Source organism: Oryctolagus cuniculus, chromosome 21 (genome assembly GCF_964237555.1).
Source record: "Oryctolagus cuniculus chromosome 21, mOryCun1.1, whole genome shotgun sequence".
In the NCBI taxonomy this organism is placed as follows: Eukaryota; Metazoa; Chordata; class Mammalia; order Lagomorpha; family Leporidae; genus Oryctolagus; species Oryctolagus cuniculus.
The window spans coordinates 11,087,592-11,220,424 of NC_091452.1; the positions used below are offsets into that span (position 1 = coordinate 11,087,592).

The 132,833-nt window shown below is 55.4% G+C and overlaps 1 protein-coding gene across 3 annotated transcripts; it reads right to left on the reverse strand.

Annotated features, from left to right (window-relative positions):
• Positions 1 to 34,555: 34,555 nt before the first annotated feature.
• On the reverse strand, positions 34,556 to 121,580 carry TBX5 (T-box transcription factor 5). 3 transcript variants are annotated; one of them, XM_051826595.2, is made up of 9 exons: positions 121,407 to 121,580; positions 81,374 to 81,558; positions 79,597 to 79,691; positions 77,502 to 77,621; positions 76,643 to 76,790; positions 73,384 to 73,536; positions 66,056 to 66,147; positions 45,286 to 45,512; positions 34,556 to 36,635 (listed from the first exon to the last, which is right to left on the reverse strand). In XM_051826595.2, the coding sequence occupies exons 2-9, from the start codon at positions 81,518 to 81,520 to the stop codon at positions 36,061 to 36,063; spliced, it is 1,557 nt and encodes a 518-aa protein (XP_051682555.1). In that variant the 5' UTR covers positions 81,521 to 81,558; positions 121,407 to 121,580; the 3' UTR covers positions 34,556 to 36,060. The 3 variants fall into 3 exon arrangements, with proteins under 3 accessions (XP_051682555.1, XP_051682554.1, XP_008270506.1); XM_051826594.2 differs by lacking the exon at positions 121,407 to 121,580 and adding an exon at positions 85,424 to 85,605; XM_008272284.4 differs by lacking the exon at positions 121,407 to 121,580 and adding an exon at positions 83,215 to 83,799.
• Between the last annotated feature and the right edge of the window lie 11,253 nt (positions 121,581 to 132,833).

Below are 132,833 nucleotides of genomic sequence, written 5' to 3' on the forward strand. Positions count from 1 at the left end.
TTAAATCCCCTTTTGTTTATCTTCCACATCCATCCATTCCCGGACCTTCTAACACGCGCTCATGCTCCGGCTGCCCGTGGATTACAGGCTGGGCAGAAGAAAAACGACCTTGCCTTGCCCCCCACCGCGGGCGACTCTGCACACAACCGTCAGCGAATGATGTAAGACACACGGGGCTCTCTCCCGCTCGGGGCATCCAGTGGCGCCCGCCGCACTCCGAGTAAAAGCCAGGGTCCTTACTGCAGCCCTCAGGCGAGCAACTACTTCCTGTTGGTCTGCTGACTTGGCCCCTACCGTCCTCACACTCCCTCACCCCACCCTGGGCGCGCTGGCCTCTGCATGGACCTGCCCCAGGACCTTTGCACTTGCTATTCACGCTACCTTGCGCGCTCGGTCCAGGTGCACGAGCTATGTGCTGGCGTTGGCTCTCAGGGCGGCTGCGGGAAGCGTGCACCTCTTCCCACTCAGCTGATGGGACTCGGGCTGTTGCTGCAGGGACTTAACGTTGGCCTTCAGGTCGCAACCAGGTGGATCTGGAGAAAGGCCCTCCTAAGGCCACTGCGTACAGAGGCGCCGGAAGAGCAGACGGGACACAGGGGGCAAGGGAGACAACTCAGAGACTCCGAAGGAGCAGGAAGCGACCCTGAGGCTCCAGGAAGCGGGTATTTATGCACTGCCTTTGAGATAACGTCTATACGGTCAGGGGCTTCGCGCTCCAGTAAGCAAAGACTTCAACGAACCCGAAAACCACCTGGGCCGGCGGGAACACAGGCCAAGGCCAGAGACCATAATCAGATGAAAAGATGCTTCGCTCGCACGCAACACCGCTCAAACTACGGTGTCCGCGAGTCCTAGGACCTGTCTGACGGAGACTCTAAGCAGAGTTTGGTGTTGCCAGAGCCCAGGAGCCGGGTACCCCCGGTGAGGGTGGGCGCCATGGCTGGACAGAGAAGAGGAGACCCGCCCCGGAAACGCGGCCGCCCACATCTCCCGACATCCCTCGCTCCACCCTGATGCTCCGCCCTCTCTGGCAGCAAGGGACGCTGGGAATTGTAGTTTACAGGGCTCCAGCCCTCTGCTGGACTGCAGAACGTGGAAGCCGGGCCGGCAATGCCCGTGAGAACCACAGGCACAAAAGGAGTGCGAGGTCCCTCCCTGCGAGGAGGCGCCCTCCTGCCCGTCTCCATCGTGGCGGCCAAAGGGCCCCGACTCCAGCAGAGAGAGAAGACGAGACCCGGGGCCGTGGGCCTGCCTGCACGCTCAGGCAGTGCATCCCAGGCTGCGACCCCCGCCCCGCCCCAGCTCTCCAGGCCCGCCGTGGGCCACAGGACCAGAGGCCACTGAAGTCTCAGCTCCGGGCGGTGCGTGGCAGCCCCACTCCAAGCCCTCTTCCTGGCCGGCGTTTGCTGCCTTTCCCAGCCGTGGCTCCCACGCGCCGGCGCGCTCCCGCGGGGACGGGGACGGAGATGGGGACCGGGACGGTGAGGATGTCCGGCCCGGGCCCTCCCGCCGCGGTGCAGCCCGGGTGCTCGCTAGCCCGCTCTCTGAAAAGGCATTTTTGGACGCGAAGTGAGGAAGTGGGGCCAAAGCTCACTTTGTGGAAAGATTTTATTTCCATCTGAGTCCACTTCAAGGAACAGCCGGGGATTAGTTTTGTTAGCTTTTTTTTTTTTTTTTTTTTTTTAACCTTGGGGGGAAAAATTTTGCTGGGGCTTGCTTTCTGAAGCAGATTTATGGAACCGCTCAGCCATCACGTTTCCAGCGACGGCGACCAGAAGCCCTTACTTGGGGGATGTCTCCCAATGGCTGGCACCACAGCAAATCGAAGCCAAATGAAAACCATTCGCGGAGCTTGGCGCGGGCCGTCTGGGCCACGGCCGGCTTTGCAGAGCGTCAGTTCTGCTCATTTGGGTTTAAGACTATGAGAACTCATCCAAGGGACAAGACAGGCAGGGCTTCCTCCATGACATTCCCTGCCACGATTTAAGGCCACACCATTTTATTCTCTTAATCCTGCATGAAAAACAGTATTAGCCCCATTTTACAGATAAAGAGACTGAGGCACAGCCAGGCAATAACTGGCCCACTGCCCTCCTCTAATGACGAGGAGAAATCAAGCAGGAGTTTGATCCAAACAGAAAACAGGGCTAGAGGGAGATGGCCACGGCTCCCAGCCAGCCACTGCTAAGGGACGGTGCTGAGACCCTGGACCATGGCGTCTGGATTGTGCGTTGTCTTGCTGCCGATGTCGGATGAAGTGGTTCCACCTGCCCTGACATGCCTGGAGCAGCTTCTCCAGGGGCGTCCACACACTCACAAAGCAGCCGTGTGCTGAGACAGGAGACTGCCTCGTCGGTCCCTCTGCGGAAAGCTAGCCAAGGCCGTCTGTGCTCCCGACTCTGGCTGCTCTTGTCTATTTTATTTTAGAAATAAGCTCCCTTTTACCTAAGGAAAAGAGCCTCCATTAGCAGGGAGCTGGACCAGAATCCCACACTGGCCCTGTAATGTGGGATGTCCACGTCAGGAACAGTGGCAGCAGTGGCCCGACGCTGGCCCCTGGGGTCAGCTTCCCCTCTGAAGTTTGCCTTGTCATGAGTAATCCACATGGGAGTCCAATTACTGATCATGAAACTAAAGCTGTGAACGGGTTTGGGGGCATCCGGGACCAGGAGATGCCCGGGCCACCAGCGTCAGCATTGGCGTGGACTCCAGGTGTGTCTGGTCCCACTGTGCAGGTGGGGGAACATGTTCCTGGCCTTTCCCGTTGGGTTCTGTGTCCTTCTCTGGTTCGTATAGGACCGTCGATGACCTCTGCGTCAGTACTCTGACACCCAGCCAGGTTTGAAGAAGGCGAACCCGTCACACCTCAACTCGGCTTACGCGGGACCCAGGCGAGGGGGCGCGCAGGTGCCAGCCAAGACCCCAGAGGCGACGTGCCTCCTCGGGCCTTGTAGCCGACAGAGCAGGTGTCCTGGCTTCCCTGAGTGTTGCGAAAGATTTCTCTGGAACCCGGCAGGGTGTGAAGGTTGGGGAAACAGGAAGCGCCAGGCTGTCTGAAGCTGCTGGGGTTGTTTTCCAAGTCAAGGCCAAAAAGAGCCTTGTGCAAAATGCCCGCCATGTGCCGCAGAATCTGGGCTGCTCCCGGGACCTCTTGGACCCGTGAGTGAGTGTGTGGGATGTGAGCACGTGCCAGTGTGCAGGAGGGAATCGGGTGAACGGGTGAGCTGTTTGTGAGTGTGTGGACGTGAATGCGGGTGTGAGAAATCAGCGAGAGGGTGAGTGTGCATGTGCGTACAAAAAGTGTGCACACACATGAGTGTGCAGACACGGCTCGTGTTATGTGAGAACCGTGTGGGTGTGAACACCATGAGTGTGGCTGGCATCTCCTTGGTCTGAGAATGGCTGTGGACGAAGGGGGCGCCCATGCTGACTTGCATGGTGCTGACAGACCCGAGCGGCTGATGCGGCCAGCGGACCGCGGGATTCCACCTGTGTGGCTAAGCGCTTCTTTCACCCCCAGCCCCCAGCCAAGTGACGGACGTCACCAGTATCTGCTCTGGAACACTTCCCGCCCGGGGGGGGGGGGGGCACCACTGCGCATTGAACTTTTCCAGAATGATCTTCTTAAACATGGACATACGGATGTTTTATAGGACGAGTTCCCAAGTCTGCTCCGTTCAAAGCCACAGGACTTATCAGAGCCTTGACTGTACCGATGAGATTTCCAAATCTTCAACGTGGGCGCCCTGCCTCCAATGGGCTCTAAATATACCGGCCAGTGGGGGGGGGGGGCTCTAGCCTGGCAGTTGAGACGCCGGTTGGGAGGCCCACATCTCAAATCGCAGCACCTGAGCTCCGATCTGGCTTCAGCTCCTGCTAGCGCACAGGCCGGCAGGCAGCAGTGCCGGCTCCCGTGAGGGGGTGCCCGCTACTCACGTGGGAGATCTGGATGGAGTTCCAGGCTCCGGCCCAGCCACAGCCATTGCAGGCACTTCGGGGGCAAACCAGCGAACGAGACTTCTTTGGGTGTCTCTCTCCCTCTGAAATAAATAACTTTTACATGCATAAATGTGTTTGCCTAACTTCCCCCTTTTTCCGGTAGAAATACCAGTCAGAGGTTGTTTGCTGCGTGCCTACAGTGTGTCAGATCCATGCCCAATGGCTAACGTTACGTATTGGTCAGCTATGTTGTGATAACGCTGCTCAACCAGGAACTCCAAACCTCGGCGGCTGACAGCGGCAGTGTTCCTTCCTGCTCACTGCTTGTGGCTGATTGACAGCCCTCAGTCTCGGGCTGTGGCTCAGCCTTGCTCCGCGTGCCCAGTGAAAGCTTCGTTAGCTGCATAGAGCACGCGTTCCTCACGGTGCAGGGCTGCACGCGCATGAGCCAGTGCTCCGTGAGCACCCAGGAGCCCGGTCTGCTTGCATCTGTCAGCCGCGTGCCCAAGATGGGAGATGACAGGACAGAAGGGTGTACCCCTGCCACAAACCACGGGGCGGGCAAGGAAGGAAGAGAGAATGACGAGCCAATAATCCAGTCTGCGACTACTGTCCCATGCATTACATCATGAATTATCAGGACAGCTTTACGTGATCGGCACTCTTATCGTTTGTTTATAAAGCAGGCACAAAGGGAAGCTCCATGTGTTAAGCGGCTTGTTGAAATTCACCAGGATGTCAAAACTGGGACTTGAATCCAGAACCAGGCTCCCCACCTGGAGGCCACGTATAAAAGTCGTTTGACCTTGGAGTTCCTCGGTTTCCTTCACGTCTTCTGCCACGTTTGCAAGCGTTTCTTTTCTGTGCGGTGAGATGTTTGATGCTGCTTGGGCGCAGCCCCCCACCTGTCAGCCAGCTTCCTGCCGGTGCGCACCCCCCCCCCCCCGCTTCCCGGGAGGCAGCAACCCATCCCTGCCACCCACACGGGAGAGCTGGACTAGGTTCCGGAATCTCAACCTTGGCCTGGCCCAGCCCCCAGCTGTTTCAAGCATTTAGGGAGTGAACCAGTGGATGGAAGATGTGTGTGTGTGTGTGTGTGTGTGTGTCCCTTTTGAATAAATAAAAGGAAATAAATGAAAGTCTCTACAAAGTGGATTTGAGGATGCAGCCGAGGTAGGCTCTCAGTGCACACCCCTGCTGTCTGGTCAGTGGTGTCCTGGGCAAGCATCTACAGCCCTCTTGGCAAGAGTTTCTGCTGGCCTGGAGCTCAGAGTAGACCAGAAGTCCTGGGGAACTGACCCTCCAGGGAGCGGCCATGGCCAACTGAAAGACTGGGACTGCAGGATCTGTGCTCCAGCTTTTTTTTTTTTTTTTTCACATTTATTTTATTTATTTGAAAGACAGAGTTACAGAGAGAGGTATGGGGGGGGGGAGAGATCTTGAGATCTTCCATCCGCTGGTTCATTCCCCCAAAATGGCTGCAATAAGTTGGTGCTGTACCAATCCGAAACCAGGAGCAAGGAACCTCCTCCAGGTCTCCCACAGTGTGCAGAGGCTCAAGGACTTGGGCCGTCCTCTGCTGCTTTCCCAGGCGCATCAGCAGGGAGCTGGATCGGAAGTGAAGCAGCCAGGACTCAAACTGGCATCCATATGGGATGCAGGCCAGGGTGTTAACCCACTGTGCCACAGCGCAGGTCCCCACTCCACAGCTTTTTATCCATCAGGTGGGCCAATGGCTGGCACATTCCACATCATCCCTCAGAGCCCCCCAGCAGGACTGCGCCTCAGTGTCCCACAGCAGTCACCTGCCACAGGCAGCGCTCTGTGTGTGACTTCCCTGCTCCCTGATGGCTGCTGCCTGGCACCCCCCACCAAGGGAACCCCAAGTGAGTTGAAAACGGGGAGCCCTAGGATGCTTGCCTCCGGGTCTGCTTCTGGGGAAGTGTCCCTGACCGTCCTTCATAAGAAGTCACGGCCCCCTCTCCCCCGCGACACCTTTGGGCATCCCTCCATTCCTGTGTTCCAGTAAGGCGTCTCTCTTCTAGGAAGCACAGAGCTCGGGTGCAGGCTGTGGCTACTCGCAGGAGCAAAATGCGCATGCGCACAAAACGCACGTGAGCGAGCACACCGCGGGCAAGCCCGCCTTGGAGGCGAGAGACCCCAGGGTCCTACCTCGGGGTGGGGGCTTCTCCTAGACCCCCTGCTGCTGAGCCCTTGCAGTCCTGGCTGAGCTGAGTTTGGGAACAACATCCTTTACAGCTCGGGAAAAACAGACCAAGCAGAAGCCCGGCGGGCAGCCGCCCTCGCCCTCGGAGGTTCCCAGCACTGCGCCCCAGCCCCGTGCGCGCCCCTGTCTGTTTGTGTTGCTTATCTGCCGCCCCCACGTTCACCTCTCCCCCAGCTCTCACTCCAGGGCGGAGTCACCACCCGACTTCAAAGGCTTCTCCACCCTTGGAAGTGACTCCTGGGCTGTGGGGGCCCGGAGAGGGAGGGGTGGGCAGGGCAAAGGGAGGAAGGACAGGTCCAAGGCCAGAACTTCTCCAGTGCACCAGGGCCTGCCCGTCAGCACGGGCCCTACATGTAGCGCAGGGCTCTGCGGGGCCAGGCCTCCCTGTCCTGAGGGTCCCCGGCCCCCTGGTCCACATTCATCTAGTTGATGGTGAGCGGGCAAGTGGGCTGTGAAAGCTTGATCAAGCTTGGACGGGAATCTAGGGCTCCATGGGGAGTGACTCTTTCCCTGTCCTCATCTGGTGAGTAGGAAATGAAGATCCCCCCACCCCAAAACCAGGGCCGGCGCTGTGACATAGCTGGTAAAGCCACCTGCAGTGCCGGCATCCCATGTGGACGCCGGTTCAAGTCCCAGCTGCTCCACTTCCGATCCAGCTCTCTGCTATGGCCTGGGAAAGCAGTAGAAGATGGCCCAAGTCCTTGGGCCCCTGCACCCACGTGGGAGACCCGGAGGAAGCTCCTGGCTCCTGGCTTCAGATTGGCCCAGATCCAGCTGTTGTGTCCATCTGGAGAGTGAACCAGCAGATGGAAGACCTTTCTGTCTCTCTGCCTCTAACTCTGCCTTTTAAATAAATAAATCTTTTTTTTTTTTAATCTCCTCTGCCGGTTTAAGGACCAAATGAGAAATGGAATGCCAGGTGCCAATGAAAGGGTGGCGCACAGTAGGTGACTAAGCCAGGTGTGGAGGGAACCGTAGCTGGCAGCTGTGAGAGCCTGGCGCACACAGTAGGTGCTTCATGATCGCCACCCTTGACTGATGTCCCGCGGCTGTGACGGGGTCTCCAGAAGACCCTTGGCTGGTTTCCCTCGCTAACCGTAATTCCATTTTCCTGCTTTCCTCTCCTCGCCTCACGGAGGAGAGAAATAATTCATCCTGCTCCCTCCCAAATCCTTCCTCGCCCCACACGCTCTCCGGGGGCTTGCCCAGAGCTCTGCGCCGCTGGAACCATCCCAGAGGCCCCTGTGGAGGCAATGAGATCTTTCTTTATGGGAAAGACAGCCCCGGCAGAAGCACAACAAAAACCACATTTGAAGCGGGTTGGATGCGGTCTGACCACTGGGCTCTCAGCCCCTCCGAACAATGCGCCCTCTATGGAGGCTGCGTCGTAAATATCTTGCTTGCTTATCCTAGGCTGGGAAGTGGTTTCCCGGGCCAAGAGATTGCTTTCTTCTCCTTTATTTATGGGGCAGTCTTTGAAAATCCCACTCTTTGGGTCTGCAAAGCCCATTATTGGCAAGGAAGATGATGGCAAAGTTTGGCAAGAGCGAGATCCCTTGTGGCTCGGGGCTGCGGCTTCCTCCTGCCGCCCTTCTTGGTGATGAATAAGCAGGCCATCGCGATCATGCGTGGCAAGAGGAAAGGTGATTGGGTACTGGGCGCTGGCTGTGCCAAGTGCTGAGTTTCATTCACGTCCCCCACGGACCTCACGGACCTCACTATCAACCCCATTTCTCAGGTTAGGAAAGGGAGGTTCAAACTGGTTATGTAAACCTAGCAAGGATCCATGTCTATAAGAGGTGAAGCGGGGCTCTCGACCTAAGCCAGCGGGACCCCAGAGCCCAGCTTCTAAACCACCGGTTACCATAGCAACCGGGAAATCAACAAGAAACACCCTCGGAGCTGGAGGTGGAGCACTGGGCTACAGGGAACACGCCTTCCGGCCAGCTATTTTTGTTATAAGGTCAGAGCACTGGTAACTAGGAGTCCCCCCACCCCAAACAGGCGGTAAGCAGGACTGTTCGCGTGTCTCTGCGGTCAGCCTCACCTAGAACGAGCACCAAGCCTTCCTGACCCTGCAGTGCCCTGGAGCTATGAGCAAGCGCCTTCCCCTATAAACACCGAGACGCCCACTTGGCTTTGCAGCAGCTGCCTTCAGTGTCTGGAGGCAAGGAAAAGCTTACAGGAGCTTCCTTGGGAGCCCTGCCTGCTGGGAGAGGCGCCGAGGTAGGCAGCTGGTGCAGAGTGGGCACTGGCTGTCCTCCAGAGGGGACACTGTCCCCACGCGCCTTGGGACAGCTCCGGGCGGGGTGGCCTCTGGCAGAACCGGCAGAGAGAGCCTCAGAGACCCAGCCAGAGGAACCCCAGCGGCCCTGGTGGCAGCTGGCCGGGGCGGGCCCCAGTCCCTTTGCTCTTGGGCTGGCCAATGGTCTCCACCCTTCATCTGCTCCACGTGAGGCCAGGGGCCGGCTCCTTCATCTCCCTCGTAGCAGCAGCCCCATGGCCAGCAGCCTCTGCCAGGTCTTCCCTTCTCAATCATCAAATCTCAGCTCTGGGGCCACCTTCTCCGAGAAGCCTTCCCTGACCACTTGAACTAGAGGCGCCACCACCCAGGTCCACCCGGTCACCTCTCCCTATTTCCCTTCCACTGTGAGAAATTACCTAGTCTGTTTAGCTATTGGTGGCTCACTGCCGTGTCCCCGCCAGCCACCGGAACGTAAGGCAGGAGAGCGCAGACCCAGTACCTGCCTTGGTCACATCTGTGTTTCCAGAATCTAGAGCAACCCCTGACCTGCACATAAGACGTGGTGAGGGGGTGCGTTCAGCAAAGGAATTGGTGGTCCAGTGCTCCCAAGTGAACAACGCCATAGAGTGGTGGAGGAGCAGGCGGGCCGACAGAGGCAAAGCAACAGGGACTACTCAGCCGCCCCTGCAGCTGCACAGATACCCACCCTGCTTCCTCACCCCCCGGACTCGGCCCTTTCTCTGTCTCTGAGCTTCTGGAGAGTGCAGACAAGGCCATTTCTCATAGTGAAGAGGAATTACAGAGGGAGGTGTACTGGAGCACTCCTGGGCAGAGGCTACTGCAGGTCGGGTGGTCATGGAAGCCTGCCTGGAGGAGGTGAGAACTGTGTTGCGATTTGGTGACTGAGGAAGAAGGCACTGCTTCATGGGGCTTCATGGGGGCTGTATCCCCGAAGCCAGCACTGTTAGGCCTGAGCAGGGCCGGGACGTCCGACCGTCTGGGTTTAGACACCACTTATTTGTGTGTGATTTCTGATGAGTGACTGGTACTCGGACCCAGCAGTAAACGGAGGTCATAACAGAACTTCCCTCCTAGGCTCAGTGGGGAGACCAAATGGGACAGCTGGGTAGAAGCCGGACCCAACGCAGAAATTATAATAGTAATTATAATAATAATATATAATAATTATAATGACAATTATCACAAAGGGTTTTGGTGTCCTGAAACTTAATTGCTGGGATTTAAGATGTCTGAATGTCATGTGTTTTCAATGTATTATTATCAAGTGCTTCATGTTGTAAGCCTATTGTTCTTATTTTTTTTTTTTTGACAGGCAGAGTGGACAGTGAGAGAGAGACAGAGAGAAAGCCTATTGTTCTTATTAAATATTTTCATGTCAAATATTTCACGATGAATTGTCGTACTGCTTAAAGCGTATTGTTGGCGCAATGTCTCTAATGTATTATTTTTTACTATTCCCTGAATACAGGAATTTCTGATGTGAATGCTTTCATCTCTCCCTGTCGGGCGCCCCCTCCCTCTGAAAATGGAGGACGCAGCCTCTGAGACTTGGACCCCAAGAACTCCGTTTCTGGTTTTATTCTTGGGCCCACGTTCCTTGGCTTGCAGAAACATTTACAATGAGCACCCCTTTTTATAGTTAGAGTCTGAAGGGCAGGGAGAGAATGGGAGGGGCAGGCATGTAGTGAAGAAGCCAAGCTGAACCCGCTGCGTGCAGGAAACTGCAAAGAGGCAATCTCGGGGCAGGTGACGGGCCCTCTGGTCGAGACGCTGCTTGGGACGGCCTATGTCCCATCCTAGAGGGCCTAGGTTCAAATCCCGACTCTGCCCGCAGTCCCGGCTTCCTGCTAATGTGCACCTGGGAGGCAGCAGGTGATGGCTCAAATGGTGGGGCCCTTGCCATCCATGAGGGAGACCTGGATGGAGTTCCCAGCTCCTGGCTTTGACCTGGCCCAGCCCTGGCCATTATGGGCATTTAGGGAGTAAGCCAGTGCCTAGGAGACCTCTCTCTCTCTCTCTCTCTATCCTCTCTGCCTTTCAAGTAAGTAAAATAAACCAAATTGAAAAGATGATAGCTATGTTAGGTCGGAAGCCATGACAAGCCGGGTTCCTCTCGCCGTGGACACCTGGCTGCTCCGGGCCCACTGCCCCCGGGATGGCAGCATCTCTCCTCTCGGCTGCTGGGAGCGGGGCCGACAGTGGCTCTAGGCTGAGAGCCTCTCTGTGACTGCCCTTGGTTGACAAAGGCCCCTCCTGCAAGGTCACACCCCCACCCCCATGGGGCAGCCCACATCCAGTGGCTGCTGCATGATGGTGGCTGCCTTCTTCCAACTCAGGACGACTCAGAGGGCTCAGCCCTGTGCCTGCCGTCCCCACGGGGAGGGCCGAGGCCCTGCAGGTGCATCGCGGCCCCTTGTCTCCTGCCCCCTGACCTCTCCCTCTGCAGCAGTTGGTCCCCAAAGCCCTTGGCACGGAACGCCATGTCCACTGATCCCATCGCCGAGGCAGCGTCCTGGGGGGCTCAGCCTGCAGCAAAGGGGTCCCCTGCAGCGGGCACAGTGTCGGGACAATCACCACTCTCGTGACAAATGGCGTCCATGCAACAGAAACCCAACTGAAGCCGGCTTCAGAGCCACAGAGGAAGTGAGACTCAAGGACCCAAAAACCCATGGTCCCGGGATACACAGTTGATGACAGCAATGGGAAAGATTTCCTTTTATAAATAAATAAATAATGAATTAATTAATAAATAATAATAAATAACTATTTTGTAAAGATTTATTTATTTGAGAGGCAGAGTGATAGACAGAGAGAGGGAGAGACAGAGAGAAAGGTCTTCCATCTGCTGGTTCACTCCCCAAATGGCTGGGCCAATGTGAAGCCAGGAGCCAGGAGCTTCTTCTGGGTCTCTCACTTGGGCCATCTTCCACTGCTTTCCCAGGCCATCGCAGAGAGCTGGATCAAAGTGGAGCAGCCGAGACTCGAACTGGCGCCCATATGGGATGCTGGCACTGCAGGCGGTGACTTCACCCGCAATGCCACAGCGCCAGCCCAAGGGAAACACTTTAGCCACCATTCTTGTCACATCATCACCTTGTCAGGCCCCGCAGGAAGCACCTTACCCATGTCACCATGTCCGCTCCTATAGACCTTGAGCGGCAGGTCTGGGGGCAGGTGTCTGGGACCCCCACATCTCACCCTGGGTGCTGCTCTGGGACTGGCTCCTCCATTTCCAACCCAGCCCCATGTTAATGGGCCTGAGAAGGCAGCGGATGGTGGCCCGAGGGCTTCAGTCCCTTCCAGTTGGGTGGAGAACCCAGACTGAGTTCCAAGGTCCGGGTGTTGGACTAGCCCGGCCCCAGCTATTGCAGCCATTTGGGGAGTGAACCACGAATGGAAGACCTCTGTCTCCCTCCTTCCTGTCACTCCAACTTCCAAATACACCTTTCCGACAAAGAGGCAGGTGTGATGCTTTTCATAGATGAGTAGCTGAGCCTCGCTCAGAGAGGTTAAGTGATTTACTGAGGGCTGCACAGCTAGTAGGGAGTGCAGCCAGGGCGCCAATTCCTGTCTGCTTAGCTCTAAGAACCTTGACCTTCAACATCAGGTCTGCGCTGAGCCTTAGGAGACACGCAGGGAGGACAAACTTATCCCCATTTCACGGATGGGGTCCTGAGGTCTGAGCGTTGCGGGGGAATTTACCGGAAGTCACAGGGAGGTCCAGAAAGGGCCCAAGGAGGATGAGCTAAGCTCCTGCGAGAGACCGCTCTCACTGGTTCAGACGAGCGGGGCCCAAGCCCGAGGAGCCGTCCCAGACACGTGTGTGTGGATGAAGCACTTGGCACAGAAGAGAGCTGGACAGACGCGAGCCGGAGCCAACTGGCAACCGCGGAGGGACTCCTCGCAGATGCAAGGTTGCACACGGGCCCATTCATCCGCATGATGAATGGGGAGGCCGCGCGCCTGCGCCCTGGGGCCCCAGAGAAACCAGCACCTTGGCGGGGGCGGGGGATGCACGTCCCACAGCCCCCCGCCCATCTGCATCTGCAGCCAGCCTCCAACGCCCTCTCTCCGGCTGCCCCTCTGCCCTGGACCCTTATCAAGTGGGCCCTGCCCCCCCGCAGCACAGTCCTTCCCCTCTCCTGGACGCACCCTACCTCCCCCCACCCCCCCACCCCCAGCCCGCGCACCCCGGCTTCACGGTCTCCTCTTCATAAATCACCGCGCCGCAGGAACTGTCTCTCAATCAATCTCTTCCAGGTGTTGGCTCAGACAGTCGCTCAAGGAGGCTGTCCGCCCCCTCGGGGCTGAGGCGCTAAGAGCCTCCCGGTCTGGGAACAGTTTAAAGCCAGATCGCTGCTCTCGCTTCTCAGGGTCTCCTGGTGCAAAGGCGCGCCCCGCCTCCCCAGGATGCACTGAAGGCCTGCAAGAGGCTCCAGCAGAGACGGAGGCGCGAGACAACGGGCTGTGTCAACACTCAAAGGCTCCGGGAATGTATCTGCTGCTCCCTGCACACGCGCTCCACGTGGGGGATCTGAGCCCCCAAAGCCCCGGCCCTCCAAGCGCAGCGGCAAACTTGGCTCTGCCTGGTAGCGTTGTCGTCTCGCGCTGACACTCGGCTGGGAGTGGCAGAGATGACAGAGTGTGGCTCCTAGAATCCCATGTCAGTCTTTTATTTCCCAGGATCCCTTGCTAGGAGGAAGACAACCCCTGGGGTCCTGGCCAATAGGAGGCAGACAGAGGCTGGAGCCAGGGTAGATGGCGGGGACAGGGAGAGCGTGAAGCTGCAGGGTGCGGGGTTTGCTGCTGCAACAGTCGGCCCGCGTGCAAGGTGGCGCTGCCACCTGCTACCACCTTCCAGAATCATCCTGGCATGCAAACGCCGCCACAGCCATGAAGAGCATGTAGCAGTGGCCAGGGCCACCTGCTGACGGGCTCCCAGGGACCTCACTGCGGGTCAGGCCACAGCTGGACTGCCAGTGCCCTCGGGATCCATAGAGCCGCAGGGCAGGCGTGGGGACGACTTACCCACACACTACCGCGCAGCCCTGGGCACACAACTCTGAACGCCCTCATCTGTGATGGGGGCTGGGATTTGGAGCAGGTGCCGTTGGCTGCACAGCGGAGCAGTGGCTGCACAGCAGAGCAGGGAGACGGGCTGGAAGTGGAGCAGCTGGGTCTCAAAGCAGTGCCCATGTGGACGGCCGGTGTCACAGGCGGCGGCTTTTCCCAGTACGCCACAGCGCTACCAAGCCCACATTCCCCCCTCCATTCCTCACTCTGCTCATTCCCACTTCCTCGGCTGCCTTCCTACAATGGTCAATCCCAAGAGCATGCCCCCAGGAAGCCCCTCACACGGGGAGCTCCGTCTAAGGGTCTGCTCCAGAGCCTAACCTGTGACCCCGACTCAGCGCCCACATGGTCCCTTTTCTGTTCTGCTGAGGAAACCCCAATTTTGCTTCCTTTCCTCTCCTCAAAGTGACTTTCTGCTTCCAGCAAAACAGGGCCCCATGCACGGAGCAGCAGGTAGATGGATTAGGGGACAGGTCAACTAACGCATGGACGTGATGGGTGAGTGGATGGATGCATGGATGGACAGATAGACCGACGGATGGATGAACAGATAAGGTTGGAGGTATGGATGGACAGATGACTGGACAGATGGTTGGATGTGTGGATGGGTGGATGGGTGAATGGATGGATGGATGAGTGGGTGGATGGATAGGTGGACAGATGGATGGATGATGGATGGATGATGGATGGATGTCCATCCACTGGGATGGATGGACAAATGGACAGATAGTTGGATGGATGGATGCGCAGATGACATGTGCATGCATCCATAGATGGACTGATGGATGATGGATGGATTTATGGATGGATGGATGGATAGGTGGACAGATGGATGGACGACACGTGCATGCATGGATGAATGTGTGAATGGATGGATGGATGATGGGTGGATGGTGGGTCAGTGGATGGATGGACAGATGAACAGATGGATGGGGGATGGATGGATGGATGACATGTGTGAGCATGCATGGATGGCGGAATGCATGGCTGCCTGATTAGCGGTTGGAGAACTGGAGCAACGCTGGTGACGATATCTCCTTCCTTGCTGCTTGAGGTCTCTCCACCTCCGTCACAGGCGAGTCAAACCCTGGGCTGCAGGCCTCGCTAAGGAGCATGGTTGCTCCGCGGACTTTGTATTTCCTCTAAGTCAGTGACAGCACGAGATGCGAGATCTTGGCACACTTCTTCCCTGACGCTCCCGCTGCTCAATGGGAGATGAAGCGAGGCTGTGCCTCTCCTGGACGGTCCTGTCCTCCAGTGCTGCCTCTTACGCGAGCACACACAGGAGTTGCAGGCCGGGTATCCTAGGTCCAGGCAGGCCAGGGAGGCAGGGGGTCAGCTTGCCAGGAACTGTGCGTGCCTGATCCAGCCCCGTCCGCTCTCTGCCACTTCCACATCTATCTATTATGAGCTGGAGTGAGATCCTCTCTCAGGCCACATCCTCCCTGTCACGTTTTGTCATTTAGAATGTGTTCAGCTGCAAGCAACACACACATGGATATCAGCATATCTTGTATATTAAAACGTCACTTAAGAACTCAGAAGGTGGGGCTGGCACTGTGGTGCAGCGGGTTAAAGCCCTGGCCTGAAGTGCCAGCATCCCATATGGGTACCGGTTCTAGTCCCAGCTGCTCCGCTTCTGATCCAGCTCTCTGCTATGGCCTGGGAAAGCAGTAGAAGATGGCCCAAGTCCTTGGGCCCCTGCACCCACGTGGGAGACCTGGAGGAAGAAGCTCCTGGCTCCTGGCTTCAGATTGGCACAGCTCCAGCCATTGCGGCCATCTGGGGAGTGAACTAGCAGATGGAAGACCTCTCTCTCTCTCTCTCTGCCTCTCCTCTCTGTGTACTTACAAATAAATAAATAAATCTTAAAAAAAAAAAAAGAACTCAGAAAGTAAACATTCCCAGGGCTGGAGGAGCTGCCCAACAATTCGGTCAAAAGTAGAGACCCCTCCAGTCCCTTCTCTTCACCTTATTTAACATGATGGCTTCCATTCGCATCCTCTTGCTTCACAGTCACAGAATAGATGCCTGAGCACCAACTATCACACTTCACTCCAGTGTTCAAATCAGAAAGCAAAGGGTCAAAAGAAAACTGCTCCCTCTTAGCAGCGAGAAAAGTGTTTCCAGACTCCCCCCAGTAGGAGTCTCTGTGACTCTTGGGTCTGAACTCGATCACACGGCTACTTCTTGCTGCAATGAAAGCTGAGAAAGTTAGAGCTTGAACAAAAGGAGGAGGAGGAAGGGGGAGGGGGAGGGGAGGACGGGAGGGGGGAGGAGGAGGAGGAGAAAGGGTACGGGGAGGAGGACGGGGAGGAGGAGGGGGGAGGTGGGGGAGGAGGAGTGGGGAGGAAGGGGGGAGGGGAAGGGGGGGAGGAGACTGACGGGGTGGGGGTGAGCACAGCCAGGAGGCAGCTCCTGACCCCCCCGCCACTGGACTAGGGTCTCCTGCTTTGGACCTCACCTTGGCACTTACTGCAGCGAGCCCCCCGTGCCCAGAGTGAACCAGCCGCGTGGGGCTCCATCCTGAAGAATGACGAGCAAGCACCTGAAGCCTCCGGTGCCCTTTGGGACGTGGCTGCTTCCAGCCCCCGACCCGCTGTGCTCCAGCCACACCGACACTTTCCCGTTCCTAGAGCTGCTGGGGCTCAGTCCCACCTCAGGACCTTTGCACATGCTGTTCCCGCTGCCTTATTTTTCCGTCACTTCCTACCCACCTTCTTGCAGCTTAAAGAACCTTCCCTCGGAGCAGCTGCCACTACTTCCGTAGGCCACAGACACAAATCACCTTTACAGGGGGTTCATCTGCATCCGTCCCCACTCCCTGGACACTTGCTGTTCCGCTCCAAAGGGCGGGGGTGGTGCCATGTTCCCTGTCAGAAGCGGGAAGGTAAAGGCTTTAGGACCACGCCCCGTGGGTGTGAGCCTCAGCTCTGCCACCTGCTGGCCGTGTGGCTCCCAGCAGGCTCCCCAGCCTCCGTGTCTCCCTCTCCCCGAGGCCAGGGTGAGGTGAAAGCTACTTCATAAGGTTGTTACAAAGATCACACGGGCACTGGTGCAGCAGCTGCCTGGCTGCCTGGGACCTGCATCCCCTCTCTGGGTACCTGGTTCAAGTCCCAGCTTCCCCAGGTCCAACCCAGCTTCCCGCCAATGCACAGCCGGGGAGGCAGCGGGTGACGGTTCTAGCACTTGGGCCCCTGCACCCATATGGGAGACCTGGATGGAGTTCCAAGCTCCTGACTTCAGTCTGGCCCAGCCCTGGCTCTTGTGGGCATTTTTTTTTTGAGTGAACCAGCAGATGGAAAAAAATCACTCTCCATCTGTGTCTCTGTCCTTTCAAACAACAATATGAAAATAAACCAAAATAAAAATTTTTAGAAGCTTTAAGGAAAGATTAAGTGAATTCATCTATAAGAAGGTTCACACAGTGCCTGGCATACGATATGTTATAGAAGATTTTGACATTAATATCATTTATTAGCAGCTGCACATTCCCAGTACCTAGTGAATGCTGGTGCACAGTAGGTGCTCAAGAAATACTTGTAGGATAAATGGCCATTTTTTTCTCTCACAGATAGTTCTGCCTTTTTGCTTCTATGTCCTCATCCCTCGCAGCAGGACCTGGCACATAGTAGGTGTGCAGTAAGTAGGGTGCACACCAGCAGGCACACAGTAGGTGTGCAGTAAGTAGGGTGCACGCCGGCGGGCACATAGTAGGTGTGCAGTAAGTAGGGTGCACACCAGCGGGCACACAGTAGGTGTGCAGTAAGTAGGGTGCACGCCGGTGGGCACACAGTAGGTGTGCGTAAGTAGGGTGCATGCCGGCGGGCACATAGTAGGTGTGCAGTAAGTAGGGTGCACACCAACGGGCACACAGTAGGTGTGCAGTAAGTAGGGTGCACGCCGGCAGGCACACAGTAGGTGTGCAGTGAGTAGGGTGCACGCCGGCGGGCACACAGTAGGTGTGCAGTAAGTAGGGTGCACGCCGGCGGGCGTCGCCAGCCCCTTGGAGCCTTCTTCCCTTTCTTTCTCCGGTTCAGGTGGGGCCTTCAGCCGCCCGCCCCGGGCAGCCTCCCCAGCCAGAGCCTCGCGCGCCTTCCATCACACACAGGAGTTCTCTTGGAAGACAGCGCGCGAGGGAAGGAGCCATCAGGCACTGTCCGCTCTCTGGAAGCAGCACTTATTGGTTATTATTCGTGATTCATCATTAGGAATGTGCACGCCATCAGCCTCTGCGCCAATCAGCAGTCTGGGGCAGGCCCAGGGAGGGAGCTTCCGCCTGCGGGAGGCGGTGCCGGGAGCCACTGCCTGCGGACATGCATGCCACACCCCCAGGGTCCTGCTGGGATGCCACACCCCCAGGGTCCTGCTGGGTTCCTATTGTCGTTAAGCTTGAATGATGCGGCTGACCCAGGTATCAGAACGCAATACCCCACAAACACGCACAGCTTTTGTGGGCCACTTTAAGAGCTTTTAAAAATCAGAACAATTTGATTATACAACTAAAACATGACTGTGTCCTCCTTCCTTAAAACAAAGCAGGAGTTCTGTCTCGTAAGGTGCTGGTGAAGATGCCGGTGCCCCCTGCTGTACCCCCTGGGTTCCCTCCCCAGCTCCAGCTCCCGACCCCCGCTTCCTGGGGCGATGGCTCAAGGGATTGGATCCCTGCTCCCCAGATGGGAGCCCTGGATCGCAACCCTAGCTCCCAGCTTCAGCCCTGGCCTCGCCCTGGCCATTGTGGGCATTTCAAATAAAAATAAATAAATATTGTTTTTGCAAATTGACTTTACAGATAAAAAACACATGGCGCACTCCATCCTGGCCCCGTCACCGGCTCTCCGACAGTGTGCGGGAGCCTCGGTCCCGCTTATGCTTGAACCAGCCTGCACCCGACTCCGCGGCCGGCTTGTTCTGCTCGTGTGTAGACTGATGTCCTGTGTGTGTGTAGACTGACACGGAGCCTTCTCAGCTGGGGTGTGTTGATTTGCTCTGTTGTTCTGAAATGACTCCACATGGCCAGGCCGGGCGAGTGCACACTGGGGCTCCCTCTGTGATCCGGGTATCACACGCCCTTGCCACACACGCTGTATGGAGTCGCCTTGTTCTCTTTTTTAATCTTTATTACTTTACATCTACTTGAAACGCAGAGCAACAGAGAGAGACAGAGACAAAGAAACAGGGAGATCTTTCATCCGCTGGTTCACTCCCCAGATCCCCCCAACAGCCAGGGCTGGGCCGGGTCAAAGCCAGGAGCCAGGGATGCCATGTGGGTCTCCCAGGTGGGTGGCAGGGGCCCAGATGCACTTCCAGGTGCGTTAGCAGCAACCGGGACCAGAAATGGAGGGGCTGGGACTTGAAGCGTCGCTGATGTGGGTTGCGAGTGTCCCCAGCGGCTGCTTAACCCGCTATGCGGCACCCCCACTCCCCCCCCACCGTAGCGTAGCGCAGCGCTCAGAAGAGCAGGTGGAGTCCCACTCACGCAACCCCCCCCCCCCCCCCGCGCCTCTGAAATCACCAAGGAGTGGTGGGGGGAGTTCCTTTGTGAAATGCAGATGCCTGGGTCCCTTGCAGACAAATTGAATGCAGACTCTGCGGGGGGCCTAGGCACCCTAGCGCCACAATCCCGCAGACCTCGGGGCGTATTGGAGCTGCTTCCCAGAGAGCTTTTAACGGAGCTCTGCGCATGCTCCCCCGTGTGTCTGCATTGGTATTGCCCCAGGGCGGGATTTCTCAACTGGCGCGGCTCACGTAGGGCCGGACCATGCTTAGTGGCCAGGGCTGCCTGTGCACCACCGCCCCCTGCCCACCAGACACTGGGGGACCCGCACGTGCATCGCGACCACATAAGGCGTCTGCAGACTCCAAGGCCCCTGGGGGCCGGACTCTCCCCTGGTTGGCAGCCCCCAGGCTGCAGGACGCACGCGGGTACTTGAGTGGACACTGCCCTGTGCCCTGCCGGACAGCTTTCTGGGTCCCCACTGCTGGAGTCCGCCCTGAGAATGGTGGAGGGGGGCCCGTGTCGTGGGTGGCACAGCAGGGTGGGCACCAGTTCGAATCCTGGCTGCTCCACATCCAATCCAGCTCCCTGCTGGTGGCCTGGGAAAAGCAACAGTACTTGGACCCCTGCCACCCATGTGGGAGACCCGGATGAAGCTGCTGGCTCCTGGCCCAGTCCTGAGCATTGCAGCCATCTACAGCGTGAACCAGTGGATGGAAATTCTCTCTCTCTCTCTCTCTCTCTCTTTCAAATAAACAAATTAAAAAAGAGGGAGAGAGACTTGGGGCTGGAACCTTAGCATCTCTCTCCACTGCCTCCCCCAGCCCCCCACCCGGGAGCACGGTCACACTATGGAGTACAATCCTAGAAGCTAGAAAGTGCGTCCCAAGGCCTGCAGTTAAAGGGCTTTAAGTCAGGATGAGGAGGAACTGAGTGAACCCTCCCTCCTTACCTCATCTCCCTCCACGTGATTCTGCTTTGGGAGGGCTACTTCCTCTTCCTACCCCCACTCACATTTCCAGAATGCAGCGGCCAGGCCAACGCTGGGGCTCAGCAGGTTAAGCCGCCTGCTGATGACACCGGCGTCCCATCTCCGAGTGCTGGCTCCAGTGCCGTGGCTCCGCTTCCAGTCCAGCTTCCTGCTAATGCACCCGGAAGGCAGCAGGTGCTGCTCCAAGGGCCTGGGCCCTACCCCGGTGTGGGAAGCCCGGATGGAGCTCCTGGCTCCTGGCTTTGACCTGGCCCAGTCCCGGCTGTTGCAGCCATTCGGGGAGTGAGCCAGGGGATGGAAGAGCTCCTCCCCTCCTCTGCTTTCTGAATAAATTAATAAATCAATCTTTATAAAAATTTTCCAGACTCCCCTCTCTATTTAAAGTCACAGTCTGTGTCCTGGGTTTCACAGGCAATGAGTGTGTGTGTGTGTGTGTGTGTGTGTGTTTTCTGTCTGCACATGCGCACACACCACGTGTCTGAACCAGGGTTAAATTCAGCCTGGGAAGGAAGAGGAGAGGAAGGCGCAGGTCCCCCCCCCCCCCCAAGTCGCTGTGTCTTGAAGCCAGATAAGCAGCCGAGCCATCCGTCTCCGCCAGCACAGTCGCCTCTGTCTGTGGCACTGACGCACTCACGCACAGACGGCTTCTGCCAGGACAGGGGAGGAGCTTGGCATCTAGGGCGGGGCGCCCCAGAGAGCGGGGCTGGTCTGGTGTGGGCCCCCCAGAGGGCCCCACTCTGCCCCCCCCCCAGCCTCCCCGCCATGGCCCTGACCTGGAGACGCCCCGCCCCCCGCCCCGCTGGAGGGTGCAGCGCGCGAGGACAGCGGATGGCGTGATGGCCGGGTGAGGGAGAGCAGAGGAGGGGAAGGGTCTTTCGCAGCCCTGGGCCCCGGCCCACGACTCCCCCTCCCAGGATCCTTTTCTGGCTCTTCCTAGACTAGGACAAGGAAGCCGAGACCCGGAGAAGCCCGGCCCTTGTGGGGGGCCACGTGGCTGCTAGGGGACTTTTGTGCCGGGAAGCTGCAGCCTCTGTAGCAGGCTGTCTCCTGCAGAGGAAGCCGATCCGAGACATCGATGACCCAGGTGCTTTCCTGTCCAGGCTTTGCTCCGGCTCCCGAGCCTGGGGGACATCCAGTTTCAGCGGCTCGAGTCCGTTTAGCCAGGACCTCCCACCTCGGACGGCTGATCAACCTGGGGGTCTGCCCAAGCTCCTCCACCTTCACCACGCCACGCCCAGGGGAGGTCTCGCCACCCCGGCCTGCCTTAAGCAAGAGTCCTCCTGGCTGGGGTTGGCCAGAATCCCTCTGGCCCCTGGTGCTGCTGTTCCCTGGGAACACCCACTTACCCGCGCTGGGTTCAGAGCTGAGGTCAGCGTCTCTCCCCCCTGCTGCAAGACCCCTCTGCCGGGGTCCCTGCCCCTTAATCGAGTTGGCGTCATGAATAACTTTATTTTCTGAGCTCTGCCGCTGTGCGGGGCCCTGCTCCAGGTCCTGGTGATGGAAGCCGAGCCTCGGCTTGGTCACCCATTTCTAGAAAGCCCCTCCTTTGACTGAACTCAGACCCGCAGAGAGCATGCTCACCAGACTCCATCCTTTTGGCCGCTGGAACACAGATCTTGCCACACTGTGAAGCCGGGTTCTGCAGATGCCGAGGGACCCCAAGAAGAACAGTCCTCTGCCGTTGAGTGAGGCGCTCTCCGTGCTGGGTTCGTGCCCTGGGCCCCTTGTCACAGAAAATCAGCACAGGACACAGCAGGGGCGGCTCAAGCCCCTCTCCCCTCGCTGAGGCTTGGGGCCAGTTTTGTGGGTTAGGTGATGAGAAAAGCTGCTTCCGGAACTGCGGACCGGGCAAATTCTGGTTGGAGGGGCTTGGAGCCAGGCCATGCATGGCAGGGTTTTAGCAAGAAGGGCTCCGGCCCCGGCTGTCTCGGACCAACAGACCCCCCACACACACTCCCCATGGGCCTGCAGCGTGTCGGCCCCACTCGTGTGCTGGTCTCTCGGGTTCACAGGGGGCGAGACTTGGGGTATTATTAGCGCTCTCTTTGTACCTGCACGACCCCGAAGATAGTAGGAGCTTTAAAGATACGAGCCAACCGCCCGTAAAAGCACAGGAGGGGGGATCTCCAGGAGAGGAGGGGGGAGCTACAAGAGACGTCTGGGTTCGGGGCAAGTCTGACTGCTCTTGGGTTCACCGCGGTGGCATCACCCAGGAGCCACAGGGTGTGACATCACGCTTACAAGCACCCCTGGGACAGCTCCCTCCTGGGGATTGGGTTGTCATCTGTGAACTCCTGGGCTCTCGTAGCTGACTGTGACTCTCCCCTTGTTTTGGCAACGAGGAAACCCAGAGCCAAAGCTGCTTCTGTTAACGACACGGGAGGCTGCAGTTCCGAAGTCGGAGAAGCAAGACGCCTAAATTAGCTTCCCAGCCGAGAGCAGCCACCTATTATGAGTTCTGTGTGTCCGGAATTCGCACAGGCAATTTGTTTTTTAATATAAGATTTATTTATTTACTTGTAAGAGTTACAAAGAGAGAGACACAGAGAGAGAGAGAGAGAGGTCTTCCATCTGCTGGTTCACTCCCCAGTTGGCTGCAATTGCCAGGGCTGGGTCAAGCCAAAGTCAGGAGCCAGGAGCTTCCTCCGAGTCTCCCACGTGTGTGCAGGGGCCCAAACACCTGGGCCATCTTCCTCTGCCTTCTCAGGCCCTCAGTAGGGAGCTGGATCGGCCCCAGAACGGACAGTCTGTGTCTGTACCATGACGTCGGGACCTGGGGGTGGGACGACCTGACAGCTCTTCACTCAGTGGCTGGTGGCAGATGCTGGCTTTTGGCTGGCGGCTTTGGTCCCCTTCTACATGGGCCTCACCTGTGGTCTCTCCCCGTCGGGTCCTTTGGGCTTCCTCGCAGCATGGCGGCGTGGTGTCAAGTGCGAACATTCTGACGTGGACAAAGAGGACATGAGGGTATTGTGACCTAGCCTGGGAAGGTCGCAGACTAAGGAGGGAGCGGAGCTGCACCTGCTGTTCCCTGCTCGGCCCTTGATGCTGGGCACTTTACCCTTCCTCACGCCCACACGCCACTTGCCAGAAATAAGCTATCGGGATCCATCCCACCATCAAGAGAGGGGCCAGACTCCTTGGATGGGAGAAGCATCAAGGCTCTGGGAAGAGCGTGCAGGACAAACAAGTTGCTGGGGCCCTTTGGGAAAACACAGTGACCACAGGATCCCAAATGGAACGCACCAGCCACTGTGGCTCTGTCTTCCCATCTGCTGCGGTCTATGGGGACCACGTGCATTTCGCAAGCAGCCTCCCCTTCTTCAGGAGAATGGGCACAATATAGACATGAATGGCCAACCGTGCCCTTTGCTGAGCGCTTGTAATGCACTAGGCACCGGGCAAATGGCTCCTTCCAGACAACCTCATCAATAGTTCACAAGGGAAGAAACCGGAGCTCAGGCCATTGAAGATGTTCAGCAGAGTGGCTTCACCACGCAGCGGCAGAGCGCCAGGCTGACAGCTGCAGCTCCGCACCCAGACGGCCTCCTCCAGGGCCGGGCCTGGAGCCTCACTCTGCCCCGAGAGTCCGGCCTGGTGTCGGGACAGGAGGGCTCTCCAAGCCCCCTGACCGCCCAGTGTGCATGCACACAGCTTTCTCTGGGAAGCAAGGGAGCAGGAGCTATGGGTATCCTGGAGTTCTGCATGCAGGCAAATGGCGGTAGAAGGTAAGTTTAGGTGGCTGCACAAACGTTTGAAAGCCATGCAGCCTGTTTTCGTAATGCACATTTTCCAAGCACAGTTTGGAGAGCCCTGGTCTGTCAAGATGGACATTCACCCCAGCTTGAACCAGCCAGCCTGACAGGGACCCAGTAGGAGCGGTGTGAGCACCCACTTCCCGTCAGGCACCCAGGGAGCTCTCAGAATCTGAGCCTGGCACAGGGGCAGTAGGACAGGCTGCTCCTTGGGACACCCACATCCGGTATGGAGCACCAGGTTAAGTCCCTGCTACTGCGATTCCCATCTAACGTCCTGCTAGTGCGCCTGGACAGCCTGAGTGCTTGGGTCCCTACCACCCACATGGGAGACTCTGGTGGAGTTTCTGGCTCTAGGCTTTTGCCTAGCCCAGCCCAGCCCAACTCCAGCTATCACAACCATTTAGGGAGTGAACCAGCAGGTGGAAGATCTATGTGTGTGTGTGTGTGTGTGTGTGTGTCCCTTTCTATATCATTTTGCCTTTCAAATAAATGAGTACATAAATAAATCTTTTTTGATAAAAGGGAATCCAAGCACAAGGCATGCAGTGTTGCACTGGACTGTGGACTACTTGAAGGCAGGGGCTGTGTTGTGTCAGCCGATACAGCGCAAGTGTTTGTCCCTTCCAGGAACGGAACTTGCGCCTCCATTCCCTCCCCTGTGAAATAGGGAGGCAGGAGCACCGTCTGCGACTGGGCATCCCCACCTTCCAAACTGTAGTGCCTGTGTTCAAGTCCCAGCTCCACTTCCCATTCAAGCTTCCTGCTAATGTGCACCCTGGGAGGCAGCAGGTGGTCCCTGCTTCAGCCTGGCCCTCCCCAGCTGCTGTGAGCGTTCAGGGAGTGAACTAGCAGATGGGAGATCTCGCTCTCCCTCCCTCTGTCTCTCTCTCTCTCTCATAAATACAACTTTTAAAAGTTAGAGTACCACCTGCACACCTCACAGAGCTACACTGACAATCTTCTAACTGGCCGGATCTCTGTTTGGTGTTGACTTCTAGAGTTCAAAAGCAAGTTCCCAGCTTGTGCATAATGATCACAGAAAACATTCCACGTGCAGTAAACAGAGCTTTGGACGCACCTGGGTCTTGAGCCTCAGATGACAAAGGCGAGGCCTTACCCCTCCCCCGCTCTGGAAGTGGCAGCCTCAAGGCCAGGGGGCACGTGTCAAGAACAAGTGGAAATCTCCCCCCCCCAAAAAAAAAGATTCTTGTGAACTTCTGACCCCTCGAACCAAGGTCTTTGGGACAAGCGTCCTCGGCTCTCGGATCTAACCAATGACAGTCATGGCACCCGCAGGTGGAGCCGCGTTGGGGGTGCCTTGCTGCGTGCTGAACACAAGCCACGAGCTCCCGTGGCCAGGCCTTGCTCTGTCTCTCCTGGCCCAATTAACACCAACTTGTATTTCTCTGTTCGCGGTAGGATGCGGCTGGTGAGGCAGCGGGAGAGAGAGCCTCATTATTTGCTCTTTGCTTGCTCGTGGAAATAGCAGGAATCCTTGGCTCTCAAAACAGAGCCAGCTCTGAGCCAAGGAGCTCCATCCAGATATGTTATATATTTATTCAAGGCAGCCATTGGCCGGGATATGACTATAAAACACACATTTTGAATAAAAGAGGGAGATTTATGGTGCATTTGTGAGACTGAATCGTATCGCTCTGCCTCCCCAGGCTGGGATCCTTAATCACTAACATACCCCCAGCTTGTACACTCGGTGGGCACGGATTGCTTCCTTCTGGTCCCGCCCCCATGAAAGATGGGATGGGGATCGCGCTGCTCTATCTGACAGTCGGTAAATGAATTGCCAATTCATTCCAAGCTTAGGTGGGGGCGGGCTCTTTCCTGGGAAGGGGAAAAAAAAGAGAGAGAGGCGGGGGGGAGGTGGCTTTCATATGTATCTTTGATCAGTCGGGACTTGACAAATTATTTTCCTAGGAATTTCTGGATCCTTAATGCCACAAGGGGAAAAAATGGATTTGGCCTAAAAGAAGAGCTTTCATGTTTCAGAAATTAGAGCGACAGGAAAGTGTTTCTTGGGTTCCTTACTCTCTTTGCTTCTCTCCCTCCACGGTATTTTTTTTTTTTCCAAGGAAAGGAGACAGAGAGCAGAGATATTTGGGAAAGGCTGTGGGCAACAGCTGGGCTGCCTGCTGGTTAATTTTTAATTTTTTAAAAAGATTTTATTTATTCATTTATTTGAGAGGCAGAGTTACAGACAAAGAGAGGGAGAGACAGAGAGAGAGGTCTTCCATCCACTGGTCCACTCCCCAGATAGCTGCAATGGCTGGAGCTGGGCTGCTGGTCTGAAGCCAGGAGCCAAGAGCCGACATCCCATATGGGTGTCAGTTCAAGTCCCAGCTGCTCCACTTCTGATCCAGCTCTCTGCTAAGGCCTGGGAAACCAGTAGAGGATGGCCTTGGGCCCCTGAACCTGCGTGGGAGACCAGAAGAAGCTCCTGGCTCCTGGCTTTGGATTGGCCTAGCTCTGGCTGTTGTGCCACTGGGAGGTGAACCAGCAGATGGAAGACCTCTCTCTCTCTCTCTCTCTCTCTCTGCCTCTGCCTCTCTCTAACTCTGCCTTTCAAATAAATAAATAAATCTTTTTTAAAAAAAGGATTTTGCTCAAAAAATAAGCTATTTTTACACCCCACAGCCTGGATAGATTTCAATGGCACCGAATGAGGAAAAAGTCACTTTCCCAAAGACCCTATCACATGCGAGTCCGTTTATGCAACACTCTTGAGTGACAACATGATCGCTAGAGAGGCCAGTTCTGGGTGATCAGGAACTAGGAATGGGGGTAGGAGGCGTGGTCATGGCTATCAAAGAGCAGCAGGAGGGAGGGTCCTGACATGATGGACAGGCTGAATATTTGGCACAACCCTACACATGTGATACAATCGCACAGCCCGGCACACACAGGTGCACCTGAACACAAATCTATGCAGTGGTGGCGCCGCACATCTGTGTCGGTGCCCTGAGGGTGGCCCTGCTCTGTGCTCCCTAAGAGTCAGTGCCCATGGGCAGAGGCGCAGCAGCCCCTGTGGTGTCTCCTACTACCACCTGCGAATCCACGTGATGGGGCCGCCTGTCCAGGGACCATAAACACCGTGATTATCTGGGGCTCGCTCCGAGCCTGGGCTTGGGGAGGATTTGGAAGGGGGGCCCGGGAGCAGGAGGGAGGAAAGGAGAAACAGCCGAGCAATTGGGCTGCTGACCTGATGAGCACTGTGGACACCCACAAGTCCTTCCAGAACCTTCCGAAGCATCGTGTAGAATGCACATCTAGTGTTACAGCCCTTGGTCCACCGACTCACTGGAGTCGTGATCTCTGGGCAGGGCCTGCATTCAGGCCAAGGGGTCCCTGGGCTTCAGGGAAAACCAGGGAGTGGTGGCTGCCTATTGCGAGGGTTGGGGGGGGGGACACACTGCCACATGCACTGAACTGCCCCCCACTAACCACGGCTGGAATCAGAGTGGGCCAAGGGCACAGAAGACGCAGCACAAGAAACATCAGCCCCCCAGCCCTGCGCCCCCGGGAGAATCCTGTCTGCTGTGAGCACACCCATTACCTGTTGAGTTGGTTGTTAATCCATCAGGCCACTGTTAGTGACACCTTCCACGGTGAAATACAAGCAAACAAGACTAGGGCATGCCTCATGGAGCTCTCCTGGCCCCAGAGAAAGGCCTGGATTTCAACGTCAGCTAAGGGTGGTCTTTGTGGCACAGGGGGTAAAGCCGCTGCTTGGGACGCCAGCATCCCAATCAGAGTGCCTGGTTCAAGTCCTGGCTGCTCTGCTTCTGATCCAGCTGCCTGCCCATGAGTCCAGGAGGCAGCAGTGCTTGGGTCCCTGCCGCCCACGTGGGAGACCCAGATGGAGCTCCAAGCTCTCGGTTGCAGCCTGGCCTAGTCCTGTCTGTGTGGCCATTTGGGGGGTGAACCAGTGAATGGAAGACTCTCAATCTCTCTCTCTCTCTCTCTCTCTCTCTCTCTAATTATAATCTTTATACTATCACAGTTTCTTTCTTTTTTTTAAAGATTTATTTATTTGAAAGGCAGAGTTACAGAGAGGCAGAGGCAGAGAGAGAGAGAGAGAGAGGTCTTCCATCCGCTGGTTCACTCCCAAATTGGCTGCGATGGCCAGAGCTGCACTGATCTGAAGCCAGGATCCAGGAGCTTCTTCTGGGTCTCCCATGTGGTGCAGGGGCCCAAGCACTTGGGCCATCTTCTCCTGCTTTCCCAGGCCACAGCAGAGAGCTGGATCGGAAGTAGAGCAGCCGGGACTTAAACTGGAGCCCATATGGGATGCCAGCACTGCAGGCGGTGGCTTTACCTACTATGCCACAGCGCTGGCCCCCAGTTTCTTCCTCTCCAATCTCTCCTTTCCTGTGTGTTTATGTGTGTGTGTCTCCCTCTCTGTGTCACTCTACCTTTCAAATAAATAAAACTTTAAAAGAATTACAATCAAGATTCCCCTACCCTCTGTGCCTTCCTGAGGGGGTTGCAGTTGAGTTGGAATCTGTTATTTTTTTTTAAATTTTTTAAATTTATTTTGACAGGAAAAGTTATAGACACTGAGAGAGAGAGACAGAGAGAAAGGTCTTCCCTCTGTTGGTTCACTCCCCAAATGGCCGCTACGACCAGCGCTGTGCCGATCTGAAGCCAGGAGCCAGGTGCTTCTCCTGGTCTCCCATGCGGGTGCAGGGCCCAAGTACTTGGGCCATCTTCCACTGCACTCCCAGGCCACAGCAGAGAGCTGGACTGGAAGAGGGGCAACCGGGACTAGAACCCGGCGCCCATATGGGATGCCAGCGCCGCAGGCGGAGGATTAACCAAGTGAGCCACAGCGCCGGCCCCTGGAATCTGTTCTAAAGTCCGTGTGGATTCAATGTGCAGAGAGGGCTGCGTGCTTCCCTGCAGCTGTCTCCCTTACCCGCTCCATCCGCCCTGTGGGTCCCTCTCCTCCCCTCCTCATACAGACGTGGAAAGTGAGGCCCGGGCAAAGGACGTGGCTCACACACTGTCCCAACAGCATCCTTCACTGAGACGGAAGGTGTCGAGGATCTGCCAGTCAGAGGCACAGCACCTGCTCTGGCCCACTCTGGCCACCCGTCCTCCTCTCCTCCTGGCCCCCGGGAAGTGGTAGCAATGGCGTGAGTCACTGCATCAGTGCAGGACTGCACGAGCTACTCCAAAGCCGGGTGACCTTGGCCATGTCACCCAAGTGCTCTGCTGAGGGGCCTCATCTAGAAAGCAAGTGTGAGATTTGTTCTTCCCTGGTGGTCCTGGGACCCCGCAGATCTGCCATGTGGCGTGGGGTCCGGCCGGCAGTGCGTGGTCAGTACGTGAAAGCTGTTGTTGCCAGTGTCACTCCAGCTAGCGACAGCAGGGGGACAGCGGTCAGATCTCGACACCTGCACAAGCTGCCTCCGCTCCGCCCAGATCACGGTTCTAGGAGCAGAGACCAAGGAGGCTTAAAGGAACGCGTGAGGCAGGATTAGCACATGTGGCTGCTCTGTTACAAGGGGAAAAATGCATTCTGAGATGAGAAAAGAAAACAGCATTGACCGATCAGCCTCTGGGGTGTAGAAATTACCACGGCCTCCTGGCTGCCACAGAGGGTCCAGGGTTGACGGCGCAATCTAAACTGTGCTGCAGATCCTGCTGGCGTGGGAGAGCTATGTTCTAGTTATTGTTGAAGGTGAGGGTGATGAGGATGATCTACTCCTAAGCCCCGCCTGGGCTTTGGTCTGTTCTAAAGTGACGGACCGCGGGGCTGTTTCCCACCCAGAGCAGGAGGAGAAAGAAGGGGACAGCGATGGATGTTTTCACCCGTGAGTGGTTCTCTAAGCGAGCTCAGGGCAAGCCCTGGCTGCCCTTTGTCTCACCCGGGCCTCCGTGGACCCAGAATCCTCCGGGATAAGTCATGTACTCAGCTTATCCCCATGTCACAGGCGATCCGGTGTGCAGTCCCAAGGTCACAGAAGCAGGAAGTGACAGAGTGAATTAGAGAACCCAGGTCCGTTGTAGAACAGAGGCCAGAGATGTGAGCACCTGATGTGTGTGTCTGTGTGTCTGCATGTGTCTGTGTGTGTGTCTGTGTGTGTGTGTGTCTGTGTGTCTGCGTGTGCATATGTGTGTCTGTCTGTCTCTGTGTGTCTGCATGTTTAAGTGTGTGTCTGTGTGTCTGCGTGTGTATATGTCTGTGTCTGTGTGTGTCTATGTGTATCTGCATGTGTATGTGTGTGCGTCTGTGTGTGTGCGCCTGTGTGTGTGGCTGTCTCTCTGTGTGTATGTGTGTGTGTGTGCATCTGTGTGTGTGTGCTGTATTTCTTAACAAGGGGGTCCTAGCTCACCCCAGCCAGACATCAAGACAACTGAGAATGCAAACAAGTAGCAACCCCACAAAGTGAAAACTGAAAGGAACCTCCAGGCACCCCCTTGCTTCCTTGTTGGTTTTTTTTTTTTTCCTTTTAATTTGAGAGACAGAGAGAGCGCAGACAGAGGGTATGCACCTGTCCCTATACTGACTCTAAATGCCTGCAGTGGCCGAGATGGGCAAGGCCAAAGCCAGGACCTGCAAGCTCAAGCCAAATCTCCCAGGCAGGCGGCAGGAACCCAATCCCTTGAGCCCTCGCGGCTGCCTGCCAACGTCTGGATGAGCAGAAGCTGGGGCCAGGAGCCCGAGCTGGGCACTGAGCTGAGGCGCTCGTGGGGGACGTAGGTGTCTTTCCCCAGCGTCTTTTGTTTGTTTGTTTGTTTGACAGGCAGTTAGACAGTGAGAGAGAGAGAGGCAGAGAAAAAATTCTTCCTTTCTGTTGGTTCATCCCCAAAATGGCCACCACAGCCAGCGCACTGCACCGATTGGAAGCCAGGAGCCAGGTGCTTCCTCCTGGTCTCCCATGGGGTGCAGGGCCCAAGCACTTGGGCCATCCTCCACTGCACTCCCGGGCCACAGCAGAGAGCTGGACTGGAAGAGGAGCAACCAGGACAGAATCCGGTGCCCCGACCGGGACTAGAACCTGGAGTACCGACGCCACAGGTGGAGGATTAGCCAAGTGAACCACGGCACCGGCCTTCACCAGCGTCTTAACCACAAGGCCAATGCCTGCCCTACCACCTTGTCTCTGCGGGAGACCACGCTGTGATGATATGAAGCTCGACCCGGCCAATGTCTCTCACGATGGGACCTCTCCGTATAGACAGCAGTGTGCCATCCCTCGTGAACCTGTGTCAGCCCACAGCCAAGGGCAAGCTAGATTTTATTTTACTAATTCTGTTCCTAAGTACAAAGATAATTCATCTTCATCACAAAAAACCAGGAAGCACCCCAAAGCACAAAGAGAACGCGACACCCATGATCCCGGCACTCACTGTTGTGTAGAGCGGCATAACAGCGTTTTTGCTGGTTTCTGTCCAAGTGTGAGTGAATGGAGGCGGGCGTACTAGTAACACCGGGGAGCTGTCATGGAGCTGCTGCCAGCTACCGCTCTTACGTCCAAGGCTCCCTGGGTCCATCTCCTGTCTTCCCCTTCCCAGTGTGTTCCTGAGTGACCATGTGGCAGTCCACCGGACCGGCAGACACTACCATGTTTACGCAATCCCACATTTGGGAATATTAAGGCTAACTCCAGTTGCGCAGGATCAGAAAAACTCATGGTGACTTCCCAGAAAACAGTGATGCGGATCCCTGATTACTTCCTACACCCGGCTCCTCCCAGCGGAATGATCAGATTAAGCGATTAGCACATTGTAAAGGCTTTTCTATACTTTGCCAACCTCTCCTCCCAAAAAGCTTACCCAATTTTCCTTTCAATCGACGGCTTAAGAGGTTGTTTGCCATTTCCTCATTAACAATAAGCATTTGCCGAATCAATGGGTAAAAATGACTTTCAACTTGCATTTCATAGACTGAACTCCTCCTTTGGAAGCAGCTGTGGCGTCTCCACTTTACTGGATGCCTGGACCTCCGACAGTCCTCCGGGGGTGATGGGACGTCTCCCTCCACTGGAGGAGGACGCCAAGGCTTCGACACACTGAGGCTCCCATGTGAGCTTCACCGTGTACCAGCTGTGTGATCTCAGGGGCACACGCATGGGCTGACGCTCGGAGAGTTCTAGGGTTCTTTCTGCCTCCATCCCATTGAGTCCCGCACTCCAGGGACCCAGGAAGCCAGGAGGGTGCTGTAATGTTCCTCGCCCGAGTACAAGGAAGCCGGCACCCACACTTGCAGATCCCCCCTCCTACAGCAGTGGGAGCTACCTGGAAAGGGAGTCAACACAACAGACAGGATCCCAAGGAGAATCCACCACACACAGGCGGGCCTTCCCACGTGTTTGCAGAGTGAATGCGTGAATGCAGACTGGTGGGAGGGACCACTCATTTGTGAACCTACCACTCATACTTCCATCATGATTTCTGCCTCAGGACCTTTGCATATGCCATGAGTTCTGCCTGCAATTATTTTCCTCTTAATTTTTCACCTGGATAATTCTACTGCCCACTAGGGCTCGGGTCAAAAGTCGCCTACCTCCCCCAGATCATGTTAGGATCCTTGTCTTTCCCTTTATGATATTGTGCCTGTTGCCTGCATAGCAGACAATTACCTGTTTCTGTTTCTGTCGCTAACCCACCAGCTCCAGGAGGACACGCCCCCCGTCACCTTGTCCATCCCTGTGTCTCCAGCACTTATGTGTCCAGACCAGAGCATTCACAACACACAACGTAGGAATATGACAATGTGTGACACCAACACAATGACAGAACTCCATGAACGTTTGGATATTACATCTCTACTCCTACCAATTCAGAAAAACGATTCAGCACAACCATTGTCTGGGACCCAGAGTGGTTAACCTGCACCGTATGGAAGGCCAATGTCCCTCCCCCGATATATATAACTTGCTGCGAACATATTTTTTTTCCAGTGGTGACAAATGTTTGAGTTGTGTGGTGGGGGTGTTGTTAACTCCATACAGGTTGAGCATCCGAATCTGGAAATCCAAACTCTCCCACTTTTTGAGCAATGCACGCTCCTGCAAGAGGAGGAATCCACACCTGAGAGGTCCCAGAGAGAATGCAGGTGCACTAAAATACTGCATGAAACTCCCTTGGGGCCGTGGGGATAGGCGTCTATGGAACACAAGCAAATTTCATGTTTAGATTTGGGTGCCATCCCCAAGACAGATCACTGTGTCCATCCCAGATCCAAACGGATCTAACATGCAGAACTTCCGGTCCCACATGCTCTGGATAAGGGCCACTCAACCTGTGCTTGGATGATGTTCTTCTGAAAGAATCGCCTATCTCGTATAGTTGGGAAAAATAGTTTGGGAGAGAATTTCTTCAAAGGCAATCTTCCCTTTTATTTTTAGCTGAACCCACCAGAATTAATATTTAGAGCCAGAATTTATTCAGTGAAACTTGAATAATTCTGTCCCTTGGGGATGGGCAGGTCACTGACCTAGTTTTTCCACTGCACTTGGGAGCAGCTGAATTGTCATTTCTTTATAATTAATTCACACTTCTCGGAGGTCTTTGCCTAGGCAAGATCCTGGGGCAGGGGGGTGCTGATTGCATGAATAATTCGTAATCAACAAGTCAATGGTTCTTGCTTCGAGGGGAATGGGACATAGTGGTTGGCTCACTCTTTCTTTCTTTCTTTCTTTCTTTCTTTCTTTCTTTCTTTCTTTCTTTCTTTCTTTCTTTCTTTCTTTTTTGACAGGCAGAGTTAGTGAGAGAGAGACAGAGAGAAAGGTCTTCCTTCCATTGGTTCACCCCTCAAATGGCCGCCACAGACGGAGTGCTGTGCCAGGAGCGAGGTGCTTCCTCCTGGTCTCCCATGGGGTGCAGAGCCCAAGCACTTGGGCCATCCTCCACTGCCTTCCCGGGCCACAGCAGAGAGCTGGCCTGGAACAGGGGCAACCGGGACAGAATCTGGCGCCCCAACGGGGACTAGAACCCGGTGTGCCGGCACCGCAGGCGGAGGATTAGCCTAATGAGCCACAGCGCCGGCCAGTGGTTGGCTCTTGATAGCTAGAGGGATGTAAGCAGGAGCGTGAGAAAACCAGAAGAAAAAAAAAGACCCCAGCACTGTTTGCTCCCCCATTTACTAACCCAGAGGTGCGACGCAGGCCAAACTCGAATCCTCAACATGCGGCATTTTAAATAAGCATCCGCCCAGATCTTGGCACTGGGCTCCCCGAAGACTTCATGGCAGCAATGGGGTCAGAGCAGAGAGCCAGCAGGAGACAAAGAATGGAGGGGGTGACAAGGCCAACAGCAGCAGGAAGGCAACACAGGTGAAACATTGTATTCCAGGGACATGAACCATGGGGTGGGTGGAGTCTGGATCCAGGATCTCCTGTAGATGCCAACACACGCTGGTGTTCCGATCTCGTCTAGAAAATTCTGTCTGCCTGGAACCTACACACATGCCCTGGGTACTTGAAATCATCCCAGATTCGCTCTTATAATGAAAACGGCATGCATGCTGGGTAAACATTTCCATAGAGTATTGTTCAGGAAATAGCACAGGCTCAGTACGGGTGCACTGTGCGTGTGTGTGCGTGTGTGTGCGTGTGTTGGCCCGCAGTTGGGTGAACCTGCAGGTGCAGAGCCCACAGACTGCACCGGGCTCCACCACGTTCCAGTGCAGTGGGTCCTCCCTGTCCCCGAGTGGAGCAGAAGGAAACAGAGAGGGGCAGACACTGGCACGAGACACAACTCTTTCCAGCTAACATCCCCTCCCTTCTGTCAGGAGAAAGAACAGGGAAAAAAAAAAAAGCCAGGGTGTTTAAGTCGCTCGGACGTTTTTAAGCACATGGTTTTTATTAGGCATTAACTGGCACACAAATATAAGGAACAAGTACGTAATCCTGCCCCTCCCCCCCTTAGCAACACGAAGACAGAACCGCGAAAGACACCCACGTACAGACACACGCACACTTGCACGGACTCGGACATTCTCAGCCTCAAACATTACCCTGTTCTCTTCCTTAGGGTCACTTACTGGTTGTTTTTTTGTTTTTTGTTTTTTGTTTTTTTGTAATCAAGAAAGCAAAGCACATTCAGGAGGAAAAAAAAAACACACAAACTTGGTTTTGAGTATCAATAAAATTAAAAGCTCTTGGCCAGCTCCCATGCTGGTTTGCATTCCATGTTATTACTTAATTAGAATTCCTATTTATAAATAAATAGTACCAGTAAAATATTACATCTGAAGAACCCTACAATAACGTTTTACTTACACGGCCTTTTGTTTTTTTAGCACTGTTTTCTGCCTTCCGTAAGCACAGTTCTGTGTCGGCATCGGGTGCTGGAGCAGTCAGCGGTGAGCAGGTCTCTTCTCTAGCAAGCGTGGGTTTTGCTTTGCATCCCATTTGGGTCATCGGCGACGGAGGTCTGGAAGCTTGGAGCTGGCTTTGTTTTTTATCAGGAAGAATATTTCTTTGGGCTTTTTTTTTTTTTTTTTTCACAACTCTTGTCAGCGACAGAGCTTGTGCCCTGCTTATCACAGTTTGGCCCCACATGCACACCGGGGCTTTTTAAGTTGTTCAAAGCAACCTTTCCGGACGGGAAGCTATAGGCCACGTTGGAGCGACAGACGGCTGCACAGACCGGGAGCTGGGAAGCCGGCGGGGCTGGGGGAGATAGGCTGTCAGATGGGGCCCCACGTTATCCTGGCTCCGGCAGAGGGGCCGCGACTGGGCGCCACGGTGATGGAGAGTGCAGGGCGAGAGCAGAAGACGGCAGGAACCTTTCCAGAAACATCTCCCGGTGGAGGTAGGTGCTCTTCCTGGTGGAGGAGGGAAGGGTGGCGGCGGCCGCTCTTAGGGACGGACGAGGGGAACCCCACAAGTACATATTTTGAACCCTACTTGCCTCAGACCTCCCCCCACCCCCGCCACCAATAAGGGACTGGGTCCCGTCAAGAAAATTGAAAGAAAAAAATATATTATGATTTATTATATAACACAGTCAACATTAATACCAAGACAGGGAGACGCCCACCACGTGCTGGGAGAAGACAGCTGACGGGGCAGGCAAGGTGTTGGCTGGGGGCCCCGGGGTCTGCCTGATGAGCGTGGTGGCCGTGGGGGGCAGGACTTGGCTGATTCTGCTCATTCGTGAAGTTTTGAGACAAAGCAATGAAGTCACGTGGTTCCAACGGCGCTGTGAACCGCTGAGTGCTGGAGGCCATCACAGGGTGAAACTCTGGTCCACGGGGTTCTCTCTCTCTCCCTCTCCCTCTCTCTCTCCCTCTCTCTCTCTCATTCTCTGGTGAATGTCTGTGACGACGCAGGCTCCACCTTAGCTGTTCTCACTCCAGTCTGGCACCATACCAACCCCGTGCACAGAGTGGTACTGGTGTGGGGACAGGGTCCTAGGCACGCCGTGAGAGTAGAGGAAGTCAGGGGGCTGAACACTCCCGGGGGACTGCAGGCCAGTCTGGGGCCCACATTGCCTGACCACAGGCTGGTGAGCCACGGAGGTCTGGTGCTGGAACATTCCCTCTCCGAGCTGTGCCGAGCCGTGGCTGGCCATGCCAGCCAGCCGGGGGACCAGGGGCCCCGAGGTGAAGTGAGCGGAGAAGTGCTGGTAGGGCAACCTGTCCATGGGCTGCACGGTGGTGACCGTGCAGCTGCTATAGGAAGGCATGCTGGGCCACGTGTTGCAACTGATATCCTCCAGGCTGGGCACCGGCTCGCTGGGGGGCGCCGAGCTGGCGTACATGCAGGCCTGCCGCTGGGCCGATTCTGTCCTGTAGGAGGCGCTCAGGGCCTGCTGCTGGGGGTAGCTGGGGCGGTAGAAGGGGTCCTCCTCACTGGGGGAGGTCTCCATGTAGGGTTTCTTATATGGATGCTCTGTGGTGGAGCACTCTTCATCTGCAGAGACAAGAGGGACACCAGTGAGACCAGGACAAGCGCCGGGCGGCCAAAGGCAGAGGCCGCCACTGGGCTGGCTGCCCAGCGGACCGGAGCGTGGAGTCGGCCGACTGCTAGCTACAGCCCCCCTTGGATACCTACGGGTGGGCTATGTGGAGACCCTGGGCTGTGGAGTTCCAGGTGACGGCCGATCCACTTGGGGCTCAGTTTCTTCATCTCTAAGAGGGAACTGGGAGGCAGGCATTGGACACAGCAGCTAAGGCGCCACTTGGAATGCCCAGATGGGAGTGCCCGTGTCCCGGCCCCACTTCAATTCCAGCTACCTGCTACCGCACACCCCGCAGGAGCATGGTCGGATGGCAGATGCATGGAAGGGGATGGATCAGGTATTGGGGTCCCTGCCACCCACACGGGAAACTCGGGTTACAGCTGCAGGCACCTGGGCAGCAAACCATTGGACAGGAGCTCTCTCTTTGTCTGTCCACCACCCCACCATGCCTTCTAAATAAATACTTTTTTAAAAAATGTAAATGGAAAGTGTAATAATAGTGCTACAAAGGGGAGTGTTGAGGATTCAATGGGAAAATATGAATTCAGCACTCAGTCCACAGCCTGGCACAAGAAAACACTCAACAAACAGTCGCCATCACCATCTTCCCTCATCCCCTGCTGTGAATTCCTTAAATCTGTCGTAGCCATCATTACGGTTCTTGAACCTGGTGCACACCTGCTAGTTCATGACAACAGCATCAACAGTCACAGTAACAGTAACAGTAAACAGTAACCACAGTGTTTACGCCACCTAACGCTGTTCCAGGCACACCCATTAGAGCCTCACCACTGCCCCAGGAGGCGAGTTCTACCTCTGCCCCCACTGCGAGAGGAAAGAGAAGAAGCACATGGAGGTTAAGAAACCTTCTAACTGCTGGAGCCAGGATTAGAATCCCAGTAGCCTGACTGCAAAGGCCCTGCTCTCCAACGTCATGATCCACGGAGAAGCGAAGAAATAAATACGTGTGCAATGCAGGGATGCAGGGATGCAGGGGTGGACGGATGGATGGACAGACGGACGGACGGACGGACGGACAGATGGATGGACAGATGGATGGATGGACGGATGGACGGATGGGTGGATGGATGGACAGATGGATGGGTGGACAGATGGGTGGATGGATGGACAGATGGATGGGTGGACGGATGGGTGGATGGATGGATGGGTGGATGGATGATTGGATGGATGGATGGATTGGTGAATGGATGGATGGGTGGATGGATGGATGGATGGACGGGTGGGTGGATGGGTGGATGGATGGGTGGGTGGATGGGTGGATGGGTGGATGGATAGGCAGATGGATGGTTGGATGGGTGGATGGATGGTTGGATGGATGGATGGGTGGATGTGTGGATGGATAGGCAGATGGATGGGAGCTTTAGATGGATCCCCACATCCTTTCCTGATGCCTCATATACACAGGGATACCCAGTTCACATTTGTTGAGTTGGTAGAATGAACGTGCTGCTCTCTCCTGACTGAGGACTTCACTCCTGCTCTGTGCACTGGTCATTTCCTCATGGAGAACACTCTGTCCCTGAAAGGTCTGCTTGACTCACCGTGGAGTCGTCGGCCCCGCCGAGGACTCGTGAAAGTGCTAGGCTGTGCCCTAGAACACACTGAGACTCAACGCTATGAAAACTATGCGCACACCAAGTTGTTTTTTTTTTTTTTTTTTTTTGACAGGCAGAGTGCACAGTGAGAGAGAGAGAGACAGAGAGAAAGGTCTTCCTTTGCCGTTGGTTCACCCTCCAATGGCCATTGCAGCCGGCACACCGTGCCTATCCAAAGGCAGGAGCCAGGTGCTTCTCCTGGTCTCCCATGGGGTGCAGGGCCCAAGCACTTGGGCCATCCTCCACTGCACTCCCTGGCCACAGCAGAGAGCTGGCCTGGAAGAGGGGCAACCAGGGCAGAATCCGGCGCCCTGACCGGAACTAGAACCCGGTGTGCCGGCGCCGCAAGACGGAGGATTAGCCTAGTGAGCCGCAGTGCCGGCCCACACCAAGTTTTGCATGCAACTTTAAGGGGTGCAAGGACTCCCCAAAACTCAGACTCCAGGCCAAAAGGTATGTGTGGATTTGGACCTGCATGGTATCTCATGATGGCCATTTTTCCTGAACTTTTCAAGACCCCTCAAAGGCATGGATTTAAAAATATCTTGTACCAAACCAAACATTTTTTAATTCCATCTTCCATGAACGTTTTGAAGTACTATCATACTTACTTTACAGAGGAGCTAAGAAATAAGATTGAGCGTGTGTGTCGTGATAGCCACCATCAAGAGCAGCTCTGGTTGCAAGGATAACATCACCCGTCAATCTCACGGCAGACCTAACCTACACCAACACCTTCTAGCTGTCGCCTTGGGAGGAAGCAAGAGTTGGAAGGACCCGTCAAGGTGTAACCCTGAGCACAGAGCCATGGCTTAGCTGGCATCTCACCCTCCACACTGAACACCTTCTTCACTCACCTTCCAGTTTCTTCCTATTCAACAAAAGATAAGAAGTAGTGTCTGTCTTGGGGGGAGTTGGAGAGAAAAACAGCGGGGGGTGTCCAGGCAATTCTCTGCCATGGTCAAGGGCCACAAGGGCAGAACACTGGACCAAGCGGCAGGTAAGAGAGTGTAAGAGCTGATATTTAGGGAGCTCCCCCTAAGTGACCTCACTCTCATCTCACAGCAAATCCTCAAGGCCAAAGCTGAAACTCAGACATCGCTGGCCCACGGTCACTCGGCTGCAGAGGACCAGAGCCTGGAATCAAAGCTGCATCGGATGAATTTCCTGCCACATCTTGCTTCCAGCTCACTAGATTCCTCATGGCCAAGGCCACCACCCCAGTCACCCAACACAGATTTACTGAGCGCCTCCCAAGTGCCAGAGACCATGCTGAGCATTGCAGACAGAGTGCTGGGCGGGTTGATGGGATCCCGTCCGAGAGGTTGGGTCCCGTTGGGTCCTGCTGCGATCTGCCTGCGGCCATGGGAAGACGCACACGTCCAGAGCGCAGCCATTCTCTTGCTCTGGGTCTGAGCCAGCCCTGCAACCCAGATGGAGCAGCCTGCACTTGGGTTCCCCCAACCACCTCCATTTGCCTCTTTCTCCCTGCGACACCCACAGGTAGATCAAAAGGCTCCCCGCACAAAGGACTTCTACATTAGGGTTCTAGCCACGTAGCAGCCAGCAAGTTCCATTTTCAGCCACGTTCCTTCTGGGACACATCTGGGACCCATAGGACTCCCAAAAATTCATGCAAAAAAAAGAAAGAAAGAAAAATGCAGTCGCTCTCCCAGGTGTTCTGTCTTCGTCATGCCAACCATCCAGATGTGTGAAGACATCCAGATGAGTGAGCGGCCACGGTTTTCACCCTTCAGCGTCTGGAGCCTCGAAGACACCGCCCACGCTCGACTTGTTTTCTTCCTTGTTCCTCCTCCCTTGATGCTTTCTCTTCCATTCCGCCATGCCACCCCCACCCCCGCCCCACGGATTCATAAATCTGAATGTTTCCATTGTTGCTAGAATCATAACCTTTAGGATTTTTATTTAACCAGGGCGTTCCCCTTTTCAATAATAGAAAGTACAGCTGCAGGGTACCCTTGGCAAGAGAAAAAAAAAAAAAAAAGAAGAAGAAGAAAAAAAAAACAAGGCAGGCTAAGCATTCTCCAGTTTCTGATCCCGGTCCAGATTTGTTACAAGTAAAAAAGGGAGAATAATAGGAAAAAGGCCGGAACACATTTTGGAAAATCGTAAAATTATACATTCCAGTCTTTAATGCCCCAAAGATCTAATGCAGAGCCCTAAGAACCCTCAGTGCTGGCCTGCTGATGAAAGCGGGTCCTGAGCATTCTCGGAGTCTCTCCGCCCTCATGACACCGTAAAGAAATTCCAAAGCCGGCATCCAAGTCTCAGGTCGTCATGACAGATGCTCTGCACAGAATCTCCCTGTTTATTTTGGTTAGGGTTTGGTTCCTTTCTTTTTACTGCAAGCCTGGTAACTGTGTTTGCCAGAAGGCTCTCTGCAGCCAAGTCACTCCTGGCTTTCCTGGGTGGGGAGGGGCTGCACCCTAGGCACAGTCTTCTGACGGGAGGAGTCACAGGTGTGCATCACGAGGGGTCTATTCCAAGTCAGCTCCTGCGATTCTGAACCCAACGGGGTCTCCTGGCCAGCAGGGACTTTCTTCCTGACGCCAATTACCCGCCAAGGGAAAACCTGGTCCCTGGGATTTTTCTGGATGTTTTTGATTCTGGATCAAATGGCTTTAGTAATGCATTCAGAACATAGATTTTTAAGGCCCAGAATTAGGGCTCTGATGCTCACTGGCTAAGGGATCCTGAACGAATCACCAGACCACTGCAGCCTTAGTTCCTGATTGTAAATGGGATAATACCCACACTGCTGTGGGATTTAACTGAGATAATGCTACTTGCAATCTGGATTCTGTCTTCCTTATAGCACAGAGCTTTAAAAATCCCTTAGTTCACGGATAATCTGTGTAGAAAATGTCAGAGTCTACACCAAGCCCTACAGATATTAATAAGTGACAGGACACAATATGGGCCCCACCTGTATTGATTTTGTTGTAATTTTGCATATACTAGCCCCAAAACCCACATTGTTTTGGAAAAAAAAAATCTCTTGGTTCAAATTTTCTTTGTCCAAATAACCAGGACTACTCTCTTTTTCTCCTCTCGCTCTCGCTCTCTCTCGGAAGCCTGAACAGATGGCTCTCTGAAGGTCATCCAATACTTGAAGGTATTTGGGTGGGTTCCAGAGCTAGAAAGCTCACAGAGCAGCCTGCAAATCACTAATCCTATTGAGCAAATATTGTCACAGCTCCCAAATGGGTCATTTCCTTCAGCGAGGGAGTTAGTCCAGATGAAAGCCCAGTGCGGGTCCCTCACACACACAGACTCGGAGCCAGAGCAGCCGTCAGCCTGTCCCCGGCACGTCGGAGTGGGCCAGGACCGAGGCCTGTCACTCAGACACAGCTCCTCCTCCATCTGCACCCAAGCCAGCGTGCTTAGCCGACGTGGAGAGGCAGCGGCCCTTGACGCTTACAGATGGATGGATGGACGGGTGGACGGACAGGTGGACGGACCCCTGTGTGTGTGCTCCTTCAGAATATGGGAAGCCCCTCAGCTGGGAACCGGAAGACTCAGCTTCCCGGCTCATTTGGCCACCCTCGGAAACCATGAAACGTGTCTGCCGGCTCATCATCTGTCTCCCCTTCCCCCTCTCCCCGTGGGAATCCAACTTTCACCTCATCCTGGGTGTGTACCACGCACCCAGCACAGTACCCAGGACACGGTGATGCTCAGTAAGTCTTCTTATGAAGATGCATCCCAGGCCTGCATCTCTCAGACTCCAGCTCAGTCTCTGCGTGGGGAGGGAGGACCCAGAGAAGGGAAGGCAAGGCTGTGATGCCGCCTCCAAAAACATGCAGTAGGGACAAGACCCTGGCCCCAGTGGGTAAGACTCCCCTTGGGACGCCCACATCCCATATCACAGTGTGGAGTTCGAGTCCTGGCTCCTCCACTTCCGACCCATCTGCCTGCTACTGCGTATCCTGGGAGGCGGCAGTGCTGACCCAAGCAGTTACGTCCCTGCTGCCCATGGGGGAGACTCAGAAAGAGTTCTGGGCTCCTGGCTTCAGCCTGGCCAGTCCTGTCTATTATGGGGATTTGGGAAGTGAGCCAGCAAATGAAAGCTCGCTCGCTCGCTCTCTAATCAAAACAGCACCAAGAAAATGCATCCTGCAGTACCTTTTGCAATATCCAATTCCAACTCTCCCTTCAATCTCTTACTGGCATTGCATTTGGTTTCTACTGGGAAGAGGGTGCGAGTCCGGGTGGGAGGATAAGAAAGACAGACAAGTGCTCCCCCAGGCCCTGGGGTCCCGGCTTTGATGGAGTGGCATTGATAAAAGACCTCCCCTGCTTTTTTGGCTCCATCCATCGGGAGAGATAGTTTGGAGACAGCCGGGTTCAAACGCCAGGGAGCCCTGTGGCCTGCGGAGCCTTGGACGTTTCGCTGGGGCTGCCTGTGGGCCGGCTGGAAAGGAGACAGACAATGAGGGGAAGTCAGATAGCGGGGCAGGCAGGGGCCAGCGGGAAACCACCCACGGAGTTATCACTTAGCGGGAATCCCGAACTGGAAGGAAACCTGGCGATTGCTTATCGCTCCGCTCTGCAGCGTGGAGGTTCATGATGAATTGCTATGCGTTGTCTCCCAGGCGGGACAGACGGGGCTCGGCTGGAATGCTCCTGTCCCCGAGGGAGCTCCTCTCTAGGGGGTGGAGGGAGGTGAGAAGGGCAGAGGTCTCTGCGAAGGCGGAGGGCCTTGCGCAGGGGGCACACACCCACACACCCGTGGTCACGGGCTTCGGGGCGCATCTCAGGCCGGCCCACGCACGAGCCGGGGGTGGGGTGAGGTTGGGGCAAGTCTCCAGGCTCCCTGGCCCTGAATCCGTGAGAAAGGGGCCATTTTTCACCTTGTTGTCTGCAAGCAGTCACGGAGCCCTGGCCCCACCCACATCTCCAGCCCCTCCCACCCCTCAGCGTCCGCCTGCGTCCCCTCCCAGGCTGCCTTCTGCCTCTCAAGTCCTGAGTGCAATGGCACACGAGGGCTGCAGTGCACCGGGCCCTGCCTTCTTCAGTGGCCTCCTCTCCCAGCGCCTCCCTCTCGCCTAGGCTCTTGCATCCTGGCCTTGTGTTTGCTCCCTGGAGAGGACAAGCCCCCCACCCCTCCCCAGGGTGTCCTGCCTGCACACTCAGTCACACACACACACCCCGGGGGGACCCCAGATCCCTGCTTCAAGTCCTGCTCCATCGCCCAGGACCCCAGTCCAGTGTTCCGGTGTGAGAGTTGCCGACACATCTTTGCACATCTCCTGGGTAACGATCAATCACAGTCATGCCAAAGCCATCCTATGAACACTCGAGAAACGTCCGACCCGCCTGCCACAGTGTGTGCTGCCTAAGAGTGGGACGGCGGGGAGGGACGTCACCCAGCCTCCCCTTTGCCGCACTGTGCTGGCCCCCCTGGCTGCATGATCGCATGTCCCATCATCTCAGTTCCATCACATGGGTGCCACTGTTATCCCCGTGTTGCACAAAAGGTAGCAAGCCACCCCCGGCCACATAGCAGCAGAGAGGCAGCTAGCTACTGGACCATTTCTGCAACAACAACCCAGCCTCCAACTCCTGCTCCCCCAGTGGCCATCCCAAGTCGATCTGAAGTTCGCGTGGGGGCCACACAATGCCCAGTGAAACTCAGCCACCCATAGAGCCGAAGGGGCTGGCCGACCTCCCGTTCGGAGTCTCCCCCTCCATCCTTCCGGAATGTATTTATAAGGGCGCTGCTCGAAATATCGAGCCTAAAAAAGTGCCTCGGTTCTTTTTTAACGTCTTCCTCCCCTTCTTTCGGTCTGGCATTAATTTAATCGACAGAGCTCCCTAATTCAAACCTGGTGAGCTCTTCATCAGCAAGTTTGACCCTGGTCTCAAAAGCACCTCTCCGGTGGGAGATGAGATTTTTGAACACGTAGCTGATAAGTGAGACAGAACAGAGTGGTGGAGAGGGGTGGTGGCTATAGCAGACCAGCAAATGCAGATTCAAATTCCACCCTCTAAAAAAAAAAAAAAAAAAAAAAAAAAACTTTGGGAGCCTCAGTTTCCCCATTTGCAAAGTGGGTTAGAATAGCACCGGCTAAACCGCATGGTTGGCAAGGCCTGGTGGGATGATGGAAGGGCTTTCTTCTGTACAACACAGCACAGCGTCTCTGTGCGGAGACCTGCCCTCCATGGGATGCTCTGAACCTCCTGCCCGTGCTAAGGAGTCGGACGCGTCTCCGAGCATCTGGTCTCCAGCCCCTCCGCCAGCGGACGTGCTGGGAGTCGGGCCAGGGGGCCTGCTGCACGGACACTCTTCAAGCCTTGGGGAATCCACGGGGCCTGAATGGGCCTCAGGTGAGTCTGGGAGTCAGGCTTCGCCCGGCTCAGCTCCCCAGCCCCAGGCTGGCCCCAAGCGTGGTTTTTCACAAGGCCAACATGGGCACGTGTCAAATGGCCAAACTGCTGCTCGCCACATGGAGCGCCCGTGGCCATGGGTTCCTGGGAGTGAGTTTTTTTTTTTCTTGAGACTGAAGCACTGGGTGTCAGACTACCAAAGGCCCTGCACTGGCCCCTCTAACGTCTAACACAGGTGCATCTTAGAGCCAAGCTACGTGCAGGGTAGCCCTGAGCCAACAGAGGACTGCCATGGTGACGATGCCCTCGAGCCACGTCCAGGAGAAAAGGCCTTCCATGACCGTGCACCCACAGACTGTTTAAAAACCAGGCTCAGTAAGTTGGCTCTGCTTGCCAGTCTCCCAATGGCTGAGGTGGGGTTCACCCCAATGGTCCTGAAATCCTGCTCATGCCAAGTACGTTTTCTCCAAGAAAAGGGGCATTGGAGCCCCTTCAACTTGACCTGTGTCTCTGTGCGCTTCTGTGTCGCTTACGTGTTCAGAATCAACAGATGGCACCGCGCACACTCGGCCACCGCCAGGGAAGGAGGAAGAGGTGGGGAGGAGGCGCGCCGGGCTGGGGCTGTCGCACTCACCTTTCCGCTTGGTGCAGTGATAAATCTGGCCGTGCTCCTGGGCCAGGGGGTACGGGTTGGGAGGGGGCAGAAGGTCCGTCGAGGGGCCGGAGACCCCGTTCTCACACTGGTACTGGGACCCCAAGTTGGAGGAGGCAGAGAGAGCCCGGGGCTCACTGCTGAACGGGCTGTGGTTGGAGGCCACCTTCTGCCGCACCGTGCTCCGGGGAACCACGGGGTACTCTTTACTGCAAGAGAGGAGATGGGAAACAGCGCTGGTCAGTGCCCTGGACGACCCCCAATGGCCGAGCGGGGGGCTCAGAACCCATCAGGGAAGTCCCAGGATAAGAAACCAGTGGTCTCTGCGGGGCGCAGGAATGCAGTTTCGTCTTGTACGTCACACGCCCTGGATGTGTACTTGGGCACTCGCTTCTCCTGCCTTATACATTAGGCAAGTAGGCTTACGAACAGCTTCACACAAGGGCAGACAGGTAAAGGAGGACCCCTTAGTCAAGAATCCCTCTTCTCTGGCCCAAGTCCTTGGACCCCCGCACCCGCGTGGGAGACCCAGAGGAAGCTCCTGGCTCCTGACTTGGGTTCGGCGCAGCTCTGGCCGTTGCAGTCAATTGGGGAATGAACCAGCAGATGGAAGACCTCTCTCTCTCTCTCTCTCTCTCTCTCTCTCTCTCTGCCTTTCCTCCTCTCTCTGTGTAACTGTGACTTTTAAATAAATAAATCCTTATTTAAAAAAAAAAAGACTCCCTCTTCTCAGGGTAGGCACTGGGTGCCGTGGTTAAGCCACCATTTGGGAAGCCCGTGTCCCATATCAGAGTGCTTGGTTTGAGTCCTGGCTACTCTGCTGCTGATCCAGCTTCCTGTGAATATACTTGGAAAAGCAGGGGATGATGGCCCAAGGCCGGCTCATTCCTGGCTTTTGTGGGCCACAGGGTGAGTGAATCGATGGATGAAAGATCTCTCTCTCTGTCTCTCTGTCTCTCTCTCTCTGCCTTTCAAATGAAAAAAAGTTCATGTCAAAAAAATAAAAAGAGTATTCCAGTCTAATCCACGTGTCTTCCAATTCCCTTCATTTGAAAGTGAAATGACAGGCACGGGTTCATGTCCCGGCTGCTCCACTTCCGATCCAGCTCCCTGCTAATGGCCTGGAAAAAGAAGCAGAAGTTTGGGCCCTTCCACCCAACTGGGAGACCCAGATGAGGCTCCTGGCTCCAGGTGTCAGCCTGGCCCAGCACTGGCTGTTGCAAACATCCGGGGAGTGAACTAGCAGGTGGAAGTGCTCTCTCTCTCTCTCCCTTTTTTTTTTTTTTTTCTGTAACTCTGACTTTCAAATAAATAAATAAATAAATCTTCTTTAAAAAAAAAAAAGTCCAGATGGCTTGGGCAGTCATTTGGACCTCACCTCTGGATATTAAAACAAGGCTGTTATTGTCCACAACAACCAAGATACAGCATCAACCAAGGCGCCCATCAGCCGATGAATGAATTAAGAAAATGTGGTGTAAGTAGAATGGAATGTTATTCAGCCATAAAAAAAGAAGGAAATCCTGTTAACTACAGCAGAATGGGTAGAACCGGAGGACTTCATAAAATAAATAAGCCAGACCCAGACAGACCAATCCTGCATGTTCTCACTCATGAGTGGAAGCTAAAAAATAAATCCCAATCTTAGTGATTACCAAGGGCTGGGAGCGATGGTGGGGAGGCAGGGAGTTGGACCAAAGGAGTCAGCTGCTGGGTTCCACGGTGTGGGCGTGGTGAGGGCCTGCAGCTCCCAACCACCTAGCACACATCATATCGACAACCAGAAGGTTCCCAAGCCCCCAGCCACACAGAAATGCGGGAGAAGGGGGCACGGCCACCCCGACTTGCTCGCTGTGTACATGTGCCGAAATGGCACGCTGCAGCCCTAAATGTCTCTGCTTGTTGCTAATTTGAAAGAAATGGCTTTCAAATCAGGGCTGAAGTCCTTGTGCGCAGCCGGTAGGGGAGGATAGCTGAGCCGCCAGGGGATGCGGGTGTGAGCCGGTCAGCCTGCTGCTCCCGCCGCGGAGGGAGTTCTCTCCCTGAGCTGCTGTCCTTGTCTCCAGGGATGCCCCTCACTTTCCCATGCCACCTGCACCCAGGCATAACGGGGTTGCACTCGGCCCGCGGCAAGAGCTCAGCCAATGGCAACCTTCGAGACTGTTGCTGACTTGGGAAAGTGGGGGCGGAGCGAAGGCAGTGCCCCGACCAGGCAGAGAGATCAGCGCCTGGGGTCTACACTTGGCTCCACGCACAGCAATGCAGTGACAGCCCACGGACGGCCTCCTTTGAGGAGTTCCAGATGGGCTGTCCTGGAGCTCCCTGGCCTATGAGACAGCCCCGGGGGATGAGACCTGGCAGCGTCAACCGCATCCTCTCCTGGGAAGCAGCACCAGGAACCCCAGCGGAAGCACAAGGGTGGGAGGTGGCTCACACAGGGGCAGTGGGACAGGAGGTGAGAGGAGGACCCGGCTAAAGACAAAAGGGACGGCAGGAGGCGGGCATTCGGCCCAGCAGTTAAGACACCACGTGGGACACCCCCACCCCTTATCAGAGGGCCTGGTTCGAGTCCCGGCTCTGCTTCCGATTCCAGCTTCCTGCTGATGTGCACCCTGGGAGGCAGTGACGGCCCAAGGTCTTGGGTCCCTGCCACCCATATGGGAAGACCCACATGAGTACAGGCTCCCAGCGTGGGTCTGTCCAGCTCCAGCTGTTGCAGGCGTAAGGGGAATGAAGCACCAGACAGAAGACCTCTCTCTGCCCTTCTGTCTGTCTCTCTGCTTCTCCAGTAACATGGATAAACAGATTTCTTTTGTAAAAAGAGACAAGGGAACCCTTGGACTCCTATAGTTATCTTGAAAGATATCAAACGATGCCCCATAAATATTATGTGTCAATGAAAAAATTAATAGAATGAGAAGATAAGAGACAATGACTAGAAACATCAGAGTGTGGAAGAAGGAAAAAGATTCACCCATGAACATCCTCATCCCACTTAGGGTGGGGAGGGGACCTTGAGCAAGGCATTTATAAAGCATACATATTGCCTCATCACCACTCAGAAAGGTTTTTCAAAAGATTTATTTATTTATTTGAGAGGCAGAGTTGCAGAGAGAGGAGGAGAGGGACAGAGAGATCTTCCATCTGCTGGTGCACTCTGCAGATGGCCACAATGGCCAGGGCTGGGCTAGGCCGAAGCCAGGAGCCAGGAGCTTCATCTGGGTCTCCCATGTGGACAGCAGGGACCCAAGGACTTGGGCCATTCTCTGCTGCTTTCTCAGGCACATTAGCTGGGAGCTGGATCAGAAGTGGAGCAGCCGGGACTTGAGCCAGCACCCATATGGGATGCCTGCCTCATAGGTGGTGGCTTTACCTGCTACCAGCCCCAGAAATATTGTCAAGGTGGGCATTGGGTGCACTGTCTAAGAAGCCATTTGACTGCCCATGTCCCATAGCACAGTGCCTAGGTCTGAGTCTCTGCTCTGCTCCCCATCCAACTCCTTGTTGATGTGCGTGGGGCGGGGGGTGGGGGGGAGCAGGTGGTGGCTCAAGAACTTGGTTTGGTCCCTGCCACTTGCATGCAAAACGTGGAATGAGTTCTGAGCTCCTGGCTTCAGCCTGGCCCAGCCCTGGCTGCTCAGGAATTTGGAAAGTAAACCAGCAGACAAGAGATCTCTGTCTCTGTTTCTGTCTCTGTCTCTCTGCCATTCAAATAAATAAAAGATAAATTTTGGGGGCAAGTGTTGTGGTGCAGCAAGTTCAACAGCCTTTGGGATGCCTAGGATGGAGTCCTGCTCCCAATCCTGCTTCCTACAAGGCATCCGGGAAGCAGCAGATGGCGGCTCAAGTCCTCGGGCTCCTGCCACCCATGTGGGAGACCCAGATGGGGCTCCTGGCTCCTGGCCGCAGGCTGACCCAGAAACGGCTGTTGTGGGCATTTGGGGAGTGAACCAGTAGATGGAAGCTCACTTGCTCTCTCTCTCTCTCTCTCTCTCTCTCTCTCTCTGCTTTTCAAACAAATAAATCCTTTCCAAAAAGTGAAACTATATCTGATAGCTACATTTCTGCATAACTGTCTTCATCTGTAACCTGTGTGTTCTGCTTGGTGCCTTTCACCATGTGCCTCTGCGGAGTGGAGCAGGTGCTGGGGAGCCCGAGGCACTCACAGCTGAGAGGAAAACCTCCCTGTAAGCCCCAGAAGGCAGCCAGTTGCAATTTCTGCCCTGACTCAGAACCATCCATTTTTCCCCATATTGCATTTTTTTAATCAATTTTTGGCCAGATAAGCTTTGCCTGCTTGTATGCAGTAGCATCTGAAAAATCATGGGTTTGTGGTATAATCTGGAGCCCCTGCAATGCAATTGAACTAAAAGCTTAAGCATTAAAATTAAAGCACTCAGCCGGTGCCGCGGCTCACCAGGCTAATCCTCTGCCTTGTGGCGCCGGCACACCGGGTTCTAGTCCCAGTCGGGGCGCTGGATTCTGTCCCGGTTGCCCCTCTTCCAGGCCAGCTCTCTGCTGTGGCCCAGGAGTGCAGTGGAGGATGGCCCAAGTACTTGGGCACTGCACCCGCATGGGAGACCAGGAGAAGCATCTGGCTCCTGGCTTCGGATCAGCGTGATGCACCGGCCGCGGCAGCCATTGAGGGGTGAACCAACAGCAAAAGGAAGACCTTTCTCTCTGTCTCTCTCTCACTGTCCACTCTGCCTCTCAAAAAAAAAAAAAAAAAATTAAAGCACCACCCCTCCCCCGGAATCCTGTCCTATACAAAGACCTACCCATAGCTCCTTTCGAAGGAAGCTTCCTTAGCCCGTTTCATTCCTGCTGTGCTCCTAGGAGGGAGGTGTTCTTGTGTCCCCATTTCACAGATCAGGAAAACTGAGGCCCATGGAGACTGAGCAAGCTGACCAAGGTCACAGAGCCAGAAAACTTCTTTTGATTTTTTAAATCCAAGGAGGAGGAGTTCAGAGCCAAGACTCCCTGCCCATATCTCCCAACCATCCTGGGTGTAACCACCTCTGGCCTGTGCCCCAGCCTTTGTTTGTCATGTCAGAGCATGACAGAGTGGCCAGACAGGGGACACTGGGCATCCACGGCCAAGTTTCCATGGGGCTTCAGACACCCTCACGACACCCAGGGGTCCCGTAGCCGAGCTGCCCTGTGGCATATGCCATCTCAGACCCAAAGCTGGAGCCATCCCCAGCACCATGCCAGAGAGAACTTGCCCCCTGGGCCAGGAGGCTGAAAGGAATGAAATTAGCTTTATAGCTCTGGCTTTGTGGTTCAAGCTACGTAATGGAAAAAGAAGAAGAAGAAGAAGAAGAAGTATAATAATAATGAGACATTACAAAAGTTGTCAGATCCTGCTGGGATTTCTATTTGGGTCTGCGAGTTTGAGCACTGGGCTGTCACAGCTCCAACAGGATGGGGAAAAATCTCTTTGGGTTTTATATTTTTAATGAGGACTTTTTTTTTTCTTTAATTAAAGAAAATAACTCCCAAAAAAATGTTGGCCAGGGGAATTTACAAGAGAACGTATCAATGGACTCCGTGGAGTTCTCCATTCCAGCACCGCCAAATTGCAAAATTACTCTCTGGAAGGCCAAATTCTGCTTTTGATTATTGACACTCAGAGAAGCAGGAAGGCTGGGAGGGCCCCGTCACTCCCGGGCCCCCGTGGCCTGCTTCCCTCCGAGGTGCTGGAAGCGGCACCCTTGCCATCCGTCAAGAACGTCTCCTTCAGTGCTGACACGCCACGGCCTCGAGCCGGCTGACAGGTGTCAAAACGCGGGAGTGGACGGGCGCGGGGGCTTCTCGCTCACCCACGGAAGGGCCTCAGCAAAGCGAAGAAAATGTCAGAAGCAAACAGCGCCGGGGTGGTTTGCACCGGCCCCTCCATCAGCCAGAGGGATCTGGTTAGCGTCCGTCCCGCAGATCAACTCTGCAGCCTAAGAGCATCCATGACAAAGCCCGGGCGCGAGAGAACGAAAGAGAAAGCTGAAAAGCCCTTGCGAATCTGGGCAGCCACACAAGGCAGATCTCCATCCTCCTCATCAGCATCCTCCTCCCCTTCCTCCTCCTCCTCATCATCACCCCTGCCGCTCTCAGCATCACCTAACGTTCCAGGTGCTGTGCTGTGTGACTGCAATGCCTCCCCTCATCTGATCGTGGATACAGAATCCCTTCCTGCCCGTACTTAGAGGTACTTTAGAGACAACGAAATGCATGCGCAGAGAGGTTAAGTGCCTCACCCTGGGCCACACAGCTAAGACAAGGTACAGCCATGATTTGCCCACTCGTTCCCTCTTGATAATGGGGAAATTGTTGGCCTGTACACCAGCTGCGTGGCAAAGACAACCACCCACTAGACAAAGCAGCATGCTGGTGACAGAGGCTGTACCCCAGCGAGGTCAGCATCTACTGCTCAACTCCCCGTTCGAGCAACCTTTAGCCGTCCACACCCCAGCGCTTTGTGGCTGCATCAGCCTGCTACACGCGCTCCACCTGCCTGCACTCCGGAGGGAAGCTGGGATCCCGAGTGAGTGTCGGAGCCTGCAGAGCAGCCTTGCCCCAGCTCCGCCCCCCCCCCATCACATTCTGTTCCACGTGAGCGGGTGCCCTGAATGACGCCATTGTCGCCGGGTCTGGTTGTAAAACGTTACAAGGGAATATTGAAGCCCACGGCCCAACTGCACCCTGAGCCCGCCGCCAGCCAAGCGACACCCCCGAGGACCGTTTCCACCGCAGCCCACTCAATCGGCCCTTTCACGGGGGCAGGTGGCCGGAGCGCCGGAGCGCTGGCGTGCCGGCGTGCCGTGTTTGCTTTTGTTTTCCCCCGGTGACGCTTATCCAATTTCTGGCGGCCGTTTTCCAACAAGCAGAGCAGTGCGGGCAAAGCTAGGGACTGGAAAATCCTGCTCTTGTGGGGCAAATTCCTCTCCTTGCTAACACTTTCATCCGTGATTAAAATCTACAAAGCCCCCCCCCGCGCCCCCCCCCCCCCACCGCCACTCCCGGGAGAGTGTTCCCGACTTACTCACTTTCTAACACGCTTGGGGGAGTCACTCTACTCCAAGCCCGGGTGGACACAGCGGGAGCCGTGGAGGGCACGCCCTAGGTGCGATTTAGCCCGGTGCCAATAATAAATAATCGCACACTCCATCGTGTCTGCAAAGCACTTTCTAATCATTTTTATTAGTTAGCTCGCAGCACACCGGCAAGCTGAAGACCATGGCACCATCTCGCTAGTGAGAACCGACAGGCACAAGGAGACTATATAAACTTCCCAGCGTGGATTCCACGGGTGTTGTGTGATGGGAGAGGGGCCAAGAATCTCAGACACCTTTCTCCCTGCCCCTGAGCACCCATCGTTTGTGACAACTTGGCTTTGAGGCCCCCTTGGGAAGCCTCAAGCTAATAGTATCTTACAGGGGGTACTTTCAAGTTCAGGCTCGAGTTGGGCTAAATGGATGTGCCCTACATCAGAACCCCACCATGAACTTGGCCACTGGCCGTCTGGTCTCTTTCCTCCTCCAAGTCTCAATCTCTTATCTATAAAATGGGAATACTAAGAGCAGGCACATCTTGAGGCTGAAAAGTGACATGGTGCATGGAGAGACTTAGCTTGGCGGCGGTGAGGTGGGGAGGGCTGTGCGCAACAAACACTAGCCTGTGAAGTGTTCATCATTCTATAAGAGGTCTCCAAAAAGTTCCAGGAGGGGTCGGCATTGTGGCACAGGGGGTTAAGCTGCCGCCTGCCTTGCCAGCATCCTGTATGAGCACCGGGTTGAGTCTCAGGCTGCTCTGCTTCTGACCCAGCTCCCTGCTAACGCACCTGGGAAAGAACAGAAAATGGTGCTTGGGTCGCTGCCAGCCACGTGGGAGACCCGGACGGAGTTCCTGGCTTCTGTCTCCAGCCCGGCCCAGCCCCAGCTGTTACGGCTATTTGGGGGAGTGAAGCAGTGGATTCATGCTCTACTCCCTCTGTAACTCTGCCTTTCAAACAAATAAATAAATCTGTAAAAAAAAATAAATAAATACAGTTCAAGGAAAATATGTATCAGGAAAAAACAATGTGTGGATTTCAAAAACTTTGCACCAAAATAAACTTGTCTTCTAACTCCATTTTCCACAAGCTTTGGGAGCCGTCTTTGCCACACAGAGCCAGCTCTTACTCTGCAAGGCTTCACATGGTCTTGCAGCCCCAAAATACCAAACATTTAAATCTCATCAGTATTCCCAGGGAGAGGCCCAAGCTTGCTCAGAAGGGGTCCATGAGTCACCAAAAAGGTTTTGGTCAGCACAGCATGGACAGGTGGCATGGGCACGGTGGGGCAGTTGGGGAGCAGCTGGAGGAATGAGCCAGGGGCCGGCACTGTGGCACAGCAGGCTAACGCCCTGGTCTGAAGCACCGGCATCCCATATGGATGCTGGGTCGAGTCCCAGCTGCTCCACTTCCCATCCAGCTCTCTGCTATGGCCTGGGAAAGCAGTAGAAGATGGCCCAAGTGCTTGGGCCCCTGCACCCACGTGGGAGACCGGAAGAAGCTCCTGGCTCCTGTCTTCGGATCAGCTTAGCTCCGGCCGTTACGGCCATTTGTGGAGTGAATCAGCAGATGGAAGACCTCTGTCTCTACCTCTCTTGGTACCACCTTTCAAAGAAATAAAATAAATCTTTAAAAAAAAAAATGACCCAGATCAACTCCCATTGCCGCAGATTCTCCGTTCGCAGAAGGGGACACACAAGGCCATCTCACAGGACAGTTGTGTCTCCAAGGTCAAAGCTCACACCACAGGGTCAGACATGACCCTAGAGACTGATTCAGGCTGAAGGGGTGATGAGATCATGGTAACAGTTCCTCAAACAGCCTCGCCAGGTACTAGGACTGAACGGAGCAGCTCAATGTTTTAGTTCGGTATCAGGAAACCACAGTTTTAACCAGTTCAACCACGCCTTAATTCTTGGTGTTTTTTTGTTTGTTTGCTTGCTTGTTTTGATTGTTTTTTTTTTTAACTAAATGACCTTCCGCAGACTTCTTCCTGTATCAAGGGGACTACCTGTAGGCCTCTTTGTGTTCTGGGGGAGACCACTTGGGGGCCCATTGGTCATCAAGGACCTCCCGGTGGCTTTGGGTTCAAATGCTGACCTTCGCAGGGTCCCCCAAGGCAGCTACTGGTGAAGGTCCCTGAATACGCTGGGTCCCAGCAGGGTGTCTGCCTCCTCCCCACCCCCACCAAACAGCCCAGGCAAAACCTGCAGGCAAATGGGTCTCACTGGGAGACGGGGCTGTGCAAGGCTGTGGGACTCTGTCCTGGGGAATGGGTTTCCAACTTGGATGTTTAATCCCCTGGGAAATGAAAAGCAAGTGATGACACCCAAGCTCACCCCTAGAGAATTTGGGGTCATTGCTCTGGGGTGCAGCCTGGACACAGAGTATCCAGTGTCCCCAGGGGAGAGCAGCTGCCCATAAAAGGGTGCACACTGAGGGCTTCCGCTGATAAAAAACATCAGCACTGGGCATTTGGCGCTGTACAGACGTCACCGGGGAGCCTGCACCCTCTATGGGAGTGCCCGGGTGTGAGTGCTGGCTCCACTCTGAATTCCCCAGGGGCAGCAGTGATGGCACCCAGGACCCGGTCCCTGCCACCCCTGTGGGAGACCCGGATGGAGCCCCTGGCTCTGGGCTTTGGCCTGGACCAGATCCAGTGGTTAGGAGCATTTGGGAAATGAAACAGCAGATGAAAGAACTCTCTCTCTCTCTCTCTCTCTCTCTCTCTTTCTCTCTTTGCCTCTGCCTCTCTGTAACTCTGACTTTCCAATAAATAAATAAATCTTTTTAAAAAATAAATAAACAAAAGGATGGATGGACAGACAGATCTGTGGATGGGTGGAGAGAGAGGTGATGGGTGGTGGATGGATGAATGGATGGATGGGCGGATGGTGGGATGCGTGGATGGATAAAGCAAATATACAGCAGAACATTAATGACAGAATCCAAACTGGCAAACACCCGGTGGCACACGGGTGTTCCCTGTCCAATTTTCCATGTTTTCTGTAAGTTCTAACTTTTTCACATGGGAGGATCAGGAGCAGCACCGCGGTTAATTCCAACACAAGGAGAGACAGGGCTGCCTTTCCCACAAAACAGCACCGCGTGGGCTCTGCTCCAAAAAACAAGGTCATAACCCCCGCCCCGCACATGTGTTTCCTCATTCCCTAGGGCCAGAGATGAGCCAGGTGTGACCGCGGGACACCTCCACCCGTCCCTGGAGAGGCCTTGCTGAAGGGCAGTCTCTGACCCATGTTCAGGGCCACCATGCTCCAAACTTCCGGGGGGGACTGGAAGACATCCATTTTGCTAAATAAGCTCCCCTATGTTGCTGTGATGTGGGTGGATGAAAGTCATATAACTTAGCAGCCAGACAAAACAAACAGTTCGGCTACAAATGGGTGACTGGTTTCATTGGTTTATGCCGTGTGTGCATTTTTTTTTTATTTGAGAGGTAGAATTATAGACAGTGAGAGAGAGAAACAGAGAGAAAGGTCTTCCTTCCATTGGTTCACCCCCCAAATGGCTACTACGTCTGGAGCTGCGCTGATCCGAAGGCAGGAGCCAGGTGCTTCCCCCTGGTCTCCCATGCAGGTGCAGGGCCCAAGCACTTGGGCCATCCTCCACTGCCCTCCCGGGCCACAGCAGAGAGCTGGACTGGAAGAGGAGCAACTGGGACTAGAACTCGGCACCCATATGGGATGCCAGCACCGCAGGCAGAGGATTAGCCAAGTGAGCCATGGCGCTGGCCCCATGTCTGTGCATTGACGCGCTGTGCTGTGCCCCAGAAGGAGGTACAGGTATTAACACATGAATGAAAAATTGTGGACTTGAAATAAATAAAGGGGGAAATGAGCAGAGGCTCCGAACAGGCGCTTCTTACAGGCAGACCCGCAAGGGTCAACAAGCAGATGAAAATATCGTCCCCTTCACTACTCATTAGGCAAAGCAAATCCTGCCAGCACTGGGTCATCGGCACCTCACACCTGCTGGCATGGCTGCCATCCAAAAGACAAAAGGTGGCAAGCGTGGGCAGGAGTGTGGAGAGAAGGGAACCGTGGCACGCTGAGGCAGGGAGATACCTTGTACGGCCGCTACAGAAACGAGTGTGCCGGTAACTCACAAAGTTACAAACAGAACCACCATACGCTTCAGCCATCTGTCTTCTGGGACGCTGTCCAACGGAAATGAGATCATTATCTCCGAGAGATAACTGCATTCCCAGGTGTATCGTGGCGTTATTCGCAATAAAAGAGAGGAGGAGACAATGTAGGGGCCCGTCAGGAGAGGAGCAGACACAGAGGACGCGCTGAGCCTGCACGACAGCCCGAGTCAGCCTCGACAGAGAAGGAGATTCCGGAGCAGGTGCTTGGCACAGTGAAGGTGCCACTTGGGGGACCCGGATGCCACTCAGAGCACCTGGCTTCCTGTTCCTGCTCCACTCGGAATTCCAGCTTCCTGCCAACGCACGCCCCGGGAGGCAGCAGGCAGCGGTCCCTGCCACTCCTGTGGGAGACCTGGAGTAAGTTTCTGGCTCCTGGTTTTATCCTGGCCCAGCCCCAGCCGTTGCAGGCACTTGGGGCGCTCCCTCTCCCCCTCCTCCTCCCTCTTCCTCTCTCTCTCTCTCTCTCTCTCTCTCTCTCTCTCTCTCATCCCTCCCTCTCCCTCTGAAACAAAATAAATAAACAAGACTTTTGAAAAACTTCATTAAATGTAAGAAATCCTCTCAATGCAAACACATCTGAAGGCCATCAAGCCAGACACGCGAAGACCAACACGGCACCACCTCTCCAGCTCGTGCCACTGGAAAGGAGTCAGCTCGCAGCAGCCGAGAGCAGAAAGGAAGCTGGGAGGGAGAAGTCGAGAGGTGCAGTTTCATGTGTGCAGGATGAGGAATGCGGCGGCACGCGAACGTGGCTAACAACGCCGTCCCAGACACCCGGAACGTGCTGGGGGCGGATCTCAAATGTTCTCACTGAGGGGAAAGACAAGAAAATGATGCCACTACGTAGACACGCATGAAGACAATCCCTTGTACACCTTAACTGTATCTGGCGTTCACACTTCCGTAGAGACCACAAGGGTGTGGACGGGCGAGTGGCTCGCAGCACCGTGGGGCTGGGCAGGGGGAGGAAGGCCCGAGGAAAGCAGCCGAGGGCTGCTCTGGGGGTCTGTGGGCTTCACAGACATCTGTGACCCAAGAGCGGCTGCCTGGGCCGGCACGGTGGTATAAAGGCTAAGCGGCCGCATGCAGCGCCTACATCCCATGTGGGTGCAGGTTCGAATCCCAGCTGTTCTACTTCCGATCCAGTTTCCTGCTAATGCACCCATGTGGGAGACCCAAAAAATATCCCTGGCTCCGGATTTCAGTCTGGCCCAGCCCTGGCTGTCACAGCCATTGTGCAGTGAGCCAGGGGATGGACGACCTCTCTCTCTCTCTCTCTCTCTCTCTCTAACTCTGCCTTTCAAATAAATAAACTAAATCTTTAAAAATTAAAAAGGCATTTCATTTGAAAAAATCAAGAGGTGCTTCTTCAGCGTGAGCTCCCAGTCCCCGTGACCTCTTGCTGCACCCAAACCCTGCTGGCAGAGAGAGGCTGTCACCAACCAGGCAGGGCTTCGTGGCTCATGGGGAGGTAACGCCTTCTCCAGAGCAAGGCCTTGGCAATCACTGAGCTCCTGGATCATCTTTAACCAGGAGCCTGAGCGAGCACCACGCTCCACTTTCAGATTGAAAACAATGACCCTGTGCGGGCAGCAGCTGAACATTACTTTACACTCAGGACGGACGGGACAAGGGAGGGGAGTGTCAAACGGAAGGATTCTTAACCTTTTAGGGGCCCCAGGCTCACAATTCCCTTGAAATTACTTGAAAGGTTTTCCTGCTTCTACATTGGAGATTTTCAGAGAGTGTCTTGCTTTCAATGAGTCTTCAAAAAGGGGTCTTCAATCCATATTAAGAAGCATACCCGGGGCTGGTGCGGTGGCGCAGCAGGGAAAGCTGCCACCTGCAGAGCCGGAATCCTATATGGGCGCCAATTCTAGTCTTGGCTGTTCCACTTCCCATCCAGCTCTCTGCTATGGCCTGGGAAAGCAGTGGAAGATGGCCCAAGTCCATGGGCTCCTGCACCCACGTGGGAGACCCGGAAGAGGATCCTGGCTCCTGGCTTCAGATCAGCGCAGCTCCAGCCATACAGGCCAATTGGAGAGTGAACCAGTGAATGGAAGACCTCTCCCTGCCTCTCCTCTCTCTGTGTAACTCTGACTTTCAAATAAGTAAAGAAATATCTTATAAAAAAAATAAACATTCCCAGAGCTGCTGCTGTGGCAAAGCTGGTAAAGCTGCCGCCTACAGCACGGACATCTCATATGGATGCTGGTTCGAGTCTTGGCTGCTCCACTGCTGATCCAGCTCCCTGCTCATGGCTTGGGAAAGCAGTAGAAGATGACCCAAGTGCTTGGGCCCCCGCACCCACGTGGGAGACTCAGATGCAGCTCCTGGCTCCTGGCTTCAGTGCAGCCCAGCCCTGGCTGTTGTAGCCATTTGGGGAATGAACCAGTGGATACAAAATCTCTGTCTCTCCCTCTCTCTCTGTAATTCTGCCTTTCAAATAAATTTGAATTTTTAAAACAGCAGCATCCCTCCAGAAGCAGGGGGCAGTGGGTGGATGTAGGCAGGCACCCCCAGAGGAGGGTGAGGATGGCAGTTTCCAGTGGGGAGCGTGGACTCCCCTCATGTTCAGGGACCAGGCCTGGGTAATGGTGAGCTCCAGTCCAGCCTAGACACCGTGGCTCCAATGTCCCCACCCAATACCTGGCTGGGTGGGTGAAAACCCAGGTAAACCAACTCCCAGTCCTTGTGCCTCTCCATGTGCCAGCAAGTACAGGCAACTTCCTTCCCTCTGTGAAGGTCTCCAAGGCCATCAAGGTCCCCAGCTGTGACCCAGCCACAGTTGCCTGGCCTCCTGATAACGCTGTAGAGATACAGGTTTGAGGAGCCGGCACTGTGGCACAGTGGGTTAAAGCCACAGCCTGCAGTGCCAGCATCCCATAAGGGTGCCGGTTCAAGTCCCGGCTGCTCCTCTTTCGATCCAGCTCTCTGCTGTGGCCTGGGAAACCTGTGGAAGATGGCCCAGATCTTGGGCTCCTGTACCCACATGGGAGACCCCAAAGAAGCTCCTGGCTCCTTGCTCCAGATCAGTGCAGTTCTGGCCATTGTGGCCATCAGGGGGAGTGAAAGACCGGATGGAAGACCTCTCTCTCTCTCTCTCTCTCTCTCTCTACCTCTCCTTCTATCTCTGTGTAACTCTGGGTGGGGTCCCTCCCCCTTGGGCTCCCAACCCACCCTAGTGGGTCACATTCAGCCAATAGGATGCAGCAGAGGTGACACCACATGACTTCCCAGATCACCCTGAGGCTTCCACGTCCTGAGCGCACGAGCGGGACACGGCCACCGGCAGATGCTGCAGCAGGCGGCCAGTGAGTCCCAGCTGTGTCCTGTGTCATGTGAGTGGGCCATCCTCACATCCAGCCCTGGCCCCGCTTCTGTCTGCAGCCCCAGTCAGCGAGAACCGCCAAGCGGGCTCCTGTCCAGCTCCTGACCCACGAAGCAAAGCGCCTCCTGGTGTCTCTTGGTTAACCTGGTGCCCAGGGGCCACCTGCAATGCCTCCTCTTCTCCCTGCAGGTGACATTTACGGAGCATTCATACAAAATGTGGCACGGCCTCGGAGTTATTCCTGGAATGACTGAGGTAGTTTGCTTGCGCCCCCTTGCTCTTTAAGTAGGCTGGGGCTGCCCTGCAGTGAAAGCTGGGGCACCCCACAATCCCACCTTGGCTGGTCACACACAGAGAGCAGATGGGACCGGCCGGATGTGCACACGCAGCACAGCAGTCGGCACTCACGCGTCACCTCATGGCATCCTTGCGGGGGCCCTGGAGGTCGGTTCTATCAGCAGCCCCGTTTTACAGGTGAGGAACCAGAGGCTCAGCGGACGAGGGGCCCCAGAGCCACTCAGCAGCTCATCCTGGACCCTGACTCCAGAGACCATTGTTCCCTTGTGGGCCCTGCTCCTCTGAGTACTGACATTCTCCAGGGACTGGCATACAGCAAGCACTTAATAACTGCACTTGTTGAATCAGCAAAACAACAGATTGAAACCTGAATGGGGGCTGATGTGACAGTGCAGCAGTTAAGCTGCTGCCTGGGATGCTGGAATCCCATATGAGTGCCAGTTCAAGTCCCCGCTATTCCACTTCTGATCCAGCTCCTTACTAATACACCTGGGAAAGCAGCGGAGGATGACCCAAAGACCTGGGCCCCTGCCACCAGTGTGGGAGACACAGATGGAGTTCCAGCCTTCTGGCTATGGCCAGCCAAGCTGTGGCCATTTGCGGGGGGGTGAACCAGCAGATTAAAGATCTCTCTTTCTCTCTCTCTCTCGGTAACTCTGCCTTTCCTATAAATAAATAAAGCTTTAAAAAAATACTTGAATACATATAAGTCAGTCTCTGGGACTCAGTGTCCCCTTGTTCGTAAAAGGGGAGGTTGACCAGATGCCATCTCTTGCAGGTACTTCTTTCTCTAGAAGTCCATGCTTCCAGGAGCCGCTCTGGGTGTGCCACCCTGTCCCAGCAACACTACGGCTGGCCCCCAGGGAGCCCCAGCATCTGACCCCTGCACTCCACCTCCCTAGAGGTACAGCCACCTGCCCACCGCAGCCAGACAGCCCCTCTTCCCAAGAGAGTCAAACCCCATTCTCCCCTGGAGGCCTGCTCCCATCTCCGTTGAACTTCTCCCGGCCCCACTCCCAGTGGCAGCCCTGCCGCCTCCAGGGGGGGTCCAGAACATGGCCCAGTACACGTGAAAGACAGACACAAGTTCAGAGACAGGGACGTCCTATGACAGCCCAGGGCTAGGCCGTCTGCAGAAGCCGCAGAGCCCCAGCTATTCCTCCACAGGCCAAGCCTTTATGCATAGTTCTCCAATTTCTGTTATTTGTGTATTATCTTGACAATGTTCACCAATCTTAATGCTAGCTTTACTGCTATTTTGTTTGTATTTCCCTTTAATTAACCGTCAATGAACTCTGTTCCTTCTTACTTTCTCCCTCCCGTCTTTCATAAGAAATCAGTCTCACTGAAAACAATGAAGTCTATGAAATCACAGGTCCCATGTGTCCGTGTGTCCACACACCATGAAAATCATCTCGGGGCTGGTGCTGTGGTATAGCAGGTAAAACCGCCGCCTGCAGTGCTCACATCCCATATGGGTGCCGGTTCGAGTCTCCGCTGTTCCACTTCCAAGCCAGTTCTCTGATGTGGCCTGGGAGAGCAGTAGAAGATGGCCCAAGTCCTTGGGCCCCTGCACCCACATGGGAGACCTGGTGGAGGCTCCTGGCTCTGGATCAGAGCAGCTACGGCTGTTGTGGCCAACTGGGGAGTGAACCATCGGGTCGAAGACCCCTCTCTCTCTCTCTGCCTCTCCTTCTCTCTATGTAACTCTGACTTTCAAATAAATAAATGAATCTTTAAAAAAAAATCATCTCCCGGGCTGAGACACCTGCATCTCATATCAGAGGGCCCAGCTTCACACCCCGACTCCACTCTGCACCCCGGTCTCCTGCTAGTTCACTCCCGGGGAGGCAGCAGTGACGGCTCAAGTCCTTGGGTCCCTGCCACCCACGTGGGAGACCCAGATGGAATTCCTGGCTCCTGGCTTCAGTCTGGCCCGGGCCTGGATGCTGTGGGCATGTGGGGAATGAGCCACCGGACGGAAGATCTCTATCTATCTCTGCCTCTCTGCCTTTCTAACTAATTCACTGATGAAGAGAAATGAGTCTCGTTCTAAGCAATAGTATCTAGGCCTCACAGGCCTGGCGCGTCTTGTAAAATCATCTCCTCCGTCCCCAGACCCGGGTACTGCAATTTACAGAATATTAAATTTCAAGATAAAGATTTTTAAGTCACAGAAGAACTTTTCCAGAAATATTTTTATACGAGGCTGGATGTTTGAATCATCCATGTCCTTCACTCTGCTTTGCCCAGAGCCCTCCCATTTGTATCATAAGCAGCGATTGGTTCTGTAAGACAAAACTATCAATGCGTGTGGAAGATTGACAACGCCCTCACGTGCACTTCCGGAACCTCTGCTGCAGAGATGCGTGGTGAGGGCCCTGTCGCTTCCCAGGCAAAGCCAGAGGCCACTTGGTTCTGCGGACTGACTGCTCCTAGCTCTGCATAAGCCCCGCCCCTCTCCCGCCCTCTGCTTGTTGGAATTAGAGCAAATTTCATCTCTCTGCCCTCCTCCCCGAGCCAGCTGTCACCGGGCGTGTGGGGGACAGGAAACAGCATTACACGATTAGCAGGGAGCCTGCTGCTCCCGCCTGCCTGTTATCACGCTGGCTCCAGAGAGCCACAGTCCCCACTTGTCACTACCTGCTGCCACCAGGGGTTGGGACTGTGCCCCAAATAAACTCGGAACCAGGGGAAAAGAGGTCCCGTTCTACTGAGTATGAGCTAGGCGTCCAGCCTGCTGTAGGCATTTTCCCCTACAATTCCGAGACCCCTGGAAAGCCCATTGTATAGCTGAGAACAGCGCAGCTCTGTGCGATGCAATCCCTTGGCCAAGGTCACACGCGGAAGAACGCAGAGCAAAGATTAACCGCAGGTCTGTCCGACTTCGGAGTCTCCCCAGGAGCCGCTCTGCTTCACGCCCTCACTTTCCCTAAGGACAAATCCAGAGAACTAGGACAACGACCCTGCCTGCTCCCCATACCCGGTTGTTAGCTCAGCCCCTCGGTCACCCAAGTGCAACTCCCGACACGGCTACGGACACACGAGTCTCTCAGAAGCAGAGACATGGAACACATCCGGACAGCCAATCACCCGCTGCCTCTCTCCCTCCCGCCTTTCAGGGACCTGGAGACCGGAGCAGGTGGTGAGCACGGCCAATTCAGACCCAGGCAGAGTCACCAGCCGAAACAGCCAAACAGCTGTGTCGCTGAGAGCGTCGAGAGAGACTCGCACCTGTGCTCCCCCCACCCACCCTGGCTCTCCATCTGTGTTTGTCATCTGTCCCACCCACCCCCAGGGCATAAGATGCCCCGAGGAATCCTGGGAAGGGACACAGGCTGACCATACAGTCTGCAGCTGAGCGAAGCTTCCCGGAGGAAGGAGGAACCACAAGTAGATCTGTGATGATTCGGAGACGGCCGAGCGAATCAGGAGGGGAGAGAGTGCGAGGCACATGGAACGTGTGTTCGAAGGGCCAAAGGTCACAGAAAGAACCCAAGTTTCCAGCATATGGGGTTGGGGAGGGGGACACAGATGAGGGACAGAGCAAAAGCCTGGCTGGATGAGAGGGGCGTGGTCAAGCAGGCGAAGGCAAAGGGACCTTCCCCAGAGGGCAAGAAGGGGCTGGCAGCTTCCTGGCCTTGTCTGATTTGTATTTTTTTTTAAACACCATTTTTGTTTAATTTATTTGACAGGTAGAGTTATAGACAGTGAGAGAGAGAGACAGAGAGACAGGTCTTCCTTCCGTTGGTTCACTCCCCAAATGGCTGCCACAGCTGGTGCTATGCCGATCCGAAGCCAGGAACCAGGTACTTCCTCCTGGTCTCCCATGCGGGTGCAGGCACCCAAGCACTTGGGCCATCCTCCACTGCCTTCCCAGGCCACAGCAGAGAGCTGGACCAGAAGAGGAGCAACCAGGACTAGAACCCAGTGCCCAAATGGAGGACTGGATGTCGGCGCTGCAGGTGGAGGATTAACCAAGTGAGCCACGGCGCCGGCCCCATCTGATTTGTATTTTACAAGGATCTGCTGGGCAGCTGCTGGAGAATATTCCAGAAGAGAAGAGGACCGGGTCAGGCCTCAGGAAGTCAGAAAGCTGCAGCTAGTGAGGACACTGGTGGCTCCCAGCAGGCTGGCCGGAGATGCGGCGTGAAATCTGGGATATGTTAGGAAGGTGGCACGGCTAGCTGAGTCCTTCCCCAGTGGCCTTGGCCACAGCGGTGTCCACTCAGCCCCCTCTTGCACAGTGCAGACTGCCAGCGTAGGGCCGGCACCTGGCTGGGCAATGGCCACCCCACCTCTGCGACCAGGAGCAGTGAGGACAGGGCGGGAGTCAGAAGGCTGCGGGCACAAGGTCTGGGCACACTGGTCCCTCTCGGCTGAGATGGGATTGCCCACAGGACTCACCTCCAAGTCCTAAATGGAGGCACTCAGAGCCAGAAAGCAGCAGAAATAACAAGGTGAGAACCCGGTGGTTTCAGCCACAAAAAGTACCTTACGCACCTGCGAGTACGAAGGAACGTAGTTACGAACACAGGAGTGCACAGGGGAGTGGGGTGCACACTCCTGAAGGCAATGTCCTGTGGGGTTATTAAAAGCGTGCAAAAACAGGGTTGGGCCATTGGTGCCGTGGTTGGGACACTGCTGGGGACACCTGCGATTCCACGTTGGAATGCTCAGGGTTGAGTCCCGCCTCTGCTCTCCAGTCCAGCTTCCCTGGGAGGCAGCTGGTGATGGCCCGAGACCTTGGGTCCCTGCCACCCATGTGGGAGACCCAGATTAAGTTCGGAGCTCCTGGCTTTGGGCTGGCCTAGCTTTGGTTGTTTTGGGCATTTGCAGAGTGAACCAACAAATCATTCTCTGTCTCTGCCTTCCAAAAAAAAAAAAAAAAAAAAGTCATTTTTTAAAAGCATGCAAAATTAGATCTGGCAAACCGGCTATCTGAGAATAATGTACATGGCATGTGTTTCTGACCCCAATGTGGAAACCACAAGGCTGTAGGCTTCCTCCTTCCTGGGTCTCTTGGCTTTCTTGGAATGAAGACGTCCATCTATGCGCCTGACTTTATTTTCACAACTTCCATGAGGGATAAGGAAAAACATCCTAAATGATCTCATTTTATTTTGAAACGCCAACCCATCAAAAGCGGGAGGGGGCAGGAGGCGGGGAATGCGTCTTGGTTGAAAGAGATCAAGATGTATTTGAATTCTCTCGCCATATGGTTAGTTATTTAGGAAGCATATCAAGAGGTAGAGAGGATGCCTGACAACACTGGCAATGCTTGTGCAAGCCTTCCCAATCAGACGGAATTCCCACTGTGGACATTTGCTACAACCCCTTCTATCCGTCATATCAGCAACTGTGACCACAGGATATGTAAAAATACCGAGCAATTTTTAGCACCAGCTTCAAATCCCCCAGTGCCCTGGACACCACATGGTGTCAAGTTTGTCTGTATTTCACCCCCAGGAAATCAAGTCATTAACTTCTCTTTCATTTACCAAGAGCTGTTGCCAAAAAGAATAGCATTCATCGGCTGTGACTTATGGGAAAAAAAAAAAAAAGAAAGGCTTCAGTCGAAGGAGAGAGACAGCCGAGGAAAAGGAGAGCGCGGTAGGTTCTGTTCCCGAGGCCGATGGGGAGCGGTGAACCTCCTTGTGGCCCCCTCCCCGTCTCCATGGGAAGGTCCACCTTCCAGGTGGCCTGGTGATGTCACCCCCTCTCGAGGGTCATCAGAAAGAGGGGTGCAGGAGGCTCATCCCCCCGCCCCCCCCCCGTCTGAGTTCCTGGCACTGTGTGGGCAGGAAGCTGGGGGGCGGGGGGCGGGGTGCTGCAGGCTCACCTGCACTCCACGGGGGGGGGGGGGGGGGAGGGCTGTGTGCGGGGGAGGGGGTGGGAGCCCCGCCCCTACCTTTGCATCCTGGACATCCTGTGCAGCTCCATGTCGTCACTGCCCCGGAAGCCTTTGGCGAAGGGATTATTCTCGATCTTTAATTGCGTGATCTGAGGGAAGGAGAGAGAGCGAGTTGGTTTCCACTCGATTGCCACGCGCTAATGAGAAGTGTCGTGGAAACGCAGCCTCCAGCAACCCAGAGAAGCAAATTAAGGCAGGCACGTCAACAGAGCCAGCACTTCATTCTCGCCGAGGCTTTGAAAAACGTCCGACATCAGGCTGCTTTTAAAAGGGGGGAAAAAACCTGGATTCGGTTTGCCCATTAATTAGAGTCATACTCTGCATCATTCCAGCCAGGGTTTTTTTTTTTCTTTTTTTTTTTTTAATCTTTGGCATTTTGTGTTTCAAGCACAATCCCGGCCTCCACATTTGGTCCCCTGTCTCCGGAGCCCCGTGCACACGGCTGCTGAGCACCCGGCGGCACCGTGGCGGTCTCCACGCGGAAGGGCTGGCTCCAGCATGTGAGGATTGCTTCTAAACATTGTGCCAGGCCTCACTGCATGCGCATTTCATGGTTTCACAGACAGAGCTGGCGAGCTCAGGTGGGAAATGGTGCTGCTTAAAACAAACACCAGGGCCTCCTGTACAGGGTCCCAACTACTCCACTTCCCACCCAGCTGCCCGCCAACCGGCACCTCGCAGGCGCCAGGTGATGGCCCCGAGGACTTGGCTCCCTGCCACTGACGTAAGAGACCCGGATGGAGTTCTGGGCTCTTGGCTTTGGCCTGGCCCAGGCCTGATTGTTTTGGGCATTTGCGGAGTGAACCGGTAGATGGAAGATCTCTCCCTCTTCTTCTCTCTCTTTTTAAAATAAAATGAAATTATCTTTAAAGCAAGTATGTTCAACTTCATTATAAATAAATAAGCAGCAACAGACAAGAATCAGAACAATCACAAGCACTTCAAAAATTCATGAAAAATGGAATTACGAGTTCATTGGGGTGAAAGCGTTTTGAAAGCCTTGCGTAGCTTTCTCTGAGCTTTTGGAAGACCCCTTGTAGCTGTGAGTCCACGCCCCTTCAAGCTCCCAGGCGAGGAGGAGAGAGAGCGACCTTGGAAGTCTGTACGGTGACACAGCACAGCTGAGAAATAGAACAGGGTCTTTCTGAGGATTTTGGTTCCAGGCCCAGACCTTTAATTTGAACCATCGACGCGTATTAGATGAGTGTGAACACACAGTAGCAGGCCCAGGTGACAGAGCGCGTGCATGCAGAGTTGTCTAGAAGCGTTTGCACCGTGTTGCCTGGCAGTTGCCTTCTCTCACAAAGAATTCCCACCCTAGACACGGCAGCAGCATGGCCCCAATTCGCTGTCTGTCTGTCCAGCACCTGTCCCCAGGTGAGCCTGACTTCTTTATTTAAATCAAGCCACTTCCACGTAAATTCATTTCACCCATATCCTATCCCTCCCCTGCCGCTCAGCAAAAAAGGGGCCAATTATATCGAACTCCTTCTGCTGGTACCCACAGAAAGCCCCAGTCCAGAACGAGCCTTCTCTTTGCTGCAAGGGGAGGTGCTAATGCCTTCAGAGGCGAATGTAACACAGTCTAGTCCTCAGCTAAGAGGAGCGACGAGAAAGATTTTCCCTCTGCGATTCCATCATATTCAAGCTCCCCTAAAAAATCGCCGCATCTATTCCAGTAGTGCAAACATACTTTGAGAGTCCCTGTTCAGGGATCAATAATGAATGCTCTCTCCCATTTGTTCATTTGAGGCATTCTTGTACGTTCCGTTTTCCTGAAGAGATGCCTGTAAGGTTTCCTTCTAAGACCCTTGTAGAATGAACACATTATATGTGTGCAATCACAACACAATGTATTCATAATTAATGTGTTTCAATATGATCCCAGGAGTTGGCGCTGTGGCTCAGTGGGTTAAGGCACTGCCTGCGATGCCAGCATCCCATATTAGAGAGGCACTTTGGGGGACCGGGCTGTGGTACAACGGGTTAACGCCCTGGCCTGAAGTGCCAGCATCCCATATGGGTGCCAGTTCTAGTGCCGGCTGCTATGCTTCCGATCCATCTCTCTGCTATGGCCTGGGACAGCAGTAGAAGATGGCCCAAGAGCTTGAGCCCCTGCATCCACGTGGGAGACCCGGATGGAGCTCCAGGCTCCTGGCTTCAGCCTGGTGCAGCCCTGGCTGCTGCAGACATGAAGGGCTGAATCAGCAAATGGAACATATCTCTGTCTCTTCCCTCTCTCTCTAGCTCTACCTCGCAAATACATTTTTTAAAAAGTAGATCTTAAAAAAGGAGGAAATACAGGATTTCAACTAAGTAACATTCTGGGAGGGGCAAAGCTACGGAGACAATGAACAGAGCCATGGCTGCCAGGTAGTGGGGGGAGGAGGGGTGGGCAGGGGCACGCACAGAGGACTCAGGGCCGTGAAATTCCCTGCACAGGACAGCACACCCACGGGACAGCGCTGCACGTCATGGCCCTCTGTCCACACCCACGGGACAGAGCCCCACGTCACGGCCCTCTGTCCACACCCACGGGACAGCGCCCCACGTCACGGCCCTCTGTCCACACCACACCAGGAAGGAGCCCCCTGCAGACGCTGGGCTCCAAGTGACAGTGATGTGTCAGTGTCGGCTCATGGACCGTGACAATGTTCTGTCTGGTGTGGGATGTTGATAACAGGGGCCGCTTTGCAGCTGCCAGTAGAGGGAGAATGAGAAATCTCTCTGCTTCCCACCCAGCTTTACTGTGGCTGCAAGAGGACTCTTTTTAAAAGTCTACTGGGGGCCGCCACCGTGGCTCACTTGGCTAATCCTCCGCCTGCGGCGCCAGCACCCTAAATGGGCACCGGGTTCTAGTCCTGGCTGCTCTTCTTCCAGTCCAGCTCTCTGCTGTGGCCTGGGAGGGCAGTGGAGGATGGCCCAGGTGATTGGGTGCCTGCACCCACGTGGGAGACCAGGAGGAAGCACCTGGCTCCTGGCTTCAGATCAGCGCAGCGCCGGCCGTAGCGGCCATTTGGGGGGTGAACCAACAGAAGGAAGACCTTTCTCTCTCTCTCTCTCTCTCACTGTCTAATTCTACCTGTCAAATAAGTAAAAAAAGTCTAAAGAGATTTTTATGGGTGGCTGTTGTGATGCAGTGGGTTCAGCCTCTGCTGCAGATGTCTGTGTCCCACACTGGAGTGACTGGGACTGAGTCCCGCCTCTGCTTCCCACCCAGCTTCCTGCTAACGCACATCCTGGGAGGCAGCAGCTGATGGCTCAAGTCGCTGGGTCCCTGCCACCCCTGTGGGAGACCTGGATGGGGTTCCTGGCTCCGGGCTTCAGCCTGGCCCGGTCCCAGCTGTTGCCGACATTTGGGGAGTGAACTAGTGAAGAGACAATCTCTCTCTCTCTCTCTCTCTCTCTAATGCATTCTATGTGTGTGTGTGTCTTTCAAAAAATATTTATTCATTTATTTGAAGGGCAGAGTTACACAGAGAGAGGAGAGGCAGAGAGAGAGAGGTCTTCCATCTGCTGGTTCACTCCCCAGTTGGCTGCAATGGCCGGATCTGAAGCCAGGAGCCTGGAGCTTCCTCCGGGTCTCCCACATGGGTGCAGGGGCCCAAGGACTTGGGTCATCTTCTACTGCTTTCCCAGGTCATAGCAGAGAGCTGGATTGGAAGTGGAGCAGCTGGGACTCGAACTGGCACCCATATGGGATGCTGGCGCTTCAGGCCAGGGCATTAACCTACTGTGCTACAGCAACAGCCCCAAAATAAATAAATCTTTTTTCAAAGTACTGACCCTTGGGAAATGTTAACATACAAGCTTACCTGCAGGTAGAAATATCTGTCTTATTTTGAACATGGCTCCTTGCTCTCTAACCCCTACTTATAAAATCCCCTTCCCTCTGGAGTACCCAAGCTGACACACCTGGGCTTCCCCGCTCTGCCAGAAGCCTCCACTGAATCTGACCTCTATTCCCACACAAACGCACTCTCTCCAAAATCAGCATAAAACCGGATATCCGGCAGGGGGAGGGGAGGGGCTGGGGGGGAGCAAATATAAATACCAGCTTCAACCGGTGAGACAGGGGTTGTAAAAATTAATGAGAATAATTGTTGTGAATTCTTGCTTTTGAAACAAAAAATTAAAAAAAAAAAAAACCTCACGAGGGCCAAAAATCTTAATTATGTCTCTCTATTAAGGGTTCATTTCCTGGTCCCCACCAGCAAGCTTGTACCTCATAAATACAGGCTGCATACACAATGATTTAAGCAGGAGGAAAATGGCGTTTAATGGCAGAGTGGGTTAATATTGGGGGATAGGCATGCTTGCATACACAGCCATTGTTGCAGGAGCGGGGAAATGAAATGGCCACGTGACCTGTTTTTTAACACCTAAATATTTCTAGGGCTTGCCCTGGGAGCTGCTGACAACCGCAGTGAAAACCTTACAGGAACCTGTTTCACAGAGCGGCCGTCGCTGGGGAAGATTCGAGTTTTTTAAATATCTTTTTCAAGCTGTCAACCATCTGGGGAAATAACTCCCAAATCCAGCTCGGATCACAGCTGGGCTGGGGAAAGGCGGCTGGTCGTTAAGAGTCCTCTGGTCTCCAGAAAGGGGAACAAACCCTCCCTTCCCCCGCCCCCCCCCCCCCCACTAAAACTGACCGCTCCAATGCCTACCTGCACCTGGTACCTGCACCCAAGTACAGAAAGCTCACTCCGGAGGCAGGAGCACTTTGACCAGAACATCAGTGGCTCATTCCCCCCCCAAATTGTCCTGGCAATGGAACCCCACACACTGCTCTCCTTCCCCTGCTCACAAAACGCTAGACAAATAGTCCTTGAATTGACGACATGATCAGAGAACGAGCCAAGCCAACCACAAAGACTAACATTTGTAGTTATTTCTCAACCACAGTAATAAGAACTTATTTAACATCGCAGTCTTTCCCATGCTAAACAGCCAAGGAATTACACTGACCAGGCAGAGTCTACGTTTTGGATTAAGTCGCCTTGTTAAAAAAGCCGATCAGTTAAGTGGCCAATCAATAGTCTGATCAATCATTGGTAGCACTCGGCACCAGCTCTACGCCAGGCCCTGCGTGTTCCACTTTCCACCGATTATCTCACCGAGTCCTCGTGACGACCCTGGGAGGCGGATGTTCTAGTAGTCCCATTTTACAGATGCGGAAACAGTTAAATCGTTTGCCCAAAGTCAAATAGATCCGAACCCAAGCAGTCCACCGCTAAACCCTACCCAGTGGTGAGTAAGAACTCAGCTGGCTTCTCCCCATGAAGTCAGAAGTCTCAACAGCCGGCCCAGGTGGGACAATAAAGGAAGCAGACTGAGTCCACAAATCACATGCGATCCTGGCACGCTTATTTAAATCACACATCATATATCCACGCGGCGAATGCTTGCAGGGGCTTTGGCTTTAGCTTTGACTGGAAAAGTGCACTGCTTGGACTTGCTCCTGACAAAGAAAACAAGTGCCAGGCGGCAGCAGGACAGCCGGCACAGGGGACAGCCATGGAAGGTGGCTTCCCATGAAACCCCTCTCCGGGATGCCAGGGACCCTGACAGCCTGGCCAAAGGTGCTTTTATGTGCAGCTCCACTGGGCTCCCTGTGTTGACCCAGCCAACACAGAAAGAGAAAGCAATCCCGACGTGTGTGGCCAGGACATGCATGCGTGTGGGGGGGATACACGCTTCTACACCCATGACCATTTGGACACACAGCCCCCCGGATTTTGGTCAGAACTCACACACATGTGCCTCGTTGGGCAGGCACCCATAGGTGCACATATGCACGGGGGGGAGAAAATTTTTCAAGACAGACATTTGAGGGGGTTCGGATCTGTTCAGGAAGGGCTGTGGTGACCGTTGGGTGTCTTCCAAATACTACACCTGACTGTGTGACAGCGATGCCTCAAAAAACGATACAACAAACAAAGGGTTAAGGAGCACGGGGCTCCCTCCCCCAGACCCGCCCACCCCTAAGATCCCAGTGCATCCCCAGGATGCTTTCTCGGGAGGTCACCTTCATTTGTCCCCACTTCCTGTCCTTCCTGGATGAACCTGGGTTTTCTCAAGAGGGGGAAAAAAAGCCCTGATGTATTTTGGGGCCCTCTGTCAGGTCCGGAGGCTCTCAGCGTATATACGTGGGGAACTGAGCTCTCTCACTGCTGGTTTTCCCCTTTATTTTTCCTGTGATCGTGACCACAAAGTTAAACATAGGCCCATAGCAGCCGCAGAGGGAGCAGCTCTCTGGACACCAGCCTCACATTGACCTGAAAGAGTTTGTAGGACTTCCACGGCACCACCGTGCTCTGCCTGGGGCGACTCCCAACACTCCTCCTCCCTGCTTCCAAATCTCTGCTTCCAGGGGAGCCAGTTCTCTTCCGGACGGACGGAAGGCAGCTCCCTCCAGATCCGGGTTCCCAGACAAGGCCAGGCCGTGTGGCCTGGAAGGGACCATCCATCACCGCGTGGCCTGGTCAGTGACAAGCTGGGTTTGGAGATCACCACTTGTTACGTAACAGCCCCCGCCTCCATGGAGACCTTCTGTGCCTCGCAGCCTGCACTGAGATGACCGTCCTGTGGGGACCCGAGGCTCTGGGCCACTACGCCTGCCTCTGATCAGCTTCCCCCACCCTGACTCCGCTGGCCTGGCTGGGACGGGAGTTTTGAGAGGAGGGGCCACACCGTCCCCACAAGGCCTGCACTCACCACCCCACCACACACACACACACACACAGACTTTGCCACCTGCCCCACTGCCCATTGAGATGCCCCTAAAACACAAAGTAGAGGACAGGAAGACGCTGACCCCAACAGCAAAGGTGGCCCCCATGAGGGGCGGTCCCAGGCCCCAACATGAGAGAGCTCAGGACCATACAACAGCTCAGAGCGAGCTCTCCTCCCTCTGAGACTTTCAGGAGATCAGCAGGTCGCCTTCTCCCGGCATTTGCGTATGCCTGTTTCTAACTGGTGTGCGTGCCTACGAGGGTACTTCAAAAAGCCTGCAGAAAATGTGATTCAAAGAGACACCTATTCGGAGGCATACAACACCGAAATCCTTGCACGCCCCTAGACGTGCGCGTGATGCCCATAGCAAGCTTGGGGAATCCGAAACAAACAGTCACAACCCTTAACGAAGGCTGCATCTGTGTCCCTGCTCCAGTAGCCCCCCAGGGGGAGAAGCGGGTCCTGCCGCGTGGCGTGGCGGAGGAATGAACTTGCCCTTGGAGCCTGGAGTTCCGGCCTAGAGACCCCTGCGAACTCCCGCCAAGGAGCAGACGCCCCCGGCGCTGGGTCCCGGGCTGGGGCTTTACCTTGTGGTTCTGATAGGAAGTCACGGCGATAAAGGCTGTCTCTGGAAAGACATGGGTGCAGAACGCCGTGTTTTTCGAGCCAAATCCATTATTTTCGTCCGCCTTCACGATGTGTAATCTGGGCTGGTATTTGTGCATGGAGTTTAGAATAATCTAAACAAAATACAGAAAATGAGATTGTAAGAAAATCAAACCTCCCTTTGTTTCCAGATAAAACTGCCCCTTGCTTCCCCCCACACACACCCTGCCCAATCACCCTCGTTATAAGGGCTCTAGAAAAATAGATTTTTTTCCCTCCTCTTTTGAAAAGGGGCCAATGATTTCATTAAAAAGAAACATTTCAAAAATGACAATTTCCAACCGAAAAAGCCAGGGTAATATTCCAGGAATCTACCCAAGGCACACAGAGCAGTAAATCAGAATTCTTAATAAAGTTTGCTTAATAAATTAACTCCCTGCACTTCCCGCCCCCAGCAGGATCCCTGCAAGTGTGCAGTGAGCAATCTGGGGTCTGAGGGGTAAATTCTGGGCGACAACTGTAGAAGAATGGGGAAGACACAAATAAACAAACCCACAAATACAGGGCGCGCCCGGAACGCTCCGGGTCGCGGAGGAAGTGTGTGCAAACCGGAGGACGGGCAGCAGCGGCTGCACGTGTTCCCGGAACAGAGCAGCAGTCCTGGCCCTTTGTCTGGGGCATGAAAAGAGGGGCTGGGAGGGGCTCCGGGGCGAAGCAGGCCTCGCCCCTCAGCTCGGGCAACGTCACGGGGTCCACAGCCAGAGCTAGGCTTCTGGGGGCCTAGGGTCTCCCTCCCTGGCGGCCCTATTTCCAGGGATGCACGGGGTCTGACTGCTGTGACTACGATTATTCCTATTCCTATTATTATTGTTATTATTTATTATTATTATTGGAGGAGGAGGAGGAGAGGAAGGAGACCTCGGCTGCACGTTCTCGCTCCAGCCAGGAGCATTCGCGGGAGATGCGCCGCGATGCCAAGAAACGGGGTTTCCTGGGCGGCCGCCGCCCGACTTCGGACGCTCCCGGGAGACCCCCGGCCGCTGATCCGCGCCCACCGAGCGCGCGCCGCGCCTGCCCAGCCTGCGGGCCCTTTCCCAAGCAGCGGCGGGGGCTGTCTCAGTGTCTTTGATTATTTGCAATGATGACCCCGGGGCAGGCCCCTCGGACCAACCCCGGAGCCCGCCCCGGGCCGGGGGGAGGGGGCAGCGGCTCTCCGGCCGCGCGGCTCTAATCTCGGGCTGTCCAGCCCGGCCGCCTCCCCGGCCGATAGCGACGCCGACCGGGGCGGCGGTGGCGACAGAGAGACGCAGCGGGGCCCCGCCGGCCGCCGCAGCCCCCTGGCCGGCGCGGCCATCGGCCCGGCTTAGCCAAATTGCTTTGACGGCTGGGGACAGTGTGGAGACATCAGCGCGAGGGCGATCTAATGGCTCCTAATTTCATCAGAGCGACTCTGGATCAGACTGTCCGGAGCGGGGAGGGGGCGGGGACGCGCGGCGGCGCCGAGTGCCCCATCCCCGGGTTCGGAAGGACCTGCGGACTCGCCAGGGTGCCCCAGACACCGTGGCCTCGGCGGCCGGGCTGGGCGCCTTCCCCGGCCATCGACCAGAGAAGCTAAGGGGTCGCTGAGGGCGGAGGCGGAGGGTTCCACTTCCCAGCACACAGGGCCCTTACAAAATGGTTGCGTTCTGGAGGGACAGGTCCGCACCCAACACCACCCAGCCCCGGGGCACTCCCGCACTGGGAAACACCAGCAACACCTGCGGTGGGCCACACGCCCTCATCTAGATGGAAAAGAGGCTCCAGTTCCCGCTAGGAAGCCCCCTGTACCTCTGCCCTCCCAGTAACACGGACAGGGAACTGCCGCTCTGCCCCCTGGCCAGCCGTGCAAGCGCCTCTCGGCCTCAGCGGAGGGCTGTCTGCAGGTCCTGAGGTCCCCTTCCCACTCCAGACCCCTGGCTTCAGGACAACATCCCCAAGGACCCCCAGGAGCAAACCATCCTCCCTCCTGGCCAAACACAACCCGCCCAGCCCCCTCCTCTCCCCAAACTGGGGACCCTGTGTGCCTGGGTGGTTTCTCCCGGGAGAGACACTCCCCACTTTTGGAACCAAAGAGACCTGGCCTCAAACCCCTGTCCCCAAATACAGGCTGTGTGGCCTTGGGCAAGTCACCCCCTTCCCGCGGCCTCCCCCGGACAGAGGCTGCGCGTGGCGGTGCCCCTGCGTGGGCCACTGACCCTGTCGAATGCCCTGAGCTGGATGAGCCTGCTTGTAGGTGCAACGGACAAGCGGAAGGTTCTGCATGCTGAGTTCAGAGCCTGCGTTCTGTTCTAGTGATTGTTTCCAACGGGGAGATCTGGGGACACTTTTACAAAATTCGGTGTTTTTCTTGGGAGGAGTGGGTGATGCCCAACTGAGAATCTACCAAAAGCTACAATGGGGCGGCTGGGGCTGAACACTGAGGATCTTGGGTTTGGGAGAACTCACAGGACCCCTCTTTAGGGGCCAATCCCGATTCCAGGCTTAGGGGCCTCGTCTAGGTCTGCTTCCTTGGGGCATAGTGGGGGCAGGGAGAAAGTTGGGCACTGGAACAAACAGATCTGCCCCAGATCACTGGCGGGACGGCTCACCCCTCGTGGGCTGGCTCCTCATCCCGGGCTCTCCCTCTCAGATCAGGCAGGGTGTGGAAGCCACGGGGCAGGTAGGCGGCTCCTGGGGAGCCGGCCTCTCAGCAGTGCATGCTAGGGACCCCACTGGGCTGCAGGCTCCACGCTTTCTGCAGGACTGAAAGCCAGCCCTGTCCCTAACCACACCGGGGACTGAGGCCCAGGGGGGGCACACAGGCCTGAAGTGAGCAGCTGTAGTGACCCCTCAAGTCTCACCCTCGACAGAAGCAGAGAGTTGGCTGCTAGCAGCAAGGATGCAGCCCCCCTGCCAGGAGGACCGGACCAGCCCGCATCTCCAGCTGCCTGGGGAGGAGAGACCCAGAGCAGGAGGGGAGGACCACTGGGGGACCAGCAGACATCCGAGGAGGAGGAGAAGGAGGAGGAGGAGGAAAAAGAAAGCAAAAGAAAGAGAGAGAAATAAAAGGACAGAGAAAAGATGGGGGAGTAGGGGAAAAAAGGAAGAGAAGTCAGATCCAAGAGGTAGCGGAAGAGAATAAGGGGGCTGGGGGAAGGAGCGATGGAAAACATAGGCACAAGAGGCGGCGGCAGGGGCACAGCCTAGGGCCTCGGTACTCACGTGTCCAAAGGGGTCCAGGTGGTTGTTGGTGAGCTTCAGCTTCTGGAAGGACACGAGCTGCCGCATCCAGTGTGCCCCAGTGGCCGGCGAGTCTGGGTGCACGTACAGGCGGCCTGGCATGGCGGGCTCCGCTTTGCCGGTCACAGACCTACAGCGGAGAGAGTTGTGGCCGGGGAGCCTCAGGGGCAGTGCTCTGAGCTGGGGATGATCTGGAAATGGCCACCCCCACCCCCACCCCAGCAAACCCAGTGCCCCTGAGCGCCTGGCGCCGGTGTCGGGCAAAGCTCCCTGGCCTGCTCTCTCTGCGTGCACCTTCTGCGCCAGGAGCGCCTGGGACCTCGCAGTTTCTCGCTGCAAGACAGCAGCAGGCTCTGGAGGTCTGGATGTGCAAGAAGTCTTGAAGTCTCCTTAGGGGCTTTCAAAGGGGCTTCGCTTTCAAGTCTCGGCACTATTGGCAGCGGTGGGAGCAACCCGTCCAGGGACGGGGCCTCTCCTCTCTTGCCGCGTTAACTGAAATACCAGGGGCCGATTTTGCAATTTAATTAAAAAGGCCCGTTCAAAGCAGGTTAACTCATAAAAAATCACTGTAAATGGTTTTATGCCCCCAGAAATACCTCCAGCACTTGGTAACAATACCCTTTTGAAAAATCCACAACCCTGGGTGCTGCCATAGATGCAGGTACCCCGTTTCCTCTCAGTCTCAGTTTTCTAGTCCATAAAATGGGGCACAGTGGGAACTGTGACCAGCAGAGAGCAGTGGGCTGGACACAGCACCCTCTCCAACAGGTACATTGGCGCAGTGGGGGAGGGGCGGACAGTCTCCTCCCCGCCCTCGCCCACCTGCCATTCTGGTGCCTACCATTTGTTATCGGCGAACTTGTATCTGTGGTCGTCGGCAGGGACAATGTCCATGAGGAGAATGTATTTCGTTTTGGGATTGAGGCCAGTTACCTTCACTTTGTAACTGGGGAACATTCGCCTGGAAGAAAGGTAGAGGGAGAAGGAGAGAGGGACGGGGCCGGGGGCGGGGAGGGGGGAGGGGAGCGGAGAATTAATATCCGTATTCCAAAGAGCACCTCCACCCCGTGTGATGGAGAAGAAATTCCTGGGGAAACACCGTGGACGCGAAAACGGGCCCCGCTCCGCTCTCCCCGGGATCCAGCCCGGGTTTCCCTGGACATTGTCGTGCGTGCGGAGGAGGGAGGGGGAGGGAGGCGGCCACTGTAGGTATCCAGGAGGAAAACAGAAACCAGGAGGCAGGCGCTTCTAGAACACTGGTTCTCCGGGGTCTGGGAGGGACTCCCGCGTCAACGCCTGCTCAATGCCCTTTGCAGAGCCAGGCACCTACTATTCCGGGGAACGAGGCTTCTTAGCCCCGTGCAGCCAGGCGCTTCGGCCCAGCCTCGCACCGCGCGCGTCCCGCGGACACCCAGGTGCGCGCGCCCCTGCGCCCTGGCTTCCCATTAACTCTCTGCAGGGGCGAGGGCACCGGCGCCCTGGCTAACTCGGTTGGTTCCCCGACCAGGGAGCCCTAGCAAGAGTTTATTCTTAAATGTCGGCAAACTTCACCCAGGCGAAACTCCCTGGCCCTTAGCAAAGAAATGCCAAAGCCACTGTGGAGTTGGTTTCAGTAAGAGCTGGGGCCTGAACCCTCGATCCACCAGGACTCGATCCACCTCCCGCGGAGTGCGCCCCGGAACTCCGCGACCCCCAGGGCTGCCCTGGGGCGCACGGAGAAGCTGCTGGAGCTGGCTCGCCTGGCACTGCTGCGAAGATGGGAAACTGCAGGCTGTGCCTTGCAGCCACGGCGCGGAAGCCTCTCCGGGTTTATCCGCCCGGGAGCGCGCCCGGAGGCAGCGGCGTAGGAGGCTCCGCAGGCCTTTTATAGTGAAATCCTCTCGGCTCAGGCGCGGGCTGGGGGGGAAGGCGTCCCGGAGAGGTCTCTCCTTCCTCCGGGAAAGGGAAGAGGACCTCATTTCGTTGGTATAAACAGAACGCGCTTCCCTCGTTGAATCAGGCCTCGCGCCGAGCGGGGGAGCCGACTTTGTTTAATTTCAAATAATAATAAATGTCACCGTTGTCAGTTTATTGCGGGAGGCTTGGGCTGGAGAGGCCGGGGGCGTCGGGGAGTGAGCTCCACCCTCCCGCTTCACACACTCCGTGGCTTCGGCCTCGCGGCCTCCGTGGCTTCGCCCGCCTGCCTCGGGCAGAGACCCACGTGGAAAAGCCGCCCGGCCGGGCCGGGGAAGCGGGAGGGTGTCCCCAGGCCTGGGCACGCGGGGACGCGCCGGCCTCCCCTCCCCCACGAGGCTAGCGTCTGTAGCCACAGCTCCGCGAGCGTCTAAGCGGAGCGCCAGGGGTGAGTGTCTTGGCGAAGCTGCCCTGTTTATCGGTGTCTGTATATAGAGCTCGGCCGAGCCCCGGTTCAGTTTCAAAGGCTTCGCCTGCCTTCTATAAACAATGAAAGAAGGTAGCGCATACATTCAACAATTCGGAGTTTGGCAGTCGGTGGGACCCTGGAGCCACTCCAAGGTCAGAGAGGGTGGGAGTGGTGGTGGGGGTGAAGGATCGCGTCGGAGACCTGCGCAACCCTAAGCCGGGCTGTGCCTCTGTGCTCCCCCTTCCACGTCCCGGTTTCTCTCTGGACGAATCCATCCAGGCGGCTCAGCCTCCCAACCCCTTCCTTCTTCCTGCCTGGGAGCTACAGAAAATGCCCATTTCTGGAGGTGACTGTTTGGGGTATTCCCCCCACGCAGCTGGAGATCCGTGGGCGAATTCTCCCTGCGCCTCCTGGAGCGGAACCCCATGCTCTCACCCCCAGCCACCTTCTCTCCATCATCTCCCCCACAAGAGCCCTGGGCACAGCTGCCCCTGCCACACGCACACACACACACACACACACACACACACACGAGCACACGCACACGCGCACGCGCGCGCACACAGCGGCTCACCTTCCCGCCTTGGTTATGATCATTTCCGTACCCACTTCGTGGAATTTCAGCCACAACTCTCTCTCGTGCAGAAACACCTTGATTCCTTCCATACCCTGCAGGAAGGAGAAAAAAGTCACAGGAACACGCTCTGGGGTGCAGGGGAGTTGCCCGCCTGACACTTCCCCCCAAAAAACAGACCCAGACTGTTGCTCCTTCTCCCGCTGCAGGCGGCTTGAGGGTGAACAGCCGCCCATGACCCTTCAGGGTGTGCCTGCCCTGGAGTGCCCCCAGCCTCTTCTCCAGGAATCCCTGCGTAGGGCCAGTGGAGGAGCCGGTTTCCAATCCTCTCCTGTTCCCACAGCGCTGGGCCACCTCCCTCTAATGCCACCAGCACAGAATGAAAGAACCATCCACGGCCAACATGCTCGCGAGTGGCTGTGGGCAAAGCCTGGCTGGCTAGGTTCAATCCAGATCCAGTTTAAACTTAAAAAGAGAGAAAACCCCCAATCTAGAAAACTCCATGCAGGCTACTCTGGTCTAGACCCCCAGATGTCCACGCAAAAAAAAAAAAAACACAGATGTGCGGAGATGTGCCTGGTTATTCAGCGCCGTGGTGAGTGCAAATAGGAGCATTCGCGAAATTTCACATTTCATGGTGTTTATATTACCATGTTGTTCCCACAATCCAGAACAAAAATTAATTCTGTCCATCTGGGTGAGCAAACCTTCCAGGCCTCCCCACAGCTAGCTCAGTCCACTTTCGGCAATTGTGACTACGGAGCACGGTTGAAACCATTTTGATATTTCCGCTTTCAACTAAAAATCTACAAAACACGGTACAAAATAGCAACAGTCTCCGCTTGAAAAATATCTCCGTAACCCATCTCAAAAGTGGATTTTCTTTTTCCTTAAAAGCAAAATTTTCTGTAAGTCTCCGAAAATGGGATCACGCTCTGGGCTGTACAAACACACACACATTTTCCTGGGCCGTGAAGGCAATGGAGAAACGCTATGGGAAAGCCGGGAAAGACAATGAAATGCCGCCGCGGAAGGGTTTTAGCTAGGCGCAAGTGCTCTCTTGTGGTCAAATCACCCCGCTTCGCGCCCTGTGACACCCGATTTAAAAACCATCGGGGGTGTTTGAGTTCCGCCGCCTGGGGCGTGCAATGCACCCAGGTTTGGGGCCCAGAGCGCAAGGCCTGCCTCCTCGCTCAGCTCGGACCCAGCTTCTGCCCAGGCGAGCCCGGGCTCCCTGGGTCCTCCTGGCATAGCCCCCGAGCGCACCCTGCAGCCGGCGAGGGCTCGCCAGCCCGCCAGGCCCCGACCTCAAGACAAATGGTGCGGCGCGCGGGTCTAGGCGGCGGCGCGGAGGAGGCGGGCGGAGGCGAAGGCGAAAGATCTGAAGAGAGGTCAAACCATCGCTCATGCCGGCCTGAAGCGGCCGCTGACCCGGGCCGTAATAAGGCGCTCGGGGCCGGTGCTGCACCTAGGGCAGTAGGAAAGGACTGAGCTGGGCTACTGGTAGAGGACCCCAAAGGGCTGCCGAGCTGTGACGTCCCCAACAACGCTTCTGGCCTGCCGATCATCGTCCCCAAGAAGTGTACCAAATAGACTAGTATTTGGGGACAGAGGGCAGACAGAGGTGGAACGGAGGAAGAACACAAAAGAGACAAAAACGGGCACTGGGCGGGTTTCCTTCTGAGCCCGCAGCTGGCGCAGAGCGGAGAAGCAGCCGCTGCTGGCTCTGGTCTGGACCCCAGGGCCCGAGGGCTACGGCCCGCCGCTGTCTTCTTACCTGCTGGGTGAAGGCGGCCTGCGGGGACGACGGGGACTTGCTGGGGGTCCCCAATGCACCCTCGGGTTTGGCATCGCAAGGTAGATCTTTAGAGTCAGGCTCCAGGGGCGTGTGAGCCAGGCCAAAGGCCTCATCTGCGTCGGCCATGGTGCGCCGGGGGCCCTGTGCCCGCACAAGGTTCTGCTCTGAGGACAAGAAGGAGAGAGAGAGAGAGAGAGAGAGAGAGAGAGAGAGAGAGAAATGCCAAGAGATAAGTTGGAGAGTACAGTTTTAGCGAGAGGAGGGTGCAGCTTGGCGCCCCAAGCTCCAGCCACCAGCACCTCCGTTCCCAGCTGAGTGAGGCCGCCGAAGGTCTTATTATTCGCCTTACTATTACTTTATGATCGTGCACGGCCTCTTGCGAAAGACCCGCGTCAGAGCGCAGGAGGCCAGGCCCCCATCTCCACTGGGCAGGCTCTCCCCGATAAGCCGCTGCCCGTCAGATTTGTCTGGACTTCTGGAACAGCCAATAAAGATAAGGCGTGGGTATTTTTGGAAGCCATTGGGTACGAACCAAAAACAAAACAAAACAAAAACCCCAGTGTCCTTTTGAGAATTTTCCCCCCTTGTCAAATTACAGGCAGCCCTCAGAGCTCTTTTTATGAAATTTAACGAGAGGGATATTTTTCTGCTGCAGGCAAGACGCCGGAAATAACCCGCCTCTTGCAAAACCAAAAACACAGGGGAAGGAGGTGTGCCCGTGAAGAGACCAGGTTCAAAAGAGAAGTCGCCTCCGTCTCTGGTCCCTTACCGGCCTTAAAATGAGAACTTGTTGAAAACGAAAAGACCTCTCTTTTCCCTCGCCCTCCAAACTACAGCAAGGTCCGCTGGAAAACCAAAAGGTGGACAAGCAGAAGGCCCCGAGGGAGGCGCGCCCCTGGGTGCCGGCCGCCGGCCGGGCTGCGCCTCCGCCCTGCTCTCTCGGCTCCCTAGCCCCGGGCCAGGCATGTTGTCGAGCGGCCTGGCCGAGCGGAGCAGCTTCTCTGAGCTTCAGCCGGGCCCCTGCGCGCGGAAACCACAGGCCCAGGCCCGGGTTTGGCGAGCAGAGAATCGGCGCTCGCCGAACGGCTGGGCTGCGGCTGCTGAACCGGCACTCCCGGGCGGCTGCAGCGCCCGGCGCGGCCCAGGTCTGCGAGGCTGAAACAACAGCAGCCCGGAGGAGCCCGTTTCCTGGCCTCTGAGCCCCTCCAGTCTCTATATTCCCAAGTAGGGCTCGCCCCCTCCCGCCTCAAGACCCGGGAAGACTTGGGGAAGCGGGCGCAAGCGGCGGCCCCCACGACCTTAGGCGCCCGCCACGGGAGCAGAAGGCTGGATCCCACCCTCGTCCGCAGGGGCCAGGCCCGATACTTAATAGGCCGAGAAGGAGGGCTTTGGAGGCCCCACTCCCAAGTAGCTTCGGTCTCCTCGCCTTTGGGGTTCGGGGGAGGCAGCGGTGGGAGCCCCGCAGTCTGCTCACAACAAAAGAGAGTGGGGCTGAACCCCCCTCCAGCTGCTGCTCGCTGCCGGCCGCAGGGAGAATCCCAGCCCGCGCCCTTGCCAGGGTTCCGGGGAGCTCCGGGCTGGCGGAGGCGAACGAGATGCGGTTTGACAGAACCAGGCCGCGCGTCTCGCGAACCTCGCCGCTGCTCCCCCAGCCGCGGCCGCCTCCCGGGCTCCACTCGGCCACGAGCTCCGGGCCGCGCTACGTCTCTGGCAGCCTCTGGCCGCCGCAGCTCTGCGGAAGGCACGGCACGGCTGGAGTCCGCCATGCGCGCCGCCCCGAGCCGCCCCGGCTCCCTCCCGAGCCTTCCGGGGCCGGTTACCTCGCTCCGCGAAGCCGCTGCATTCACCACGTCCCCTCTGGCTCCTAGCAGGGCAGTGGGCGGCGAGGCGGGGGCGCAGGCATGGTGGCTCCGGGGTTTACGCAGGGAGCTGCTCGCCCCGGCTAGCAGCTACCGCTGCCTGCGCGGGAGTCCCCACCGCTGCAGCCGCCGCGCGACTGCCTACCTCCAGCGCACACCTCCTCCGCTCGCCGCTCGCGCTCTCGGAGCACGGTCAAGTTGGCAGGCGCCAGACAGCTCCGAGGAGCACCCGACTCTGCCCCGGAGCACAGGCAACCTCGGAATCCCAGGGCCCCGCTCCCCCTTGCACCCCGGGGGAGAAGCAAAGCGGAGAGGCTGGGCGCAGCCAAGAATGGTCCAAGTCCTTTCTGAGCAAGGCTCTCGGGGTTAAAGTTCCGGAATTGTAGGTAAAGACTCTCTCTCTCTCTCTCTCTCTCTCTCTCTCTCTCTCTCTCTCTGAAACACAAGCCAACTTGGCTGTGAGCACTTACGCTGGGTTGCCTTGATGCTTACAAAAATACTGAAATCCACTATCCAACTAGCTCCCACCTCTCTCCCTCTCTCCCTCTCTCCCTCTCCCTCTCCCTCCCTCCCACCCTCTCGCCCTCCCTTCCTCCACCACCGACTCCACTAGATTTCCCAAACACTGGAATCACAACAGGATTCTCAAACCTAAGACCCCTCGATCGCCCCCTCCCCAGCCTCCATCCATCTCTGCTCCTTTGAGGGAGCGCTGGCTGCAAAAACTTCCGCAGGAATCATCAAAAATAGGGCCGACTGTGCCCCGGGCGGTCCCGGGATCTCGGTGAGGCTGGCTGTGCAAAGAATGGAGGGTCCTACCCGTGTGCACACACTCGCTCGCTTGCCGTGGGCCTCTGCGGCCTCGCCCACATCCTCTCCCCAACGCTGACCTCAGAGGGAGAGATGGGTGACCCTGCCTGGCCCGCCAAGCCGGCGCTGGCTGCCCTGACATCGCCCCTCCGCCCCCCACTCATCACCCCCACTCCCAACCACTGCAGGGTGAAGGCAGGGTGAAGGTGCAGTTGCGGGCGGCGAGGGCTGAGATCAAAGATGCCAAGAAATCACCGTGGCCCCCACACCCCACCCGCCGGGCCACCAACTGGCCCTGGCTGGAGGTGCACAAGGGCAGTGCCCAGTTTCATTCAAATAAACAGCCAGTGGGGACCGGCTAGGGCTCTCCTCCGTTCGGCTCTGCCACCAGCCCTTCCTTTCTCTGAAATGTATTATTTTGAGGGAGAGTCGGAGAGGTCAGCAGAAGCAGAAACAGCCAGACGGGCTCAGCCTGAGCGAACCGGCTGGGATGCTGAGGACCAGTGCTTAGAATCAATGCCAGGGGTCCCGTTCTGCTTCCCTCCCTCGCCTCCTGGACCCCTGCATCCGCTTCTCTTGGGGCTCTGCTTAGAGACTTGTCCCCCCCCCCACTGCCCATCCCCAGGCCAAAGTCTGCAGAGGGGGACGAATGGGGGGAGGAGAAGGGCCTGGGAGGTCACTGTGGCGGCTTCGCCATCCCCGCAAACCCCGAAATGGTCGTCCAGCCCAAAGTGTGGGCCAGCCAGGGACAAAACCAATCCTCCCTCCACCTTCCAGGTTTGTTCTCAAACAGACCTTTGCAGGGGCAATTTATTTATTTATGAAAACACCAGCTCCCTTCTAAATCATCATTTAAAGGCCCTTGGGCTCGCTGGCCCGTCCGGTCCAAACCGGAAAGCAAACATGGCATGGAGATGAGCGGCAGCCTGCACATCTCCGGTAGGAGGAAGGGGAAATCCAGAAAGACCTCATCAATCCCTTGAAATTCTCCGAGATTTGCGGATAAAATTAATTCCCATAAATAATCTGTAGGCCCCTCCTGAGAGGCAAACTCTGGGCTCCCCCAAGTCAGAGCCGAGCCAGATTCACTCAGTTCCTGGACTGCAGATGGCCAGGGCCACCTAGCAAAATCGGATTTTTTTTTTCCCCTTAAACCTGGTGGAGAGGAATCCACTTTTGCCAGGTGTCCCGCGCAGGAAAATGCAAGGGAGTGCCTCCTAATGTCGCTGGCGAACGCCAGTGAGGTGTGCAGGAGAGACTGAGCAGAACCGGGTGCAGGTCAGAATCCAGGAGTGTAGGTAAGGTGGGCAAAGGGGGAAGAAAAACCCGCCGCGCCCCGTGAGTCTTGGGCGACACTCACCTGCGCAGAGCACACCTCGGCTTGGGGGGGGGGCAGAAGCCAGGCGCGGCGCCTCGCTCAGGAGGGCGGCTCCAGGTGGAGACCTTGGAAGGGAGTCCCCCAGAAGCGACCCCTTCCTAGGCCAGGCCTTCTTCTAGCGTCCGTCGAGAGGAGCCCGTACCTCCCAGCTCGCAGTGGGCTTGTGGTCTCCGACAAATTAAATATTACTGTTTATTACCAGGCATAGCCCCATAAAATAAAGAGGCGACCCGGCGATACCGACTATCTCACCAGCGCTGCACCTATAGGACGTGGAGACGTCACGAGCCACGCAACGCGCCCGCGCTGTCACGCCTGACTGGGGGGCAACGGCGGGAGGCTCGCCCCTCCGCGCCTTCGCCTATCAGTCCCGGTCCCGGACGCGGTGGCCCCGGGGAATACAGAAAGAAAAAGAAACACACCGCGTGCTCCCTGGGGAGACTGGGGGGAGTCGAACAGCAGACACAAACAGAGCCAAGGTGGACTTTGGCGGGGAGGGCGGAGCAGGGGGTCTCTCGGTCCGAGTGGGGCTGGGAACCCGTTTGGGGGGGCCCCCTGTGGGTCAGCAATTCGATTGCTGCGAGAGACCTCTAGGGTTTATTTATTTATTCCCCACCCCACCCCCCCTCCCAGGAGGAGCTCTCGGCAAACGAATGTCGAGGCGCCCGTCTAGCGGGCTACACCGGGGACGCGCTAACTCCGTGGCAGCTCAAAGACCTGCGTGGGAGCCACGGCTGGGTGATCGCCGAGGCGAGGCGAGGCGAGGCGAGGCAGAGGCCGGGAGGCAGGAAGAGAGCCGCCAGCCGGCAGGGCTTGCTAAAGGAGAGGCCATTCTACCCGGGGCCTGGGACTGTGCTCGATCCCGGCGAGCGATGCACCCCGAGAGGCCTGGCGGGGGCGGGGTGCGGCTGCGGGTGGGGTCGGACAGGGTTGATTTCTGCAAGGGAGAAAAAAAAATCCCAGCTCCGGGGTCCGCACGGAAAAGAGGCCCTGTCTTGTGTTGTATGGACGATGACTATTATTTCTGATGCGATCAATGGCTGTGATTTCTAAGCAGTCCGGCGGTGGATGTGCGCAGGCTTCTGAGTTAGCTGGAAACCCGCTCGGTTCTGTTGCGAAACCGCTCAGACACCCCTGGCGCCGCAGAGGGGAGAGCTAGGCCTGCCCAGCGCAGAGCCCGCGAGCGCCGGGCCTCCCGGAAGGGTAAGTTCTCCGCCGAGAGGCCCCGAGGGAGCCGCCGGACGTCGGACTCGAGACCGGCCCCCCCAGCTGTAAGGAGGCGACGCCTGGTTTGGCGCACCCCGGGTCCCCGAGGGCTTTCCGAGGCACGGCCTGGCCGCAGGCCCGGTCCGCGCGGAGCTGCAGCGGCCGAGCAGCGGCAGGAGGCGAGGTCAGGCCCGCAGGGAGAGCGGGCAGCTTCTCCCAGCGCCGGCCGCGGGCGTGCCGGCCAGCTGGACCCCCGGTGCTGCTTCCAGCCGGCGGCCGCCGCATCCCCGCTCTCCGCCAGGCCGCCGCGGCTCCCGCGCGCTGCGCTTTCGTTTCCCGAGTTATTAATAACTACCTTTTCCCAAACCCGAGGCCCCACTGGCCGCAGCGTTGGCTCCCGGACGCCAAGAACGCGACCCGGAGTCCGTAGCCCAAACCCTGGTCCGCCGAGACGAGTCCCGGGTTGACCTGTAGGCCGAGGTGGGCCAGAAACCGCGGCCTGCGCCGCGCCGGGGCTGCAAGGGGGACGGCGAGACTCGGAGCGGAGCGAGTTCCTCTTGGCCTGGCTCCCTGCTCTCGCACCGCAGGCGCGGGCCCCGCAACCGCCTGCCCCGGCTCGAAAACAATCCCACAGGCGCCCCGGAGCCCCTGTGGGCTTCCAGACCCAAGCCCCCCACCTTTCCCCCGCCCCGTGCTGGACTGGAGAGCCGCGGTTCTCGCTGGAGCAGTGGACTCGGGCGCCGGCTGCGGCGCGCGCCTCCCTCGGCTTTCCCGGGACCCGCGCTGTTCCAGACCGGCTCCCAGTTCAGGCTGCTCCCCAAGCCTGCAAAATCCCTGCGCTGATTTAATATTGAAGTGGGTCGGAGAGCAAAGGATTCTTGTGTTAAAAACAGAGAGAGAGAGCGAGAGAGCGAGAGCGAGAGCGAGAGAGCCAAACAAAGAGGACCTGGGCTGCTGAGGAAGTCCCATCCCAAATGACCACTTGGCCTTCCTCCGGGAAGAGAGAACGCACCCTTGTCCTTGCTCTCCCAGTGTCTCAGCCTCTCCCGGGGCCCCAGCTGGGGTGGGAAAGTAGAGGGAAGTGCAGATGGGGCTGGGAAAGTAAGTTAGCATCATGACCATAGAAAAGATGACCAAACTCAGCCACTCATTTTGCAAGAGAGAGGGTCAGTCGGAGGGTGAGAAATTTCCTGGCTTCTCAGGGGGTTACTTTCCCTCTCGCCCAGTGAAATCTGGCCCTGCCGGCGCTTCTTCCAGGTGCAGGGAATAACCCTTCGCGGTGTTTTGTTCCGGGCCTGCCTCCCATTTGGACCCGAGCTGCGTGTCCAGTGTGCTTCCCTAGTGTCCCCACCAAACATCCTTGCTGCTATCTGTACCCGGGCCGGTGCTGTTGCACGGGTTTAGGAAATATTCTGCCCCCACCTCTTCAAATTTGGGGGCTGTTTTCTCTTTTTCTTATTTGGGGTAATGAAATGAGAAGTGGATGCAGGAATCATCCTAAAACCCAGCCGCGAGGACCCTGGTGTTGGGGAAGGAAGAGAGAAGGCGCTTGCAGCTCACGGAACCCACTGTGTTGGCCCTCCTCAATTTAGAAGTTCCCGGTTGCGAAGGGTGAGGGTCTTCAGCTAAGAGAACCCAGAGACCCTGGGGTATATGCTGAGCCTGACAGCTCCCATGTTATCTGCAGCCCAGGACCTGCCCAAAGCCTCAGGGTGTAGTCACCATGTCTACACCGAGTCTACACCGCCAGCAAGCCCTAAAAGGAATGTGACAATCTATCGAGTCCCAACGCTCTGATGCTGTAAGAGAGGCTCAGGCTCACGCATGCAGGTCTGGGGGTACAGGCGGGGGGCTGTCTGGATACCCCCACCCTCCGTGGAAGGGTCCTATGGAAACTTGGGAGCCCGCCGCTCTCTGGGGCTCTGGGAAGACAAATTTTCTTTGGCAAACCGAACAGTGTCACGCTGTCGACACAGCAGACTATTTTTCTTGTTCTCTCACAGGGTTGGGTTGGGGTTGGGGGGGGGGGGAGAAAGCAAGAAAGAAAGGGAAATTAAATCCACACGTGTTAAGCTTGCTCAAAGGGCCGGATTCAAAACCAGAGACAAAACTTCGACTCCAGCTCTGGCTGCCTGCGGGCCTCTTTCCAGCCAGCCTGGCCTCACAGAGCTGGGCATCCCCACCGGAGAGAATTCGATCCAACATTGCATAAAGCCCTGTATTTTGGGGGGGGGGTGTCCCTCCCCAGTGCATACCTCCAAGGCTCAGCACTTACCAGCGGCAAAGAAAGCAAAGGAAGTAGAAGCAGTGAGACGAACTCTCCCCCTTGGTCAAAGCTCAGCTCCGTATCGCCAGAATCAACTCAAGGATTCGATTCGGGGCGATGGTCACCCTGTGAGCCAGACCAGTGACCTTGGAAATCCTTAAGGCTCTCAGACTTGGGCTTAACCGAGTCAAGAGAACCTGACGCCTGGTTTGACGGATGCTGGAAGAACGAACTCATTTACCTTTTTTGTGGGAAGATGTTGCAGAAGAGGCTCTGGGCTCCAGTAGGGAGAGGGGCTCTGGCCCTGCGGGGGCGTGGGGAGTGGGTAGAGGTGGCCACCGTGCCTGGAGCTGGGAGGGAAAACTCAAGTCTTGAGCTTGAAGAGGTGGATGGGGTGACAAGGGCGGCCAGCCCCCAAACTGGAAGAATCCCTCACCACCGCGATTACTTCGTGGCGACCTCTCATTTTTCTCCCCTTTCTTTCTGGGCAGCCAGCACCCCAGCCGGTCTCTTCCCGGCCTCTTGGTGCTGGGTTTCTGGCCTTTGGGGGCACCCCCCCAAAAAAAAACTTCAGGAAGCAGGGACCCTAGGAACCTCATCCCCACATTCAAATCACACCCAAAAATCCTCGGGTGCACTGACAGGTTCCTGATGGAGAAGTCCCGTGCCATTGTTTCCGGCAGGGCCCTGGGTTTCCTGGTCACCATGGCAACAATGGGGCGCCCTGGGCGTCCCGGAGCCTCGCTGGTGGCTTTCACAGAACAGAGATTTGCCAAACAGAAAACCGAGGCTTAGCACGGGGTAGGTTTTGATCTTGAACGAAAGTCTCCTTTCCTACTGAGTTCCAAGCACCCCAGAGGTGTGGGCACACAGAGTACAGGGGACCTTAAAGGAATCCCCAAGTTGGAGCACCCCAGCAGGGGGCCTGGGACTTCCCCACCCCCAGCCCCCGCAAAGTACCCAGCGGGATGCCGAGGCCTGGAGCTGTTCTCCTACACGGAAGGAGGGAAGCCAGGAGCTGGAAACTGACCTTCAGATCCCCAAGGTCTTATGAAATTGGGGGAGGGGGAGGGGAGGCAGGCGCGATTGTGCTTTTTTTGATCAGAGGGAACGGTCTCCCTTGTGGACGTCACAGTCACAGTAACAACATTAAAACACTGTTTTTGCCTCCCTTCGCTTCGTTCTTGAATCTGCAGGGTGGGTGGGGAAGCGAACAGCACAGGCCAATTCTCTGTGTCTCTGAGACCAAGCCAGGGTGCTGCCGGGTGAGGACTGCCCGGCTTGGCTGGGCAGCCACGGTGGGAGCAGGAAGCCGGAGAGCCTGGGGGCAGGGCGGGGGGTGGGGGGAGAGCAGAAGTTCCATCCCCAGGGTGGGGTGGCGGGCAGGTGGCAGGAGGCCCCTGTGGCTCCATCTGCACTGTCACCGGTCCTCCGGCTTCTGGCACCCTGCAGTCTCCGAACCTCACCGATCATAGAGGAGAGAAATTCCCTTCCCTTCCCTCGCTTCCGATGGGGCACCTCCTGTCCCCAGGAGGTCCTGAGCTGCCCCCACCCACTCCTTTCCCTTGGGAGAATCCACAGGCAGCCCACAAACAGGCTCTGACCCCTACCCCTGCCCCGAGTCCTCTCCCTCTGAGGGCAGCATTTTGCATTCATACTTTCAAGAGTTCTGCTTGTGTCTACACAGCCACAAAGAGAGGAAAGTGGATGTCGGTTAATAGTCGCGGCCACCGCTCCGGGAGCTGCTGTGGCCCGGCTTCTTGTATTCCTTTACTCTAAGATCTCTAAGGAAAGGGGGCCCAATTTCCCCCAAGTTTACCGAAGAGGCAGTCTGGTTCCCGAGCCTGGAGCGGGTGGGGCAGGGAGGAGGTCGGCTGGGCCGGGTGAGGACGAAAGATGCCCTTTCCAAGCCTCTGAAAAGCACATTCCATCTGGAACCGGAAGCAACTGCCCTTGGAGTCTCTGGCCTTCAGCGGGAAGGGACAGGAAAGCGCTCCCGTTCTCCGGTCCTGGCCTCCTCGGGGTCCAGTTGCCAGGGACATCACAGCCTCAAAGGCAGCACACCGGTCCCAGGAGGGAGGAGGGGAGACAGGAGAAGCAGCCCCTAGCTTCATTTTTTTTTTTCTTTTTGGAACAAAGAATCAGGCTCAGAGGGGGTGAGGACTTGCCCTGGGTGGCACAGCCCATGCTGGAAATGCCCGTGGCTCCTGGCCTGGCCTTATTCTCTGGTGCTTTGGGAGCAGAGCCTGCGAGGAAGGCGCAGCCATTCCCCGCACGCACACGCAGACACCACGCCCAGTGCCTGTGCGTACAGGCAAGGGAGGCCACCCTGCAGCCTCCCTCTGGGAGACTCCCCTTTCTCGGGGTGGGGAGAGCGCCCAGCCTGGCCCTCTGTCCTTGGCTGTGCTTCCCGGGGCGGTGGGGCCTGGCGGCCTCAGGGGAGTGAAGCAGACATCACAGGACTGTCCCTGACCTCACAGGGGCTTCAGACTTGTGACCCAGAGAGGCGGCGCTGGCGCCAGTTCCGCAGCCTCCCCAGGGAAGCCCTGCGCTTGCGCCCCCTCATAGCCTTGTCCCAGGCTGGCATTGGTTCTGGACATGGTGCCGGCGGCCTGAGGAAGACTTCCTAGGGCGGGCGAGGGGACTGTGAGATTTAAACGGGGGATGGGGGGACAGGGCCTGGAAAGAGGTGCAAGCGACCCCCACCCTTCCACCTCCCTCCCTTCCGTTCCTCCACTCACTTCTTTCCTTCCCCGGGAGCAAGGTCTTCTGGGGGTGGAGTCTTCCCACCCCCGTGGGACATGCACCCCCTTCTCCGGGGAGCCCCCCATGCCAGCAGACACGCACCTGGCTCCGTGTTGGGGGTTTCTCCCAGCTTCTTCCAGTGCCCAGCTCCCTCAAGGGCCTGCTGGGCACTGCCGGCCCCGAGCTGTGTCTGGGTGAAGTGCACGGGGCTCAGGGGCAGCCTGGGTGGGTCCCACTGCCTCCCTGCCCAGTCCTTGGCTGGACACCCGCCTGGGCTCGGGTCTGCTTTCCCCAAGTCCTGGGGTCTTTCTGTGTGACCGTGTGTCATCGCAGGAGGGGCTGTGTGTCGCTGTGCTGGTGTGTGTGTGTGTGTGTGTGTGTGCGCTTCCTTGAGGGGCATTTAAGAAATACACAAGGACACCTAGAAAATACATGGAAAAAGGAACAAAAATAAGTTCATTCTGATGCAAAAATTTCTAAACTTCATACCAGGCATTTTCCATGAACTTTTTGAAGACCTCTTGTATGCACGCGGATTTTTTGCACCACAATAAACTGATCTTTTCACTCCACTTGCTGTGCATCTGTGAAGCACCTTTGTAATTTTTTGGTGTGTGAAAACATGCGTGAGTCTTTTTGTGTGTATGTGCGCGTGTGTGCTTGTATCGGTCTGTGTGTCATGGGAACACTGTGTGCCTGTGTCGCTCTGTGTGTCATTGTGGAGGGCACAGTGTGTATGGTGTGTGTGTCTGTGTCTGTGTTGCTCTGTGTGTGTCACAGAGGGCACAGTGTGTGTGGTGTGTGTGTGTGTGCATGTACCTGTGTCACTGTGTCACAGAGGGCACAGTGTGTATGTTGTGTGTGTGTCTGTGTGCATGTGCCTGTGTCACAGAGGGCACAGTGTGTGGTGTGTGTGTGGTGTCTGTGTCGCTCTGTGTGTGTCGTGGAGGGTCCAGAGTGTATGGTGTGTGTGTGTGTGTGAGTGTGTACCTGTGTCGCTCTGTGTGTGTCGCGGAGGGCACAGAGTGGGGGTGGGGGAGGGGTGCTCGTACTGCAGGACTCAGCCTGGAGGGCGGCCACCACCCAAACAGCCGCGCGGTCCGCGGTGTCCTGAGCTCATAACCTCGTTGGTGTTCAGCTGCCCTCCTTTTTTATGGACCTCTTTTATGATTATGATTTTTTTTACCTACAACTCCGAGTGGCAGCCTGCAGGCCTGGGCCTCCTGGAAGGCAGTTATGGGGCTGCAGCTCAGCCTGGGAGGCCACGGGGCCACCACCGTCTCTTTAGAAACAGACTCCACGGCTACTTCCTGGGAGTGTGTGTGTGCGGTTGTAATGCGGCCCCATTCTCAGCCCCAGCACTCAGGGGAAGCCCCACAGCCCCCGCCAGGTGCAAGGTGTGCCGTGGGGTACAGACTCCGGCAGAAACCCATGCCCACCGTGACCGTCCGCAACCAGAGCTAAGGGAGCGACCCAGAAGCACAGCCCACACTGGGCCTTCCCACAGTTCCAGCTCAACCCTGAACCCTCAGCTTGTATACGTCTTGGAAGTTAGTCCCAAGACACCACGTGCTCCCCCACCCCCAGCCTGCTATCCCCAAGTGTCTTAATCCCAAGCAACCTTTTCCCCCAAGTCCGCAGCCCTGGTGGGTCCCAGAGGACCTGCTCCCTGCTGCTGTATGGATGCCAGGGTGCTCAGACCCCTGCGGCAGAAAATCCCCAGGGAGCCGCGCCTGGGGGCTGCCCAGCCACTGAGCCGGGCCCCCGCCAGCCCTGTGCTCAGTGCAGCAGCTCCACTCCTGGTGGTGCTGCCAGGAAGCTGCCCCACTGCTCCCCTCGCTGAGGACACTGCCCCAGCCCTCTGTCCCCAAGGGGCCGAGTAGCAAGCTGCTCCAAAGCCAGCCACTTGGGAGTTACAGCACATAGCCAGGCACAGCCACTCCCTGCACAGCTGCAGGCACAGTTCTCTCTCTCTCTCGCTCTCCCTCTCTCTCTCCCTCTCGCTCTTACACACACACAATCACACCAGGCAGTCATCCACCTCATGTCTGCGTGCAGCACTTTCCATCCTCGTCATCACACACCCACATAAATACAGGCACTGTCCTTATATGTGCACATACGTGCACACACACATGTACACATAGACGTGTGCAGCCAGCCCTCTGCACCCATGACTTGGCATTCAACCAACAGTAGATTGAAAATGGTTTTTAAAAATTGCATCAGGGAGCCAGCACTGTGGTGCAGTGGGTTAAAGCCCCGGTCTGTAACACTGGCATCCCATATGGGCGCTGGCTTGAGTCCTGGCTGCTCCACTTCTGATCCAGCTCTCTGCTATGGCCTGGGAAAGCAGTAGAAGATGGCCCAAGTGCTTGGACCCCTGCACCTGCATGGGAGACCCAGAAGAAGCTCCTGGCTCCTGGCTTCAGATCAGCACAGCTCTGGCTGTTGTAGCCACTTAGGGAGTGAACCAGTGGCTGGAAGACCTCTCTCTCTCTCTCTCTCTCTCTCTCTGCCTCTCTGTAATTCTGCCTTTCAAATAAATAAATGTTTTTTAAAAATTGCATTGGTACTGGACAACAGAGATGTTATTTTCGTGTGCTGGTTGCCTAAACGTTGCAGGAGAGCCACTGCGTACAGGGCATTTATGGTGTGTTGGGCGTTAGATGTAACGATTTAAAGTCATGATTGAACATGTCCCTGGAGAGATGCAGGTGTTATGTGAGAACACTGTGTGTTCATATAAGGGACGCCGGTGACTGCGGGTACAGGTGTCTACGGGGGTCTTGGAACCAATCCTCATGGGCACTGAGAGACAACTGCATAATATGTGTTTATACATGCAAACACACATGCACATAAACACGTGCACACATATATGCATGCGTGTGCTTACACACATACATGCAGGTATACACACACATACACATAACAGCCACAGAAGCACATACACACACACACACACACACACACTCTCCTTCTCACCCAAGCACACAGCCAGGCAGTCTCACTCCCACACAGGCACCTCTGAGCACCCCCAGACTGACTCCAGAACTCCCCAGAGACACCAAAACCCACAGATACTCAAGCTCCCCACAAACAGTGATGTGGTGCTGACATCACCACACAATGCACCCACGCGCTTCGTGTGCTTTAGGAGAGAGAGAGAGAGAGAGAGAGTGAGAGCGAGTGCTCCTATGTGCTGGCTCACTCCCCAAACCCCTGCAAAGGCCCCCTGGGGCTGGGATCAATCCAGGTCCTCACCTCTGCCCCCAGGGCAGACAAGAGCAGGAAGCTGGCCAGGGATGCAGGCAGCCCACACCCACGCCCACGCCCACGCCCACGCCCACACCTGCCCCTGGCTCCTGTAGTCACCGGCGTGCGAATACACACCCCCAGTCCTGCTCCATTCACAAAGGATTCACTCTGCAGTGCCCCCCCCACAGCGACCTTGTACCCTGGCCCCGCCTCGCACGTAGCCATGCACATGGACCCACCCAGAGTCTGGCTGCCCGTGCCCAGCCTGGGGACAGTCACAGGGCTGCCGCCACCAATGCACGGTGAGGTTCACCTGGAGAGAGCCCCAGGACTCAACAGCCTCCAACCAGGCTGGGGGGACCGGACCGTCACCCATTTGGGAGGAGCAAGGACAGCCCCGCCCTCAGCCCAGCCCTTCCCGAGCCGCCTGACCACGCCCACAGGGGGGCCCTGAAGCTTTGGCCGGGACGGGACCCCTGCGCACCCCTGCGGCCCTTGGCGATCGCCAGTCCCACTTGTGAATTTCACGTCTGGAGAAGCTGAGGTCTGGAGGCGCAGAGGTAGGGAAGGAGACCCCGAGTCCTCCTTGAGTGCGAATCACAGGACCTCTGAGAGCACCTGGCCCCCACCCCACCCCCACCCCCATCACCACCTTCTACCCTTCCACCCTGTCGCCCCGTCCAGATCCTGAGTTTCCTGCCTCACCCCAGCTCACAGCTCCCCAAATGGCAAATCAACAGCCTCAGAGTAACATTCCAGCTCCCCCCACCACTCACACCCTGCCCCCCTTTCTGCCTCTGCATTCTCCCCCACCTCTGTCTCTGCTCCTCCTCTCCATGAACCTTGCTTCCCACCCCAGGGCCTTTGCACAAGCCATCCCTGCTGCCCTCAGCTCTCCTGGGTGAGGCCAGCCAAGACCACTCACCTCCTAAATGCCCTCTCTCTGTCCACTCTCCGCCACCACCTGTTCCATCATGGCAGTTTTCTTCCTTCATAGCACTGGCCACTGCCACAGGTTATTTTGCTGGTGGATTTGCTTGCTTCCTGGCTAACAACGGCTCCCTCATCAGGTTTTTCTGAGGATTAAGTGAGTCACTAGAGGTAAAGGTGGGAGCACCTGGGGTATTAGCTGTTGTCATTCTTCCTTTTTTTTTTTTTTTTTTTTTTTTTTTTTTTTTTTTTTTTTTGACAGGCAGAGTGGACAGTGAGAGAGGGAGACAGAGAGAAAGGTCTTCCTTTTTGCCGTTGGTTCACCCTCCAATGGCTGCCGCGGCCAGCACACTGTGGCCGGCGCACTGCGCTGATCCAATGGCAGGAGCCAGGTGCTTCTCCTGGTCTCCCATGGGGTGCAGGACCCAAGCACTTGGGCCATCCTCCACTGCACTCCTGGGCCACAGCAGAGAGCTGGCCTGGAAGGGGGGCAACCGGGACAGAATCCAGCACCCTGACCGGGACAAGAACCCGGTGTGCCAGCGCTGCTAGGTGGAGGATTAGCCTATTGAGCCGCGGCGCCAGCCCCCCCCCCCTTTTTTTTGTTAAGACTTATTTATATATTTGTTTATCTGGAAGCCAGAGAGAGAGAGAGAGAGAGAGAGATTGAGCTTTCCTCCACAGATTCGCTACTCACATGCCCACAACAGCCAAGACTGGGTCAAGCCAAAGCCAGGAGTCGGGGACTCCATCTGGGTCTCCCATGTGGGTGGCAGGAACTTAAGTGCTTGAGCTGTCACCTGCTGCCTCCCAGATGCGAGAGCAGGAAGCTGGATCTGAAGCACGGGGCAGCCGGGACTTGAACCAGGCACCCCAGGAGGGGACGAGGGCACTCGAAGCAGCAGCTCCACCCGCCGCGCCGCCATGCCCCTCTGCGACTGTCTTCCTGAGCTTGCTCATTAGGTCTCCACGTCAGGCTGCACGCTGCTGAGGACAGAGTTCCGGCATCCCTGTGTTGCAACAGCACTAGAAAAACGTGCACTAGGTCCTGTCTGCGATGGCACTGGAACAGGTGCACCCTGACCCAAGGGTATGCGGACAGAGACAAACTACCGAGCGAGCCCGGGTGATGGGACGCTCCCCCTCCTGTGTGATACAAGTCAGTGGGGATGGTGCTAAGTCGGCAAGGGCACATAAATCTCCCGGGAGCACATTTCTAGCTCTCTTGGCCCTGCTGGGCCTAGCGCCTTTCTCGTCCCCTCCCCTAAGCGCGCCCCTCACCCCTGACCACCTCTCCTTGGCCCTGAGCCCTCTCACTTGCCCACCCTCCATCTCTCCCCAGGAGGCTGGACAAGGAGCCAGCGGAGAGGAGAAAGTGGTATTTTTATGAGCTGATAAGACCCCTGCTTATCTAGAAAGCTCTGTCCAGTCTCCTCAAGTGTCCCCTGCTGGCCGTTTGCCCAGTGGCCTCTCCACACCATGGGGAAGGCGAGTCGGGGCTTCCTGCCTCTGCTCCACTCCCCACTGCCCTGTGCCCTCTGGGGGGGGGGCTGCCAGGAGGACTGGGGGACACAAGAGGAGGTGAGAGGAGGCGGGGAGGGGGACCGTGGTGAGCGAGAGCTCCGGACGTCCCCAAGCAGGTTTGCTGTGCCACTACTTAAGGACGCCAACTATATTAAATTCTATACGCTCCCAGCCTCTTAAATCCGTTTATGGCCCATACTAGACCCTGAGCTATAATAATAATAAAAATAAAATAAAGGATTTATGCATTCAGGGTGTGGACTGGTCGCCCACAGAAATAGTTGTTGCTAGCTGATCTGGCTGGCCTGTCGCCCGCAGGCTGACCTCCTGCTGTCGGGGCTGAGAGAGGAGAAGGAAGTTCCTGGCTGAAGAGGAGGTAGAGGGAACCCAGGCCCAACCAGATAACAAGCAGCATTTGCTTCGCCTTTCTTGAGCCACTTTTCCCAAACTACGGTCTCTCCACTCCCTTCTCTTGAGCTCCCGAAGAAGAGTGCTCTTGTACTGAACCCCGAGTGGATCTCAGTCCAAGCTGTGCTTCAGAGCTGGAGACAGAGCAGATAACTGGGGTGGGAAATGCCCAGAGAGGAAGCCGGGCATCGTGGTCAAGGCCTCTACGGGGCTGAAGGTTCGAATCCTGACCCTGCTAACTTCTTGGTGGTGTGACTGGAGACTCTTCATGTCTTCCAGCCTCAGTGGGCCAATCTGGACCATGGGCCTTGACAGCACATCAGCCTCAGGCGGGACAAAGACACAGAGGAGATGTGCGAAACACCCTGCACAGGCAGAGGGGGCAATGCCAGCCGTCTTAAGACGTGCAGAGGTGGGAATAACCCCAGGCAGTCACAGGCGTAACTGGCCCCTGGAAGGTGTTGGTACCAGCTGAACAGAATCTGCAGGGACAAGCTGGGTGTCCCCTGGCTGAGGTTTCTGGGGAATGAGAGGCAGGAGCAGGCAGAGAGAGGAGGTGGGAAGTGCTCATGGCCAGAGAGCCCTGGCCCCAGATCCTAGGGGGTGTGGGAGGTTCTCTCTTTGCAAGCTCCTTATCAGGAGGCTGGGACCCTCCCCCCTCACCTCTGCTCAGCACTTAGACCCCCTAGGAGTCAGCGCTCTGGGGCAGGAACCTGGGGGCTGTGTCTCCCTGCTCTTTTGAGTGACAGCCTGAGTGGGGGCGGGACTTCTGACCTTGAAGTCGCAGCCTTCAGCTGATGAGGCACAAGTGGCCACATGCAGGTTTCCCGCAGGCTGTGGGGCGATTCTCAGCTTCTGATTACCTGCTATCAAGGAGTCTGTGCAGGGGCTAAGGAGGACTGCGTGCAGGTACTGACCCGATCTTACCTGCTGCTCCACACCCGAGCCCTTGCACGGTTCACTCCCACAGACCCTGCACTTAGCTCTGACCAGTGCACCCGTAGCAAACTCAGTGCCTTGTGTGTTTCTGCTCCCTTGTCCCTGCCTTCTCCTTGTGAATGACTCTAGGGTGACCTGAAGGAGGACAAGACAGGCGGCAGCATCTGCCCAGGTGTCCCAGCTCAGGCCCTAAAGAAAGGCAAAGTCAGCTAAGATCAGTAAAGCCACCTGGTTGGTTGAAGCTCACCACAAACCCCCGAGTGAGCCCCACAGCCCGCCCCATAGCCACTCTCTGTGAGATAGCAGTCTCCCTGGTTATCTGCTACCCGCATTGTTGTGCCTGTAGATAATGAGACAGGGCCAGGAGCTGGGAAAAGGAGTTTTGAGGTTGCAGTTGCAACATTTCAGGCCTTGGCTGTCATTTCAAAGGATGCTACTTAAAGCATCAGAAATCAGGGATGGCCATGGCGGGGCAGCAGGTTAGGCCGCTACTCGGCCACATCCCACATTGGAGGGCCTGGGTTCGAGTCCCACCTCGGCTTCCCATCCAGCTTCCTGCTAATGTGCACCATGGGCGCTGGCAGCTGATGGCCCAGGTCGTTGGTCTCTGCCACCCCCACAGCAGGCCCTGAGCTCTCCTGGACACTACAGGCTCGGCCACAGCCAGTGCAGAAGTGATGGACCCCGGGCTAGGTTGTGCTCAGGGCCTGCCTCCTGCCACCGGGACTGTGCAAGGTTCCTAGAGCTGCCTTAACGAAGTAACTTACACGAGACTCAGCTCACAGCGGTGCCGCTAACATCCAGGGGCAAGGTGTCAGCTGGGGGGGCTCCTGCTGAGAGACCCGAGGCAGGGTCTGCGCATTGCTTCTCCCTGCCTCCCGCTGGCTGCCAGCAATCCTTGTCTTGCATTACCCTCCTCTCTGCCTTCACCAGCTGGTTCCCCCAAAAGGCAGCAATGGTTCCTTCCAGGTCTCCCACGAGGGTGGAAGGCACCCAGGGGCATTCATAGGGAGCTGGATGGGAGGTGGAACAGCCAAGCCTCTCACTGGTGCTGATCTGGGATGACAGCATCCTAGGTGCTGGCTCAACCTGCCTTCCCAGTGTGCAGTGGCAGGAAGCTGGAATGGGAGCTGCAGTCGGGACTCGAACTCCGGCCCTTCAGCGTGGATCCAGGTGTCTCAACCATGAGGCCAAACACTTGCCCCAAATTAGCTTCCAATTCCATTTTCCATGACCTGTTTTTTAAATTAATTTATTTATTTGAAAGGAAAAGTCACAAGGAGAGAGAATGACACACACACACAGAAACAGAGAGAGAGAGAGAGATCGTCCATCTGCTGGTTCACTCTCCAAACAGCAGCAACAGACAGAGCTGGGCCAATCCGAAGCCAGGAGCCAGGAGCTTCTTCCAGGTCTCCATGTGGGAGCAGGGACCCAAGCACTTGGCCATCTTCTGCTGCTTTCTCAGGTGCATTAGCAGGGAGCTGGATGGGAAGCGGAGCAGCTGGGACTCAAGGTGGGGCCCATATGGGGAGCTGGTGCTGCAGGCGGTGGCATTACCTGCTACTCCACAGCACCGGCGCCTCCTGTGAAGTTTTTCCATGCCGTGGTAGATAAGTACATACGTGCTATGGTGTATATTCTTGGAGCTGAGAGTCTCCCACAACTTCTGCTCAGCTCAAGGAGATGCATCAGGACCTGTCTTTGGCAAGAGGAGACCCCAGAGGGGACACCAGCTCCTACTACATGATCTGAGGCAGGGCTGGCACAGCGGTAGCGAGTGGAGCTGAGCTCCCAAAGTGTCTGCAGCAGCTCGCGGTCCCAGAGCAAGGGTGTCGGATCCAACGCCGGGAGGCAGCGCAGACCCTGCTCCCGTCCCACTTTCCCTGCCCTGTGGCTTACAAAGTAGCCATGCCTTGAAGTACACGAAGGGACAATGAAGGAAGTTGTTTTGACCCCTACCCGCCAATCAAAGATGCTTGTGCCTGGGGCGGGCGTTGTATCATAGTGGGTTAAGCAGCTGCCTGCGATGCTGGCATCACATATGGGTGCCAGTTCAATCCAGCTCTCTGCTAGTGCCCTGGGAAAAGCAGCAGAAGATGGCCCGAGTGTTTGGGGCCCTGACACACATGTGAAAGACCCAGATGAAGCTCCTGGTTCCTGGCTTTGGCTTGGCTCAGCCCAGGCTGTTGCAGCCATCCGGGGAGTTGGCCAGCAGGGGGGAAGATAGCTATGTCTCTGTCTATCTTGGTCTCTCTCTCTCTCTCTTTGGTTTTCAAATAAATAAATAATTTTTTTAAAAAAATATGTTTGTGCAGCCTACATGGGTCATGGAGACAACACCTTCTCCCACAGTCGTGAGTCTCCACTGATTTATCTCAAAGCCTTCTTTCCCCTTCCACACCCGAATAGGAAATGAAACAGTGTGAGATGAGATACTGAGGGTTGCTGAGCAATCGTGAAGGAAGCTCCTTCTCAGAGCTGACCTGTGGTGCCTCTTCCCCGGGATCACAAAGGGGAAGCAAAGCACTTGGCATTTCTGGTTCAAAGTCAGCAGCAGCTGCTGGGAGCAGCGTGGCAGCACGGCCAGAGGGCGGAGCCGGCGGCCCCTGGCGCCAGCAGCTTCCATGTTCCAGTAGCCCCGGGCAGAGTTCCTTGGCTTGGCGGGGAACACTCACGTGACCACTCACGGGTTTGGTGAGTATTTGTTAAGAATCCGATATTGCAACACCTCCTGGCCTGTGCACCGTCGATGTCTCATTTTGTTGACATGGAGGAGGAGAAAGAATGGCAAGGCTTTTAACAAGCTCTAGTGTGACCCCCCCAAAAAAATCCCTCTTGTTTAAGGTTTTGGGGAGCAGTGGGGGCAGAGAGGGGGTCCCCATGGCAAAAGCGCAGTGTGTGTAGGTAGCTGGATCCCTCTGTGCAGGGCATTATCAAGCACAGAGACAAGCAGACTTGAGTGACCATGGGCAAGTTAGCACCCCTCTGAGCCTCAGTTTCCAGTTCTGTAAAATGGACCAAATGGTACCTACCTTCTAGAATTGGCAAGAGAATTAAAGATGTTCACCTGTGTCTCCCCGACAAAGGACGACCAGATGTAGCAAAAGCACCATTCTTTCGTGCATAGACCCAAGGCAAGGGAACCAACCTGAGAGGGGGCTTCTCAGCCTCCATGACTCTCCCTGAAGTTCACTGTCATTCGCTTCCCACCCTTCTTCAGCCACAACACCGGCCTTTTGATTACATCCTACCAGTCTGGGGCTGGGCGGCCGGCCCTTTCAGAACACCCAGCACTCTACCGCTGACTGCAATTTCCCCCTCTTGTCTCTGGACCAACCAAAAGAAATTTAGTAGATGGACACCCAGGTTACACCTGGAAGCAATTTAATCCTCTACCCCACCTTCTTCTAAAGTCAACTCCAGGGCTACCAGGCAGACACCTGTAATTCAAATAAGCACTGGCCGCGTACTCTGTGCCCGGAACTATTCTTGGTGCTGAAATCACAGCGGTCAACAACAAAGGAATCTCTCCGCCCTCAAGAAATTCACATTCTTGTGTCTTGAAAGAGATGAGCCTTGCGTGGTGCCACACGGACTGTACAACCGAAGCTTTCTCTCAAATGCCACTCCAGAAAGAGCCATGCAGATCTTTTGTTTAATTTATTTATGTATCTGAAAGGCAGAGTCACACAGAGAGAGGCAGAGAGAGTTCTCTCACCCCCTGGTTCACTCCTCCAATGCCTGCAACAGTCGGGGCTGGGCCAGGCTGAAGCCAGGAGCCAGGAACTCCATCTGGGTCTCCCACAGTGGTGGCAGGGACCCAGATGCTTGAGCCACGACCTGCTGCCTCCCTGCGACAACAGCAGGGAGCTGGACCAGAAGCAGAGGAAGCCTGCCTTCCTGAACGAATCATAAGAGAGTGGCCCAAATCTGCAAGCACATTTACTGAAGATGACCTTGACCGTGGCCCTTGGGTAGCCCTGAGCACATGCACAGTCCCTGAGAGCTTGATCAGGGGCACTCTCACGTGGCCATGGCCATCAGACACAGGAGACTCCCGTGGAGTTTTGGAAGCCAGACTCAGGGCAATCCCACTTTAGGGCTCTGGGGAGAAAGCCTTAGCACTTCCTTAGCACTAAGCATGATGCCCACAAAAATGCACGCGGAAACGTGGGACAAATTCAGACAGAAGGACGTTTTCCGAAACAACTGGTCTGTGCTCTTCTCACTCCCCGGCCATCGCTGGGGCTGCTCTTCACTGGGGCGGAGGATGGGGGGCCACAAAGAGACAAAAGAGTCACTGGAGTTGATTGACTCTGGGCTCCACATTGGCATGAGACGTGGCAAGTGCCTGCTGGAGCAGAAGCAGACTCTGAAGACGATCAGAGCAAAACGGACCCCCCTCCCCAGCAATCTGAACCGGAGGACTGCGCCGCGGCAGCCATCATGGCAGCGGGGCAGCGTGTGGGAAACATGGCGGAGCGCGCAGCTGGTGCTCCTGAGATTCTGATGGCTAGAGAAGCTTGCCAGGTGCACTGGAGGAAAAGAGACGGTGCGGACGCTTCCTTGAGTAAAAGTTGCCAGCGCTGGTGTGAACCAAAAATGGGAAGCTCAAGAAAGACAAGGAAACACAGAGGAAGAACATCAACTACATAGAAGGCACCGCTCTGGCTTGGATTCTGAACTGACGGCCATGGAGGGGTGGGATCACCATGAGATCCTCATTGGCCGCAACTGATGGGGATGAACTGACTTGACTTGAATCTCCCAATTTTGGGAAGCGTGCTGGGATTACGTAAACATCCGTGTTTCTAGAAAATACTTGCTGTTGCATTTAAGGTGTCTACCTTACTTAGATGGTTTGTTCACATGACTTACATGGAAGTGAATAAAAACATATTAGCATACATACGCAAATATATATGAGGATACTTGAAAAGGTCATGGAAAATGGAATGCAAAGATAAAGTTATTTTGGTGCAAAACAATTTTTGAAACACTTTATATAGTGTTTTCACTATGTACATTTTTCCACTAAACTTTCTTTTTGGAAGTTTTTTGGTTTTTGTTTTTGTTTTTTTTAAATTTTATTTGAAAGGCAAAGAAACAGATGGAAAGAAGTGTTCCCTCTGCTGGTTCACTCCCCAGATGCCTCACCAGTGAGAGCTGGGCCAGGCTGCAGCCAGGAGCCTGGGACTCCATCCGGGACCCCCTTGGGTGACATTGACAGGAAGCTGGAATTGGAAGCAGATTAGCCGAGATTCGAACCAGTCGCTCTGAAGCGAGATGTGCATGTCCTAAGCAGCAACTTAACTACTGCGACAAACACATGTCCCTGATTTTCAACAAACATTCCCGTCGAGTGCGTAGAGACCCCTGCACCCATGCTGGGGACCCGGAAGAAGCTCCTGGCCCCTGGCTTTGGATTGGCCCAGCTCTGGCCATTGTGGCCATTTGGGGAGTGAACCAGCAGATGAAAGACCTTTCTCTCTGTCTTCCTCTTTTTTTTTTTTTTTTGTACCTCTGCCTTTCAAATAAATAAATCATTAAAAAAAAAAGAAGAAGAATAGAGAGACATACGGGGAGAAGAAGAACTACTATTTGCACAGATCCTGTGTGATGATGAACCCACCCAAGAAGGAAACAGACAAAAGAGGAAGAAACATCTCAGCCCCTTTGATCCCAACACGCCTGAAGCCAACATGGCCTGAGACGTCTCAGTTTTATGAGTCAGTAAAATCCTCCCTGTAACAACTCTTTTCTTTGTTCAACTGGGTTTGGGTTGCGTTCCAGTCCGGTGACGTCAGTTAGAAGCCCTGAGCCTGGGGACGGCACCGTGACGCAGTAGGTTGATCCTTCGCCTGCTGCGCCGGTGTCCTATATGGGCACCGGTTCTAGTCCCAGCGCCTCCTCTTCCAATCCAGCTCTCTGCTGTGGCCTGGGAAAGCAGTAGAAGATGGCCCCAGCCCTTGGGCCCCTGCACCCACATGGGAGAAGCTCCTGGCTCCTGGCTTCAGGTCGGCACAGCTCCGGCCGTTGCAGCCATTTGGGGGGTGAACCAGTGGATGGAAGACCTCTCTTTCTTTCTCTCTGCCTCTCTTCTCTCTCTCTGTGTAACTCTGACTTTCAAATAAATAAATAACTCTTAAAAAAAAGAAAGAACTGCTTTTGGAATTCATTAAGCCTTCTACATGACCTGGTTGGTGATTGGATGAAGGCTGTGGGCAGTCTGATGGTAGTGAGGTGAGGAGGTTAATAACATTTTCCAAGACAGAATAGCTAACAGCAGATTCTCAGATGGACGTTAATGTCTCAGACCTGACCCAGCCTCAGGAACAACTGACAGGGACGACAGGGGTGCCTGTTTGGCTCCGCAATTACGGAGAAAGGTTCATGCGATCTGAAGAGAAACCAGAGTATGGCTCAGCACTGTGATGCTGCTAGGAGAGACAGATAAAGCCTCCACCTGCGGCGCCAGCATCCCATAAGAACGCCGGTTCGAGTCCCAGCTGCTCCTCTTCTGATCCAGCTCCCTGCTACTGTTCCTGAGACAGCAGTGGAAGATGGCCTGAGTGCTTGGGTCCCTGCACCTGCTAGGGAGACCATGAAGAAGCTCCTGGCTTCAGCTTGGCCCAGTTTCTGCCATTGCAGCCCTTTGGGGAGTGAACCAGCAAATAGAAGACCTCTTTCTCTCTCTCTCTCTCCCTCCCCCCTTTTAAATAAATAAATAAATCTTTTTTAAAAAATGATGCTTCTTGAAAAACCCACATCGCATGTCAGCATGCCTGGATCCGAATCGCATCTCTCCTAGTTCCAGCTTCCTGCTAACTCCCGCCCTGGGAAGCAGTGATTGCCTGAGTATTGGATCCCTGCCACCCATGTGGGAGGGGCCCGGATGGAGTTCGGGGCTCCTGGCTTTAGCCTGCTGCAGTCCCAGTTGTTGCAGGCATTTGGGAAGTGAACCAGCAGATGGAAGACTTCTCTGCCCCTATCTCTCTACCTATCAAGTAAGAATAAATCATCTTAAAGAGCATGGAAAATGCATATGATGAAAAATTACACATCAATTTCAATTTTTTTTGGCACCAAAATAAACTTATCTTTTAATTCTCCCCTCCAAAAACTCCTCACACTGCAAAGCAACACAGTCCAACCTTGGACATCCTGGTACTCACACACATCTCCTTCAACCATGTTTAATCCCCAGCTAAAGACAGCAACAAAGTCCTCTGCCTGACAAGACCCCAATACCTCCCCCCCCCCATGGACTCAGCCGAGACCATGCAAACCCTTGCTCCACAGGAGAAGATAAACCCCTTCACCTTGCAGTAGCGCCATGCTCTTGGCTGATCCCACGCACGCACACACACACCTAGTCATCATGCACCTCTTTCTCTCTCTCCCGCCTGCTGCCAGCCCTCCTACCACCAGCCCTTGGCTGGAAGGGCTGCCTTGAAGCATGGGGGAGGTTTCTTGCTGACTTTCTCCCTCCCGCAAGGACGTGTGGCATTGTTTCCCCCGCCACCAGCAGCAGCCAGCGTCTTTCATCCGCTCTTCACCACAGATTCTGGGGCTTTATAAGCAAATGAAAATGCTCCAAGTCCAGCTGACATCCATGGGGTCTCAGCGAGGAGCGAGGAGCGGGACCCCGGCATTTCCTGTAGCCGCAGCCTCAGAGCAATCTAAAGAGAAGCCAGCTGGCTCTGCTCCACCTACCAGGGAGCTATTTTCAACATTAAAGAAGCTGAATTTAGCTGATAACTGATTAAAGAGATTTTAAACACAGCTAATTGGGTTTTAATATCTTGACAGGGGTGGGAAGATAAACAAAAGGACTGATGTTGCCTTTGTCCAGCAAAGTTATTTTGAAAACAACTCATTGGATCCCGTCTAGAAACCAACTGTTTGCAGAATGCATGTTCCCTTCTTTCTCATCCCAGAGAATGAAATCAGAGAATGAAATGTCAAGGAAAACAAAGCCTAAATGTTCTCAGGAGCCTGAAGTTGGCACAGCAGTGAGAAAAATCCTGTTAACACAGTCATGGTGCCACCTTGCCTACCTCACCTAAGGAGAGCTCATCGCAAATGTCCCGAAAGGCTTGGGGCATGCCTGCAACAGAAGGCATTTACCCAGAAGTCTGGGTAAATCTAAGGAACAGGAAATCATGCTGTAAACTCTACTTCTGCTCTTGTTTTCTGTAAGTCCAAATGAATTCACCCAGCTTCCCACCTCAATTCTTCCCAGCAGCCTTATCTTGCAAGGCGAGAAAGGCCCATTGCTTTCGGTTGAGATCTGGGGCACAGGGCACAGGGCGCCCAGACGGTCTGAGGGCTCTGCCTACCGTCAGCAGTCATCAGCTGGCCCACACGGTCTGGTTCTGTGTTTCAATCTAGGCTGCTTGGAGTGGTTAGATAGAAAAATTGAATGGAGGTTCCTGCTGCTCATTTTCAAGTCTGAAAAATGAGACAGCTAAGAAGAGCTGTTCAATTCCATCCTAAAGATCAATTCTCAGCTTTGAATTTTGTATCTCTGGTCCAGGTGTGGCTAGCCTGCTCACAGCATACTGCAAAGGTAAGATTCTTGCTTCTACCTTTAACAGCTTTCCCATGTACGGCTCCCCCTCAATCTTTATGAGCTGGCCCTCCTGTTTCCATTTCACAGAGGGAGAAACTGAAGCTCAGCAAGGTGAGTGAGGGGCGAGGTCACACATGCAAACCTTGACATTGGAAACATGCAGTGAAGTCAGCAGTGTGCACGTGGCAAGTCCCACAAGTCTACTTCTGGTATCTATTCCAAAGAGACTCTCACACATAGGAGAATAACCACCACGCAGGAAGAAGCCAAGGCACACATACCCGTGGTATCACTGCTTAAGAAAAAAAAAAAAAGAAAAAGAAAATGACCGAGAATCCATTAGTAGAGCACACAGCCTTGGGCTGGTGAGTTAACGCACACACGCCATGATTTCTAATCTGAATCGTGGAAATCACAATAGCTAATTCATATGTCTGCAGATTGGGCAAGCTCATTAAATAAAATCCCTAACAGTGTTGGCACATAGAAAGTCCAATGTCTGGATTAGCCACGACGATTCTTAGATGCTAGATTGCTATGCAGCAGTTAAGATAAATATTTATATAAAGTTTGGAACTACAATTTCTACCTATCAATACAAGTTGAACTCAGAAATATAATGCTAAGTGAAAATAAGTTGTACAGCTGCTATAGGTAGTAAAAGATGCACGCAAAATTGAAAATACAAAGCCAGATTTGGTATTGCTTCAAGTCAGGCGTACAGTCCATAAAGCAAAAAAAAAAAAAAAAAAAAAAAAAAAAAAGGAGAACATGGATAATTCACCAAAAAAGATGATCTTGGTAGCTCTAAAGAGAGGAAGAGGAGTTTTAAAGTCAAAAGAAGGAAAAGCAGTTCAACTTGGTAATATTATGCTTCTCTTATTAAAAAACTGTTTTGAAGTGAATATGACCACATGTTAATATGTGTTTTTTTCTGGGTGTAAGTACATAGGTATTTGACATATTAATCTATGTACTTTTCCATATGCAAACAATTTTTTCAAGTATAAAGAAAAAACCCACAAAGTTTATGTTTACGTTGCTATGAGAAGCTCACACTTAACATATTTGCAATCCTGTACCCCCCCCCCCTTTTTTTTTTTTGCTTTTTGGCTTCTTTCCTAGTATGGAAGAGGGATAGATTTTATTTGCTAATAACCAAAAAAAGAAAAATACTATTTACCATCCAGCTGTGCAAGGATCTTTGCAAAGCAACATGAAGTCATTTTCTAAACACATCTCCAGGGGAGAGTCCTGCATTCATGGCTGTGTCCACAAGGTGTGGAGACCTTCCACCACACCCTGCACCTGAGACCCCCAGCATGGGACAGCCACAGAAGGAGGCAGGGAACAGCCTCTCCCAAGGGCTTTGCTGGGGTTTTATGCAAAGGCGGGGTTCCACTGCAGTGGACAAGGGAATTAGTTTCTGAAACATTTAATTTTTCGTGTTTGAGAGGCAGAGAGAGAGAGAGAGCAAGTCAGACACAGAAAGAGAGAGGGATCTGTCTGCTGGTTCACCCCCAGATGCCTGCAATGCTTAGGCCAGGCCAGGGTGAAGCTGGGAGCCAGAAACTCAATAGAAGACCCCCCTCACATGTGTAAGAAGCACCCAATTACTTGAGGCATCACCTCCATCCCCCAGGGTCGGAATTAGCAGGAGGCTACTGAACCCGGGAACTCAAGTATCGGATGTGGGCGCCTTAACCACCAGACCCACTCCAAGGAGTGAATTCTTCAGCCAGAAAAATTCATTTCAAAACTCCATGGTTTATAGTTAGTGCATAGTCTTAAATTTGTAAATGACACCCTACTTTTTAATATGACCACAAACATTTTCAAATGCAATGCAGAGCTCCTTGCTTATAGAATTCTAGCCACACACAGAGTGGCCAGGTTCTGTGGTTCAGGCGATTGCTTCAACTGCTGGGGTCACATACACACACACACACTCACACACACACTCACCCCAGAAACACCAATTCCATTTGCACAGCCCCACTTCCAGTCTCTCAACGTGGAAGACGGCAGGATCAGAGAATTTTCAGTCTTTCTCTTTTTCTGAACACGGTATGTTTTAAGGTACGTCTGTTGGTGGGAGAAGCTGAATTCCCTGATTGTTTGTCTAGCAATGATCTAAGCTAAGTGTCACGGCACAGCAGCAGGAAGGAGCCGGCCAGCGAGAAGGGCCGGCAATTTGTTAAAAACCGTGACAGCTAACGTTCATTGCGTATTTTCTTTGTGACAGGCGCAAATCCAGACGCTTTGTCTATTTCCTCACATGGAATCCTCGTAGGAAATTTTCAAGGCAGATTCCGGTACCATCCCCATTTCACAGATGAGAAACCAAGAAAGAGAAGTTGGGGAAACGTGCCCACGGTCCCAGATAGAAAATGCATGGACCAGCATGTGGCTCTCTCCCACCAGACCATAGCTACATGTTGAATCTAAGTGGTTATAATTGCAATAAGAAACTCATCTCATCGTGCTTAAATGATATCCAGAAGATACACAAGAAAGCGCCACAGTTGGAAATGCCGCAGAAGACGGAGGGCTGTGGAGAGGGGCAGCGATGGAGACATTTTACTGCACAACTTCTAAAAAAAAAGACTTTGAATTTAATTGTTATAAGATACAAGTATAGATGAAAGGGACGCGCATTTTAGTGCCTTGGATGTGAACATCCTGCAGGCTCCAGCGCTCCTTGCTGACTTGGCCCGGAGCGAGTGCCATCTGCCAAAACAACCCCGGGCCCCTGGCATTTTCCCGGGGCATCGCTCTGGAAGCCCAGGAATGCATTTGAAGTTCCAAGGCATCACCTGCAGAAGCCCAGTCCCCAGATAAGAGGAAATTCGGTAACGGCCCCAGCTCCTGTGTTTAAGGGCTCCCCACAGGAATCTTGGCCTCACATCCGGATCTTAACCGAGACTTTTTCCAAAGCCAAATTCTCACACCCCATTACCTTCCAGGGCTTAGCACTGGCTCCGGGAATGAAGAGCTGCTAGGATTTATGGGAACTGCGGTAGGAGCTGAAGAGAGAGATGGGACCTGGGAGCAAATTCCTCCCGCAGCACCGAGTCCACGGGTGGGTTTCCTATGCGCAGCTTAGGGACGCTCCTGACTTACTTCTGTCCTCATCAAGCCCACCTCGCAACCCCCGCTGCTACCAGGAGTCACAGCAAATTGTCTCCGGCTTTGTGTTGGAGCCAGCTGGCCCGCTTTTCCTTGAACTTAGCTGTCCTCTTTGCAGCACTTGATTTTCACGTATTCGAACAAAAATTAAGGGACGGGAGAGGAGTTGGAAGTGTGGGAGGGGGTGCGGAGAAAAGAGGACCATGTTGAAGTAGGGGTCAGCTAGGTTGCAATGATTCCACTTAGGGACAGACCGAGCGGGTTTGAGGGCATCTCATGGGCTCTGCGAGCTTGGGTAGGAGACTCGCTGCAATGAGCCACAGTTTGCACATCTGTAAAGTGGGGCTGAGGATGCCTGCCCTGCCCAGTGAGAGAGAGACGGCATACTCTGCGCGCATCAGGTGGTAGCTACTGTTCTTACGGGAGGGGGAGACAGTGGAACAAAAAGCCGGACTGCTAAGAGGAAGACCACATAGTCAGCAGCCATTTTTATTACATTTGCAATTAGTGTAAAAGTTATTTCTATCAGGTGGACATCTGGGGCAGCAGTTTAGATGCTACTTGGACTCCTGCATCCCATGTCAGAGCACCCAAAAGTCCTGGCTCCTCTTCTTCCCACCTGGCTGCCTACTAATGAGTCCTAGGAGCCAGCAGGTGGTGGCCTAAGGACTTGGGTCCCTGCCACCCACGTGGGAGACTTGGATTAAGTTCCAGGCTCCTGGCTCCCATCTGGCTCTTGCAGGCATTTGGGAAGTGAACCAGAGGATGAGTGATCACTCTCTGTCTCTCTGCCTTTCAAGTCAAATGACAATAAATAAATAAAATTTAAAAAAATACTCATAGGACAGGTAAGATACGTAAAAGTCCTCCCCTACCCTCCATCAAAAAAAAAAAAAGAGGAACTTCTCCTGTCTCAACCATTTAGGTCACCTTCTGGGTGGTAACTATGGTGACAGGGTGACAACACTTAGTACCCCCTTCTGGAGAGACTGCATTCACACACACACTCAGCTGTGCAGTCAACAAACCTGTCTGCCCCATTGCTTGGAGTCTTTAATCCCAGAGACCCTTTGCCTAGCTGCCCAGGCAGAAAGCACTCCATCTTGTCACAGCTGTGTAATATTTCTCTGCTTTTCCACCCTCATTCATTCCATCAGATCCTCAGGAATGTCCATCAAGCTGTTTTCAAACTTCCAGGGGCCCCTGCAGTGCTGCACTGGACATCCTTGTAGGTACGCAATTTCACAAATGTGCACTCACACCTGTGGGATAAACACTTTGCACCTAGCATAGCTGCAGCCAATGCGAGGCTCCCAAATTGTCCCCCTCAGGGGCTGGAACCTGTTTATCCCTCAGGGAGTGCCTGCTTCCCACACCCCCACCGGCTCCATGTGTTATTTAAGGTTTTTCCTATGCGTCTGTCTTCTGACTGGGTTCTAAGCTTCGGAAGAGGTAGACACTCAATGGGTAGAAAACAGGTCTCTGCAGCTGGCCGCCCAGATCTTTCCAGAAAGCCAGACTCAAGGCGCATAGGCTCAGGAAAACGCCCTGGGATGCCGCTCCCAGGATTTCTGGCCCGAGTCACCCCCTTGACTGCCACACGGGAGCCACCTGCTTCTCCCCACCCCTGGCAGCAGGAACAGGTCCTGTCAGTCCTTCCCCCACCCCCGGGAGTCTGAATTGCAGGCAGAGCTTAAGGCCTGGGAGGAAATGACCTCTGATTAATAAGGAAGGTTTGGGAAGTTGGATGGTGTGGAGGCTACTCCTGGGGCAGGGTGGTCAGATGTTAATATTCTCATCACTTAGGGAAGGGGGCGAGGGTGTAGAATTCCTCCACTCTTTGTCAAACCAAAGAAGTGCAGCAGTCGGAAGATGAATGTGGGTGACTGAGCAGCGTATTACGGAACACGAAGCTTTTCATTCAGGTGTATTTATGGGTTTATATTTACCTAATAAATATAACAATGGATGAACAGCTGCTGAGAAGGGGAGACCTGGGCTCAGAGGGAGCAAAAAAATAGGAATTTATCTTCCAGGAAGAGAGCTAGGTGGTCTCAGAAGCATTTTTAATCTTGGGTGGTTTGTTTGTCTTTTAAAAAATTCTTGCTAGCTCTTGGCAAGGTTTTCCTCCTGGGCTCCAGAATAGACCAAGATGGGAATCGGACGGGCAGCTGACATATGCACACCCTGGTATGCACACGTGGGTGATAACACCCGGGAGGACACTGATAACTGCCCGGTTCGCCCTCTTGCACATGGACGGTGCCGTTGGCCGTGGAAAATTCGCCATCTCATTCATCTTCCAGCCCCCCTCTTCTCTCACTCTAGGCAATGCTGGAGAGGCCGGGGCTGCGGGAACGCGGGGCATCTTGATGAGGTTATCAAAGCCTGAGCTCCCTTTCTGTCTCCACGCCCACGGGACCTGTCTTCCGCTGGGTTTGCCCTGATTCAGGAAGTCTAAGTTCGACTGCAGCATCTTACGGGTGAGAGGAGTGGAGAATAACAGAATGGAAGACGAAGAGGAAAAAAAAAAATAAAAGAACTAGGCAGGAGAAAGCAAGGCGACGCAGATAAGGAGGGGAGGTGTCACTGGAAAGAACGGGTTTGAAATATTCTAAGTGTGTATGGGGGAGACACACCGGGCGTAAAATGGAAAAGAGGCAAGAGGGAAGACGGAAAAAATAAAGGAGGCGCGAGGAGGAGGAAGCGCACAACAGGCGGGAGAAACGGAGCTAACCGGGAAGATGTGGTGGAAAGAAAGCAAAGGAGGCTAAAAGCTAAGAGACAAGCCGAAGGAGTTTCTTGAACTAATGCTTCCGAAATTATTCCCATCGAACCTTTGAAAGAACTAGCTCCCGGCATACAAAGGCATTTTCGATTAAACCTCATTAGCGGGCGGGAGTCACAGGCCGGGGTAAGGGGTGGGGGCAGGAAACCGGCAGCCCCCGCTCCCACGGTGCTGTCCCGGCTGCTGGGTCGTACGGGCAGCGCTGCGCCCGACGCCGGGGTGCTAGGCCTGGACCTTTTCCTCTCCAGCTGGAGAGGCCCTGGGTTTGCGACGGAGCCCTGGGTTGCGTCTCGGCCTGCGTTCCCAGCGCGGCGGCTCCCGGGCTGCCCAAGGCCGGGGTCGGAGCCGCAAACGGCTGGGGCGCAGTGGCTCGCGCGCGCCTTGGGAACCCACAACCCGCGTCTCTTGGGCAGCGGACTAGGGTCTTTTTTTTTTTTTTTAACGGCACCGATCTGTAATTGACACATTTTGATTCCGCCTGTGAGTTTGCCCTCCGTGGCTTGATGCCATAAAATCCGTGGGACGTGGCAAAGTCGCCCCTATCCCCCACCCCCTCCCAAGGCCCCAGCTCGCCCCAAGTTTCCTGCGCTGCTACAAATAATCGTGTGGAAGGCGGCCAAGAATAACGAGAAAATAAACACGGCTCCCTCGCGCGCCGAGCCCAGGCCCGGGTCCCTGCAGGCCGCACCTGGCTGTCGGGGCCCCGGGGAGGCGGGGAGGCTGAGCGCGCGCCCGCGCCCCCGCACTCATTGTGCTACAAGGCTGGACCGGCAACTCTGGCCCTGCTCCGGGCCTTCTGTCCACACCAGGGTGAGCCTGCTAGCCTTTGCCTCCGCCGCCTTTCCAAGCAGGAACCCAGCTGAGCTTCGGACGCCTGTCCCAAACACAAAACCACCAAAACCTCCAAACCTCAGTAACCAAAGAACAAGCGCAGATTTCAATTCGGGAACTTTCCCGAGAAGCGACCTCGCGCTGCTTCTCGCACCCTAGGTGTGCGCGGGTGGGCGTGTGTCACGGGCTGCGCAGGAACGCATAGCCAGGGGGTGCCCCTCATCTGCGGGTACGCGATCGAGCAAATGAGCCCCAGCGCGCGTGCAACTAAATATGCGTGCGCGCAGATGATTCTGTCTACAGATCATTATTGCGTAAATTAGCCGTGGCTCCGAAAGTGCAAACAACATACGCAAGTGATTACCGATGTGCAAATCATTCCGTGCCCCGGAGCCGGCGGTTTGGGGTTCGCGAGCACCTTTGCGTGCAAAAGTGTTCGTGTGCCAGGGACCTGTGGTGCGCGCCGAAGAGTCCACCGCGGGAACAATTGCGCGGGTGCGCTGGGATGCGGGTAGAAGGCGGAAGAAAGGCTAGCAGGACCCATTCGCTCCCCGGCTGCTCGGCGAGCGCATCTGCAAGCGCTGGGCGCAGTCGCGGGAGGCAGCGCAGCTGGCTTCCAACCGTGCAGCCTCGGAGCGGCGCCCGCCCGCCCGCCCGCCCGCTCCCGGCGCCGGAGGGAAAGCAGAGGGCGGAAGGAGGGGGGTCGGAGTTCTCGGCTCCTCTCTCTGCCTGCTCCGAGCTCCGTACTCGCTGAGGCCGGGCGCGCAAGCCGCGAATTCCCCGGGACGCCCGATCCCCTCGCGGTCCCTGTAAGACCCCTAACCGCCTCCGCAGAACTGGCCGAGCCCTGCCAGGGTCTCTCCGTGCCCTAGAGCCTGTAGGAACTTCCCCGGGCTCTGAGCCGCGCTGCCTTGCCGAGGGAAAGCGAAAGTTCTCGCGTTTTTGCCCGGAGCTCGCTCGGGCTTCGAAACTAGCGCCGACCACGGCGGGAGGAAAAGGTGGGCCAGCCAGGACCGTGCGTCCGCCACGGGCACTAGAATGGCAAAACGTGGCCTGGCTGCGGCGGTCGGTCCCTCCCGGCGCGCACACGTGTGCCCAGAATTATAATACAATATAACACATCGTAATATCGGATATTGCACCGCGTTTACCTTCCATTAGGGTGTGAGTACTGTGGGGCTGTGCTTATGTGTTTGTTACGACGTGCGGCAGGTTTGTATCTCTCCATCCCACCAGCATGGGCCGCCGCGGCACCGACTCGCTTGTTTGATCCTCACAACGACCCTTCCAGGCCGTGCACTCCAGTTTTGCAGAGGGGGAGGCACTGGTCCCGAGCTGCCCAGCCAGAAGGGGGCCGGGCTTGGACTGGAACCCGGGGCCTGGGGAGTAGCCTAGGGGCGAAAGGCAGACCTCACCCACACAGCTCAAGCTGGAAGGCCCTGTACACCTTGCACCGCTGTTGCTGCAACAATGTATTATTTATTTTACTACTTTCTCACCCTGTGGCTGGGAGGAGCAGCCGCCAGCCTGAAACCCTCTCTCTGGCTGGCTGAGAACCTAGTGTGGACAGGTCTCCAGCTCTGCCGAGCTGCTCCGGTTTGATTTTGGTCTGGCCAGCTCTCCCAACCACCAGACGAGAGCCAGGACCAGAGAGGTTACAACACTTGGCCACCATCACTCAGCAAGCGAGCAAAAGAGGTTCTGCTCCAGCACTTAGAATCCAGAACTGCATTGCCGACTCCATCCCAAGTGCTGGGGTTTGAATGCTGGGGAAGGACCACGGTGGGGGGAAGGTTCTGGGGAGGGTCGTCCTAACACTGGGGAGTTAGGGACATCCTGGGGTGCCCTTTCTAATGGGGAGGCAGCTTGTGAGCCTGGGTTAAAGTCTGCCCCTGACCTGGCTGCTAAGCTGCTGCCTCCCGCTCAGACAACAGAGCGGAGGTTGCCTCCCACATCCCAGCTTTCCTCCTCCCCACTGCCTGCCTGCAGGAGGAAGAGCAGGTGTGCCTGCTTGGGTACAAGCACAGGGCTTGCATTCAACCCCTTCTCTAGCCGTAGAAGTCGGGGTCCCTGCAGCCTCCACGTACCCCCCAACAGCTGGAGGTCTAAGGCCAAGCACAATGCTGAAGGAGCTCCGAGGAAGGGGCCTTCTGGGTCTCCTCACAGAGAACAGTGCTGGCGAAATTAAACCCCCGCAGTAGAAATCCAGATCCTTCCTGGCCGTGGGACTCCGATCCCTGCCCCAGGTGGACACACCGTTTCCCTCCCGAGTACCCAAGGTGTCTTGAGCTGGGTGGACAAGTTCATTGGCTGTTTTCTGTGCACAACAGGTCCCTATCCTTGACCTCTGTCATAGGTTGCAAGATGTGGGGGAAAAACTCTTCAGAGCCTGAAGGAAATGCAAGGATTTGAAATTCAGAAACTGGTTCCTGTTGGTTCTGAAAATGGCATCTACTGGGGTCGAGAGCCAACTGGTGTCTTTTAAGCTAAAAAAGTCAACGAAATCTTCCCAATATCTGGCCCCACTCTGCTGCTACCCGGCTACCTTGGCTCATTCTGAGACCCACATCGGCCGGGGACAGGGTTGGAAATGGATTCGGTTCCCTTCTGCCTTTGTTTTCTGTTTCACTGGAGTTTGTTGTTGTTTGCTTGTTTTTTTTCCCACCTAAAACTTCTGTACCTATATCTTTCATGAGAAATGCAGATGGGAAGAAAGAAGATTGTCTGCAAGTGTTGGCCCAGCCTCCTCTCTCCCATTTACACTCCACTATCCGGGTATTTGGGGGAAGCGTGGTGAGCCAGTGTTCAGGAGCCCAGAAGGGCTGCTTGTTTTTCTTCTCCGCTACTGTGTGCATCTGCATTCGAATCGAGAGGTGGCAAGAGGCGTTCCCTTTGGGCAAACTGGCGGTGGGCTGCCTTCAAAGCTCTCCCCCAGGCCCTGCGAGCACCAGGAAGCCCAGGAAGAGGCAGGAGATCCCCTCACCTCCCACTCTCCCCACCGCACCTGTCTCTCCCCTCCTCCTCCAGCCTCAGTGGCTTGGACAATTTGGCTTGGGGGGAGAGGGTAAAAATCCAGGATCTGGAATACCCAGGAGAGAGAGTGGATCTTTGGGGGTTACAGCTGGACAAGAGAGGATTTCTCTTGCTCTCATACCGTCCACACAGCTGTCCCCACAAGAGGAGATTTCCACTGCTCCGGGCAATTCTGGCTAGTTCCTTAGAACATCTGGGTAGTTGGCAATGTCAACTGGATACTTCTAGAACCCTGGGATGTCGGAATATGTGACTACCAGGGCCGCCAATTCAAGCCACGGTAAAGGAATCAAGTTTTAACTCCGTTTTTTTTTTCGTTTTGTTTCAATTTCCAACCAGCGGTTGGGACTGGAACTTCCTCCTGGGTCACACTCAGGATAGCGAGGGGAGCCCCCGCTTCTCGGCCAAGCCCGCAGAGCAAATCCCTGGGGGGCTCAGCAGGGCCACAGAGAAGGCCGCTCCGAGGGGAGGGGTCGTTGGGTGCCTGCGGGAGCCACGCGCACCCAGAACAGATGACATAAGCGACGCTGACAAGCGCAGCCCGGCCGCAGCGCAACAAAGAAGGGGTCCGCCCACAGCGTGGGCCGCGGGGATTGCCAGACACGTTCAGAAACGCTGTGCTGGCCGCCTGCCTTGCGAGGGCCAAGCGGCAGGCTACAGCGCGGGCCAGGCTGCGGGCAAGGCTGCGGGCGCGGAGTGGCGGCACCAGGGGCGTCCTCCGTGGGGCCGAGGGCTCTGCCCCTGGCTGTGCTTTCTCAATCCCCCTCCCTTCCCGGTCAGGCACCGGCGGCCCCCCAGCTGCGACCAGAGAAGGGAACGCGCTGCTGAAGTTTGGCCCCTAAGGAGGTTTGAGACCCTAAGGAGGTCTTACCCGCTGATGGGAGCCGCCCTCGAGGCCGAGGACCATGCCGGCCACAGCTGGGGCTTCAGGGCCCAGCACAGAGCCGGAAACAAATGGAATATTCATGGAATCAGTGCTTTCAGTCTTAGCTTTGCCATAAGTCCCTGCCCCCCCCCCCGCCCCGCCCTGCTCCGTGTCCCTTCTGCCGAACCACAGGGCAACCTTGTGTTCCTGCCAGGGTCAGGAGAGATGGCAGTCACGAAGCCACGAATTGACTGCCTGCACCCTTCGACCAGCTTTCCGTTCATTTATTCTCCCAACAGTCGTTCCAAGTAGGGACCTTTATGTGTCCATTTTACAGATGAGCAAGCTGGAGCTGCAGCGGGCTGAGCAACGCAGAACACCTGGTGCGCGGGGAGACCTGCGCACCCACCCGGCGCTCTGAACGCCGGCCTTGCTCCAGGGCACTGTGCGGGCTGAGTCCCTGGCCCCGATGTCTCTCCAGACCTCACGGATGTCTCTCCAGACCTCAGGACGATTCGCCCACAGTTCCTGCCCAGAGCAGGGATGGTCAGCCTTAGCCCTCGCTTCTGTCCCTAACCGTGTACCTGGAACTAAGAAGTCCAGTCAGACCAAGTCCGGCTGGGCCCGCGCCTGTGGTTTTCCGGGGCTTGCCTGGGGTCTCGCCCAGGGGTCTCGCCTAGGGGTCTGGCCTCACTACCCCGCTCGGAATTCCCGAAGCCCTAAGACCCGGTGGGTCCGTAGGGAAAAGGCTTGCGTGCGGAACCTGAGCGGCCTCGGCTCCGCACTCCGCGCGCGCTCACGGCGAATTGCGCCCCGGCGCGTGGGCACAAACCCGCCTCCTGCCCGCGGGTTTGCGGTCGCGCGCCGTGGCTGCGACCCCTGCCCATCCTTCAGCGTAACGGATGGAGCGCGAAAAGACGAGGTGCAGAGGGAAGCGGCGTGGCGAAGGGGGCGAAACGTCTTGAAAATAATACACCGAGGGAGGGAACTATGGACAAGGGTTTATCAGCACCCCCGCCCCCACTGCCCGCGTGTTTAAAACCCCTAAGTAACTTTAGATTGTGTCTTCAGTTAATATATCTCTCCCTTTCCCGCGGGCTGACAGGGAAGCGCCGTGATGCAAGATGCCTGAAGAAAAGCGACTTTAAGAGTTTCCACATTGTTTAGCTACACAAACGTGTTTGTGGTTCCCCCGGCCGCCCCTCCCCCACCCGCCTCCGAATCTCATTTCTCTTTATGGCTCCAATTGTTTGAGGATGCCCGCGCCACATAAATCCTGCTTCGAGATTAATCTCCCTGCTCTCTCGCGCTGGGCGCACTGATTTTTTTTTTTTTAAGTTCTTTAAAAGAGGGCGCCGGTCAGAGATTTATTAACAAGGAAAAATAGTTTATTTTTATAGCTGACCTCAGAAAGGTGGGGGTGGAGGTGGGAGTAGGGGGGAGGGGGAGAGCGGTTCAAATGGATAAACAGGGAGGCCGGGAAGGCTGCCCGTGTCGGAGGCCACTCAGGGCGGGGATGTCCTCTTTTCTCCTGGATACCCTCGTTTATGGCCGTGGATGCGCAGCCAGGGCTCCGGGGATGTCATGATGCGCACCTGTGTGAGGGAGGGGCCCACACACTCCCCCAAGAAGGGGCCTCTTCACGCACCCCCTGAGCGCCCTCTCCCCACGGTTACAATCTCTGGGTTGTTCAAGTGGAGGTTCTTAACAGGGCTCCAGGGATGTCCATCACTAAATTGCACATGCGTATCTATCTATTCGTCCTCTGGAGTTTTCACGGGCTTCTCCGTGGCTAACTTCTCCGTAAAACTTTACAAACCCACTGCTAAGGGAAGAGCCAAGCCGAGCGGTTCACTGGCCCTTGCTAATGGCAGCCTGCAACCCACCCCCACCCCCCAATTCTAGTTTCTGTCTTTCACATTGGGGTGGTAGGTGCCACTAATGAGTAACAACCAGGAGCCTTCACCTAGAACCTTCTGGAAGCTCATTGAGGCCACGTTTGGGGTTCAGGATCTTTAGGGGTCTCCGATCAAGGGCCAAAGGGCGCTCAATCTCTGAGCTTGAGCCAATGGCACTGTCTCTGTGACTCAGCTCCCTTCAGACTTTGAAAAGGGACATTTTTGAGGACGCATGTTCCCTTTCACAGCCATGGCCTCGTGGGGACACGCGGGAGGAGAGCCCTTCATCTGTAACGCTCCACTTTGCACCCAGGGTAGCTCCGGGTGGAGAAGGTGGGTTCTTAACCTTGCGGAGAGACTGTGGATCCCTCTGAACTAAAGCAGAAAAAGCGCTGAAATAGGTGATTCTGCACCCAGTGTTCCCGGGCCCTGAACAGGTAAATGCACTCCTTGTGTAATGCGAGGAATTGGAGCGTGCACCCTGACCAGTGTCCTGGGGAGGGGTGCCCGCTGTCCACGGGGCTCCCCAGCGAGCACAGCAGGGTGAGAAGGGGAGAGCAGCACACCTCTCCTTTGATTCGTGGTCCTGAGCTCCACCAGAGACCACCTGGCACCTCGGCGTCTGTCTGTCTGCGTGTCTGCTCGCGGCCCGGCTGCCGGGAGTGAATTCTAGAGGCGCTCAGCGCATGCCGCTGGACCCATGTTAGCGCGCGGTGAGCTGGTGCCCCGCGCCGGAGGGAACCCTCTGGTGGCGGCAATTTCCCAGGGGCCCAGGCCGGAGCGGCTGGTCCGAGGTGCCGGGGGAAGCACACGTCTGGTGACTGCCACCCTGCGCGGGTCACTGACTTCGCTTAGGAGCCTCGGGCCACCTGCGCAGGGCAGAAATCGGCTCCCGGTTTAACCTGTGCGATCCCACCGGGGCCACACGCTCCAGCTGACTCTACACGGTGCCCGAATGCTCCCATCGATCACCAAAAATGAGGCTCTTTGTATTTTATAACGATCTTGCCATTTCTCATGTTGCTAGACACTTAGCTGCTACTAGCATTTCTGCTTCCAAGAGAGGAGGCTGGACCCAGGTTAAGCAATCGGCCCGGGAGGGAGTTCACGGTACTAACAAAGGGACGGACCAAACTCGCACTCAGGGCTTCAATCTGTCATTTTCAACGGCACGGCCGGTAGCCTCCTCCAACAGGCCCGCCTACCCCAGCACAAGGCGCCCCTCTGTGCGTGCTGGCGTCGCGGCGGAGAAGCGCGCCGCACATGGTCAGCCGGGCGCAGGAGGCTCAGGCCGAGGTGCGGGAAGGTGACCATGCGCAGAGGAAGTCAGGAGCACCACGCGGGCGCACCCTTTCCGCCAGCGTGGGGTGCGCGGTCTGAGTCCCAGCATCGCCGGTCTCCTGCGCTCTCACCGTTCCCCACCCACTGATCCCTGGCATGCTTCCTTTGACTCCGCATCCCGACTGCCGCCACGGTCCCTAAAATACCAGCCTCTCACTCGCCCATAGCCGACGGCCGGAGGGCGGAGGAGCATCCCCGGCTCCGCAGCCACCTGACCGCTTACCTGGTTGCGGGTGGGCGGATGTAGGCCCGCGCGCTCGTAGCCTGGGCGCTGGCGCGCGCGCACCGCTCGGTCCAGCATCCACTGGCCTCCAGCCGCGTTTCCGGTTGTAGCACCGGGTGCCCCCCGAGTGCAGCCGATAAGCTATCGGCCAGGCCGGGGAGGGGCGGTCAGCGGCGAGCCAGGGCACCTCCGGCCGGCTCCCGGCTCCCGGCCCGGCTGCCTGCCAGCGGCGGCTCAGGACGGCCGCGAGATGCCTGCCCAGGCGTTTCTGGTTACAATCACCTCACACACGGGGCCTGCATTCCGCCCCCGCCCTTACCACGAAGCCTAAAGTCACACCTTCTCCTCGCCTGGCGATGAGTGCCGGGCCGCGGCTGTTAATCTATAGCGCTCCAGCAGGTCCGCAAAGCGGCGGATTTTTGGTGGTCAGAAAACCCAAACTGGACTACGTGTATCTCCCGCCAACCCCTCCAGCCCCTCTGGCCAGGACTGCTGGGGGTCCTGAGTACCTACCTAAAGGGCCAGAGGCTACAGTTCCAGAAGGGGATTTTTTTTTCCCTATTAGAAGGCTAGGGTCTTAAGGGGTTGGAAGGGTGGCTCTTTTTAGCCTAAAAAGTCATCATTGCTTAGTAGCTGCCATTTATGGAGTGCTTGTATGCCTGAATCCTTTGCAAAACCCGCCCGGGGTCAGGGGCTACTCCCCCCGCCCGCATTTTGCAGAGGAACAACCAGTCTTAATAGGTGCGGAGTTGTCCCAGAGTGACAGCTGCAGGGACCCCGTTCCCACCAGCCTCCAGGTGTGGTAAAGATAGGAGAGAGCCACTCCAGGGACAAGCCGAGCGACCCCAAAGGGACCTCCCTGCACTATGCAATGGTGCATGCCAGAGAATTCCCAACAGCATGGCTGTTGGCCTGTCCTGACGTCCCGGGTAAGAAGCAGTTTGGAGCTTTGGTAAGAGTCAAGAGGAAACCCCTTAGCCAGGAGCCCAGGAGGCCAAAGCTCCAGCCCCAGCCGCGGCTCCGCGCTCTTGCTTCTCAGTTTGGTGAAGCCCAGGACCCCACGCCTCTGGGGTCACGCAGCTTCGTTAAACCTCCCCTCATCTGGAGAACAGGGCCGCCCAGCATCCATAGAGCAATTAACCTCAGCCACCCTCTCCCTACCAGTTTCCTTAAAATAAATGTGACAAACGTTAGCCTAATGGTCTGCAGGGAAAGATCTATGCGTGCAGGACTGTAACACATGGCTCCCCGCCCCAGGTCGAGCAGGCAGTCCAACTTCAAAGAGCCGCCCGGTTGGTGATCTTGCAGATTTTCCTGCCTTTCAGGAAACAAACAAACAATCAGCCGGGTTATTTGGGTCAGGATGACAGCCCCAGAGGCAGCGCTAATGATGATGATGATGATGGTGATGATGATGATGATGGTGAAGTCAGTATTTACCGACCACACGTGTCAGGTGCTGTGCTAAGCTGCGTGTGCTGACTCATCTGCTCTTTGGAACCCTGGAGGAAGATCGCCCCGTTTTCCAACCACGGACTGCTGAAATCCCCGTGCCTATACCAACAGCGAGTAGCTGGTAGTGCCAAGATTCGAACCAGACCCTCCAGGCTTTAAAAAGCAAGCACAGGATTAAAAAAAAATGATAAATGCACGTGATAAAAAACAATCAAGCAGGGGAGGGTTTGCAAGGACCTCTGACCTCAACTCCCCCTCTTTCCCCCTCCCCCAACCCCTAATATGAAAGCCTGTGTTTCCTGTATCTTTTTATATTCTGCATCTGCACTGAGGGTCTTCAGAAAAACAAACAAAAAAGCTCCTGGAAAAATTCTATATTTCAAAAGTCCAGGCAAAAATTCCAATTTATTTTTATGCACCGAAACGAACTTTTCGTCCCATTTTCCGGCGAACTTGTAGAACTTTGCCCGCCCTAGTGTGCGTAGGAACACCCAGAGCCTTCTCTTCAATTGCAAATAGAGCTCCGCGTGCCGGAGACCCTACACTTTTGCATTTGTATTCAGTCAACTTATTGACAGTTTCAAAGTTTGGGCGCTGTGGCCATGCAAAAAGAGAGGGACATTGGTGGAACTGGTTTCCTGGAGATGGTATGGGGTCAAGTTTTGCTCAGGGTCATTGTAGCTGCTTAGGGACAGAAATGAGGGGGGCAGGGAGAGCGGGGGAGAGCGAGCGCGGAGAGCGGAGAGGGTATCAGGCAGCCCAGACATCTCTCACATTCCAATCAGAGATAGCAGATGTCCCAGGGACAGAACAAGCTCATCCGCTCTTGGCGTGGGGGGGGGGGGTGTCACTCAACTTGCAGCTTGGAGCAGGAGACTTTCAAAGCCTTAAATGGTCTCTGCGAGGCTGCGGAGCCCCATTCGCCCGGCGCATGGTGCGGAGGGGCAGGCAAGCTTTTGGGTGGAGGCTTGAGCGACACCAGGCTTGCGGGACAGCAGGCACTGGGGGATGAGCCGGGACTATTTCGGTCCTGGCTTTAGCCTGTGCAGCCCCTGCCTGCGGGAGGGAGGGTAGAGGCACCAGCCCGAGGGGAGGGCTCCCGGGCCGCTTCGCGCACGCCCACTCTCAACACAGCCACCGCTGCTGCTTCTCCCCCCCCCCCCCCAATGTTGCCTTTTGTGTGTTTTGGTTCCAGAATGTCACGCGGAGGCACTTGTGTTTTTATTCCTGAGGTTTTTAAAAGCCCACGTTTTTACGACAAGCCGTGAAGCTCCGTGGGAAGGCTTCGGGTTGTGGCCCTAGGGAGAGGTATGAGTGCAGTCCTGGCCTGGGGGACCTGCCGAGAGGTCTGGGCCGGGGCTGGGGGCTGCTGTCTGGAACAGGAGCGTGGGAAGGGATCCGGTCTGCTCTGTGGTCCCGGGTTCAAAGCGCGCCGCCCCTCGCTGCCTCCCTCCCTCCCTGCTCTGGTCTCCAGCACGGGATACTATTCCAACCTTTTCTCTTGGGTTCCTCCATTTCCTCATTTAAAAAAATTTTTTTTAATTTATTTGAAGATTGACAGCTAGAGAGAGAGAGAGAGAGAGAGAGAGAGTGGTTCATCTGTCTTACTCTCCCAAAATGTCCCCAAACAGCCAGGGGTGAGCCAGGCTGAAACCAAGAGCCAGGAATCCCCCGGGCCTCTCTGGGGGGCTGTGCCAGCCATCACCTGCTGCCTCCCAGGGTGCACAGCAGCAGGAAACTCAGGATAGGAGGGGCTGGAACAGGCCCTGGGATAGGGAGTGTGGGCGTGCAGATGGGGGCTGCACCACTGCACCACGACACCCACGCCACCACCCTTATTTTGTGCCTTCTCTCGCCCCTCCTGCCTCTTCCTCTGGGCCTGTGTGACTGAGCTCTCTCCTTTACAGAGGGAGTAGCTCAAGGGTTTGGGGGGAGCTGACCTCAACTCAAACAGGGCGTGTGTGTGTGTGTGTGTGTGTGTGTGTGTGAATTTGAGGTCGCCTTGCTGGAGCCACTTGCACGCTTGGTGCCTCATTTCAAAGGCACATTCGTAGCTGTTTCACTTCTATAAAAGTTTTCTAAAGAAATAATCAGAAAGGGGAGCAGATATTGGTAAGAATGTCCATAGCCGTGACATAGGCAAGGACAGGAGGTTAGGGATTTAGAAGCCCAAAATAGGAGGCTAATAAAATTATATTTTATCCAGAGATAGCACCATGCAGCTACTGAAAATTCAGTCTCGGGGTGGGTGTTGGGGCTCACTGGGCTACGCTGACACTTGGGAGGCCCACATTCCACATGAGAGTACAGGTTTCCATCCCAGCTACTCTGCCCACTGCTGGTTCAATGCGGAGGCACCAGCTGGTGGCTTGAATCCTCCAGTTCCTGACACACAGGTGGGAGACTCACATGGAGTCCCAGGCTCCGGTTTGGCCTGGCCCAGCCTTCGCTGTGGTTGGCATTTGGGGAGATTGCCCGCTCTCTCTCTCTCTCTTTCCCCCTCTCTCCTTTTCTCCCTTCCCACCTTCTCCTCTCTCTCTCTCCCCGCCCCCGTCTTTTAAAAGTCTAATTTATTTTATTTTATTTTATTTTATTTTATTTTATTTTATTTTATTTGACAAATAGACAGGGAGGGAGAGAGAGAGAGAGAGAGAGGTCTTCCCTCCATTGGTTCGCCCCCCCAAATGGTGCCGTGCTGATCCGAAGCCAGGACCAGGTGCTTCCTCCTGGTCTCCCATGCGGGTGCAGGGCCCAAGTACTTGGGCCATCCTCCACTGCACTCCCTGGCCACAGCAGAGAGCTGGACTGGAAGAGGAGCAACCGGGACAGAGTCCAGCACCCCAACCGGGACTAGAACCAGGGTGCCGGCGCCGCAGGCAGAGGATTAGCCTAGTGAGCTGAGGCGCCGGCCTCTAAAAGTCTAATTTCAAGTGAGAAAAGTGCAGTATGTTTTCATAACTCCCTTTTCACCACATGCGTATGCCTCTGTGTGTGCGTTGCACACATGTTGAAAAGATGGTGCGTGTCCAGCACGACCCCCACACTGGAATGCAGGATTGTAGAATTTGGGGAAGGACTGGTTCCTTCCAGTTGCTTCTCCCGAATGTTGACATCTGAAGCCAGGTGATGAGATCCTGTTGGTTCATTAGATTGCCCTTTGTACTTCTGAATACCCAGAAACCTTCCCAGAAGCAAATATTTCCAACATGCGCAATCAGCTCCAGTGTTTTCGGAAACATGGTTGCCTTGCAAAGACAGGGCCCAGGTCCATTTCTCCTCTGGACCTCTTGGTTTAGAGCTTCTCCCAAAGCCTCCTTTGGACTTCTGGCTTCCTAAACCTTAGACTGCTGATCTGAGCAGGCGCATGGCTGGAGACGGGAGCTTGCATTTCCAGGAACCACCTGGCCGGGGAGAGCTTGCAAAGATTAGAAGGCAGCAGAGGCCAGGGCGGTCCATCAGGAGTGTTTGCAAGAAGAGGTGTTTTGTTTTTGTTTTTGTTTTTTTTTTTTTGTTTGTTTTTTTTTTGACAGGCAGAGTGGACAGTGAGAGAGAGAGACAGAGAGAAAGGTCTTCCTTTGCCATTGGTTCACCCTCCAATGGCCGCCGCGGCTGGCGCGCTGCGGCCGGCACACTGCGCTGATCCGAAGCCAGGAGCCAGGTGCTTCTCCTGGTCTCCCATGGGGTGCAGGGCCCAAGCACTTGGGCCATCCTCCACTGCACTCCCTGGCCACAGCAGAGAGCTGGCCTGGAAGAGGGGCAACCGGGACAGAATCCGGCTCCCCAACCGGGACTAGAACCCAGTGTGTCGGTGCCACAGGTGGAGGATTAGCCTAGTGAGCCACGGCACCGGCCAAGAAGAGGTTTTTTGGAAGGCCTGGAGTTAACAGGGGAGCAGGAAGCTCTGGGGGGACATTTGGCTGCTATTACGAATGAAGGAACCTGGAAAAGCAGAGAAGGCAAATGCTGGCGAAGGTGGGCGTCTCGGTGGGCTGAGGGAGGTCGATGACCCTGGGACTGAGTCACTCCGAACAGCCTCTGTGTCCTGACAGCCGAGCCCCGGAGACCTGGAGGCAGCGGAGGAGGCCAGCAGGTCCCACTGCAGAAGGGCAGGGGGCCTCGGCACTGCCTCATCTGTCCCGCCGATTATTGTCCTCTCTTGCTGAAACCAGTGAGGCACCCACTGGAGGGGGGCGTCCTAGACCACCTAGACTCACTAGGAGTGGCGCTGTGGCATGGCGGGTAAAACCACTGCCTGCAGTGCCAGCATCCCACATGGGCGCTGGTTCGAGTCCTGGCTACTCCACTTCCGATCCAGCTCTCTGCTATGGCCTGGGAAAGCAGTATAAGATGGCCTAAGTCCTTGGGCCCCTGTACCCACGTGGGAGACCCGGAAGAGTTTCCTGGCTCCTGGCTTCGGATTGGTGCAGCTCCAGCCATTACAGCCACCTGGGGAGTGAACCAACGGACGGACGACCTCTCTCTCTCTGCCTCTGCCTCTCTGTAGCTCTGCCTTTCAAATAAATAAATAAAGCTTAAAAAAATAATTACTCACTGTATAAGCAACCCAGCCTGTCAATTCATGTGTTCTGGCTTCGCGGGAAATGCCCCATCTTCACTGGGGTATTTCTCCACAGCTCCCTGCTTCCCTAGTGCTGGACCTATCCATTACAAATGCTGGTTCCTGGGTCCTGCTGCACCCTCAGGGTTGGATCTCTGATGTCATCCCAGGCGCTCATTAAGGCGCTGAGAGGTACAAGTTGTAGGAAGTTCTATCATATGCTCTCTCCATTGTTTGTTTTGTGATATCATAGATACATATTGTATGATATGATAGGGTAAGGGTTAGGATTATTGTTAATTTTAGTGTTAGGGCTAGTGTTAAGACCAATTTAGGTTTATGTTTAGGGCTAATGTTGAGGTTAGAGTTAGGAATAGAAATAGTACTAGTTCTAGGTTAGGGTTAGGGTTAGGGTTAGGGTCTGGGCTATAACTAGGGTGAGGGTTGGGCTAGAACTAGGGTTAACACTATGGTTGGGTTTAGGGTTAGGATAGGGCTAGGGCTAGGTCTAGGGCTAGGACTAAAGCTAGGTTTACACAATGTCTGTGGCACACACTGTATCAAGAGCTGTCTCATTTAATCCTCGACACTACTCCTTCATGTAAGCCATGCACCCATTTCACAGAAAGTGCTCTTAGCCTGCCTGAGAGGGTCCTGAGAGGTAAGGCTTGGGAACACAGGGGTCAGACTGATGATGCGGTCTTGGAAACCGAAGTGACCAAATGGCGAAAGTCACGATAAGTGGGGGTTGGTTGGGATTTAACCAAAATTCTTGCCTCTTGCCGCACAGGGAGGGGAAGGGAATTGTCCACAGTCACATAGGAGGGTACTGAGAAACAGCCCATCGGAAATGACTTTGAAAGATGAGTTTACTTCAGTGCGAAAAGATCCATTTATAGCTTTTTCAGCACATGGCTTTTCCATAAATTTTTTGAAAACCCTTTGTAGGCATGGATTTCAAGATTTTTGCACCAAAGTGTTTTTAAACCTTAGACCGCATTTTCCTGTAGTAAATGAAAATAGTCTTCAGGGTTTCTGAGGAGGAGGAATGATGTAGAATAAGAATTATGCATTCTGGAGCTGGCGCAGTGGCATGGTGGGTAAAGCTGCCACCTGCTGTGCTGGCATCCCATACGGGCTCCGGTTCAAGTCCTGGCTGTTCCACTTCCCATCCAGCTCTCTGCTGTGGTGTGGGGAAGCAGTAGAAGATGGCTCAAGTGCCTGGGCCCCTGTACCCACATGAGAGACCCAGAAGAAGCTTCTGGCTCCTGGTTTTGGATCCGCTCAGCTCCAGGCATTGTAGCCATTTGGAGAGTAAACCAGAAGAGGGAAAAAAAAAAAAAAAAGAATTATGCATTCTGGCAGTGGTTAAGACAGCACTCGGGACACCTGCGTCCGTTTTCTGAGTGCCTGGGTTCAAGTCTTGGTCCCACTTCTGGCCCCAGATTCCTGCTAATGCACACCCTTGTGGGGAGCAGACAATGGCTCAGTTACTTGGGTCCCTGCTCCCACATGGGGGACCGGGGTTGTATTCCAGGCTCCCTGCTCCTACTGGCCTCAGCCCTGCTAATTGAGGACATTTAGGGGAGTAAACCAGAGGAGGGAAGATCTCTGTTTGTCTCTTTCTGTTTCTCTGACTTGCAAGTAATAAATAAATCAGTTTTAGAAGAATTAAGCATTGTCGATGTTAGCCTGGGATTTTCGTCTCTTACTTAGCTTATCCACCTGCTAAGTGTGAAGATGGGCTCCCGAGGGTGGCACAGCAAGGGTTAAACAGAAGACTCAAAGAACCATTAAGGGAAACCAAGCAATGCACTGAAAACCAAGAGGCCAGGGTCCTCGACCAGGAGCCAACACTGATTCTTCACCTGCCTTTGCCGCTGGTCGCTCTGGGGCCTCAGTTTCCCTGACTGCACTGTTGCCGAAACCCTAGGCTCCTGAGCCCTCTCTCTTGTGACGCCCCTGTTCAGGCTCCAGGAGGCTTTCCTGATGGTCCTCTGAGCTCCATTCTTATAGAGAAAAAAAAAAATTAAGAATCTGGGGGCAAGCGCTCCAACATGCAAGTGGACTCGGAGAGTTTTCCCAGGTCATTAAAAAGGGAAAATCGGTCTCCCTGAGAAAACAAATGCTGCTCTCACTGCGAGTGTGGGTTATCAATCGGAATTCTGATGACTTTGGGGCTGACAATTTTAACAACCACTTAAGTCTCACCCTGTGCCTTTTATCTGAGTGCTACACAAACATTGTTAAACACAAAAGCCGGGGCCAACGAAAATGGTATCATCTCAGAGAGGGGAGAGGATCCAGGGAACTAAAGCTTCGCAGCCCACCTCCTCCCACTCTCCCCTCGGCAGAGCTAATCAATGGCCTGGCCAGGCTTAGCATTAATAAGTCTGGACTCTTGCACTTTTGACCTAGCTGTTAGATAACAATTCCTTTGGCTGGGCCGTGGGTTATTAGGCATGAAGAGTCAACTTGATAAATAGATGACGTTTTATTTATCTAAATTTCTGGAGAAATGGTGCTTATTTTAAAAGGGAGGAATGCAATTTATAAATAATTTATTTGCCCAGGATGAGTTAAAACACTGAATCCATATTGGTAGAAAAAGATACTTTATTGACTGAAAACTAATACCGAATCTTTAAACTTGCACGTTCCTCATTTTTTTCATGCTTTGATGCCTAATTAAGAGGTATTTTGAGTTACTTCACATTCAGTGTTACAGTTGAAAATGCCGTCCGGCGCCATGGCTCAATAGGCTAATCCTCTGCCTGCAGCGCTGGCACACCGGTTCTAGTCCTGGTCGGGGTGCCGCATTCTGTCCCGGTTGCCCCTCTTCCAGTCCAGCTCTCTGCTGTGGCCTGGGAGTGCAGTGGAGGATGGCCCAGGTCCTTGGGCCCTGCACCCACAGGGGAGACCAGGAGAACCAACTGGTTCCTGGCTTCAGATCAGTGCAGTGTGCCGGCCGCAGCGGCCATTGAGGGGTGAACCAAAGGAAAAGGAAGACCTTTCTCTCTGTCTCTCTCTCTCACTGTCCACTCTGCCTGTCAAAAAATAAAAAAAAATTAAATGTCTTTCTCATTTGCCACAGTGAAATTGCAATGCTGCAATAATTTATAATCCTGCAAACATATAAACTGTTTAATCATATCCAAATTGAGATTATGTTAAATAAAGGATTATATATCTGCCAAACTGAATATGATTTGATACCACTTCTCTCTTTCTCTATTTCTCAGCAAGTTTTTAAAAAAGGTAACAAAATACTACGCATTTTCTTCAAAATCTCCAGATGTTCTTTTTTTAAAAAATATTTTTATTCATTTATTTGAGAGGTAGAGTTACAGACAGTGAGAGGGAGAGACAGAGAAAGGTCTTCCATCTGCTGATTCACTCCCCAAATGGCCACAACAGCCGGACCTGAGCCGATCTGAAGCCAGGAGCCAGAAGCTTCTTCCAGGTCTCCCACGTGGGTACGGGGGCCCAAGGATGTGGGCCATCTTCCACTGCTTTCCCAGGTTGTAGTAGAGAGCTGGATCAGAAGAAGAGCAGCTGGGACTCGAACCAGTGCCCATATGGGATGCCGGCGCTGCAGGTGGAGGATTAACCTACTGTGCCACAGCACCTGCCCCCCGATGTTCTAGTGAAAGACCAAGTGGGCATGCCAATTCCCCTGAAATGCCATTTCCACGTGCACCTGCCAGTGTGCACAATAAGGTGCCTACGGAGGTGGTCATGGCAGCATTGGAGTGAGACTGAAAAGCTCAGGCAGTGTGTGTTTCATCTAAGCCGATAGACGCCCCCATCCACCCACCTCAGGGTGCTGGGGTCAGGTCTCGGACCTGGCTCACGACTCCAGCCTCTTGCTAATGCAGATCCTGGGACACAGCCATGATGGCTTAAGTCACTGGGTCCTTGTCACCCGTTGGCTGTTGTGGGCATTTGGGGCTGAAGCAGTAGTTGAGAGCATTCTCTTCCTCTCTATCCCTCTCAAATTGTTTTTTTTTTTTTTAAGTTAAAAAAGTAAATAAATAAATAATTGAGGAAACCCCCTGGGGCCAGTGCTGTGGAGTAGCGGGTGAAGCCACCGCCTACAGTGCCAGCATCCCATATGCGTGCCGGTTCGAGTCCCGGATGCTGCACTTCTGGTCCAGCTCTCTGCGGTGGCCTGGGAAAGCAGTGGAGGATGGCCAAAGTCCTTGGGCCCCTGCACCTGCATGGGAGACCAGGAAGAAGTTCCTGGCTCCTGGCTTTGGATCGGCGCAGCTCCGGCCATTGCGGCCATCTGGGGAGTGAACCAGCAGATGCAAGACCTCTGTCTCTCTGCTCCTTCTCTCTCTGTGTAACTCTGACTTTTTTTTTTTTTTTTTTGATGGGCAGAGTGGACAGTGAGAGAGAGAGACAGAGAGAAAGGTCTTCCTTTACCGTTGGTTCACCCCCCAGTGGCCGCTGCGGCCGGTGCACTGCGCCGATCCGAAGCCAGGAGCCAGGTGCTTCTCCTGGTCTCCCTTGCAGGTGCAGGGCCCAAGCACTTGGGCCATCCTCCACTGCCCTCCCGGGCCACAGCAGAGAGCTGGACTGGAAGAGGGGCAACCGGGACAGAATTGGTGCCCCGACTGGGACTAGAACCTGGTGTGCCGGTGCCGCAGGTGGAGGATTAGCCTACTGAGCCGCGGCGCCGGCCAAACTCTGATTTTCAAATAAATAATAAAATAAATTTAAAAAAAAGAAAAAGAAAAAGAAAACCCTGACATGCAGCACACCTGTGTCACCCAGAGGACAGCTTGAACTTGGAGTTCCGAGAGACCCTTGCTCTACCCTTGCTCTACCCTTGCTGTATACATGGCAAGGATTTAGCAACAGTTTGGAACCAGGCAAAAAGCCTCAGCTTTCGATTCCCTAGGCTGTCTTGGCCTTCTAAGGCTCTGGTCTCTCAGAGCAGGGCCTCTCCTCTCATGATGGCCAATCGCGCAGTCCTGTTCCCCAGCAGAGACAGTGCAGGACAAGACTGCGGTCCAGTTCTGGCCCACGACATGGAGGGGAAGCTTTGAGAGTGGAGGAGTGCTCCTGACAGCTGTTCTCCAAAGATCCCCCCCGCACCAGTGAGCCAGACCTCCCGTCGGCCCGCAGTGTCTGCTCCGTGAGTCCAGACAGGCCCTGGGACCTCCTTTTGACAGATCGTGGCAGCGCTGATGCTGTGTGGCTCCCGAGGCCGCGTTACCAGAAGCCTGGGAGCTCCCCTCTAGAGCGCTTGCAGGCTTGCCCCAGGGGGATCAGTCACCCAGCGGAGACTCTGCCCTGAGACCCTCATGCTGGGAGGAAGCCCAGCCAGTCTGGAGGAGAGATTGCATGGGGAAGGAGGGACGCCTGACTCTGCCCTAGCTGGTCCCGTCCCCACCCCCGGTTAAGCG

Coding starts and splice junctions, on each gene's coding strand:
- TBX5 (XM_051826595.2), bottom strand. CDS start 81,520: ATGGCCGACGCAGATGAGGCCTTTGGCCTGGCTCACACGCCCCTGGAG. Junction 79,692..81,373: donor AGGCCGCCTTCACCCAGCAG/GTAAGAAGACAG, acceptor TCCTTCCTGCAG/GGTATGGAAGGAATCAAGGT. Junction 36,636..45,285: donor TCACTGCACCAAGCGGAAAG/GTGAGTGCGACA, acceptor TTGTCTCTGCAG/ATGAAGAGTGCTCCACCACA.